The sequence below is a fragment of the Lucilia sericata genome, unplaced genomic scaffold, assembly GCF_015586225.1.
Source record: "Lucilia sericata isolate MDLA Ls3-8-SP2 unplaced genomic scaffold, ASM1558622v1 Contig000953F_arrow, whole genome shotgun sequence".
Lineage (NCBI taxonomy): Eukaryota > Metazoa > Arthropoda > Insecta > Diptera > Calliphoridae > Lucilia > Lucilia sericata.
In genome coordinates, this window is record NW_023994937.1 from 7,664 (window position 1) to 151,842 (window position 144,179).

General features: G+C 30.0%; 1 protein-coding gene across 2 annotated transcripts; it reads left to right on the forward strand.

Annotated features, from left to right (window-relative positions):
* Positions 1-34,163: 34,163 nt before the first annotated feature.
* LOC119609256 lies at positions 34,164-93,640 on the forward strand. Of its 2 annotated transcripts, none has more exons than XM_037963968.1 (5): positions 34,164-34,436; positions 88,873-89,046; positions 89,116-89,225; positions 90,759-91,083; positions 91,157-93,640. In XM_037963968.1, the coding sequence occupies exons 2-5, from the start codon at positions 88,873-88,875 to the stop codon at positions 92,099-92,101; spliced, it is 1,554 nt and encodes a 517-aa protein (XP_037819896.1). In that variant the 5' UTR covers positions 34,164-34,436; the 3' UTR covers positions 92,102-93,640. The 2 variants fall into 2 exon arrangements, with proteins under 2 accessions (XP_037819896.1, XP_037819895.1); XM_037963967.1 differs by lacking the exon at positions 34,164-34,436 and adding an exon at positions 72,746-72,766.
* The last annotated feature ends 50,539 nt before the right edge of the window (positions 93,641-144,179 follow it).

The window sequence follows — 144,179 nt, forward strand, 5'->3', positions numbered from 1 at the left end:
GTATTGAAATTAAAGTTTTTGTTCATAAAATTGTCTTCATTTAAATATTAAACATATTTTGTTGCGGTCATTGTTATGATCTCCTACAACTTTGTAGATGGTTTCACAGCAGGTGAAGACACAAAATACCCACGCTAATTTAAATTGTTTAATTTAATAATTTAAATTAATAACATGACTGAGTCTGAGAAATTTAAAGTTTTCCAATTGTGATTAGACGATACCCTATAGCAGGCATGTAAAGATTTACAAAGAGATTTACGACTGAAGTTCAAAACGATCCAGGATCGAAGAAGAGAAGTAAAGCAAGATTTTTAAACGAAATGCTGAAAGATTCACGATCAAGGAATATAAATTTCCACGATCAAGTAATCGAAAGATCAACGATCGAAGTACCAAAGTTGCAAGGTTGAAGTATTGAAAGTTCTACTATTAAGAAGTATTATTAAATATCAACGATTGAACTGTAGAACGATCCACGATCAGATACACCATCAAAGTACACAAAGATCCACAATTAAAGGTCATAATGATCGTTCTTTGTTTTAAAGAAAGATTTTGGGTCGAAGTATATAAAGATCGATGATTGATGTGTGGATCGATCAACGATCGAATACACCACTAGCAAAGATCCACAATTAAAAGATTAAATGATCGTACAATGAATAAAAGATTCACAAAATGATCACAATGAAGCACAAATGTTCCATGATTGATGTTAAGAAATATATACGATTAAAGCATAGAATGATCGACAACTAAGATCCAGATCGAGTTTCAAGATAGAAGGACAGACAAATACACCATAGAGATACACAAAGATCGGCAATTAAAGGTCAACAAGATCACCGATTGTTTAATGGAAGATTTATTACAGAAATACATAAAGATCCTCGATTGAAGTATAAAAAGTTTTGAAAAATCTTGGATCGAGATTTTCCATCGAAGAACGGACAAATCCAACATCAATGAACATAAAGCAGTTCACAATCTAAAAGCAAAAAGATCGTTGATTGATTTAAGGAAAGATTGAAGTACATAAAGATCCACGATTCAAGAACAACAAGATTCACAATTAAAGTACGAAAAGGATTACAACGAGATACAGAATGTTGAAGAGTTCCACGATCAAAGGATATTCTATCTTCGAAGTACATAAAGGTAGACGAATGAAGATCTTTAGATAAAAAGATTAAGATCGAAGTACTAGGTGATCCAAGTACAGAAAGATCCAAAGTTAAAGTTTGAAACGGATCACAATTATCCACAAAATAATCCAGGTGTAATGTTCAGAAAGATTTACGATTGAAACAAAGAATGATCCACGATCGAAGTACATAAAGTTCCGCGATTAAAGTACAAAGGCAACCATAACGAAAAGCACATTAGGATTCCCGATTAATGTTCTGAAACATCAACGATCGAAACGTAGAAATATCCACGATCAGAGATACAAGACGATGGGGAATGATCGGCGGCGGCGGCGCAACCATTTTAGATCGGCGGCGGCGGCTTATTACAGAAAATATCGGCGGCGGCTAAATTGTCGGCTCAATTTAACTTTCTCTTTAGAAATTGACCTTATAAGGTTTATTATATTGAAAAGTCTTTGTATAATAGTCTCTTACATAGAAACCTGTCTCTATATAATTTTTTTTCTGCAGAAAATGGACATTTATAGTAGTTTTCACTATTTTAATATTAGCACAATATTGTGTGGCAACTCTTTTCAATTTGCCATAAGAATTTAAAATAGTGGCAACTCCGTTCAATCTGGTGAAATTATGTTCTGAAATACATGTGTGATTCTAATCTTTATCAGCGGCTACGTTTAAGCCGGCTTAGCTTTTGAGCCGAAAGAAGTCGGCGGCGGCGCGGCTTGCAAAATATTACCGGCGGCCAGCCGCCGCCGATTTGAGCCGTCTCGGCTTGTATCTCTGTCCACGATTGATTTCTGTAAAGAATCACGATCGAAATGCAAAGAAAAGTACTCCATTGAAGACTCTTAAAGAAAAAAAGGTCAACGATCGAATATCTACCGTTAAAGTACAGAAAGAACCATAACAAACATGAGGATTCATGATTAAGGTTCTGAAAGATCTATGATTAAAACAGAGAAAGATCGATGATTGGACTACTCGAAGTTCACACGAAAATCCTTAATTCCTATATGATCAATGTACCAAAAGATCCATGATGAAAGCACAGAAAGATCAACGGTATTGAGACCAAAAGATCCACGATCTAAACACAAATAGATCCAAGATTGATATACAAAAACATTCACGATCAATGTACGAACATAACCACAACAGAAGTTCAAAGGGATTCATAATTGAATTTTATATAGATCAACTTTTGAAGCTCAGAAATATACATGATTGAACTATAAAGAGTTTAATGATCGAGGAACATATATATCCATCAACGAAGTACAGAAATATTCACAATTAAGGTATAGAAAGATCTACGTTTGAAGCCCAGAATGATACATGATTGAAACATAGAGAGGACAACGATCAAAGTACAGATCGATCCACTGACAAAGGACAGGAAGATCAGAAATTGAGGTACTTAAAGATCGAAGATCTATGAACAAAACGGAATAAAAAAATTTTCACAATTAAAGTCTAAAATGATACACGATCAAAGTACACAAAGTTTCACGATCAAAGTGCAGAAAGATCCACGATGTATATTTTGTATTACGATCCACTATCAAATTGTAGAAAGATCGACGATCTGAACATAAAAGATAGAATATTAATATAACAACAGCATAAGTCTAAAAAGAAGCCATATTTGACGTTCAGAAAGATCTAAGATACATGATTGAATTACAGAGAGTTCAGCGATCGAAGTGCATATAGATCTACCAAAGAAGCAGAGAAATATCCGCAATTGAGGTACAGAATGATCTTCGTTGGAAGCGCAGAATAATACATGATTGCACTATAGAGAGTTCAACGATCAATGTGCAGATGGATTCATTAACGAAGTACAGATAGATCGGCAAATGAGGATCTATGAATAAAAAATGTTTCCATAATTGAAGTATAGAATGATTTACGATCAAAGTACAGAAAGTTTCACGATCGAAGTGCAGAAAGATCCACGATGGATATACAAAACTATCGAGGAACATAGTACACAAGATGCACGATCAAATTGCAGACAAATCTTCGATTTAAGTATAGAAAAATCGCAAAGGAATTACATAGGGATTCAAGATGATGTTCTGAAGAGAGTTCAACGATCGAAGTACCACTGTCGAAGGAGCAGAGAGGACTGCTATTGATGTAAAGATTTAAGATCGAACTAGGTTTGGAGCGTAGAAAGATATACGATTGAAGTGCAGATAGTTTAACGATCACAGTATGATATGAAATACAGAAAGATCAGCAATTGATCTACAAAAAGATTCACGATCGATGTACAAAAAATCTGTGGATCGTAGCTCTGCGATCAAAGATCATCCATTTATGTATAGGAAGAACTATAGAGGATGTACATAAAGATCCAAGATATGATCTTCTAAAGAGAGTTCAACGATCGAAGGTTCACTGTCAAAAAGTGCGGAAAGGTCTGCAGTTGAATTGAAGATTTTAGATCGAGCAAGCGTTCTTAACTCATTTGCTGTGATCTGGATGATCAACTTATGAGAACGTGAAGGTTTCAAGAGAACTGATCGAAGTTTGTGAGCTCGCCAATCGCAATTTAAGGTTTTTTCCTATAGTTCTGATTTGAATTCCGATAAATAATTTCAAACATGTATTTAGTCTTTTAAATTCAGGTTTCAAATTAATCTCTCTTCCATATTGAATTTAAATTGCCCTTAATAACGAGCATTTCTAATTATTTACGACCAACAGGAATATGTTTACTATCTGTTCCTTTTTAACACCACTTGTGGCTTTAGAACACCGCCAACGAATTAGAATTTGTGGATTCTTTATTTATATCGACACAAAATGACCTTGTATTTAATTTTAAAGTTCTTAAACAAATTTAATGCTTATTTAATTTGGAACCTTAACCATATTATCTTAAATACCTACCACCATTAAACGTAGCGTAACATATACAAAATATTAAAACACTTTTAAAATTTATTCATATAAAAACTGAAAGTGTTACCCGCATATCGCGCAACAAGAAGACACTCTTTCTTAACGTGTAGGTTTTTTAGTTGTAAAATCTTTTTACACTTTTCGTTCGTTTTACTTTCGTTTACCCATATAAATCTTTTGAAATGAAAAGGAATTTTCAAAAAATAGCCGCTTAAATAACAACAAAATATTTAAAAAAGGTCATAAACAATTTTGTTTGTTTTCGAAAGGTAGGGAAAGGGCTATAAAAACACTCTGGCATGAGATGATGTCGAAAAGAAAAAGGTTTAAAGAAAAATATTTATTAGACATTTTATTCGAAAAATTTTTGAAAATTATTTGTAACCGTGTCTTTTGTTTTCCTTTTTCTTTTTATATTTTTTTGGGTAAACTAATGGGAATTGTTGTTGTTTTGGATGATACCCTACAAACGGTAGTTAGTAAGAAATACCGAAAGTTCTCAAAATGAACAGAAAGTTCCACAAACGAAATACAGAAAGATTCGCAAGTGATGGATGGTCACGATTAAACCGAGTTCTACAACCGAAATACAAAAATCAAATGAAGAAGCACTAGAACTTAACTAGAACTGAACTAGAACTGAACTAGAACTGAACTAGAACTGAACTAGAACTGAACTATAACTGAACTATAACTGAACTATAACTGAACTATAACTGAACTACAACTGAACTACACTGAACTAGAACTGAACTAGAACTGAACTAGAACTGAACTAGAACTGAACTAGAACTGAACTAGAACTGAACTAGAACTGAACTAGAACTGAACTAGAACTGAACTAGAAACTGAACTAGAATTGAACTAGAACTGAACTAGAACTGAACTAGAACTGAACTAGAACTGAACTAGAACTGAACTAGAACTGAACTAGAACTGAACTAGAACTGAACTAGAACTGAACTAGAACTGAACTAGAACTGAACTAGAACTGAACTAGAACTGAACTAGAACTGAACTAGAACTGAACTAGAACTGAACTAGAACTGAACTAGAACTGAACTAGAACTGAACTAGAACTGAACTAGAACTGAACTAGAACTGAACTAGAACTGAACTAGAACTGAACTGAACTAGAACTGAACTAGAACTGAACTAGAACTGAATTAGAACTGAACTAGAACTGAACTAGAACTGAACTAGAACTGAACTAGAACTGAACTAAACTAGAACTGAACTAGAACTGAACTAGAACTGAACTAGAACTGAACTAGAATTGAACTAGAACTGAACTAGAACTGAACTAGAACTGAACTAGAACTGAACTAGAACTGAACTAGAACTGAACTAGAACTGAACGAACTGAACTAGAACTGAACTAGAACTGAACTGAACTAGAACTGAACTAGAACTGAACTAGAACTGAACTAGAACTGAACTAGAACTGAACTAGAACTGAACTAGAACTGAACTAGAACTGAACTAGAACTGAACTAGAACTGAACTAGAACTGAACTAGAACTGAACTAGAACTGAACTAGAACTGAACTAGAACTGAACTAGAACTGAACTAGAACTGAACTAGAACTGAACTAGAACTGAACTAGACTGAACTGAACTGAACTAGAACTGAACTGGAACTGTACTAGAACTGAACTAGAACTGAACTAGAACTGAACTAGAACTGAACTAGAACTGAACTAGAACTGAACTAGAACTGAACTAGAACTGAACTAGAACTGAACTAGAACTGAACTAGAACTGAACTAGAACTGAACTAGAACTGAACTAGAACTGAACTAGAACTGAACTAGAACTGAACTAGAACTGAGCTAGAACTGAACTAGAACTGAACTAGACTAGAACTGAACTAAGAACTGAACTAGAAACTAGAACTGAACTGAACTGAACTAGAACTGACTAGAACTGAACTAGAACTGAACTAGAACTGAACTAGAACGAAATAGAACTGAATTAGACACTGAACTAGAACTGAACTAGAACGGAACTAGAAACTGAAACTGAAATGAACTAAAACTAGAACTGGAACTAGAACTGAACTAGAACTGACTAGAACTGAACTAGAATTGAACTAGAACTGAACTAACTGAACTAGAACTGAACTGAACTTAACTAGAACTGAACTAGAACTGAACTAGAACTAACTAGAACTGAACTAGAACTGAACTAAAACTGAAACTAGAACTGAACTAGAACTGACTAGGAACTGAACTAAACTGAACTAGAACTGAACTAGAACTGAACTAGAACTTAACTAAACTGAGCTGACTGACTAGAACTGAACTAGAACTGACTGAACTGAACTGAACTAGAACTGAACTAGAACTGAACTAGAACTGAACTAGAACTGAACTAGAACTGAACTAGAACTGAACTAGAACTGAACTAGAACTGAACTAGAACTGAACTAGAACTGAACTAGAACTGAACTAGAAGAACTAGAACTGAACTAGAACTGAACTAGAACTGAACTAGAACTGAACTAGAACTGAACTAGAACTGAACTAGAACTGAACTAGAACTGAACTAGAACTGAACTAGAACTGAACTAGAACTAAACTAGAACTGAACTAGAACTGAACTAGAACTGAACTAGATCTGAACTAGAACTGAACTAGAACTGAACTAGAACTGAACTAGAACTGAACTAGAACTGAACTAGAACTGAACTAGAACTGAACTAGAACTGAACTAGAACTGAACTAGAACTGAACTAGAACTGAACTAGAACTGAACTAAACTGAACTAGAACTGAACTAGAACTGAACTAGAACTGAACTGAACTGAACTGAACTGACTAACTGAACTAGAACTGAACTAGAACTGAACTAGAACTGAACTAGAACTTAACATTAGTTGAGTTAGTTAGCTAGTTAGTTAGTTATCTGCGTAGGGTTATATGTAATCGGTTATGACCGCCAAAACCTTTTAGGCCGCTTTCTTTGCAAGCCTTCTTAAATCTTTAAACTCAATTTGTATAATTTCTTGTCCAAATAACAACAGAAAAAACTTAGAGAAAGTGAACGAATTTTCCCAATGATTTATGGGCTTAATGTTATTTAAGTGTCATTAACTAAAGGGTTACACGATTTTCCTTTAATTTTCATTGTTTTCTTATTTTTTTTCTCCCAACCTGCATAAGATGTTGATGCTGTCGTCGCATTGTTGTTGATTTTGTTGCAGGTATGAGGTAATCGGAGCAGGTTGTTTTCAACCTGTTCTGCAACATTGTTAAGATTCTTCTATTGTTTGTTTTCAAATTCCTTACAACAGTCCCTACTTGCTCTATATTAGACGCCTAAAGCCTTCATCTTCATCATTTACTTAATGCCGCCACTTTTACATTAACTGTCATACGATGCTCGGCTTGTGTGGCTGTTTGTCTGTGTAACTGCTTGAAATTCATGACACTGTCTCGTTCGTCTGTCTCATTATGTGCTCTGTCTTTTATGACTCTGTATTAAACTGTATTGCTTCATGTGTACATTCTATAATTTGTTTGTTTCTCTCACTCGTATTGCACTATGGGTCAGGTAGCGCTACTGGCTGCTTGTCTATATCCATGTCTGTGTTTACTTTTGCCGGCTTAATGACAGTAGCTGTCATCGTAGACATGTCATTAAATTTATGTTGTTGTTTTTTTTTTTGTGTTCAAACCTCTTAGAGTTTGTGTTAAAAGAGGGTGTTCTATTTGTGGTAATTCTTTCTTCTTCAGCTACATATTTCGTAAAAAAGGCGTAAAAATTTGTTGTTGTTTTTTTGTCAGTCACACGGCAGATATGCATTGTCATTGTTTGTTTTTGAAACAATGATTTATGAAATTTAATATCTACTTTTAAGAGTTGTAATTTGATGTTGTGCCATTATTTGCATAAATTTTATTTTACGGGTCGCAAAGGTATGCTATTACAAGTATTAAAAAAGGGCGCTGCTCTGCTCCCTTTAATTGTTGTAAAATATTAGCAAATAGTAGTATAATGTTCGCCTGGCATTAAAAAGTTAATTAAAATGTCTTTATTATTTTGTTAAATGATTTATTGTTTTGACTTCATCTGCAAGGCGTTTTAATGGTCATATTTTAAGATTTCATAAATTAATTGTCATTGAAATATTTTGCCAAAGTAATAATTCAAAATGTCATTATATTTAACAGGCTGTTGTTGCTATTTGTCATTTTAAATATTGCCCTGGCCTTTATATAAATAATGGAGTAGTATCACTGTTGCAAGATGCTTGGGAAAACCTTCATCTATACTTACATACCACTATTACAATTAATTTTAGTCTATACTATATATAGTCTAGTCTATAGTGTAGTCCATAGTCTAGTCTATAGTCTAGTATATAGTCTAGTCTATAGTCTAATCTATAGTCTAGTCTATAGTCTAGTCTATAGTTTAGTCTATAGTCTAGTCTATAGTCTAGTCTATAGTCTAGTCTATAGTCTAGTCTATAGTCTAGTCTATAGTCTAGTCTATAGTCTAGTCTATAGTCTAGTCTATAGTCTAGTCTATAGTCTAGTCTATAGTCTAGTCTATAGTCTAGTCTATAGTCTAGTCTATAGTCTAGTCTATAGTCTAGTCTATAGTCTAGTCTATAGTCTAGTCCATAGTCTAGTCTATAGTCTAGTCTATAGTCTAGTCTATAGTCTAGTCTATAGTCTAGTCTATAGTCTAGTCTATAGTCTAGTCTATAGTCTAGTCTATAGTCTAGACTATAGTCTAGTCTATAGTCTAGTATAGTCTAGTCTATAGTCTAGTCTATAGTCTAGTCTATAGTCTAGTCTATAGTCTAGTCTATAGTCTAGTCTATAGTCTAGTCTAAAGTCTAGTCTATAGTCTAGTCAATATTCTTGACTATAGTCTAGTCTATAGTCTAGTCTATAGTCTAGTCTATAGTCTAGTCTATAGTCTAGTCTATAGTCTAGTCTATAGTCTAGTCTATAGTCTAGTCTATAGTCTAGTCTATAGTCTAGTCTATAGTCTAGTCTATAGTCTAGTCTATAGTCTAGTCTATAGTCTAGTCTATAGTCTAGTCTATAGTCTAGTCTATAGTCTAGTCTATAGTCTAGTCTATAGTCTAGTCTATAGTCTAGTCTAGTCTATAGTCTAGTCTATAGTCTAGTCTATAGTCTAGTCTATAGTCTAGTCTAGTCTATAGTCTAGTATATAGTCTAGTCTATAGTCTAATCTATAGTCTAGTCTATAGTCTAGTCTATAGTCTAGTCTATAGTCTGGTCTATAGTCTAGTCTATAGTCTAGTCTATAGTCGAGTCTATAGTCTAGTCTATAGTCGAGTCTATAGTCTAGTCTATAGTCTAGTCTATATAGTCTAGTCTATAGTCTAGTCTATAGTCTAGTCTATAGTCTAGTCTATAGTCTAGTCTATAGTCTAGACTATAGTCTAGTCTATAGTCTAGTCTATAGTCTAGTCTATAGTCTAGTCTATAGTCTAGTCTATAGTCTAGTATATAGTCTAGTCTATGATCTAGTCTATAGTCTAGTCTATAGTCTAGTCTATGGTCTAGTCTATAGTCTAGTCTATAGTCTAGTCTATAGTCTAGTCTATAGCCTAGTCTATAGTCTAGTCTATAGTCTAGTCTATAGTCTAGTCTATAGTATAGTCTATAGTATAGTCTATAGTCTAGTATAGTCTATAGTCTAGTCTAGTCTAGTGTAGTCTATAGTCTAGTCTATATTCTAGTCTATAGTCTAGTCTATAGTCTAGTCTAGTCTAATCTAATTATCACTTCAAAGAAATCAGTTACATTCGATACATGATCCCTTTATGATCTGTCAAGATTTTAGCAGCTCAATGTAAATCCAGGTTGCTCGACCAAATGTGGAACATTATCGTGGCGCCATAGTTATTTGACTTTGATGTCGATTCCGCTGGTTTTTCAACATCGTTCTCCTATAGATGGTGATATAGGACCAAAACAGGTGAAAATTTTTCTATTTGGTTATGATATGATTCCAATTTTACCACTTTTTCGATATTACTTAGACGTTGTTAGTAATCAGTATCTTCTACTTTAAATCTCTTAAAATATTTATCATCCTAAATAAGTCAAAGTACAACTTGTCAATGAGTTTTAAAAGGATGCTATTTAATAAAAAAGATATCTGAATTATTAATAATTTATGAAAGAAATAAAAAATATGCTACATTTTTATAATTTCTCCCTTTAAACAGCATGATATTAAAAAGTATTAAAATAAAAATTTTAAAATGCATTTGAACTTAAATATATTACAATAAAGAAAACAGTTCAACAATCAGCAAAGAGATCAAGCTGTGCTTGAAGAAAAATTAATAAAGGGTGGATCTATTGTTAAGTAGTTAACACAATTTGTTACAGGGTCATAAAAACTGGGTCATTAAAAGAAATATGTTTTATGTGAAATTGTAATAAAAATATTGTATTACAAAAATTAATAAAAGAAAGAGATTTCCATATTTTATATAAAATTTTATTTCTTTAAAATAAAATAAAATTATAATTTCATTTGTCATGCTTTTTAGCAGTGCTTGTTGCTCAGGTATCGGGAATTTTTATTAATGATTATTTTTTTATGGGCTCTATTCATTGATATGTTTTCTATATTAATTTTTCGAATTTTTTTTTTAGGTATTTGTTAGTTTGCCACGAAACGGCAGGAGGTAAGTGGGAGGTTACTTGTCTGTTATATAAAGGACCACACCTAGGAATTTTTCAATTGTGGAAAGGGAAGTTTTCAAGGTCTTAGTAAAACTAAAATAATGAAACTCGTGAAGGGTTTTACTTATCAGTTTTAAAAACTTTGAAATGTTGTGTAGCTTTAAAGCTTTCCGTAAGAACTGCAATGAGCTTCAGAGTTGTCGTAGCTCCGAAAGTCTGTTTTTCTTTAAAGCTTTTGAAAAGTACTTAAGAGGTTATTATAATTTTACTAACTACAAAGAAATGGGTTAAAAGCTTTTTTGCAACCTACACCACTAAAGTGGTGTATACCAATCGACTTAGAATCGCTTTCTTAACCGATTAAGGATGTCTATCCATCCGTCAGTGTGTCCAATTAAACCTAGTGCGCACGCTATGGGTCATAATTTTCAAGATAATTTGATGAAATGTGGCACATACTTTTTTTATCAAAATGTTTTAATATGTCATTAAAAGTGGACTAAACTTATTTTTATATAAGTCTAAATTATACAGCCGATTTTCCTAATGATCGGGCCATATTTGACCCCAGCCGCCATACAAAGGCCCCTGTAGATAATGACTTGAAGTTCTTATATCTAAGTTTTTAGGAATAGGCCCAGAATTACATTACTGTTCTTCTATGCGGAATAATATTTAACTAGTTAGTTAGTTAGTTAGTAGTTAGTTAGTTAGTTAGTTAGTTAGTTAGTTAGTTAGTTAGTTAGTTAGTAGTTAGTTAGTTAGTAGTAGTTAGTTAGTTAGTTAGTTAGTTAGTTAGTTAGTTAGTTAGTTAGTAGTTAGTTAGTTAGTTAGTAGTTAGTTAGTTAGTTAGTTAGTTAGTTAGTTAGTTAGTTAGTAGTTAGTTAGTTAGTTAGTAGTTAGTTAGTTTAGTTAGTTAGTTAGTTAGTAGTTAGTAGTTAGTTAGTTAGTTAGTTAGTTAGTTAGTTAGTTAGTTAGTTAGTTAGTTAGTTAGTTAGTTAGTTAGTTAGTTAGGTAGTAGTTAGTAGTTAGTTAGTTAGTTAGTTAGTTAGTTAGTTAGTTAGTTAGTTAGTTTAGTTAGTTAGTTGTAGTTAGTTAGTTAGTTAGTTAGTTAGTTAGTTAGTTAGTTAGTTAGTTAGTTAGTAGTTAGTTAGTTAGTTAGTTAGTTAGTTAGTTAGTTAGTTAGTTAGTTAGTTAGTTAGTTAGTTAGTTAGTTAGTTAGTTAGTTAGTTAGTTAGTTAGTTAGTTAGTTAGTTAGTTAGTTAGTTAGTTAGTTAGTTAGTTAGTTAGTTAGTTAGTTAGTTAGTTAGTTAGTTAGTAGTTAGTTAGTTAGTTAGTTAGTTTAGTTAGTTAGTAGTTTAGTTAGTTAGTTAGTTAGTTAGTTAGTTAGTTAGTTAGTTAGTTAGTTAGTTAGTTAGTTAGTTAGTTAGTTAGTTAGTTAGTTAGTTAGTTAGTTAGTTAGTTAGTTAGTTAGTTAGTTAGTTAGTTAGTTAGTTAGTTAGTTAGTTAGTTAGTTAGTTAGTTAGTTAGTTAGTTAGTTAGTTAGTTAGTTAGTTAGTTAGTTAGTTAGTTAGTTAGTTAGTTAGTTAGTAGTTAGTTAGTTAGTTAGTTAGTTAGTTAGTTAGTTAGTTAGTTAGTAGTTAGTTAGTTAGTTAGTTAGTTAGTTAGTTAGTTAGTTAGTTAGTTAGTAGTTAGTTAGTTAGTTAGTTAGTTAGTTAGTTAGTTAGTTAGTTAGTTAGTTAGTTAGTTAGTTAGTTAGTTAGTTAGTTAGTTAGTTAGTTAGTTAGTTAGTTAGTTAGTTAGTTAGTTAGTTAGTTAGTTAGTTAGTTAGTTAGTTAGTTAGTTAGTTAGTTAGTTAGTAGTTTAGTTAGTTAGTTAGTTAGTTAGTTAGTTAGTAGTTAGTTAGTTAGTTAGTTAGTTAGTTAGTAGTTAGTTAGTTAGTAGTTAGTTAGTTAGTTAGTTAGTAGTTAGTTAGTTAGTTAGTTAGTAGTTAGTTAGTTAGTTAGTTAGTTAGTTAGTAGTTAGTTAGTTAGTTAGTTAGTTAGTTAGTTAGTTAGTTAGTTAGTTAGTTAGTTAGTTAGTTAGTTAGTAGTTAGTTAGTTAGTTAGTAGTTAGTTAGTTAGTTAGTTAGTTAGTTAGTTAGTTAGTTAGTTAGTTAGTAGTTAGTTAGTTAGTTAGTTAGTTAGTTAGTTAGTTAGTTAGTTAGTTAGTTAGTTAGTTAGTTAGTTAGTTAGTTAGTTAGTTAGTAGTTAGTTAGTTAGTTAGTTAGTTAGTTAGTTAGTTAGTTAGTTAGTTAGTTAGTTAGTTAGTTAGTTAGTATAGTTAGTTAGTTAGTTAGTTAGTTAGTTAGTTAGTTAGTTAGTTAGTAGTTAGTTAGTAGTTAGTTAGTTAGTTAGTTAGTTAGTTAGTTAGTTAGTTAGTTAGTTAGTTAGTTAGTTAGTTAGTTAGTTAGTTAGTTAGTTAGACATGAGCTTTGTAATTAGTTGGGAAGCCGAGGTTGGTTTGGTTGGTCTATAACACTACCAATTTACCTACCGGATCCACCATGCTGATCGTATACCTTCACGTTCCCTACAGTTCGAGTTAAAAGTTTTGAAAATTTATTTTACCTTTCAGGTTTCCAAAATCACAACATATTTATTCTTTGCAACATTTTTGAAATGTAAATAATTCCATCATCAAACGTTGCTAGTACTGCCGCATCAATCGAGTTTTGAACTAAATTTTATGATAAACTACTACAACTAATGAAAACCCTTATAAATGCATTAAGTCCCTCAAATTATACACATTTGTATAATTATAAGTATCACAACCCAAAATTTTATTACAACTACGGAAGTTACCCATTAAATAAACTTTATGCACTCAAAGTGCTAGTAATTTTTCATCAATACTTCCTCTAAATTTTAGATAATTTCTCACAAATTTTTTTATTGTTTTAATTTAATGTTGTAAATTTCATGAAAGTCTGACAACCACTCACTCAAATATTATGAAACTTTAAAAAGGTTTAATATTTCACTTTTATATTAGGTTTGTGTAACAAGTGCTTCACATTTTACTAACACGAAAGAAATTGTAGCAAAAAGTATTAAATTTTTATTTTCTTTCATTACTTTTTTTATGTCTTAATCTCAAAACGCTTTATAAAACGTGTTCTTTTTGAAAAATTTAAACTATAGAAAAGAAGACAAAATTAACGTAAAAAGTTGAAGAAATTATGAATGAAATTTTTTGTTTGGTTTTAGGAAAAAGTTTTACTACTGTTCTTATCTTTTATTATAAAAGAATTTATCTTAATAATTGTGTAACTATTATTTACAAGTTTATTGAATGGATTTCAAAAAAACACGTACTTTCACTGTTAATTAAAAGAAAAATATTGAATGAAAGATGTAAAACTGATAGGTTGGACTCGGTTGGATTGAAAATCAGGATGTTATGTAATTATAACTATAAACGGGAATTAGATTCAGAATCTCAATAACCTAATTCTTTAAAATTGTTCAGTAGATATTCCTAAGGAATGAGAAGTGAAGTAAAATATCACCACCAAGCAGTTTAGGTCCTCGTCTTACCAAGGAATTATGAACTGGAAAACGACAAAAGAACGAACGTGGCGCAATGAACAATGATTGAATTGGCAAAAATACTATTTTACAAAATTTGAGAAGACGTCATGTTTGACTAACTAACTAACTAACTAACTAACTACTAACTAACTAACTAACTAACTAACTACTAACTAACTAACTAACTAACTACTAACTAACTAACTAACTAACTAACTAACTAACTAACTAACTAACTAACTACTAACTACTAACTACTAACTACCTACTAACTACTAACTAACTACTAACTAACTAACTAACTAACTAACTACTAACTAACTAACTAACACTAACTAACTAACTAACTAACTAACTAACTAACTAACTAACTAACTACTAACTAACTAACTAACTAACTAACTAACTAACTAACTAACTACTACTAACTAACTAACTAACTAACTAACTAACTAACTAACTAACTAACTAACTACTAACTACTAACTAACTAACACTACTAACTAACTAACTAACTAACTAACTAACTAACTAACTAACTACTAACTAACTAATAACTAACTACTAACTAACTAACTAACTAACTACTAACTAACTAACTAACTACTAACTACTAACTAACTAACTAACTAACTAACTAACTAACTAACTAACTAACTAACTAACTAACTAACTAACTACTACTAACTAACTAACTAACTAACTAACTAACTAACTACTACTAACTACTAACTAACTAACTAACTACTAACTAACTAACTAACTACTAACTAACTAACTAACTAACAACTAACTAACTAACTAACTACTAACTAACTAACTAACTAACTAACTAACTAACTAACTAACTAACTAACTAACTAACTAACTAACTAACTAACTAACTAACTAACAACTACTAACTAACTAACTAACTACTAACTAACTAACTAACTAACTAACTAATAACTAACTAACTAACTAACTAACTAACTAACTACTAACTAACTAACTAACTAACTAACTAACTAACTAACTAACTAACTAACTAACTAAGACCTCTGTGCATCCGGGCAAAAGTGCCTTGTCGATGTATGTTTCTGCTAATTACTAGTTAGGAGGCGCTAAAGTTCATTCCTATTCCCCTGTTTACGGAACCGAACTTGAATGATTGATGTGTGTATGTCCCTAATAATAATGGTGCCATACCTACTCCATAGAAGAAAAACAATGCTATATCATACATATTGCTTAATCTGGAGAGTCTTATGCATTAATAGCAATTGGCAAGCGATTATGAACCGTAATCTTTAGGCGTATACATGAGAGTATGTATCACTTAGACTTAGATACAGGAGTGTGTTCGCAACATTGCCAATGACCAATACAGTTGCAAAATGGAGACTTTATATTTATATTTTATTTCAAAATTACTAAGAAATCTATTTATATTATCATAAACCAACGCAAAACAATTCTATGCATATATCATAATTAAGTCTTCCACTTTTCAAAACATGCCTAACAATCACAGTCATTGACCAGACTTTTCTCTAGGAAATCATTATCATTACAAAAGAATCATGGCCCACATTTAATCTTTAGACCGTTATCAATTTAATTTGACAACAAACACTTAGTCAACAATTTGTCCTTTGGACACAAAAAAAACACATTTTTTCTCTGTGTCTATTTTTTTTTTTTTTTTTGATAGCAATCCTTATCATTGCAATGCAAATAATTTTTAAAACAAACAACAAACTGTATAAATTAAAGACACACCTTCTAGACAAGAATCGTTTTGTTGTTCTGTATAAATTTTCCTGATAAATTCCTAGTAAATTGTAAAAATCAACTTTATCAGTTTTAGACATCTGTGTTGGTTGGTTGGTCAACAAGAAGAATATAATACAGAATTATATATTAAGAAAACAAATTAAAAACAACAACAACAATAACATTTAATAAGAAAACCAAAAGTACTAAAAAAAACAACATTTAACTAACCGTAACCAAGAAACCAATATTCCAACACTTAAGCAATTTTATTAAGTGAAAAAGTATGAAAAAAATAAAAGAATAAATAAAATTAACTAAATTTAAAGAAACCGCTATAGCCAGTCAACCATCGATCCATCCAGTCAGCAGCTATTTTGCAAATGTTTATGCTAAATTTTCATGATTTTTTTCTTCTTTTTTCTACTCTTATTGCTATTTTACTTACAAATAGTTTTGCTCCATATAGTACATAATCCTCCATTATATTCATTAGAAAACGCGCGTGCCTTTTTCCAATACTTGCAGATTCTATTTTCTTGATGTATTCCTCCCTGACGTATTCCTCCCTGATGTATTCCTCCCTGGCAAGAGAATTGCATGTTTATAAATTGTGGCCACTTGTATTTAGTTACGTTTTATGTATACATGAGATGCATGACTGATATGAATTGGAATCTGGGATGGAAAAAGAACTGGTACTTTTTGGTGGGAAAAAGTACCAAAATTATCATAACAACAGCTGAACTAAAACAAAATTATAACTGATTAAGATTTAAACTATAACTAGAAAATCTTAGTACTATCCAGCAAGTATTGGACCCTAAAAGCTTAAATTTCTAGCACTACTATCATCCCTGTTAAGAATTTGAAATATGAGAAAAAAAGAAATACAAATACTTATACATATGCTAAATAAATAATGCATCTTTTGTTGTAGTACATGATTGCACAATAAATATTTAAAGAAAAACTATTTTTCAGCAATATGTCTGAATTTACATATTTTTAACAAAAAAAAAAACATACCGAAGGCACAGTGGTTCGAAATAAAATTTTTAAACATTTACAATGTTCTACAAGAACAGAACTAGAACAGAACTAGAACAAAACTAGAACAGAATTAGAACAGAACTAGAACAGAACTAGAACAGAACTAGAACAGAACTAGAACAGAAATAGAACAGAACTAGAACAAAACTAGAACAGAACTAGAACAGAACTAGATCATAATTAGAACAGAACTAGAACAGAACAGAACTAAAACAGAACTAAAACAGAACTAGAACAGAACTAGAACAGAACTCGAACAGAACTAGAACAGAACTAGTACAGAACTAGAACAAAACTAGAACAGAACTAGAACAGAACTAGAACAGAACTAGAACATAACTAGAACATAACTAGAACAGAACTAGAACAGAACTAGAACAGAACTAGAACAGAACTAGAACAGAACTAGAACAGAACTAGAACAGAACTAGAACAGAACTAAAACAGAACTAGAACAGAACTAGAACAGAACTAGAACAGAACTAAAACAGAACTAGAACAGAACTAGAACAGAACTAAAACAGAACTAGAACAGAATTAGAAAAGAACTAGAAAAGAACTAGAACAGAACTAGAACAGAACTACAACAGAACTACAACAGAACTACAACAGAACTACAACAGAACTACAACAGAACTACAACAGAACTACAACAGAACTAGAACAGAACTAGAACAGAACTAGAAAGAACTAGAACAGAACTAGAACAGAACTAGAACAGAACTAGAACAGAACTAGAACAGAACTAGAACAGAACTAGAACAGAACTAGAACAGAACTAGAACAGAACTAGAACAGAACTAGAACAGAACTAGAACAGACTAGACCAGACTAGAACCGAACTAGAACTACAACAGAACTAGAACAGAACTACAACAGAACTACAACTAAACTACAACAGAACTACAACAGAACTAGAACAGAACTAGAACAGAACTAGAACAGAACTAGAACAGAACTAGAACAGAACTAGAACAGAACTAGAACAGAACTAGAACTAGAACAGAACTAGAACAGAACTAGAACAGAACTAGAACAGAACTAGAACAGAACTAGAAACAGAACTGGAAACAAAACTAGAACAGAACTAGAACAGAACTAGAAACAGAGCTAGAACAGAGCTAGAACAGAGCTAGAACAGAACTAGAACAGAACTAGAACAGGACTAGAACAGAAACTAGAACAGAGCTAGAAGAACTAGAACAGAACCTAGAAATAACTAGAACAGAACTAGGAACAGAACTGACAGAACTAGAACAGAACTTGAACAGAACTAGAACAGAGTAGAACCAGAAACCTAGAACAGAACTAGAACAGAACTAGAACAGAACTACAACAGAACTAGAACAGAACTAGAACAGAACTAGAACAGAACTAGAACAGAACTAGAACAGAACTAGAACAGAACTAGAACAGAACTAGAACAGAACTAGAACAGAACTAGAACAGAACTAGAACAGAACTAGAACAGAACTAGAACAGAACTAGAACAGAACTAGAACAGAACTAGAACAGAACTAGAACAGAACTAGAACAGAACTAGAACAGAACTAGAACAGAACTAGAACAGAACTAGAACAGAACTAGAACAGAACTAGAACAGAACTAGAACAGAACTAGAACAGAACTAGAACAGAACTAGAACAGAACTAGAACAAACTAGAACAGAACTAGAACAGAACTAGAATAGAACTAGAACAGAACTAGAACAGAACTAGAACAGAACTAGAACAGAACTAGAACAGAACAGAACTAGAACAGAACTAGAACAGAACTAGAACAGAACTAGAACAGAATAGAACAGAACTAGAACAGAACTAGAACACTAGAACAGAACTAGAACAGAACTAGAACTAGACAAACTAGAACTAGAACTAGAACAGAACAGAACTAGAACAGAACTAGAACAGAACTAGAACAGAACTAGAACAGAACTAGAACAGAACTAGAACAGAACTAGAACAGAACTAGAACAGAACTAGAACAGAACTAGAACAGAACTAGAACAGAACTAGAACAGAACTAGAACAGAACTAGAACAGAACTAGAAAGAACTAGAAAGAACTAGAACAGAACTAGAACACAACTAGAACAGAACTAGAACAGAACTAGAACAGAACTAGAACAGAACTAGAACAGAACTAGAACAGAACTAGAACAGAACTAGAACAGAACTAGAACAGAACTAGAACAGAACTAGAACAGAACTAGAACAGAACTAGAACAGAACTAGAACAGAACTAGAACAGAACTAGAACAGAACTAGAAACAGAACTAGAACAGAACTAGAACAGAACTAGAACAGAACTAGAACAGAACTAGAAACAGACAGAAAAAACTAGAACAAAACTGAACAGAACTACAACAGAACTAGAACAGAACTAGAACAGAACTAGAACAGAACTAGAACAGAACTAGAACATAACTAGAACACAACTAGAACCAGAACTAGCACAGAACTAGAAGAGAACTAGAACAGAACTAGACAGAACTAGAACAAAAACTAGAACAGAACTAGAACAGACTAGAACAGAACTAGGACAGAACTAGGGCAGAACTAGAACAGAACTAGAACAGAACTAGAACAGAACTAGAACAGAACTAGAACAGAACTAGAACAGAACTAGAACAGAACTAGAACAGAACTAGAACAGAACTAGAACAGAACTAGAACAGAACTAGAAAAACTAGAACAAACTAGAACAGACTACAACAGAACTAGAACAGAACTAGAACAGAACTAGAACAGAACTAGAACAGAACTAGAACAGAACTAGAACACAACTAGAACAGAACTAGCACAGAACTAGAAGAACTAGAACAGAAAGACAGAACTAGAACAAAACTAGAACAGAACTAGAACAGAACTAGAACAGAAACTAGACAGAACTAGAACAGAACTAGAACAGAACTAGAACAGAACTAGAACAGAACTAGAACAGAACTAGAACAGAACTAGAACAGAACTAGAACAGAACTAGAACAGAACTAGACAGAACTAGAACAGAACTAGAACAGAACTAGAACAGAACTAGAACAGAACTAGAACAGAACTAGAACAGAACTAGAACAGAACTAGAACAGAACTAGAACAGAACTAGAACAGAACTAGAACAGAACTAGAACAGAACTAGAACAGAACTAGAACAGAACTAGAACAAACTAGAACAGAACTGAACAGAACTAGAACAGAACTAAAACAAAACTAGAACAGAACTAGAACAGAACTAGAACAGAACTAGCACAGAACTAGAAGAGAACTAGAACTAGAACTAGAACAGAACTAGAACAGAACTAGAACAGAACTAGAACTAGAACAGAACTAGAACAGAACTAGAACAGAACTAGAACAGAACTAGAACAGAACTAGAACAGAACTAGAACAGAACTAGAACAGAACTAGAACAGAACTAGACAGAACTAGAACAGAACTAGAACAGAACTAGAACAGAACTAGAACAGAACTAGAACAGCACTAGAACAGAACTAGAACAGAACTAGAACAGAACTAGAACTGAATTAGAACAGAACTAGAAAAAAACTAGAACAGAACTGGAGGACGACTCGAATACGTAGCGTTGCACTGTGTCACTGCCATTATGAAGCATTGCAGTTGCTTTAATAATTGCTGACTAACAATGACTCTGGATTCTCTTCTTTTCATATAATAGTTGCTAATTTAATTTATTTTAATTCTGCAGTGCTAATTTAATTAGGTAAATATTATGTTACAGTTTCCAATTTGCGTTTTGTAAAATTAGTTTTCAAAGAGATCATTGAGAACCTCTGGATAAGAATATGTTATCTTTAAGAAACGGGCAAGTACCACTATAGTATTGTAGGGTATAATTATACTTTAAAATATTTCTTTAAATATTTAGAGCATATTATTTTGCCACTGTTGCATTTAACAAATAATACCGCAAGCAGCAACTGTCTCATCATCATCATCATGATGATCTTCTCAAGTACATAGAGTATGTGTATTCCCGCTGTTATGGAATTTTGGTATGTTGTTAAAGATTAACTCCAACTTTTGGCATGATGTAGACGATAGCTATTCAAGTGTTGTTTTTTTGTTGCCTCTATCCTCTGGCTTTGCTTCCTTCCTCTTTATATGGATTTTCCTGTTTGCCACTCGAGTAATTGTTATTGGTTACTGTGGCGATAGCTCATCTTCTTTAGTTGGTCATCATTTACTTATGTGCATTCTTTTTTAACAAATATCACATATTTGTAAAAAAAAATCGTTTACAATTTAAGACCCGACCAAAGACCACCACCATACATATCAGTATTGTATAAGAAAGATGGAAAGACGGATGGAGTGTACTGGGCAGACAGTCGGAAGGACAGACGTTCTTAGAGTCATATGGTTGGATCATAATAAAACATTAAAGGGTTCCGCATAATTGAATGGAAAATAGTTTTTTTGTAATACATTTTCCTTTTTGTGAAAATTGCTGTTTTTTTACATTTAAGTTAAATATTGCAACAGATTTTTTTTTTTGTTATTTAAACATATTTTTGTAAAAGGGCACATGTTTAATTCATGAGTTTTGGAAAATCTGCCATAAAAACATTATTTGCAGGCCATGTGTATAAGTATATATCACAACAACTTCACAATTTGTTCGACTTTCTCAAGTGGAGGTTTTTACATTACATTCGTTGGATGTTTTCATTGTACATTTTGCTGCATACATTAAATTATTCATAAAAAATGTATTTGTGAATATATATGGACATTGTCAGTTATTTTTAATGAATTGTTTAATTAAAAAGTTAGCATATGATTTTTTATGGAAAAACCAACAAAAATATACAATCCAAAACATTTGGAAAATTTATAAGTCAAAACATTTCTTTAAAGAATAACATTCTAAATTAAATTTCCTTGGACCACCCAACACTTCTCATTACCTCCTACATTACCTAGTAATGCGTTGCACTCTGTAATGTTTACATCATCTAACACCATGTAAGCACACATGTAAGCAGTGAGTGCTCAATATTCCCAATAAACATCGATTCAAACCTGTGAATATTTTTGAAAATTTTCTTAACTAAATAATGTATTTTCCAAATTGTTTTCAAATTTTAAAGTTTAGCCTTTGAAATAAACATGATAATTTTAAAAAACGCTTAAAAAAATATAATGTGTGATATTTATAAAATTTTCAAAGTTTTGTTTTAATTGAACTTAGAAAAGTTTCTTTCAAAAAATAAATTATTTTAGAAAAATAAAAACAGAACATTTTTTCTACAGCAAGGGAGCGAAAAAACGTTAAATATAGGAGAAATAATCGGAGATATAAAAGAAAAATATGCTAAAATAAATGTATGAATGTTTTATTTTCAGGTGATGTAAAAAATATATGAATTTTGCAATAGTTAGCATTATAATTAGGGTTTGAAATATGTATGAAAATAATAATAAAGAATACTGGAAATACGTTTGAAAATTTTTTTAGTTTCAAGCTTACCTCTAGCCTTTTTTTAAATTTGAAATACATTTGGAAAATACGTTTGATTTCTAACTGCCTTTTGTTTGAGAAGGCCATAATTTTCCATTTGAAAACAAAAGTTTTCAAATTTGTTCTCAAAGGCTATGTATGAAATTTGAATAGGTTTTCAAATACACATTTACATCATTTCAAAGGTTTTTGCTTATTGGGATTGCTTTATAAGTTACTTCAAAATATAAATATACACTTAAAAAGTTTTCTTTTACTAACACATTGTAAGTCTTTAATTTTATTACACTTTTGATTATTAAATCAATTTAATATTTTTATCTCCAAAAGTTTTAAACAAGTACCACTTTATCATCATTTTATATATTTTGAATTGCAATTGTCAATGTGCTCTAATTAAACTTAATTAATCTTTGTCTCTTTTATCAAATAATTGATTGCAAACAAATATTTAGAAAATTTGTCGCCACTAACTTCAAAAGGGGTGGAAGAGCATTACTCTCATTTTATGGCCATCAGTAAGAAGGATATTATGCATGTTAGTTCCAATAAAAACCAGTACGGTACTACATCACTACTAGTTCAGTTTTAATTCAGATCTAGTTCTGTTCTAGTTCCGATCTAGTTCTGATCTAGTTCTGATCTAGTTCTGATCTAGTTCTGATCTAGTTCTGTTCTAGTTCTGTTTTAGTTCTGTTCTAGTTCTGTCTAGTTCTGTTCTAGTTCTTAGTTCTAGTTCTGTTCTAGTTCTGTTCTAGTTCTGTTCTAGTTCTGTTCTAGTTCTGTTCTAGTTCTGTTCTAGTTCTGTTCTAGTTCTGTTCTAGTTCTGTTCTAGTTCTGTTCTAGTTCTGTTCTAGTTCTGTTCTAGTTCTGTTCTAGTTCTGTTCTAGTTCTGTTCTAGTTCTGTTCTAGTTCTGTTCTAGTTCTGTTCTAGTTCTGTTCTAGTTCTGTTCTAGTTCTGTTCTAGTTCTGTTCTAGTTCTGTTCTAGTTCTGTTCTAGTTCTGTTCTAGTTCTGTTCTAGTTCTGTTCTAGTTCTGTTCTAGTTCTGTTCTAGTTCTGTTCTAGTTCTGTTCTAGTTCTGTTCTAGTTCTGTTCTAGTTCTGTTCTAGTTCTGTTCTAGTTCTGTTCTAGTTCTGTTCTAGTTCTGTTCTAGTTCTGTTCTAGTTCTGTTCTAGTTCTGTTCTAGTTCTGTTCTAGTTCTGTTCTAGTTCTGTTCTAGTTCTGTTCTAGTTCTGTTCTAGTTCTGTTCTAGTTCTGTTCTAGTTCTGTTCTAGTTCTGTTCTAGTTCTGTTCTAGTTCTGTTCTAGTTCTGTTCTAGTTCTATCTAGTTCTGTTCTAGTTCTGTTCTTGTTCTGTTCTTGTTCTGTTCTAGTTCTGTTCTAGTTCTGTTCTAGTTCTATTCTAGTTCTGTTCTAGTTCTGTTCTAGTTCTGTTCTAGTTCTGTTCTAGTTCTGTTCTAGTTCTGCCCTAGTTCTGTTCAAGTTCTGTTTTAGTTCTGTTCTAGTTCTGTTCTAGTTCTCTTCTAGTTCTGTTCTAGTTCTGTTCTAGTTCTGTTCTAGTTCTGTTCTAGTTCTGTTCTAGTTCTGTTCTAGTTCTGTTCTAGTTCTGTTCTAGTTGAGTTCCAGGTCTAGTTTAGTTCTACATCGATTCTACTTAAGTTTCTTAAAATCATTTTCTTTTCGCAATAGAAAGTAAATATTGAAAAAATAAATAATAATTGAATTGTAAATGATGAGTTTTTTTTATTAATAAATGAATTGGATATCTTGTTACGTTATGTCAATTTTCCTTTTCATATCTTTCACATTTATTTTAATTTCAAAATTCTATAAATGCCCATCATTGTTATAAATTGTAGATATAAATTTTATAAATTTAATTACAGTCTATAAACAACATTAATACAATTTAATACCATAACTACTTCGAAGTATGTTGTATTTTTCTAAAAAAATTTATTTAGTGATTAGGGTTTGTGTACTGTAGATGTCCTCAAAAACATTGTTGTGGTTTTAAATGTAATTCTTTAATAAATACATATAAATCAAAAGAGGTCATGTTAATAATTTGATGAATTCTTTCTTTATTTTTATCAAAATGTCTAAGGGTCTTTATATAATTAGGAATTTATAAAAACATAAATGGTTCTTTTTGTGGGATAATATCTTTAAAATGAGAGCGTTTTAATTTACTGAAGATTTAGAAAATAATTCACTCATTTTAGGATTGTTGACCTTTGACATTTGTTAAGTATAAAACACGTTGTAAAGCTTTTGAACTTTACGCAGTTTTTAAGAATTTGTCAAGTACAAGTATTAAAACATGATGATGTATTTGACCTGCAGAAAAGCTGCTAGAAAACGTATTTGACTGGATTTTAAGGTTAAGCTCTATAGGTCACAGTACTGTGTAGGGGTAGAAAAATATAAATCCAGGAAAAGGGTTTTTTTGTCCGAAAACATTTTCTATATGAAAACAGTAACAGGAAATGTATTTTCCAGAGTATAGACTAGATAACAGAATGGAATATAGGCTAGACTATAGTCCAGTCTATTGACTAAGCCCCAGCTTAGACAAAAACTAGACTATACGTTAGACTATAGGTAAGACTAAAGACTAGACTATATAGGCTATAGACTAGACTATAGACTAGACAATAGACTAGACTATAAACTAGACTATAGACTAGATTATCGACTAGACTATAGACTAGACTATAGACTAGACTATAGACAAGACCATAGACTAGACTATAGACTAGACTATAGATTAGACTATAGACTAGACTATAGACTAGACTATAGACTAGACTATAGACTAGACTATAGACTAGACTATAGACTAGACTATAGACTAGACTATAGACTAGACTATAGACTAGACTATAGACTAGACTATAGACTAGACTATAGACTAGGCTATAGACTAGACTATAGACTAGACTATAGACTAGACTATAGACTAGACTATAGACTAGACTATAGACTAGACTATAGACTAGACTATAGACTAGACTATAGACTAGACTATAGACTAGACTATAGACTAGACTATAGACTAGACTATAGACTAGACTATAGACTATAGACTAGACTATAGACTAGACTATAGACTAGACTATAGACTAGACTATAGACTAGACTATAGACTAGACTATAGACTAGACTATAGACTATACTATAGACTAGACTATAGACTAGACTATAGACTAGACTATAGACTAGACTATACTAGACTATAGACTAGACTATAGACTAGACTATAGACTAGACTATAGACTAGACTATAGACTAGACTATAGACTAGACTATAGACTAGACTATAGACTAGACTATAGACTAGACTATAGACTAGACTATAGACTAGACTATAGACTAGACTATAGACTAGACTATAGACTAGACTATAGACTAGACTATAGACTAGACTATAGACTAGACTATAGACTAGACTATAGACTAGACTATAGACTAGACTATAGACTAGACTATAGACTAGACTATAGACTAGACTATAGACTAGACTATAGACTAGACTATAGACTAGACTATAGACTAGACTATAGACTAGACTATAGACTAGACTATAGACTACACTATAGACTAGACTATAGACTACACTATAGACTAGACTATAGACTAGACTATAGACTACACTATAGACTAGACTATAGACTAGACTATAAACTAGACTATAAACTAGACTATAGACTAGACTATAGACTAGACTATAGACTAGACTATAGACTAGACTATAGACTAGACTATAGACTAGACTATAGACTAGACTATAGACTAGACTATAGAATAGACTATAGACTAGACTATAGACTAGACTATAGACTAGACTATAGACTAGACTATAGACTAGACTATAAACTAGACTATAAACTAGACTATAGACTAGACTATAGACTAGACTATAGACTAGACTATAGACTAGACTATAGACTAGACTATAGACTAGACTATAGACTAGACTATAGACTAGACTATAGACTAGACTATAGACTAGACTATAGACTAGACTATAGACTAGACTATAGACTAGACTATAGACTAGACTATAGACTAGACTATAGACTAGACTATAGACTAGACTATAGACTAGACTGTAGACTAGACTGTAGACTGGATTATAGACTAGACTAAAGACTATACTATAGGCTAGACTATAGACTAGACTATAGTATAGGCTAGACTATATGTTGGACTACAGTAGATCATTTGAATTATTCTCAAAATTTTTTCATATTTTTTTAAACACTTCGAAAAACAATTTAAGCTCTTGCATTTATCAATCATAGCTACATCCCCAAGTTCAATTAATTTTAAAATAATTCATACATACATCCATATGTATGTATGTACATTAATTTCTTTGTACAATAAATGATAGCGCTCTGTTTCATATTTTTTTATAAAGCAGAATTTAAAATATTTAAATCATTATTTATATTATTTACATAATTAGAAATAACTCAAGTTTGCATTCCTTTAATTTGCCGTCAACAACCAACTGATGCATTGTTCAATTGCGGGCAATAACTCTTTGAATGTTTAAAAAGTGGAACCGAAAGACATAGAGAAAACGAATTGCAGGGGGCACTGGTAAATGTCACTAAAAAAACAATTGTTATTTTTTTGTATTTTTTCATTTTTAATAAACTTGATAAAATTGAAAAAAATAATAAAAAAAACATCTAAAACAAAATTAAAGAAAATATAGCAACAGTAATTAAATCGGGGGAGCTGTAGCTAAATGCAATATGTAGACGTCCATAGTTGATTATATAGCCCGTTTGCATGTTTTTGCTGGTTCGTTGGTTAGTGACTTGCGACTGACTGCTCCTACATAAAGTGCGCAGTTGTTGTTGTTATTTGTGGAGGAGGGCATACATAATTATGTGTTTCTAAGTGCCTCATAATTTCTACCACATGATTATTTACAATGTGTGTAGATAAAAAAACTACATTCATTGAATTTATTATGAATTCAAAAAATAAACGAATTATTATTGTTTTATTTATAAGAATTTCTTATTAATATTTTTTTGTATAATTTTTATTCAAAATAAAATTTATGACAAAAGGGTTGTGCTTATGATTATTATAGTGAACATGTGAATAAATAAGAAACAGTTAAAATTATGACCAGTGTTTTTAATTGATTTAAATTTGAAATTAATTTTGTTTGTAAAATGAATTAATTGGCGGAGGGTTAAAAGTTGTTGGAAGGAAAGACATATACAAACTTAGTTTATAGTCTAGTCTATAGTCTAGCCTCTAGTCTAGTCTCTAGTCTAGTCTATAGCCTAGTCTATAGTCTAGTCAATAGTCTTGTCTATAGTCTAGTCTATAGTCTAGTCTATAGTCTAGTCTATAGTCTAGTCTATAGTCTAGTCTATAGTCTAGTCTATAGTCTAGTCTATAGTCTAGTCTATAGTCTAGTCTATAGTCTAGTCTATAGTCTAGTCTATAGTCTAGTCTATAGTCTAGTCTATAGTCTAGTCTATAGTCTAGTCTATAGTCTAGTCTATAGTCTAGTCTATAGTCTAGTCTATAGTCTAGTCTATAGTCTAGTCTATAGTCTAGTCTATAGTCTAGTCTATAGTCTAGTCTATAGTCTAGTCTACAGTCTAGTCTATAGTCTAGTCTATAGTCTAGTCTATAGTCTAGTCTATAGTCTAGTCTATAGTCTAGTCTATAGTCTAGTCTATAGTCTAGTCTATAGTCTAGTCTATAGTCTAGTCTATAGTCTAGTCTATAGTCTTAGTCTAGTCTAGTCTAGTCTATAGTCTAGTCTATAGTCTAGTCTATAGTCTAGTCTATAGTCTAGTCTATAGTCTAGTCTATAGTCTAGTCTATAGTCTAGTCTATAGTCTAGTCTATAGTCTAGTCTAGTCTATTAGTCTAGTCTATAGTCTAGTCTATAGTCTAGTCTATAGTCTAGTCTATAGTCTAGTCTATAGTCTAGTCTAGTCTAGTCTATAGTCTAGTCTATAGTCTAGTCTATAGTCTAGTCTATAGTCTAGTCTATAGTCTAGTCTATAGTCTAGTCTATAGTCTAGTCTATAGTCTAGTCTATAGTCTAGTCTATAGTCTAGTCTATAGTCTAGTCTATAGTCTAGTCTATAGTCTAGTCTATAGTCTAGTCTATAGTCTAGTCTATAGTCTAGTCTATAGTCTAGTCTATAGTCTAGTCTATAGTCTAGTCTATAGTCTAGTCTATAGTCTAGTCTATAGTCTAGTCTATAGTCTAGTCTATAGTCTAGTCTATAGTCTAGTCTATAGTCTAGTCCTATAGTCTAGTCTATAGTCTAGTCTATAGTCTAGTCTATAGTCTAGTCTATAGTCTAGTCTATAGTCTAGTCTATAGTCTAGTCTATAGTCTAGTCTATAGTCTAGTCTATAGTCTAGTCTATAGTCTAGTCTATAGTCTAGTCTATAGTCTAGTCTATAGTCTAGTCTATAGTCTAGTCTATAGTCTAGTCTATAGTCTAGTCTATAGTCTAGTCTATAGTCTAGTCTATAGTCTAGTCTATAGTCTAGTCTATAGTCTAGTCTCTAGTAGTCTAGTCCTATAGTCAGTCTATAGTCTAGTCTATAGTCTAGTCTATAGTCCGTCTATAGTCTAGTCTATAGTCTAGTCTGTAGTCTAGTCTATAGTCTAGTCTATAGTCTAGTCTATAGTCTAGTCTATAGTCTAGTCTATAGTCTAGTCTATAGTCTAGTCTATAGTCTAGTCTATAGTCTAGTCTATAGTCTAGTCTATAGTCTAGTCTATAGTCTAGTCTATAGTCTGTCTATAGTCTAGTCTATAGTCTAGTCTATAGTCTAGTCTATAGTCTAGTCTATAGTCTAGTCTATAGTCTAGTCTATAGTCTAGTCTATAGTCTAGTATATAGTCTAGTCTATAGTCTAGTCTATAGTCTAGTCTATAGTCTAGTCTATAGTCTAGTCTATAGCCTAGTCTATAGTCTAGTCTATAGTTTAGTCTATAGTCTAGTCTATAGGCTAGTCTATTGTCTGGTCTATAGTCTAGTCTATAGTCTAGTCTATTGTCTGGTCTATAGTCTAGTATATAGTCTATTCTGTAGTCATGGCTGTAGTCTAGTCTATACTCTAGCCTATTCTATAGGCTATTCTTATAGTCTAGTCTATAGTCTAGTCTATAGTTTAGTCTACAGTCTAGTCTATAGTCTAGTCTATAATCTAGTCTATGGTCTTGTCTACAGTATTGTCTATAGACTATGCTATTCTATAGACTAGCCTTATAGGCTTGATTTTTTCCAAAATCCATTGATTACATCACACAAGAATGTTGCATCAACATGTTGCTAAAGGTACTTATACCTTAATTCTCAATATCAACCAAATTTACATTCCTTTACTCTCTTGTAATTAAAACAAAAACAAGATTTAAAGAAAGGCATTTTTTCTCTTCCAACAATAACAATACCTTAGCAAAGTCAAAACCATGTGCGTAGCTCCAATTTTTAAAACTGGTTCAAAAAGGTCTTATTTAAACCCAACAACAACAATATGCTGACAAGCCTATAGAGGATGTTGCTACCTACATAGCGATACATACAGATACCGACAGACATACGCACGTAAACAACAACAAAACTCATTGATACATGAATAAATAAAATAGAATTGAAAAGAAAAACCTACATAAATAAAATGTTGTTGTAATAACTAAAGTTGTGTTGTTGTTGCTTTTGCTGTTGTTTGAGCACTTAAACGGTCAATGAACAAACTGCAGGCATATTTTATTATTATTTTAGCGATGTTGTTGTTGGTATTGTTTTAAATATTGATTAAATGAGTATTTGAGTGAAAAGGAAGGTAGAGTAAAAGAGTTTGTTGTGTTTTGAGTGTAAGAGTGATGAGTATGATGAATACATATGCCGGTTTGTTGTGTTTTATCAAAACAAATGCAGCTAGTGTGGGTTTTTGGGGGAGAAAAGGGGAATTTTAATATTATATTAAGTACTTTTTGTGATTTTTTTGGTACTAAAGACTACAAATTAGACTGGAGTTAAGATTTCAGAATGGTCTAAGGTCAACACTGCTTTCTAGTCTATAGTCTGGACTATAGTCTATTCCATAGTGTGGACTATAGTCTATAGTGCGGGCTATTTTTTAGACTATGGTCTGGACTATTGTATAGTCTGTAGTCTAGTCTATAGTCTGGACTATTGCGTAGTCTATAGTTTAGTCCATATTTTAGTTTATAGTCTAGCCTATAGTAGACTCTATAGTTTAGTCTTAAGTCTAGTCTATTATCCAGTCTATAGTCTAGTCTATAGTCTACTTTATAGTCTAGTTTAAGGTCTAGTCTATAAGCTAGTCTTTAGTCTAGTCTCTAGTATAGTCTATAGTCTAGTCTATTGTCTAGTCTGTAGTCTAGTATATAGTCAAGTATATAGTCTAGTGAATAGTCTAGGCTATAGTCTACAGTCTAGGCTATAGTATAGTATATGTCCTAGTCTTAAGTCTATAGTCTAATCTACAGTCTAGTATATAGTTTAGTCCGTTATCTACTCTATAGTCTAGTCTGTAGTCTGGTCTATAGTCTAGTCTATAGTCTAGTCTATAGTCTTATCTATTCTATATTATAATTTATAGTCTAGAGTATAGTACAGTCTATAGTCTAGTCTGTAATCTAGTCTATGGTCTATTCTATAGTCTATTCTATAGTATAGTCTAAGGTCAATTCTATTCTCCAGTCTTATGTTTAGTCTATAGTCTAGTTTTTAGTTTAGTCTGTAGACTAGTCTATGGTCCATTCTATAGTCTATTCCATAACATATGGTCTATTTATTTGTCTTTAGTCTAGTCTATATACTAGTCTACGATATATTTATTAGTTTTTAGATTAGTCCATAGACTAGTCTATGGTCTAGTCTATTGTATGTACTATAGTCGAGAATACAGTATGGTCTATAGTTTAGCCTATAGTCTGAACTATAGTACAGTCCATGGTCTGGACTATAGTGAGGGCTATATTCTAGACTATGATCTGAAATATAATCTAGACTATATTCTAATTTGTAGTTTAAACCATAGTATAGTAAATAGTATGATATATAGTCCATAGTCTAGTATATAATATTCTCTATAGTCTAGTCTATAGTTTGTACTATATTTTAGTCTATAGTCGAGGCTACAGTATGATCTATAGTCGAGACTATTGTTTTGTCTACAATCTGTACTATTTGCTCTTCTATAATCTGTTTAGTCTATGGTCTGGACTATAGTGTACTCTATGGTCTGGACTCTTCTATAATCTGGAGTATTGTTTAGTCTATGGTCTGGACTATAGTGTACTCTAAGGTCTGGACTTTAGTCTAGTTTATAGTGTGGACTATAGTCAAGACCATAGTCTGAAACATGGTCTAGTATATGTTAGTTAGTTAGTTAGTTAGTTAGTTAGTTAGTTAGTTAGTTAGTTAGTTAGTTAGTTAGTTAGTTAGTTAGTTAGTTAGTTAGTTAGTTAGTTAGTTAGTTAGTTTGAAAGGAGGATGTATATACATCAAATCCGAAGAAATACACCTAGGCCTCTATCGGGCCTGTTGTGCGCTCCTTAACCAGTGCCTCAGGTGGGAATCGAACCCACCACCTCCGGTCTACCAGACTAGAACACTAACCACTAACCTACCGGAGGCCACTGGTCTAGTATATAGTCTGTATTATAGTCTAGGCTATAGTCAGAGCTATAATCTAGTCTATAGTTTGGACTACAGTGTAGTCTATAGTCTGGACTATAGTCTAGGCTATAGTCAGAACTGTAATCCAGTCTATAGTCTGGACGACAGTGTAATCTATAGTATGGACTATAGTATAGTCTACAGTTTATTCTATTGTCTACTCTATAGTGTAATCTATTGTCAGTACTATAGTCAAGACTACAGTCTATTGTCTATTCTATAGTGTAGTCTATTGTCAGTACTATAGTCAAGACTACAGTCTATTGTCTAGACGATAATTTGGTCTAGTCTATATACTCGACCATAGTCTGTACTATAATATAATCCATATTGTGGACAATATTCTGAACTATAATAATTTGGACTATAGTCGAGGCTACAGTATGGTCTATAGTCGAGACTTCAGTATGATCTAGACTATTGTTTGATTTGGTGTGATCTATACTAATCTTACATATATTCTTGCCTCTAACCTAGTCTAAAGTATGGACTGTAATCTTGTCTATTGTTTGGACTATGCTCTGTTCTATAGTTTGGTTTATTGTCTAGCCCATATTCTATTCCATATCCAATTTTAAAATGTGGACAATAGACTGATTTATAGTCTGGTCTGTTAGAGACTCTCGTATATAGTTTTGTCTATAATATGATACAGAGTCTGGACTACAGTCAGAACTGTAGTTCAGTTTGTAATCTTTATTATTTTCTCAAATATATATTGTCTGTTATAAAGTATTTATCTTATATCGATTGATCTATAGTTTAGTTTAAAACATAGCAAGTAGCCTTATGAATCAAGTAAAGACCTGTGGTACTAAAACTTGTGTTTTGTTCAGTTTTCATCCCTATAGCATAGAGTTTCTATAGCTAAGGTAAAAACAATAATAGTGTATTTTGTTTGATAAACATTTTTGAGTGATTTTACTTTGAGTGCTTTCACAACTGAGCGAAGAGAATGGAGTGAAGTTTTCATGTGTGTGTGTGGAATTTAGTTGTTTATGTTTTGTTTAGGTCTTGTATAGATCTTTTTTAGTATAGTCTAATTTAGTAGCTAACTGAGGGATTTACGAAACGGTTTATGAGATACGGTCGTTTGCAAAAAAAAAAAAAAAAAAATAAAATTATTTTTTTTTTCTTTCGTAGAACAAGTAAAGTTATTAAAAAATTAATTTAAAAAAAATTTAAGAAAATTTTAAAATTACAAAAATTAAAGAAAATTATAATAAATTGTGAAAATTAAGAAAATTTTTTAAAAAATTTCGGGAAATTTATAAAAAAGTGTTGACAAACTTGTTGTGCTTGAAATGCTGAAATGAAATCAAAAGAAAATTCTTGAAAAAAAGCAATTTACACTAGAAAACAACACCTGTGCAGTGAAGTTGAACGTTGACGTTATGAGTGAATACGAAAAAAAAATTCAACAAATTTAAAAAAAATCACAAAATTTTATACGGTTTTGATTTAAAGCGTTGAGCAAAAAAAAGGGGAAAATCGGTTTTAAAGAAAAATTTTGTGGCAAAATAATTAAATAAAACATAACAAGTTTTATTAAACTTATATTAACAATCGACCTTGTAAAAGATAAAAAAAAAATCTTTAAAAATTTTCTAAAAAATAATTACATTTTCTCAAAACCATTAAACCAAAAATAATAAAAACAAAAAAAAAACACACATAATAATCTTAACATTACACAAAAAAAGTTTCACTACAATGGTTTTTATTTACAATAAAAACAAAAAAATTATAAACAAAAAAAAATGTTTTTAATTAATTACTTTAAATGAAAATACATTAAACACAAAACACGTCATTTTGTGTTTTTTTTTTTTTTTTTAACTTAAAAAACATCTTAAAACAAAAAACTTACATAAGGATTTATTAACCCAAACTCTAGTTAACTAAGGTTTACTTTCATCTTTAGCCATTTGGATTTTTATTAAAAAAAACACAAAACTTTGCTTGCTGATTAAATAATATTATAATTACAATAATAATAATAATAATAATTTTGATGGTTTTTTTACGGAAACCAACCAAGTTAATCATCTTTTAAATCATCTCTTCTTTGGCCAAAAATCTCCAAAAACAAAAACACTAACAAGGTAAGTTTTTCTTATCTTTTACATGTTATTTTTGAACTAATCAGCTACCGAGTTATAACATTTTAAACAAAAAAGAAAACTTTTTTATGTTAGTTTATTATGTTTTTAATAATATTTTTATTATTAAATTATAAAAATTAAGTCGATAGGTTTTATTTTTATGGCGGATTATCTAAGTTTAGTGGTTTAAATGAAAACATCAAATGTTTACCAAATCTCGGTCATATTGTCTTTTTTATTAGATTGATAATTGAGCTTTAACAGATCAACTTCTCTGGATAGTATAAGCTGACAACTGAACTCTGACAACTGCAGAGCAATCATAAATCTTAGTCAACACTAGAGTCTGCACTATATACAATATATAGTATGGATTAACGTCTGGACTATAGACTATAATTTGGACTAAAGTCTATACTATATTGTGGACCATAGTTTGTACTATAGTCTGGATTTTAGACTAGAATATATTTCTAGTTAAGTTCTTGTTTAGTTCTAGTTCACTTCTAGTCCAGTTCTAGTTCAGCTCTAGTTAAGTTCACGATCAGATCTAATTCAGTTCTAGTTCAATTCTAGTTTAGATCTAGTTCAGTTCTAGTTTAGTTCTAGTTTAGATCTAGTTTAGTTTTAGTTTAGTTCCAGCTTAGTTCTAGTTTAGTTCTAGTTTAGTTCTAGTTTAGTTCTAGTTTAGATCTAGTTCAGTTTTAGTTTAGTTCTAGTTCAGTTCTAGTTTAGATCTTGTTTAGTACTAGTTCAATGCTAATTCAGTTCTAGTTCAGTTCTAGTTCTAGTTCAGTTCTAGTTTAGTTCTAGTTCAGTTCTAGTTCAGTTCTTGTTCAGTACTAGATCAGTTCTGGTTTAGTTCTAGTTTAGATCAAGTTTAGTTCTAGTTCAGTTCTTGTTCAGTACTAGTTTAGTTCTAGTTTAGATCTAGTTTAGTTCTAGTTCTGTTCTAGTTCTGTTCTAGTTCTGTTCTAGTTTAGATCTAGTTTAGTTCTAGTTCTGTTCTAGTTCTGTTCTAGTTCTGTTCTAGTTCTGTTCTAGTTCTGTTCTAGTTCTGTTCTAGCTCTGTTCTAGTTCTGTTCTAGTTCTGTTCTAGTTCTGTTCTAGTTCTGTTCTAGTTCTGTTCTAGTTCTGTTCTAGTTCTGTTCTAGTTCTGTTCTAGTTCTGTTCTAGTTCTGTTCTAGTTCTGTTCTAGTTCTGTTCTAGTTCTGTTCTAGTTCTGTTCTAGTTCTGTTCTAGTTCTGTTCTAGTTCTGTTCTAGTTCTGTTCTAGTTCTGTTCTAGTTCTGTTCTAGTTCTGTTCTAGTTCTGTTCTAGTTCTGTTCTAGTTCTGTTCTAGTTCTGTTCTAGTTCTGTTCTAGTTCTGTTCTAGTTCTGTTCTAGTTTTGTTCTAGTTCTATTCTAGTTCTGTTCTAGTTCTGTTCTAGTTCAGTTCTAGTTCTGTTCTAGTTCTGTTTTAGTTCTGTTCTAGTTCTGTTCTAGTTCTGTTCTAGTTCTGTTCTAGTTCTGTTCTAGTTCTGTTTTAGTTCTGTTCTAGTTCTGTTCAAGTTCTGTTCTAGTTCTGTTCTAGTTCTTTTCTAGTTCTTTTCTAGTTCTGTTCTAGTTCTGTTCTAGTTCTGTTCTAGTATAGTCTTAATAACGTTTTTACCATAATCATATCTATAATCTGGTGTGATTATAGAACTGATTATATAGTCTATAGTCTGAACTATATACTAGAGTAAAGTCTGAGCTATAGTCTGGACTAAAGGCTAAGATATAGTGTGAACTAAATTCTGAACTATAGTGTGTGGACTATAGGCTGATCTATAGTGTCAACAATAGTCTGAACTATATTCTCTGGATTCTAGCCAAGACTATAGTTAGTTAAGCCAGTTAGATAAGCCAGCAAGCCGTCTGTACTACTGTGTAAACTACAGTGTGTTCTATCATGTGCTCTGTTTTATTTATTTCTGAAACGATCTTTTTCATTTTTTTAACAAAGATCACAACAAAATTTTAACTAAACAAAAAATTATAAATTTACAAAATTTAAATGAAAGAAAAAGTTTTATTATTTAAATGTTGTGATAAAATCATAAACAAACAAAATCAACAACTTGACATTTATTTATGTGGAAAACAAATTAATAAAATTTTGTTTAAAACTTTCTTTTAAAAATTTTTAAACAATTGTATAAAGGTTTTTCTGCTATAATATAACAAAGAAATCTTAAACAAAAATATATTTAAAAAAAAAGTTATTAACACATAATTAAGTTAATTTGATTAAAAATAATTTAAATGACAAAACATAATAAAACATATAATTTATAATAAAAAAATTACACAATATTTCTTTTTTAAATAAATATTTATTGTAGTAAAAGCTTGTTTTGCACCTTAAAAAAAACACACACATTTTAATAGAAATAATTACTGGTTTAATTGTCATAATTAAAGAAATAATGAGTTAATTAAAAATTGCTTAGCATACATTCATGTTTTTTTCATAACGGTAGTTTTTTGTATAAAAATAATTTATTACAAAATATGAATTATTAACATTTTATATATAAATATTTTTATATAATTATGATTTATTTTTTATAAATTTCTGTGGAATTCCTTGTCATTAATAGGAATACGAATTCTTTATAATCATGAATGAATGTTTCAAATTTAACTTTAAAGCAGGTTTTTTTTTACTCTAAACATAAATTTTAAAACAAATTCCAAAAAAAAAAAATAATTTAAATTTGTGTTTATTTAATGACTAAACATTAATTTATGCTTAAACTGTTTTCAATAAAAACAAAATGTAAATTTTTGGTTATGATTTCTTTATCAATGAAATAATCGTAAATTTTAAAATCGATTTTTGTAGTTAAAACAAATTGTAAAGCCTAAGCATTAAAACAAACAAAAAATCATAAATAATTATAATTTTTTTAAAAAAATTTTATTTAATGTTTTTGTTTAAAAAACAGTTCCCACATTAAAACTCATCATTATTTTATGTTTATTTATTAAACAAAAATATTGTCATAAAAATTACTTTATTTTAAGCTAATTAAGCTTAACATTAATTAATGAGTGTATTGTGTGTAAAATTAAGCTGCAAGCAGCATTTTCTTTTGGGTCTTAAATATGTTTTATGGCCAAAACTAGATGACAAGTTTAATTACGGTTTTGTTTTTTTTTCGCTATTTTAACTTTGGCCTAGACAATATATCATTAAGTTTCTTGCGGTTTTTGGAGGAGACAATAGAAATAGAAGAAATAATAATTTTGCTAAGTTAAGATTAATCCAAAAACGTGACCTTCAAGAAAATGAAGCAACTAAAACTAAAAATTATTTTAAATTTAACATTAATTTGAAAATAATTTATAAGATAAGTTTAAGTTTTATAAAATGCAATAGTTTGGTTAAAGTGCAGTTCCAGTTTAATTCTAGTTCAGTTGTAGTTCTGTTTTAGTTCTGTCGTAGTTCTGTTCTAGTTCTGTTCTAGTTCTGTACTAGTTCTGTTCTAGTTCTGTTCTAGTTCTTGTCCTGTTTCAGTTCTGCTTTAGTTCTGTTCTATTTCTATTCTAATTCTGTTCTAGTTCTGTTTTATCTCCGTTCTGTTCCAGTTTTGTTGTAGTTCTGTTCTAGTTTTGTTCTGGTTCTGTTCAAGTTCTGTTCTAGTTCTGTTCTAGTTCTGTTCTTGTTCTGTTCTAGTTCTGTTTTAGTTCTATTCTAGTTCTGTTTTAGTTCTGCTGTAGTTCTGTTGTAGTTCTGTTGTAGTTCTGTTGTAGTTCTGTTGTAGTTCTGTTGTAGTTCCGTTCTAGTTCTATTGTAGTTCTGTTCTAGTTCTGTTCTAGTTCTGTTGTAGTTTTGTTCTAGTTCTGTTCTGTTCTAGTTATGTGCTAGTTCTGTTCTGTTCTAGTTATGTGCTAGTTCTGTTCTAGTTATGTTCTAGTTCTTCTAGTTCTAGTTCTGTTCTAGTTCTGTTCTAGTTCTGTTCTAGTTCTGTTCTAGTTCTGTTCTAGTTCTGTTCTAGTTCTGTTCTAGTTCTGTTCTAGTTCTGTTCTAGTTCTGTTCTAGTTCTGTTCTAGTTCTGTTCTAGTTCTGTTCTAGTTCTGTTCTAGTTCTGTTCTAGTTCTGTTCTAGTTCTGTTCTAGTTCTGTTCTAGTTCTGTTCTAGTTCTGTTCTAGTTCTGTTCTAGTTCTGTTCTAGTTCTGTTCTAGTTCTGTTCTAGTTCTGTTCTAGTTCTGTTCTAGTTATGTGCTAGTTCTGTTCTAGTTCTATTGTAGTTCTGTTGTAGTTCTGTTCTAGTTCCATTCTAGTTCTGTTGTAGTTCTATTCTAGTTCTGTTGTAGTTCTATTCTAATTCTGTTCTAGTTCTGTTCTAGTTCTGTTGTAGTTCTGTTCTAGTTCAGTTCTATTCAAGTTCTGCTCTAGTTCTGTTCTAGTTCTGTTCTAGTTCTGTTCTAGTTCTGTTCTAGTTCTGTTCTAGTTCTAGTTCTGTTCTAGTTCTGTTCTAGTTCTGATCTAGTTCTGTTCTAGTTCTTGTCCTGTTTCAGTTCTGCTTTAGTTCTGTTCTATTTCTATTCTAATTCTGTTCTAGTTCTGTTTTATCTCCGTTCTGTTCCAGTTTTGTTGTAGTTCTGTTCTAGTTTTGTTCTGGTTCTGTTCTAGTTCTGTTCTAGTTCTGTTCTAGTTCTGTTTTAGTTCTATTCTAGTTCTGTTTTAGTTCTGCTGTAGTTCTGTTGTAGTTCTGTTGTAGTTCCGTTCTAGTTCTATTGTAGTTCTGTTCTAGTTCTGTTCTAGTTCTGTTGTAGTTTTGTTCTAGTTCTGTTCTGTTCTAGTTATGTGCTAGTTCTGTTCTAGTTCTGTTCTAGTTCTGTTCTAGTTCTGTTCTAGTTCTGTTCTAGTTCTGTTCTAGTTCTGTTCTAGTTCTGTTCTAGTTCTGTTCTAGTTCTGTTCTAGTTCTGTTCTAGTTCTGTTCTAGTTCATGTTCTAGTTCTGTTCTAGTTCTGTTCTAGTTCTGTTCTAGTTCTGTTCTAGTTCTGTTCTAGTTCTGTTCTAGTTCTGTTCTAGTTCTGTTCTAGTTCTGTTCTAGTTCTGTTCTAGTTCTGTTCTAGTTCTGTTCTAGTTCTGTTCTATTCTGTTCTAGTTTCTAGTTCTGTCTAGTTCTGTTCTAGTTCTGTTCTAGTTCTGTTCTAGTTCTGTTCTAGTTCTGTTCTAGTTCTGTTCTAGTTCTGTTGTAGCTCTGCTGTAGTTCTGTTGTAGTTCTGTTGTAGTTCTGTTTTAGTTCTGTTCTAGTTCTGTTCTAGTTCTATTCTAGTTCTGTTGTAGTTCTGTTGTAGTTCTATTCTAGTTCTGTTGTAGTTCGGTTCTAGTTCTGTTCTAGTTCTGTTCTAGTTCTGTTTCTAGTTCTGTTCTAGTTCTGTTGTAGTTCTGTTGTAGTTCTATTCTAGTTCTGTTGTAGTTCGGTTCTAGTTTCTAGTTCTTCTAGTTCTGTTCTAGTTCTGTTCTAGTTCTGTTCTAGTTCTGTTCTAGTTCAGTTCTAGTTCTGTTCTAGTTCTGTTCTAGTTCTGTTCTAGTTCTGTTCTAGTTCTGTTCTAGTTCTGTTCTAGTTCTGTTCTAGTTCTGTTCTAGTTCTGTTCTATTTCTGTTCTAGTTCTGTTTTAGTTCTGTTCTAGTTCTGTTCTAGTTCTGTTCTAGTTCTGTTCTAGTTCTGTTCTAGTTCTGTTCTAGTTCTGTTCTAGTTCTGTTCTAGTTCTGTTCTAGTTCTGTTCTAGTTCTGTTCTAGTTCTGTTCTAGTTCTGTTCTAGTTATGTTCTAGTTCTGTTCTAGTTCTGTTCTAGTTCTGTTCTAGTTCTGTTCTAGTTCTGTTCTAGTTCTATTCTAGTTCTGTTCTAGTTCTTTTCTAGTTCTGTTCTAGTTTTGTTCTAATTCTGTACTAGTTCTGTTCTAGTTCTTGTCATTGAATAGTTTTGATTGATACAAGTGAGAGTTAACGTTTGTTTGAGAAAGAGAGAGATGGTAAGGAAGCTCCTTGCCCACCTCTAATTTGAATGAGAGTGAAAAAGAGCTCTCTTACTACTTTTGTTAGATTTTGGTATGCAGACATGATCTTGAGTATGTAATGCGTCATTAGAGAGAGGGAGAGAGAACTCTTTGCCTAGCTCTGGCTTAAACTCCTACGATTTTGCTGATTACATTCGAAGATTCACTTTATATTACTCATAAGATATTGAGATTATAGAAGTAAAACTAAGTATAAATTTAAATAATTGAATAATTACTTAAAGTACTTAAGGAGTAGTTGAAGTTTTACTATAAAATGTTTATAATTAGTATAATTTGCTGAAAATAAATTACTTAATTTTCTGAACAAAAAACCTTGTAAGTTTTTAAAAAAATTTTATAATTTGTTTTTTCAAAGCTACAAAGCTAATTTCTATAGTTAATTAAGTAGTTTATTATTTGAGTTGTAATGTAGTTGTTGCAAGATGAGCTAATTATATTAGCTTCTCAATGAGGTAATCTTAATTAGAATTTGTGTGGTGTGTTTTGTATAATTTTTAAATATTTTTTTTTCTTATATAAATGTTGTAATATTTTCTTATAAATACAGATTGGCGGAAAACAGATATAGTTTTTTTTGGGAAAAGCACTTAAAACTATTTTCTTAAGTAGAGTTGTAGGTAATTTATATGAATTTATTATTGATTTTTGAAATTATGTAAATTTTTTTAATGATATCATTAAAATTTTGTAATATTTTAAAGTGAAACGAGATGTTTTTTCATTGAGGGCCCAATAAATTGTTCAATTTTGATTAAAAGTGCAAATGTTCTTAACTACAAGAAATTTTGAATAATTTTTATTTCATTTGCTTGGAAAATTTTTAAAACTTTTATGATTCACATTGTCTGTCTATCCATATAGTGGATGACATCAAGTTTTCTTGAGTTCTAAAGTATTTAAGGGTTTTAGTCGGTCGCTAAATAACTGAGTTATAGGTCGTCTATAAAGCTTGGTATATGCTTAAAATGTATATCAAATGAAAGCTATTGCAAAGAGCTTTTCAATGCAAGTTTCGCTTACTATTGTTCAGATTAGCACAAAATTTTGTGGGCAGATCTTTCAAATTGGTCTCTTTGTTTAGAATCTAGACCTCCTAAACTTTTGCTAATCCCTCTCTCTCTCTCTCTATCTCTTACAACATGTCCAGCATATTAATTTTAAAATCCACCACAAATCCCTACTTTTCATAACCATTTAAATCTAGATAAAAACACTTCAGCCCGTATTTTTTCAAGAAAAACTAGAACAATTGTAAAGATTATAAGCCTTGAAGGAAGAAAACCAGACACAACAGGCGCTAAATGTTTTAAGCACGTAGTTTGTTATAGATTTACCCAAACAAGGATCCACCTGTAAGAGCACGTATTTAACACAATTGTTAAATATTAAGACAAGGTATTAAAAATAACAAAGATTTTTATAGGTTTCCAACAGAAAAAAAGAACAAAAATCAAACAATAATAAACAATTATTGTAAGTCTAGTGTATCCGGCCAAGTACCTGCCCGACTGGTTAGTGTATAAAATACCTAAACGTTTCTTTGATTTGAGTTTGAAAAGAAAAAACAAAAAAACACAAAAATATTACAAGAATTTAGAACGTGTTTGGCATATAGAGAGTTTAGTTATTGGTCAATAAAACAATATGCTTTTTACTTTATAAACAAAAATATTAGTTGCAATAAAATAATAGACAGGAAATTGTTAAATTAATAAGAGAATTTAACGGAATTTTTTTTTCTGTCAAATGCATTAAACCTGGGAAATATTTGGTTTATTTATATAATTACTAGATTTATTAAGGTTTAAAGACCCTTTAAATGTAAAGAATTGAAGGCAATAGGAATTCAAAAGTTTCTGGGAAAATATTGACAAAAAGTTATGGCTGGAGAGAGTGATCGCAGAAGAGTTTAAAAGAGATCTACCTTATTGCATATCCAAAGAGAGGACAGGAATTAGTTCATAATCTTATAGTTTACTTAACTCTCAATAGTTGTTATGGGAACTTATTCGGTAAGGAGTTTGAAAATTACCAGCTCATGATCGTGTTCAAGTTAAATTGATCTTCAGAAACTGATCTTTACTTTGCCTGCGCTTTCAAAATTTGTTGGCGATAAGACTAGTCATTCGATTACGATTGTAAAATATACTCTCGCGATTTGTTACTAGAACTTATTCCTAGGCGTGTAAGAAAATCAGTTTCTCGCGATCGTGCTCAAGTCAAATTGATCTTAAGAAGTCAAATTATTCGATTAGGATTGTAAAAAATTCGTGAAATACTCTCAAAGTTGGATGGCAGAACATATTCGATCACGAATTTAAAAATCAAGACCTCATGATCGTGCTCAAGTAACATTGATCTTCAGAAATTGATCTTTACTTTGCTCAAGCTTTAAAAATTTGCTTACGATAAGACTAGTTATTTGATTAGGATTGTAAAATATACTTTCGAGATTTGTTACTAGAACTTATTCGTAGGCGAGTAAGAAAAACGGTTTCTTGCGATCGTGATCAAGTCAAATTGATCTTAAGAAGACAAATCATTCGATCATTGATCTTCAGAAAGTGATCTTTACTTTAACTGCGTTTTCAAAATTTGTTTACAATAAAACAAAACATTCGATTACGGTTGTAAAACATACACTCGCGATTTGTTACTAGAACTTATTCCCCAGCGAGTAAGAAAATCAGTTTCTCGCGATCGTGCTCAAGTAAAATTGATCTTAAGAAGACAAATCATTCGTTTATGATTGTCAAAAGTTCTCAAAATTTGATGGCAGAACTTATTCGATCACGAATTTTAAAACGAGACTTCAGGATCGTGCTCTTCTAACATTGATCTTCAGAAAGTGATCTTTACTTTGCTTGCGCTTTCAAGATCTGTTTTACCACAACTTTCTTGATCTTGAGTATGAAAATCGGGATCTCATGATCGTGCTGAAGTATAATTAAAGTTAAAAAAAGAAATTTTACATTTTCTGATGCAATCACTTTCAAAATTTAAGAAATTTGCCTTAAAAAATAACTCGGCAAAATGTTTTTTATAGCTCAGGGGACCTGAAGCCATAGATTTTTAAAGACTTGTCAACTTGAGTAGATTAATCTAATCAAATAATACATTTTTATATTAAAACTTGAACTTAAAGTTATAAACAAACAAAAACTAAATAAAATTATAAAGAAGATTGATTAAAGATATAAATAAAGATGGTCTAGGGACCCCTGGCTATTGTTACTTTAAAACAAGGCCTACTAAATAAAGTTAGCAGCAAAGAAGACGCGATATAAAAGCAAATTTTAAAATATTAAGACTTTAAATCTATTCTAAAGGTCTTTTTCTTAATACTTTTGCTCCGGTTTTCAATCCAACATTATCTCTATTCAAACAACAAAAACCATAAATAATAATTTGTTTAAAACAATAACAACAAACAAAATCTATATAAATCTTTTAAAATCATTAATAAACAATTTAAAACTTAATATATAACAAACCTCCCCGTGCCATTTGTCAGGCTTGGACAAGGTGTGTCTTATTAAAGGTTACAGCAATCGAATGCTATGTTCACACGAAACAAATATTTGATGAAATGTAATGTGAAGGCTTTAAACAATTACATTTTAGAGTTCTATAAATATAATATATATATTTCAATTTTAAAATTTATATTTTATAAAAAAATATTTTAAAAATTTATAATGTTTAGGTGTTTTTTAACAAATATTTGTTACGCGTGAACGTAGCTTAAGGCATATATGTAAAACCTATACAAATATGGTTTAAATACTTTCCATTTTATTTAAATTAAAACGGATTTCTAAACAATGACAAATAAATAAACAATAGAAAAAAATAGCAACAAATTATTAACATTTATTTTATTAGCAACTTATATGGTAATTAGAATTTGTTTACATATGGAAATTATTAAAAGAAGAAGTAAAATAATTTTTTATTATAGTTAAATATAAATAGAAGTAAAATAATTAAAATAAATTTTCTATAAAATAATTTAAATAATTTTAAAGAGATTTTGAAGCAATTAATTGAGTCCGTCTTTCCCAATAACTTTTTTTTTAATTTAAATTTAGTTTTTTTCTTTAATTTAATTTCAATTTTTTTTTATTAATTTCATTTAAAATTTATATTTTTCTTTTGTTTTGTTTTATCAATTTTCATATTTCATTTTCTTAATTTTCTCACAAATTTCACTTTCTTTTTTTTCTGCAGTTTTATTATTTGTTTTTTAAACTTTTTTTATTAACAATTGTTTTTTTTTTTACAATTTCCCTTTCTTTGTTAAAGACAATTTTCAGAAATCAAGATTTTCTCTTTATAAATATTAAACTTTTAAGAAAAATATTAAAAAGTTTACTTTTTTTTTTCTAAAACATAATTGACATAAATCTAGATTATCAACATTATAAATTGCGAACTAAAACATGTAGAAAAAAACATTAAGATCATCTACATTTCCGTGAGACAAATTTTTGTTAAGAAGACAATATTAAAGAAACTAATAAAACAAAAATGTTAAATAAAGTTAAAATATTAAAGTGGAAAGAGTTAAAAAAAAAATTTTCAAGAATTATAACATTTTTGTATGATTTTTGTTAACTTAGAACTTTGTGTTTAAAAGAAATTTTTAATTTAAGTACTTTTTAATGAAAAGTTTATGCTTTAAGCTTTCATTTTTAACAAAAATCTCGAAAATCTTTTCAATATTTAGCAAGTTATAGCATAACGAAAGTTTTTGCTTAATTTCGGGGATTATTGTAATTTTTGTATGACTTTTGTTTAATTATAACTTTTGGTTTAAAAGAAATTTTGTTTATAACTTTAGTCAAATGAAAAGCTTATGATTTAAGCTTTCGTTTTACAAAAAATCTCGAAAATCATTTCAATATTTAGCAAGTTATAGCATAAATTAAGTTTTGGCTCAATTTCGTGGATTATTTTAATTTTTGTATGACTTTTGTTTAATTAAAACTTTTGATTTAAAAGAAATTTTGTTTATAACTTTAGTCAAATGAAAAGCTTATGATTTAAGCTTTCATTTTTAACAAAAATCTCGAAAATCTTTTCAATATTTAACAAGTTATAACAAAAAGTATGTTTTTGCTCAATTTCGGGGACTTTAGTTAACTTAAAACTTTTGCTTTCAAAGAAATTTTGTTTAAACTTTTACCCTAATGTAAAGCTTATGATTTAAGCTTTCTTTTTTAACAAAAACCTCAAAAATCGTTTCAATATTTAGCAAGTTATAGCATAAAGTAAGTTTTTTCTCAATTTCGTGGATTATCTTCATTTTTGTATGACTTTTGTTTAATTAAAACTTTTGGTTTAAAAGAAATTTTGTTTATAACTTTTGATTGATGAAAAGCTTATGATTAAAGCTTACATTTTACAAAAAATCTCGAAAATCTTTTGAATATTTAGCAAGTTATAACAAAAAGTATGTTTTTGCTCAATTTCGGGGACTTTGTTTTTTTATGACTTTTTGTTTAAAACTTTAGACTAATGAAAAGCTTATGATTTAAGCTTTCATTTTACAAAAAATCTGAACAAACATTTAAGTAGTTTTCAAGTTATAACAAAAAATAAGTTTTTTTTTAATTTTTCTTAGATTTTCAAAGTCTTACAACTTTTTGTTTTTAAGAAATTTTTGAAACAAGTTTTTTGTATTGAAACGATCATAACTTAAGCTTTCATTTTACTAGAAATATAAGTTTTTGTTAAAAAAATTTTTAAAGTTATAACAAAAAATTAGTTTTATCTTCATAACTTAAAAAAAAATTTTACTTGTTGACACAAATTTCTTAAACAAATTGGTAATTTTTCTTTAATATTTTTTTAGTTTAGTTTTGTTTATTTAAAATATTATAAAAAACTTTAAAATATTTTACAAAATTAGCTTTTTTCTTTAAAAAAGTGTCTTATTTCAAGAAAGCATTTCTTTTTAGTTAATAATTTGTTAAGCTGAATCATCTTATTTCTGTTAAAAACCTTTAAACAATTATTTTGTTTGTGTTTTTTTGTTAACAAAATTTTATTAACATTATTTATTATTAATTTACATTAATTTTGCGGTTATCGGTACCTGTCGTTAGCAACAGTAGTAGTTAACATTCCAAAAGTGTTGACTTGGGTTATTTTACACTTGAAAAATAAACAATTCCTAAGAAATCGTATAAAAAAATATTAAGCTGACTAATACAAAATTTAATAAGAATTTATTTCAAGTATAAAAATTATTGACAAGACAAAACCTGAAATAGTTTTAAAAATTTTAAACCAAAAAAAAACCCATTGCTCTAGATTTGAAACTAATTAAAATTAAATTCAATTTAAATGATTTTAAACATAAAATTTAACCAAAAACTAACATGCAAACTTAAAGAAAAACCATGTAATTTAATTTAATTGAAAACTATTTTTTTAATGGTATCTTAAACCTTATTTAAATGTTAACATTATATTTACTAGTTAATGTGGCATTAAACCATTATTTATATTAAACAAATTGATATTTAAGTAAAAGAAAAAAGTGAAATTACTTTTGGTTAAAAAGGAAATAAAACCTTAAGTTATTGGTTAAGAAACATTAAAATTATACTTTCTTTTCTTTCTACTCTTTTACACAAAGGGTCAAAGTCATTAGATTAAACTTTGATGAACCTGTAGGTAGGTAGGTAGGTAGGTTGATAGGAGGATGTATACTACATCAAATCCGAAGAAATACACCTAGGCCACTATCGGGCCTGTTGTGCGCTCCAATTCAAGAAAAAAAAAAAAAAAAAAAAAAAAAAAAAAAAAAAAAAAAAAAAAAAAAAATTGTTCACTGAATGTATTATTTTTCCATGTTCAGAAACTCAGTTTCCTGGACGTAATTCCTAAGAATCTTCCAATCGGTGTTGGTTAAGAATGTTATTTCTGGAATAACATCACTTCCAAGATACTTGGATGAACCTGTACGAAAGAAAAAAATTACCACCCATTAGTTAGTTGTTAGTTTTGTAATTAATTAAATACAATAATGTAATTAAAAAAAAACAATGATGTCTTAATAAATAATTGAAACAAGTTTTGTTTTGAACAGAACAACTAAGGTAAAAGTAAATATTTTTAACAAGATGTCATTAATTGTTAGCAAATACTTGCTTAAAATTACTTTGCAATTCATTATAACAAATTAAAAATTCACAAACAATTTATAGGAAATTTTTATTTAACCATCAATGACATCATGTTAAGTATAGAAATTCATCATATTAAGTATAGAAATTTATTAAATGTGCATTTTTTCCAGCTTTAGAACAAAATTAACACTTATTTACCTATTGTTTACACCATAAAAACAATTAAAAAGCAAAATTTCTTCCTTCACTACATAAATGTATATATTTTACACAGAATTTTTGCTAAAATTACGTTATTTACCTTTTGTTTACCTGATGTAAACAATGAAAAAAGCTAAAAATTGTGTTCTACTATTTAAATTTATATAGTTTACACTGAATTTTTGCTTTAATTACATTGTTTACGTATTGTTTACATGATGTAAACAATAGAAAAGAAAAAAATACTTTATTTGTATATCATATTTGTTTACATTACCGAAAAATTTTGCTTACATAACATTGTTTACCTATTGTTTACATGATGTCAACAATTAAAAAGCGAAAAGCCGTCTTCTACAACTTAAAATTATATACTTTACCCTGAATTTGTGCTTAAATTACATTGTTTACCTATTGTTTACATGATGTAAAGAATTAAAAAGTAAAATTACTCTCTTAATTCATCAGATCTGTGAACATTACCTATATATTTTGTTTATAAAACATTGTTTACATATTGTTTACATGATGTAAACCATAAAAAATGGAAAAAAATCGTTTTCAACTATTCAAATTTCTATAGTTTACACTGAAATTTTGCTTATATTACATTGTTTACCTATTGTTTACATGATGTAAACAATGAAAAACAAAATTTATTTTCTTTATATATCAGATATGTAAACATTAACCACAATTTTTGCTTATATTACATTGTTTACCTATTGTTTACATGATGTAAACAATTCAAAAGTAAAATTACTTTCTTAATTCATCAGATTTGTAAATATTACTCATAATTTTTGCTTCTAATACATTGTTTACCCATTGTTTACATAATGTAAACAATTAAAAAGTAAAAATACCTGGAAATTTTGCTTATACAACATTGTTTACCCATTCTTTACATGATGTAAACAATGCAAAAAGCTTAAAATCGCCTTCCACTATTTACATTTCAATAGTTTATATTAATATTTTGCTTAAAATACGTTGTTTACCCATTGTTTACATGATGTAAATAATTCAAAAGTAAATTTACTTTCATTTACATTACAGATATGTAAACTTAAACCACAATTGCTTATATTACAATATTTACCTATTGTTTACCTGATGTAATCAATGAGATTTTTTCTCATACTAACTTCATTCTCTTTATATTACACAATGTAAAGAATGTAAAATAATTTACAATTTGATGTAAAATATATAAATTTGAAAAGTTGGAGAAGATTTGATTGTTTACAAGATGTAAACAATGTAATACAGACAAATATTCCAAGTAAACTATATAAATTTTAATAGTTTAAAAACTTTTTATATTTATGTGATGTAAATAATATGTAAACAATGTAGTATAAGTTAAAATTCTATGTAAACTATTTAGTTTCAAATAGTTCAGTTTGTACTTTTTTATTAATAATAGTTTACATGATGAAAACAATAGGTAAACAATGTAATACAGGTGTATATTTGATGTAAACTATATCAATTTTATTAGTTGAGAGAGATTTTTAGCTTTTCTATTGTTTACATCATGTAAACAATAGGTAAACAATGTATTATAAACAAAAAGTTTGGTGTAAACTATAAACATTTTAATATTTTATGAAGTTTATATTATTTTTTAATTATTTACATGATGTAAACAATAGGTAAACAATGTATTATAAGCAAAAATTCGATGTAAACCATATAAATTTTAATAGATGAGGTAGAGTTTTTGCTTTTCAATAATTCAATGTAAACATTAGGTAAACAATGTAATATTTAAAAAAATTCGGTGTAATTTTTATAAATTCAAATATTTGAAGAAGTTTATATTACTTTTAAATTGTTTACATGATGTAAACAATAGGTAAACAATGTACTACAGACAAATATTCAATGTAAACTATATAAATTTTAATAGTGGAGGAAGATTTTTTGGCTTTTCAATTGTTTACATCATGTAAACAATAGGTAAACAATGTAATATAGACAAATAATTGATGTAAAATACATATATTTTAAAAGTTTAAGAAGATTTTTTCTTTTTTATTCTTTACATCATGTAAACAATAGGTAATTAATGTAATATAAGCAAAAACTTCAAGTAAACTAAATAAATTAAATAGTAAAAAAAGTTTTTGTTAATTTTTTATTCTCTACATGATGTAAACAATAGGTAATTAATGTAATATAAGCAAAATTTTCAAGTAAACTATATAAATTTTAATAGTAAAAGTAGTTTATGTTGCTTTTTTATTGTTTACATCATGTAAACAATAGGTAAACAATGTAATATAGACAAATAATTGATGTAAAATATGTATATTTTAAAATTTGAACAAGATTTTTTCATTTTTTATTCTTTACATGATGTAAACAATAGGTAATTAATGTAATATAAGCAAAAACTTCGAGTAAACTTTATAAATTTTAATAGTAAAAGAAGTTTTTGTTACTTTTTTATTCTTTACATAATGTAAACAATAGGTAATTAATGTAATATAAGCAAAAACTTCAAGTAAACTTTATAAATTTAAATACTAAAAGAAGTTTTTGTTACTTTTTTATTCTTTACATGATGTAAACAATAGGTAATTAATGTAATATAAGCAAAAACTTCGAGTAAACTTTATAAATTTTAATACTAAAAGAAGTTTTTGTTACTTTTTTATTCTTTACATCATGTAAACAATAGGTAATTAATGTAATATAAGCAAAAATTCCCTGTAAACTTTATAAATCTCAAAATTTAAGAATATTTGTTTGCAATTTTATTAACTTTATGGCAAATAGTACCTGACATTATGTAAACTTAAGGTAAATAAGCCATTTGTCAATTCCATTCTCAACTAAAACCATAAAAACGTGTGAAATTCTTTAGTTTTTAAGCAGCTGATAAGATTTTTTTCATTGAAATTGATATGTTCTTTTTCATGTACTTTTCTGTGGCTTTTTAAAAAGTTTAAACTGTAATTAATTGAAAGTATTGTTAAATTTCATTTAAGTTTTTTTTTTACTATTGAAATTTTTGCCCTCATTTCTTGTTTTCTGGCTGTGTGTCTGTCATTTTTGGTAACATTAAAGGCCCAGAGAGAGAGTAAGAAAAAAAATCTCATTAAGTATTGTTTTAACATTTTGTTCGGTATCTTTACACGACCTGCAAAGCTTTAATTGAGCTTATGTTTAAAAGTGTTAAAGCAAACATTAAACTGTGAGAATATCCTTTTGATTTTTTTATGTTGTTGTACAATAAGTTTTACTGCATTTATGTTTTGTTCTTTTGTTACCATTTTAATCAGTTTGCTGCCCAAAGCAAAAAGTGTAAAGAAAAAACGTGTGTCCTTCATGTTGACACTTGAGTAGCCGGGACATGACTGACACTTGAGTTGCTTGCAGTGTAAATGCAACTGATTTTGTTCAGTAAACTGACATTGTTCAGCAATTTGCTTAAGATTAAAATGATTATTTGTTAATGAGATGATTTTTTTTTTGCACTCGTGTTTAATTTTGTTTTACTGATGTAATCTTAAGAAATTTAACAAAATCTTTAAGATTTTTCATCTTTTGTTTTCTGTGTCTTTTTCAAAATTGCTTTATTTTTTCCTTTTCTTTAAGCAATTAGCTAATTAGCTAAATGCTTTAAGTTTTCTTTTGTTAATTGTGTAATTTTACACTTTTACTCATGTAATCCTGTTAATTTTCTTAAGAATTATGGGTTAATCTTATTTCTATAACAAAAAAGGTGTTAATTATTGGAAAGAAAATAGATCTTTATCTTTACATTAAAATATTTAAGGGAATTTTATGAAATTCATTTAAAATTTTTCAAAAAATTCAAATTTCAACTTTGGCAACTGTAATTTCACTCAAAACAAGTGCTTTGTGAAAAAAACACAAATTCCCAGGATAATAATTCATATTTACAAAATCCATCTGTTGCAATTGTTAAATTTACAATGACTCTCCTCAAAACACAACACAACAGATGTAAAGCATATAAATTTAAAAAAGAAAAATATTCTAAAATTTTTACACATTTTGTAAAACGGCAAAAAAAAGAAGAGAATCGGCTAAAGCATGAAAAATTCGTGAAATAAAACTCTAATAGCAGATGTCTAAGATATCCAACTAGAACTATAAATGAAAGTAAAGAAATCACAACAAAAGAAGCTAAAACAAGTAAGATCACTCATTAAACAACATCACCACCAAATGTAGTCCTTTATAAAAAAAGACACACAACAACAACAAAAACTGTCTTCAATCTCTACAAGTGTGGGAATTCTTTATTTTACATTTGCACTTGAATTAAAACAAAAAAACACCAAGCTGTACACCATTGGAATGCAGTTGGAGAAGAACGCCAGATCACTCAAAACAAACACAACACAACACATGATCTTTAGAATAGAATGTCTGTCCATCTGTCTGTCTCTGCATTAATCTTCACCCAAACACACATGTTTGCATTAAAGCAGGTAGTGAAATCTCTGTAGCTGGAACTATATATTTAAAATGAAAATGTTTGTTTGAAAGGAAAGTGTTTTAATTTTCAAATAGTAAATGTTTGAAAATGAAAATTAAAAATAATAAAATTTAAATCAATATACACATTTAGAACATTAAAACTCTACGTAAAAATATGTGATCGTAAAAATATTTCCGGTTTAAAAGCAAACAAGATTTACTTTTATGTAAATTAAATAGGAAAATCAATTTTTGGAAAATAGCAGATGCTGTATAAATGTGGTCAGTAGTTAAAAAAAATATTTTTAAAATAAATATTTATTTAAATAAAGAAAATTTTTAAGATAAAAAAGGTACAGTTTTAGATTTTGGAACTGGAACTGAAGTAAAACTGAACAAGAAATTAACTAGAACTGAACTAGAACAGAACTAGAACAGAACTAGAACAGAACTAGAATAGAACTAGAACAGAACTAGAACAGAACTTGAACAGAACTAGAACAGAACTAGAACAGAACTAGAACAGAACTAGAACAGAACTAGAACAGAACTAGAACAGAACTAGAACAGAACTAGAATAGAACTGGAACAGAACTAGAACAGAACTAGAACAGAACTAGAACAGAACTAGAACAGAACTAGAACAGAACTAGAACAGAACTAGAATAGAACTAGAACAGAACTAGAACAGAACTAGAACAGAACTAGAACAGAACTAGAACAGAACTAGAACAGAACTAAAACAGAACTAAACAGAACTAAACAGAACTAGAACAGAACTAGAACAGAACTAGAACAGAACTAACAGAACTAGAACAGAACTAGAACAGAACTAGAACAGAACTAGAACAGAACTAGAACAGAACTAGAACAGAACTAGAACAGAACTAGAACAGAACTAGAACAGAACTAGAACAGAACTAGAACAGAACTAGAACAGAACTAGAACAGAACTAGAACAGAACTAGAACAGAACTAGAACAGAACTAGAACAGAACTAGAACAGAACTAGAACAGAACTAGAACAGAACTAGAACAGAACTAGAACAGAACTAGAACAGAACTAGAACAGAACTAGAACAGAACTAGAACAGAACTAGAACATAACTAGAACAGAACTAGAACAGAACTAGAACAGAACTAGAACAGAATAGAACTAGAACTGAACTAAACAGAAGTAGAACAGAACTAGAACAGAACTAGAACAGAACTAGAACAGAACTAGAACAGAACTAGAACAGAACTAGAACAGAACTAGAACAGAACTACAACAGAACTACAATAGAACTACAACAGAACTACAACAGAACCACAACAGAACTACAAAAGAACTACAACAGAACTAGAACAGAACTAGAACAGAACTAGAACAGAACTAGAACAGAACTAGAACAGAACTAGAACAGAACTAGAACAGAACTAGAACAGAACTAGAACAGAACTAGAACAGAACTAGAATAGAACTAGAACAGAACTAGAACAGAACTAGAACAGAACTTGAACAGAACTAGAACAGAACTAGAAACAGAACTAGAACAGAACTTGAACAGAACTAGAACAGAACTAGAACAGAACTAGAACAGAACTAGAACAGAACTAGAACAGAACTAGAACAAAACTAGAACAGAACTAGAACTAGAACAGAACTAGAATAGAACTAGAACAGAACTAGAACAGAACTAGAACAGAACTAGAATAGAACTAGAACAGAACTAGAACAGAACTAGAACAGAACTAGAACAGAACTAGAACAGAACTAGAACAGAACTAGAACAGAACTAGAACAGAACTAGAACAGAACTAGAACAGAACTAGAACAGAACTAGAACAGAACTAGAACAGAACTAGAACAGAACTAGAACAGAACTAGAACAGAACTAGAACAAACTAGAACAGAACTAGAACAGAACTAGAACAGAACTAGAACAAACTAGAACAGAACTAGAACAGAACTAGAATAGAACTAGAACAGAACTAGAACAGAACTAGAACAGAACTAGAACAGAACTAGAACAGAACTAGAACAGAACTAGAACAGAACTAGAACAGAACTAGAACAGAACTAGAACAGAACTAGAACAGAACTAGAACAGAACTAGAACAGAACTAGAACAGAACTAGAACAGAACTAGAACAGAACTAGAACAGAACTAGAACAGAACTAGAACAGAACTAGAACAGAACTAGAACAGAACTAGAACAAACTAGAACAGAACAGAACTAGAACAGAACTAGAATAGAACTAGAACAGAACTAGAACAGAACTAGAACAGAACTTGAACAGAACTTGAACAGAACTAGAACAGAACTAGAACAGAACTAGAACAGAACTAGAACAGAACAGAACTAGAACAGAACTAGAATAGAACTAGAACAGAACTAGAACAGAACTAGAACAGAACTTGAACAGAACTAGAACAGAACTAGAACAGAACTAGAACAGAACTAGAACAGAACTAGAACAGAACTAGAACAGAACTAGAACAGAACTAGAACAGAACTAGAACAGAACTAGAACAGAACTAGAACAGAACTAGAACAAAACTAGAACAGAACTAGAACTAGAACAGAACTAGAACAGAACTAGCCCAGAACTAGAACAGAACTAGAACAGAACTAGAACAGAATTAGAACAGAAGTAGAACAGAACTAGAACAGAAACTAGAACAGAACTAGAACAGAACTATAACAGAACTAGAACAGAGCAAGAACTGAATTATAAAAAATCCCCTAAATCTGATGGATTTGTATGAAACACATAAATTTGATATATTGACTTATTTTGTCCGTCTTTACATTTAACACTAACTTTGTTTTTAAAGACTTTAGCAACACCTTCTTTCCATACCTTTATGCTATAATTTGTGAAACATTTAAGCATTTTTGTAAAAAAAAATCCACAAAAAATGCAAAAAAGCTGAAATTTTTTTCACCAACTTTTCTTCATTGTGGTCATAAAACATCCGTTTAACTTTAGTACCAGTACTTGTTCATAACCAAAAAAACATCTAGGTATGTTAACAATAATAACAACAACAAAAGAATTGCTGTTAAATGATATGACAACCAAACCAACCTTTAATTCCATTAAGACATGAATACCAACGGATATGTAAAAAAAAACAAACAAACAAACTCATAGATGTAAAAGAAGCTACAAAAAACAAGAAACAACTGAAGAGGGAAACAAGCAAATCATACATACCGGCAAAATGAGAAAAACAAGAAAAAACTAAGTTTTATGATCTGTTACTTTAACAACTTGGTAGTACAATAACACTATTTACCACAGTAAGTAACAACTATAGTAGAAATACTACTACTGACCACATTTGTTGGACAACAACAGCTAAAAACCCATGATGAAGAAGACGACACAATCGTAATGATGATGATGTTGATGTTGATGACGTTGATAATGGTCAACAGCATCTTGTTTCCTTCATACCAATAAATGATCTTTTTTCTTGAGTTCTTAGTTAATTTAAAACCAGTAAAATATTTTATATAAAAAAAACTATACTAACCACTAAACCAAGGGGGGAAATGTTAAAAAAAAACTAAACTAAAAGGGGAGTAGAAATTAAAATTCCTTAATATGAAAGAGTTTACCAAAGGAATTTCTTTAGAAAGAGTGGCTTAACCAGTTGTTGAAACCAAAAGAAGTAAAAAAAAAACTTTCTTATAATAACATACGTTTTAAATAAACGAACTTCTAGTACGAGTTATACTTCAAATTATTTGCAAATATTTTAAATGATTTCAAAGTTATGACATAAAGCAGAAAATTTTCAAGAAAAAATAGAGATACACTTAAAGAAATAAGCTTTAAATGGAAGCTTCTTAAGTTTTGAATCAATTGAAAGAATCTCTTTTACTGTTTTACTACTGCAGCCGTAATTTAGCTGTAAAAGCTTTTAAGCTGTAAATTAAAAATTATTTAATTTTAAACCCAATAGCTTTTAATTTTATAAATGAATTTTAAAAATTTCCTCTCTTTTCATTTCATCATAAAATGCTCTCTCTTATTACTCCCTTAGGAAACCTTTTGATGTAAAAGCTTTTGGAAGCTTAATATCTAGAGCGAAAACAATTCAATACTGGTTCTGGTTTTACTGGTTTTAGTTCAGTTCTAGCGCAATTCTAGTTCAGTTCTAGTTCAGTTCTAGTTCAGTTCTAATTCAGTTCTAGTTCTGTTCTAGTTCAGTTCTAGTTCAGTTCTAGTTCAGTTCTAGTTCTGTTCTAGTTCAGTTCTAGTTCAGTTCTAGTTCAGTTCTAGTTCAGTTCTAGTTCAGTTCTAGTTCTGTTCTAGTTCAGTTCTAGTTCAGTTCTAGTTCAGTTCTAGTTCAGTTCTAGTTCAGTTCTAGTTCAGTTCTAGTTCAGTTCTAGTTCTGTTCTAGTTCTGTTATAGTTCAGTTATAGTTCTGTTCTAGTTGTGTTCTAGTTGTGTTCTAGTTGTGTTCTAGTTGTGTTCTAGTTCTGTTCTAGTTCAGTTCTAGTTCAGTTCTAGTTCTAGTTCTGTTCTAGTTCTAGTTCTGTTCTAGTTGTGTTCTAGTTGTGTTCTAGTTGTGTTCTAGTTCTGTTCTAGTTCTGTTCTAGTTCTGTTCTAGTTCTGTTCTAGTTCTGTTCTAGTTCTGTTCTAGTTCTGTTCTAGTTCTGTTCTAGTTCTGTTCTAGTTCTGTTCTAGTTCTGTTCTAGTTCTGTTCTAGTTCTGTTCTAGTTCTGTTCTAGTTCTGTTCTAGTTCTGTTCTAGTTCTGTTCTAGTTCTGTTTAGTTCTGTTCTAGTTCTGTTCTAGTTCTGTTCTAGTTCTGTTCTAGTTCTGTTCTAGTTCTGTTCTAGTTCTGTTCTAGTTCTGTTCTAGTTCTCTTCTAGTTCTTTTCTTGTTTTATTCTAGTTCTGTTCTTGTTCTGTTCTCTGCCTTATCATTTAATTTAAGTGGTTGTCATGCTACCACTACTATTTTAAGGAACTTTCCGGTCTAGAAGCTTTTAAAAGCTCAAAAGTTTTACCAACATGTAAGATAACTTATTTTTTCTTTCTTAACTTTTCTCTTAATATTATTAACATTTTAAATTAAAAATTATGTTTTACATCATGTTAAGACAGGTTGAAAACAAAAATAAATTCATTAAACTACAAAACGCCTTAAGTAGTTTAACATTTTACAGTCTATCTAGTGATTATACCTCCCCATACTACTCTTCTGTCCTCTTGTCTTTTTAAAATATATATTAAATTGTTTATTAATTAATCATAACCGCAGTAAACAGTAAAATATTGTTATTAAAATTTTATCTACATCTTTTGGTTGAAGTTTTTTCACTGATCGGCTCTTTTGTTTGGGCCTATGAATTGTATAAATTAAAGACTTGTTACCAGCAAATGATTTATTAATAATGGCATTTTTTTTTGTTATAAATAATGAATGAATTTCAATTTCATAATATAGAACAAACTGTTAATTAGTTGAAGTATTTGATAAAGAAACAACAGCGAAATTTTGCGTTATTAATTTAATGGTTTTTGCACAAGACAAAAGATATTAGTTGAGGGGGAAAAAAATGCCAGGGGCTTTTATTAAAAGATAATTTGTTAAACAAAATATGAATAGAAAGAGCAGGTAATTTGTACTGTATTACAGCAGGTGGCCAAAAAAGCAGACGTTTTTTTTTTTAAACTTTAATATTAAAAACTTTTGGAAATTTTAAGATTTTTTTTATGTTTTTAACTTGTACATGTTTTTTTGCTAAGTGTATTAATGCATTTTCAAGTGTTTTAAATTTTATCATCATTTACGAAATTTCTACATTTTCTATAATCTTATACTTAAATTTTAATTTGATTTTTTTTGTCTGCTCTTCTTTTATTTGCAGGTATGTAAACTATTGAATAACATCTTTAAAGATTTTTAAATATATTTTTCAAGTGAGTATTTTTTTTAACATCATCCTCCTTTTGAGGGTAAAGCAAATCATTTTATTGTCTTTTCAAATGAAATTTAATCTTTAAACAAACAGTAGTTGTTCGAACATTCAGTTGCTGGGGTATTTTCAATGGCTGCAAACACTTGAAATATTTTTAAACAAACAAAATTTTGTAATAAATATTTTTCAAAGATTTTATAGTTTCTAGTCTTTAAATATTATTTAATATTATGCAGTAAAAGATGATATGAATGCAAATTGTAGAGAAGATGCTTTAAAAGAGTAAATATTTATGAAGAATTTTTACAAACGTTTTAATGATAAGAGAAAAGAAGGCGCCATATAGTAAATAAATAATGTTTATCAAATGCTAAAACAAAAGGAGAAATGTGAAAGAATGTTGAACTCTTAATAAACATTAGAGGTTCTAATTTAGTTTAAAAGCAAAGGAACATCCTAAATAGGAACTAATGGATGTAATTTCTTTATAAAAAGAGCATATTTGAGGCGTTCTAAATGTCTTTATAAGCAAAGCAGACTTTAGGGGGCAAGGCAATTCCTGCGGAAAGAGAAGATAACATCAGTTCTAGTTTAGTTCTAGTGTAGTTCAGTTCTAGTTCTGTTCTAGTTCTGTTCTAGTTCTGTTCTAGTTCTGCTCTAGTTCTGTTCTAGTTCTGCTCTAGTTCTGTTCTAGTTCTGTTCTAGTTCTGTTCTAGTTCTGTTCTAGTTCTGTTAGTTCTGTTCTAGTTCTGTTTCTAGTTCTGTCTAGTTCTGTTCTAGTTCTGTTCTAGTTTCTGTTCCTAGTTCTGTTCTAGTTCTGTTCTAGTTCTGTTCTAGTTCTGTTCTAGTTCTGTTCTAGTTCTTTCTAGTTCTGTTCTAGTTCTGTTCTAGTTCTGTTCTAGTTCTGTTCTAGTTCTGTTCTAGTTCTGTTCTAGTTCTGTTCTAGTTCTGTTCTAGTTCTGTTCTAGTTCTGTTCTAGTTCTGTTCTAGTTCTGTTCTAGTTCTGTTCTAGTTCTGTTCTAGTTTTGTTCTAGTTCTGTTCTAGTTCTGTTCTAGTTTGTTCTAGTTCTGTTCTAGTTCTGTTCTAGTTCTGTTCTAGTTCTGTTCTAGTTCTGTTCTAGTTCTTGTTCTAGTTCTGTTCTAGTTCTGTTCTAGTTCTGTTTCTAGTTCGTTTCTAGTTCTGTTCTAGTATGTTCTGTTCTAGTTATGTTCTGTTCTAATTCTGTTCTAGTTCTGCTCTAGTTTCTAGTTCTGTTCTAGTTCTGTTCTAGTTCTGTTTCTAGTTCTGTTCTAGTTCTGTTCTAGTTCTGTTCTAGTTCTGTTCTAGTTCTGTTCTAGTTCTGTTCTAGTTCTGTTCTAGTTCTGTTCTAGTTCTGTTCTAGTTCTGTTCTAGTTCTGTTCTAGTTCTGTTCTAGTTCTGTTCTAGTTCTGTTCTAGTTTCTGTTCTAGTTCTGTTCTAGTTCTGTTCTAGTTCTGTTCTGTTCTAGTTCTGTTCTAGTTCTGTTCTAGTTCTGTTCTAGTTCTGTTCTAGTTCTGTTCTAGTTCTGTTCTAGTTCTGTTCTAGTTCTGTTCTAGTTCTGTTCTAGTTCTGTTCTAGTTCTGTTCTAGTTCTGTTCTAGTTCTGTTCTAGTTCTGTTTCTAGTTCTGTTCTAGTTCTGTTCTAGTTTTGTTCTAGTTCTGTTCTAGTTCTGTTCTAGTTCTGTTCTAGTTCTGTTACTAGTTCTGTTTCTAGTTCTGTTCTAGTTCTGTTCTAGTTCTGTTCTAGTTCTGTTCTAGTTCTGTTCTAGTTCTGTTCTAGTTCTGTTCTAGTTATGTTCTGTTCTAGTTCTGCTCTAGTTCTGTTCTAGTTCTGTTCTAGTTGTGTTCTAGTTCTGTTCTAGTTCTGTTCTAGTTCTGTTCTAGTTCTGTTCTAGTTCTGTTCTAGTTCTGTTCTAGTTCTGTTCTTGTTCTGTTCTAGTTCTGTTCTAGTTGTGTGCTAGTTGTGTTCTGTTCTAGTTGTGTTCTGTTCTAGTTGTGTTCTAGTTCTGTTCTAGTTCTGTTCTAGTTGTGTGCTAGTTGTGTTCTACTTGTGTTCTAGTTGTGTTCTAGTTCTGTTCTAGTTGTGTGCTAGTTGTGTTCTACTTGTGTTCTAGTTGTGTTCTAGTTGTGTTGTAGTTGTGTTCTAGTTCTGTTCTAGTTCTGTTCTAGTTGTGTTCTAGTTGTGTTCTAATTGTGTTCTAGTTGTGTTCTAATTGTGTTCTAGTTGTGTTCTAGTTGTGTTCTAGTTGTGTTCTAGTTGTGTTCTAGTTCTGTTCTAGTTATGTTCTAGTTATGTTCTAGTTCTAGTTCTGTTCTAGTTCTGTTCTACTTCTATTCTAGTTCTGTTCTAGTTCTGTTCTAGTTCTGTTCTAGTTCTGTTCTAGTTCTGTTCTAGTTCTGTTCTAGTTCTGTTCTAGTTCTGTTCTAATTCTGTTCTAGTTCTGTTCTAGTTCTGTTCTAGTTCTAGTTCTGTTCTAGTTCTGTTCTAGTTCTGTTCTAGTTCTGTTCTAGTTCTGTTCTAGTTCTGTTCTAGTTCTGTTCTAGTTGTGTGCTAGTTGTGTTCTACTTGTGTTCTAGTTGTGTTCTAGTTGTGTTCTAGTTCTGTTCTAGTTCTGTTCTAGTTCTGTTCTAGTTCTGTTCTAGTTCTGTTCTAGTTGTGTTCTAATTGTGTTCTAGTTGTGTTCTAGTTGTGTTCTAGTTCTGTTCTAGTTATGTTCTAGTTATGTTCTAGTTATGTTCTAGTTCTGTTCTAGTTCTGTTCTAGTTCTGTTCTACTTCTATTCTAGTTCTGTTCTAGTTCTGTTCTAGTTCTGTTATAATTCTGTTCTAGTTCTGTTCTAGTTCTGTTCTAGTTCTGTTCTAGTTCTGTTCTAGTTCTGTTCTAGTTCTGTTGTAGTTCTGTTGTAGTTATGTTCTAGTTCTGTTCTAGTTCTGTTCTAGTTCTGTTCTAGTTCTGTTCTAGTTCTGTTCTAGTTCTGTTCTAGCTCTGTTCTAGTTCTGTTGTAGTTCTGTTCTAGTTCTGTTCTAATTCTGTTGTAATTTTGTTCTAGTTCTGTATTAGATCTAGACTTATGTTGAAGTGTTTGGGCATTTGGGGCATTGTTGCCACTATAAAAGTAAAGCAGCTTTTAGGGCGTTTAATTGTTTTTCCCATTATTTTGTTTGTTTTTTTTTTTTTCTTTTGAACCATTTTTTTTCTGATTTCATATACAGTTCTTGTTAGAAGTATATATTAGTATTAATTTATTTGTCAGAATGAAGCTGTTAACAAAACGCCTGCATGAAAAATTTCTTACAGGATATTGATTTCTTGTAATTACACCTCTAATTACCCCTATAATTTAGTTTGTAAGAAAACGGAAATACTTTAAACTTCTTTAACTCTTTAACAAATAGAAAATTTTTTATACAAATAACAACTCCTAGACTGATATGATTTCCATTACAAATTCTATAGATTTTACTTCCGTTTAAGGAAATTCTTTTATATTATTCTAGTGACTATAACATATGAACAGAACCGTACAAAATGTAATAAATGACAGTAGAACTTTTTAAAGAGTAGACACGAAATACTTTTAATACAGAGCAACCAGAAAGGGGAACTAGATTACACGCAACAGGAAATCTTTATATGAGGTAGAAAATTAAGAAAAAAATGAAGACAACTTCCTTGCTTAAAGGCATCATTATTAACATTAATATAATTATCATGATATTTAACGCTTGTAAGCAAAACAAAAGACAAAAAAAAAAACTTCAACAGAAATCTTCAAGTTCTTAGGAATTGTTCTAAAAGTAACAATAAATCTAATTAAACATAAGAGACTAGAGAAAACTTTGACAAACACTTCCTGTAACTTCCGTTAAAATACAAAACTTATAAATTATAATTACATTTACAAAAATAATATTTATTACTTTATTTATGAACTTTTAACTTTAAGTTTTTTTGCAGAACTAGTTTAAGCTCAAACCACATTCTTTTGAAACAAATTCTGTTTGGCTGCTAACTACTTCTTAGACTTTATCTTTTTGTTACTGGCTTAAACTCATTGAGGCTTAAACTTATAAAAAAAAACTTCCAACAAACTGACATGTTACAAGCATCTAAGCAACCGGTTTAAGTATCCGGTGCCTAGTTTTAAAAATAAATTATTTAACATACAAAATTTTTGTTAATCTATATATATAAAATTCTAACGTTACTGACTGACTGACTGACTGACTGACTGACTGACTGATTCACTGACTGATTCATCATCGCACAGCCTAAACGGTTGAAGCTAAAGAGCTGAAATTTGGACAGGAGGTTGGTCTCCCGCCAAATAGATCCACTAAGACGGGATTTTTGGAAATTCGAATGTTTAGGGGGTAAAAAAGGGTAAAAACGGGTAAATTCGGTAACCTTATATCTCCTAAACTAGAAAAGATACAAAAACAGTTTAAAGCTTATCGCCGTTCATTTAAAAAATAAACGGACAGGTGTCTGGTACTTTTTTAAAATTCGGCCCCTTTAGGGAATAAACGGGTAAAAACTGTATTTTGGTACTTTTTTCGCACCCCATGTATCTTTTAAACCAGTGCACATTCAAAAAATATTTTTGACTCCTTCATAACTTAACGAAAAAATAAAAATATGAATTTAGTACTTTTTGGATATTCGGACGTTTAAGGGGTTAAAATTGTACCTATTTTTGGTACTTTTTTCATAAAACATTGTTTTTTGTTTATTAACTTATACATATGAATACATAATAACGGGCTCCCACTACGATGTTGCAACTTTTTGGAATAGAATTTTTATTTCGTTAATGGGGAGGAAAAAAGTACCAAAAGGGGTAAAAACGGGAAATTTGATTTTATTCAACCACAATGATCCAATTTAGATAAAATGTTTAAATTTAGAAACACTAAATATCCTAATGGGGTGTTATTTGGAACCCCGGTATCAAGTGATATTTTTGGTACTTTTCATTCTCCAACTGGTCCTTTTTGAGTTTTCTATGATATTGAAATAGAAACATGAAATTAATAATAAAGGGACTTTTCGCTACTTTTTCGTTCTACACAGGTACTTTTTTGAGTTTTCTTTAAAATTAAACCTAGAAACATGAAATTAAGCATGTAGAGCTCGGAGTAAATGAGAATCTATAAAATGGGACTTTTTGGTACTTTTTCGTCCTTCGATTGGTACTTTTTGAATTTTCTATAATATTGAACCTAGAAACATGAAATTAAACATGTAGAGACCGGAGTAAATGAGAATCTATAATAGGGGACTTTTTGGTACTTTTGCGTCCTTCGACTGGTACTTTTTGAGTTTTCTATAAAATTTAACCTAGAAACATAAAATTAAGCATGTAGAGCCCGGAGTAAATGAGAATCTATAAAAGGGGACTATTTGGTACTTTTTCGTCTTTCGACTGGTACTTTTTGAGTTTTCTATAAAATTTAACCTAGAAACATGAATTTAAGCATGTAGAGCCCAGAGTAAATGAGAATCTATAATAAGGGACTTTTTGGTACTTTTTCGTCCTTCGACTGGTACTTTTTGAGTTTTCTATAAAATTTAACCTAGAAACATGAAATTAAGCATGTAGAGCCCAGAGTAAATGAGAATCTATATAAGGGGACTTTTTGGTACTTTTTCGTCCTTCGACTGGTACTTTTTGAGTTTTCTATAAAATTTAACCTAGAAAGATGAAATTAAGCATGCGGAGGCCTTAGTTAATGAGAATCTATAAAAGGGGACTTTTTGGTACTTTTTCGTCCTTCGACTGGTACTTTTTGAGTTTTCTATAAAATTTAACCTAGAAACATGAATTTAAGCATGTAGAGCCCAGAGTAAATGAGAATCTATAATAGGGGACTTTTTGGTACTTTTTCGTCATTCGACTGGTACTTTTTGAGTTTTCTATAAAATTTAACCTAGAAACATGAAATTAAGCATGTAGAGCCCGGAGTAAATGAGAATCTATAAAAGGGGACTTTTTGGTACTTTTTCGTCTTTCGACTGATACTTTTTGAGTTTTCTATAAAATTTAACCTAGAAACATGAAATTAAGCATGTAGAGCCCGGAGTAAATGAGAATCTATATTAGGGGACTTTTTGGAACTTTTTCGTCTTTCGACTGGTACTTTTTGAGTTTTCTATAAAATTTAACCTAGAAACATGAAATTAAACATGTAGAGACCGGAGTAAATGAGAATCTATAAAAGGGGACTTTTTGGTACTTTTTCGTCCTTCGACTGGTACTTTTTGAGTTTTCTATAAAATTTAACCTAGAAACATAAAATTAAGCATGTAGAGCCCTTAGTAAATGAGAATCTATAAAAGGGGACTATTTGGTACTTTTTCGTCTTTCGACTGGTACTTTTTGAGTTTTCTATAAAATTTAACCTAGAAACATGAAATTAAGCATGTAGAGCCCTTAGTAAATGATAATCTATAAAAGGGGACTTTTTGGTACTTTTTCGTCCTTCGACTGGTACTTTTTGAGTTTTCTATAAAATTTAACCTAGAAACATGAAATTAAGCATGTAGAGCCCGGAGTAAATGAGAATCTATAAAAGGGGACTTTTTGGTACTTTTTCGTCTTTCGACTGATACTTTTTGAGTTTTCTATAAAATTTAACCTAGAAACATGAAATTAAGCATGTAGAGCCCGCAGTAAATGAGAATCTATAATAGGGGACTTTTTGGTACTTTTTTGTCCTTTGACTGGTACTTTTTTAGTTTTCTATAAAATTTAACCTAGAAACATGAAATTAAGCATGTAGAGCCCTTAGTAAATGAGAATCTATAAAAGGGGACTTTTTGGAACTTTTTCGTCTTTCGACTGGTACTTTTTGAGTTTTCTATAAAATTTAACCTAGAAACATGAATTTAAGCATGTAGAGCCCAGAGTGAATGAGAATCTATAATAGGGGACTTTTTGGTACTTTTTCGTCCTTCGACTGGTACTTTTTGAGTTTTCTATCAAATTAAACCTAGAAACATGAAATTAAGCATGCAGAGCCCTTAGTTAATGGGAATATATAAGGGGACTTTTTGGTACTTTTTCGTTCTTCGACTGGTACTTTTTGATTTTTCTATAAAATTTAACCTAGAAACATGAAATTAAGCATGCAGAGCCCTTAGTTAATGGGAATATATAAGGGGACTTTTTGGTACTTTTTCGTTCTTCGACTGGAACTTTTTGATTTTTCTATAAAATTGAACCTAGAAACATGATATTAAGCATATAGAGCCCGGAGTAAATTGGAAACTATAAAAGAGGACCTTTTTGGTACTTTTTTGTTCTTCGATTGGTACTTTTTGATTTTTCTATAAAATTGAACATAGAAACATGAAATTAAGCATGTAGAGCCCGGAGTAAATAAGAATCTATAAAAGGAGACTTTTTTGTACTTTTTCATTCTTCGACTGGTACTTTTTTCAGTTTTTTATAAAATTTAACCTAGAAACATAAAATTAAGCATGTAGAGCCTGGAGTAAATTAGAATCTATAAAAGGGGACTTTTTGGTACTTTATCGTACTTCGACTGGTACTTTTTGAGTTTTCCATAAAATTAAACCTAGAAACATGAAATTAAGCATGCAGAGGCCTTAGTTAATGAGAATCTATAAAAGTGAACTTTTTGGCACTTTTTCGTCCTTCGATTGGTATTTTTTGAGTTTTCTATAAAATTCAACCTAAAAACATGAAATTAAGCATATAGAGCACGGCGTAAATGAGAATCTATAAAAGTGGACTTTTAAGTACTTAAAATTGAGTACACATATACAATCATCATTTCTTCAAATTAGGGAATTACCAATATTTAAAAATTTGTAATCTTTGTAATACATATTATTTTTTCCTTGCTAAATGAAGAGCCAACATATTTCTCATTCTATAAAAACCCTCGCTAACAAAGTAGCGGGTAATAAGCTAGTTTAAATAATAAATTTAAATGTTATTTTGTTTGCTGTAGAAAGATTTTAATTTGTTTTTTCATTAACATTAATGAAAAAGTTAAAAGGAAAATTTTTTCTGTTTTCTATTTTCACAAATTTTTTTATTCCCTTTCCCTTTTTAGTACTTTTTTTCAAATGAACTTTTCCTTTTAAAATTGTATGATTAGTTATTTCATTTGATGTGTTTCATAAAGTTAAATTTTTTTAATACGATTTGTGTAAATTTGAAGGTCAAAGGACAAAATCACATACGTACATATTAAGAAATCCTTTTTAAAAAGCTTTTATCTTTTTTATAACAAGAAATTTTCAGACGGGTCTTTGGATACATAGCTTTTTTATGATTTTTAGAAAATTTCTTAAAAGCTTTCAGTTAAAGCTTTTCAAATAAAAGTTTTGTTGTAAAGGCTTTTTATTATAAGATTCTGCTTAAAAACTTTTCAGTAAATTGATTTTTATTAGAAAGATGTTGCTTAAAAACTTTTTTGAAAACTTTTATTTAAAAGCTTTTACCTAAAAGCTTTTTTTGAAAACTTTTATTTAAAAGCTTTTACCTAAAAGCTTTTTTAGAAGGCTTTTACTTAAAGCTTTTTTAGAAAGCCTTTACTTAAAAGTTTTTTTAGAAAGCTTTTACTAAAAAGCTTCTTAGAAAGCTTTTACTTAAAAGCTTTTCAGAAAGCTTTTACTTAAAAGCTTTTTTAGAACGCTTTTCTTTAAAATATTTTTTTAGAAAGCTTTTACTTAAATGCGTATTTAGAAAGATTTTACATAAAGCTTTTACTTAAAAGCTTTTTTTGAAAGCTTTTACATAAAAGCTTCTTTAGAAAGTTTCTACTTAAAACCTTTTTTAGAAAGTTTTTACTTAAAAGATTTTTTTTAAATGATCTTATTAAAAGCTTTTTATTGAAATAGTTTTCGTTGCGGATTTTCCTTTAAGCATTTAATAAAAGCTTTTCAAAAATCTTTATTTTAATGGTAAAATTTTAGTCCATAGCTTTCTATAAAAAAGCATTTAGTTAAAAGCTTTTTATAAAAAACGCCTTTAGTTAAATTCTTTTTATAAAGATCCTTTATTTGTAAGCTTTTTGCGAAAAACCCTTACTTAAAAGCTTTTTATAAATATAATTTATAATATAAATTTTAATAAAAACTTTAAGCTTTTAAATTAAGTTTTTTATTAGAAAGCTTTTAGTTGTAGGATTTTTGTAAATAATTCTTTTTAAAGTGCTTAAAAAAAACTTTAGTTGAGCTTTTATTAATATATTAGTTCAAGCTTTTTACTCAAAAAAGCTCTTAATATACCCCTTTTATTGCACAAATGTATTAATTTAAGTTTTTTTATGGAAAAAGCTTTTAATTGTAGTTTAAAAAAAGCTTTTTATTAAAGCTTATTATTTTAAGAGTTTTTAATTTCAGTTTTTTTTTAATTTAAGTTTTTAAGGCTTTCATTGCAGTATTTTATTAAAAAGATTTTGTTTAAAGCTTATTGTTATAAGAGCATTTAGTTACAGCTTCTTGTTGAAAAGCTTTTAACTGCATCCTTTTATTACAAAAGCCTTTAAATGCACACGTTTATTATAAAAGCTTTAATAATAATATTTTTATTAAAAAGGCTTTAACAAAAGCTTTTTTTTAAAAACCGTAATAAAGGCTTTTTATTAAAAAAACCGTAATAAAAGCTTTTTACAAAAAAAGCTTTAATGAAAGCTTTTTATTAAAAAAGCTTATTATTAAAAAAACTTTAATAAAAGCTTTTTATTAAAAAAGCTTATTATTAAAAAAGCTTTAATAAAAGCTTTTTATTAAAAAAGGTTTAATAAAAACTTGTTATTAAAAAACCTCAATAAAAGCTTTCTACCAAAAAGCTTTTTTCAAAAAGTTTTTTACCAAAAAGCTTTAAAAAAGCATTAGAAAAAATAGTTTATACGTTTTTTTAATAAAAAAAGCTTTAAAAAATCTTTTATTAACTTCTTTCTCCCTAAAGAAAAGAGCTCTCTGTGAGAAAAAATTATTTAAAATCAGTTCCTTAAGACAGCTTTCTTGCTTCAAACCATTTTAATGCTGTTTTTATTTGCGCCTTAATGTCTAAAGCTTCTATTGTATTTAAAGCATGTAACCTCCAGCAAAGTAATTTATTTTTTCTTTACCTACAATTGTCATAAACCCATCATCAACGGTTTATTACATTCGATAAGAAAGACGACGACACACCTCGATTTTATAGACATTTTACTTTTTTTCTTTCAATATTTATTATATTAACATTTAATGTTGTTTTCCTTATAACATTACGCAATTGTTAAGCTTTAAGGTGTAAAAATGTTCTTAAATTCATACGTGTACTTTCCCTATATGGTAGACCCACACCCCATAACAATAATACTACTCCTCCCCACTATATTTCCTGAAGTCAGAAGACTTTTTTCTTTTTAAGGGCAAAAGAAAAAAAATTTTTCTTTCAATTTCTTTATTTTGATTCAAATAATTGATTATTATCGCAAAGGGAAAAGGGGAGCAGAGAAGAAAGGAAATAAGAAACTATGTTGAACTTCTAAATAAATCAATTGCTATTAACTTTTAGGGTATTAAATGAAACAATCTATTTGGAAAATTCTATAGACAGTGAATTCTGGATGTTAGATAATAAAGCAGACTTTTAAGAGTGATTTGATTAAAGATAGTAAAGCCTAATTTTAGGTGTTAATTTAAGGAAAAAAAGTTGTTTAAAAGCTTTAAGTTTCATTTGTAAACTAAATTTAATTAAAAATTGTTAAAGTACTTTGCTAGTTGTTGTTTTCTTTTTGAGTTATCATAACAATATAGTTTTGTATTTAAATTTGATGAGTAAATTTTATTCAGCCGAAAAATCTGCAACATATGTTTGAGAATTAAGTTGAATTTCAGGCTACTGCTTTACTTGGCTTAACTACACATAAACGTACTTCTAAACATTACATTATATTAAAAATTAACATGACACTTTTCCCCACTCTACCAAAAAGAAAACTGAAAATTACTGAACCACTACTCCCTGCTCTATAGGCTACACAGTTTTCGTTTTTTTTTTTTTTGCATATTATGTCACAAGCAATTTTTGACTTAATTTGAAAAATAAACTGCAATTTTTATGAAATGATGTTAAGCTTTTGCAAATGACATGTTGTAACAGGCAACCACATAAAATTTGGCAAAAAAATAACCAACAACATACCAGCGCCTTTATCTACTGCTTTATAAACAGATTTTTTTCATAACCCTAAAGCTATGCAATAGAAATTTTTATAAACTGCATTATAAACATGTTACTCATGCAAATTAAAACCAGCACCAGCTGTGCTATAATGACTAAAATGCATCATTTGCAGCAGTATTACTATAGATAGAGGGGGAAACAGAGAGAGTGCAAGAGCGGCTAACCCTTGTTTGTGGTAGTTATTTCATATGCAGTGTTTCATATGCAATTTTTGGGGTATTTATATGTGACCCACAATTACATAATTTGTTTGTTAGTTTTAATTTCAGGGCTAAATTTTTTTTTGAACAAAATATTAAAGTCTAATTGAGTAAATAGTAAATTAATGTAAGCTGCAGACATAGAAAACTGTTAAACTACTTTTAGGCTTAAATTAAATTTAGCAGAAATTTTAGTTTTCCCTTAATACTCAACTATTTATTTTCCATTAATTGATTTTATTTTCTTTTTTTAACAATTAAAACTATTATGGTTATAAATAACTGATTTGTTGTATAAATCAAGCTGTTAAAACTTTCCCTAAATTAAATATAAATATTTGTTTAATGTATTTATCTATTATAAATTAAATATGTTTGTATTTAAGCCATAAAATAGATTAAAATTTTAAAAATAGTCATGCATTGCTACAAATATTTGAACATTTTATTTGCTTGTTAAATAAATAATAAAAAGAAATATTCAATATTAAAATTGAAAATAAAATTTTTAAACAAAATGTTGCAAAAACTCATAACAAATATTAATTAAAACCTTTAAATTTTCACCTAAAAGTATACTATAAAAATGTTAAGTTATTCGGCACAAAGGTATGCTGTATTAGTATTAGTAAGCTCAGTTGTAGTTCAGTTCTAGTTTAGCTCTAGTTCAGTAACGGAGTAAATCTAGTTCAGTTCTAGTTCTTTTTTGGTTCGGTTCTAGTTCAGTTCTAGTTCTGTTCTAGTTCAGTTCTAGTTCAGTTCTAGTTCAGTTCTAGTTCAGTTCTAGTTCAGTTCTAGTTCAGTTCTAGTTCAGTTCTAGTTCAGTTCTAGTTCAGTTCTAGTTCAGTTCTAGTTCAGTTCTAGTTCAGTTCTAGTTCAGTTCTAGTTCAGTTCTAGTTCAGTTCTAGTTCAGTTCTAGTTCTGTTCTGGTTCTGTTCTAGTTATGTTCTAGTTGTGTGCTAGTTGTATGCTAGTTGTGTTCTAGTTCAGTTCTAGTTCTGTTCTAGTTCTGTTCTAGATCTGTTCTAGTTCTGTTCTAGTTGTGTTCTAGTTCTGTTCTAGTTGTGTTCTAGTTCTGTTCTAGTTCTGTTCTAGTTCTGTTTTAGTTCTGTTCAAGTTCTGTTCTAATTCTGTTCTAGTTCTGTTCTAGTTCTGTTCTAGTTCTGTTCTAGTTCTGTTCTAGTTCTGTTCTAGTTCTGTTCTAGTTCTGTTCTAGTTCTGTTCTAGTTCTGTTCTAGTTCTGTTCTAGTTCTGTTCTAGTTCTGTTCTAGTTCTGTTCTAGTTCTGTTCTAGTTCTGTTCTAGTTCTGTTCTAGTTCTGTTCTAGTTCTGTTTTAGTTCTGTTCTAGTTCTGTTCTAGTTCTGTTCTAGTTCTGTTCTAGTTCTGTTCTAGTTCTGTTCTAGTTCTGTTCTAGTTCTGTTCTAGTTCTGTTCTAGTTCTGTTCTAGTTCTGTTCTAGTTCTGTTCTAGTTGTTCTAGTTCTGTTCTAGTTCTGTTCTGTTCTGTTCTGTTCTAGTTCTGTTCTAGTTCTGTTCTAGTTCTGTTTTAGTTCTGTTCTAGTTCTGTTCTAGTTCTGTTCTAGTTCTCTTCTAGTTCTGTTCTAGTTCTGTTCTAGTTTTGTTCTAGTTCTGTTCTAGTTCTGTCCTAGTTCTGTTCTAGTTCTGTTCTAGTTCTGTTCCAGTTCTGTTACAGTTCAGTTCTAGTTCAGTTCTAGTTCTGTTCTAGTTCTGTTCTAGTTCTGTTCATGTTCTGTTCTAGTTCTGTTCTAGTTCTGTTCTAGTTCTGTTCTAGTTCTGTTCTAGTTCTGTTCTAGTTCTGTTCTAGTTCTGTTCTAGTTCTGTTCTAGTTCTGTTCTAGTTCTGTTCTAGTTCTGTTCTAGTTCTGTTCTAGTTCTGTTCTAGTTATGTTCTAGTTCTGTTCTAGTTCTGTTCTAGTTCTGTTCTAGTTCTGTTCTAGTTCTTTTCTAGTTCTGTTCTAGTTCTAGTTCTATTCTAGTTCTATTCTAGTTCTGTTCTAGTTCTGTTTTAGTTCTGTTTTAGTTGTGTTATAGTTCTGTTCTAGTTTACTCCTAGTTCATTTTTAGTTCAGGTTTTTTCATTGAAACAAACCCTAAAAGTATGCAATTTGTATTAAATTTAACTTATTTTTTATTAATAGCTTTCACTTAAATTATATTATAATATTTATGTAAATAATCCTTTAAAATTATAAACATTTATAAAACATAAACATTATTTTTCAATTTTTTTCCTTTTTGCTGGCATACCAACAGGCGCTTTAAAAACACAACTTTCTTGTATAATGAAATTTTATAATGTGCAAATATGTGGGGCCATAAAAAAAGTTATTTTATTTGAAAAAAAAGGATGAAATATTACAACAATTTTTTCATGCATATAATGAATAAAAAATACTTTGTTTGTTTTTAATACTATTGTTCGTTATGCACAGATTATTTATTAACTATTTTGCAATATAAAAAGCATACCTTAAGGGGAGGGGGATGTTAAAAAAAAACAACAACAATAAGCATATGTAAAAGTGTCAGATAAAAACTATAGCTTTTGCAGCGATTAATTATGGTGGAAATAAAATAATTTGTAATTTAATTACAAAGTATAAGGTATAAAATGAAAATGATATTGTTTGCTTTTAGGAGTTATGTTTAAGCCATTTGAAGTGAACATACTATAGGGGTTTATGGTTGTAAATTATTATATAATGTTTGGTTCAATAGATTTTTAAGAATTTTTGTTTTATAACTCTAGAACTAAAGCCAGCTCTTATTATTTATTTAAAATTTTTATTTTATTATTTAAAATTTTCTACAGTTTTTTTTAAGCTTTTTTTCAACTTGTAACTTTTTCATATTTAAACTTCATGCTTTTCTAGTTCTCTTTTATATTTTATATATTTTTAGCTCTGTATGGTCCTTTGTGCACTTAACATTTTATGTTATTTGCTTAACGCCTTAAGCTATACACTGGTAGTTGTAGTTAAAAGTAGCAAAATAAAGCAAACAAAGTTTTGTGGTGTCAAGTAGTAGTAAAAAAAGGAGCCAAAAACCAACAGAGTAGAGAGTTGGTAGAGAATATGTTAACACTTTTTTTGGTAAATTTTTATATTTTTTAACTGTTTTTTTATTTAAGGAATTTAAATTTTAAAGAATAACTATAAAGCTTGGCATACATTAGGGCTTTTTAAGGCAAATATTAAGTCAAATGTTCACATAAATTGTAGTTTTTTAAGAGTTAATTTCTTTAAAGAAAGAACAGTGGTTTCGAGACCTCTTTATATAAGACATTTGCCTTAACATTACCAAAATACTTAAAAGCTCTCAGGCAATCATTTTTCGACCATTATTCCCCCATGAAAAAGCAGAGTTTCTTTGTCCAAGTTTTTATTCTACATATTTTTATAACATTTAACTGAAACTGAACATTTACACACATTTTTTGCTCAAAAATGTTTTTTTCTAAAATAACATTTTAGTTTTATGTTACTATAATATTTTGGTCTTTTTCCCCCCATTTACTTGAGTTCGTTCTTATTTAAATTTATGCATATAATTACCGCCAGCAGTTTATGCCAGAAATGGAAAAATTAACAACCAAATAGAAAGACAGTTTTTCCATTTGGTTATCAGTTTTTTCACTGGGTTTTTTAAATATGCAAAATGACATTAACATCCATTAAATAGACAACTGCTAAAAAAAAGTCAGAAAATTTATGTAAAAAAAAAAATAAAAAAACATAAAACTTAAAATGGGAAATACAAGACAAAGTAATTAAATAGTTTTTCCATAAAGGAATTAAATAGAGAAAATGGAAAACTATAAAATTGTCATTAAATGCCTTAAAGTAGGCTTTAATTTTTAACCAAATGTTTTTCACAAGTACGCAGCATTTAATAAAACTTAATAAGTTAAGTTTATAGGTATAAGCCTAAAAGTATAATTTGTTTTTAAATTCTAAGTTTAGTTTATTTCCAGTTCAGTTTTAGTTAAGTTCTAGATCAGTTCTAATTCAGTTCTAGTTCAGTTCTAGTTCAGTTCTAGTTCAGTTCTAGTTCAATTCTAGTTCAGTTCTAGTTCAGTTCTAGTTCAGTTCTAGTTCAGTTCTAGTTCAGTTCTAGTTCAGTTCTAGTTCAGTTCTAGTTCAGTTCTAGTTCAGTTCTAGTTCAGTTATAGTTTAGTTCTAGTTCAGTTCTAGTACAGTTCCAGTTCAGTTCTAGTTCAGTTCAAGTTCAGTTCTAGTTCAGTTCTAGTTCAGTTCTAGTTCAGTTCTAGTTCAGTTCTAGTTCAGTTCTAGTTCAGTTCTGTTCTAGTTCTAGTTCTAGTTCTAGTTCTGTTCTAGTTCTGTTCTAGTTCTGTTCTAGTTCTGTTCTAGTTCTGTTCTAGTTCTGTTCTAGTTCTGTTCTAGTTCTGTTCTAGTTCTGTTCTAGTTCTGTTCTAGTTCTGTTCTAGTTCTATTCTAGTTCTGTTCTAGTTCTGTTTCTAGTTTCTATTCTAGTTCTGTTCTAGTTCTGTTCTAGTTCTGTTCTAGTTCTGTTCTAGTTCTGTTCTAGTTCTGTTCTAGTTCTGTTCTAGTTCTGTTCTAGTTCTGTTCTAGTTATGTTCTAGTTCTGTTCTAGTTCTGTTCTAGTTCTGTTCTAGTTCTGTTCTAGTTCTGTTCTAGTTCTGTTCTAGTTCTGTTCTAGTTCTGTTCTAGTTCTGTTCAGTTCTGTTCTAGTTCTGTTCTAGTTCTGTTCTAGTTCTGTTCTAGTTCTGTTCTAGTTCTGTTCTAGTTATGTTCTAGTTCTGTTCTAGTTCTGTTCTAGTTCTGTTCTAGTTCTGTTCTAGTTCTGTTCTAGTTCTGTTCTAGTTCTGTTCTAGTTCTGTTCTAGTTCTGTTCTAGTTCTGTTCTAGTTCTGTTCTAGTTCTGTTCTAGTTCTGTTCTAGTTCTGTTCTAGTTCTAGTTCTAGTTCTAGTTCTGTTCTAGTTCTGTTCTAGTTCTATTCTAGTTCTGTTCTAGTTCTGTTCTAGTTCTGTTCTAGTTCTGTTCTAGTTCTGTTCTAGTTCTGTTCTAGTTCTGTTCTAGTTCTGTTCTAGTTATGTTCTAGTTCTGTTCTAGTTCTGTTCTAGTTCTGTTCTAGTTCAGTTCTAGTTCAGTTCTAGTTCAGTTCTAGTTCTGTTCTAGTTCTGTTTTAGTTCTGTTCTAGTTCTGTTCTAGTTCTGTTCTAGTTCTGTTCTAGTTCTGTTCTAGTTCTGTTCTAGTTCTGTTCTAGTTCTGTTCTAGTTCTAGTTCTAGTTCTGTTCTAGTTCTGTTCTAGTTCTAGTTCTAGTTCTGTTCTAGTTCTGTTCTGTTCTAGTTCTGTTCTGTTCTAGTTCTGTTCTGTTCTAGTTCTAGTTCTGTTCTAGTTCTGTTCTAGTTCTGTTCTAGTTCTGTTCTAGTTCTGTTCTAGTTCTGATCTAGTTCTGTTCTAGTGCTAGCTCAATACAAATCTAAAGTTATTTACTTAAAAGCATACTTTAATTACTGCAACAAATGTCACAAGCTAAAATATGCATTGATTTTGATTGCTTGTAGTTTACTAACCTTAAAGTATGCTATGCTTTATTTAAAAAAAAATTTATTCATTTTCTTTCGTTTGTCTTGCATTTGTTTAAGTTATTTCAAGTCAAAGTATGCTTGACATTTTCCCTAACATATTTACCAAGTATTCAATGATTTTTATTTACTGTCTGATTCTGAAAGTATACATAGCTGTTAATACATAGTACATACCTCAAAGTATGCTTTAGAATTTGAATTTCATTTTATTTACAGATTACATGTTATATTTATTCGATTTGTTAACAGTTACAAGTCTAGATGTGTTAATATTTATGCATTGCAAGTGTTTAGTAGTAGTTAAAGGTATTCTTTTGATTTGTAACTTAAATATGTCCTCAATGTATGCTTTACTTTTAAATTTCTTTATGTTATTTTTAGTTAAGAGTTGTTTTAACACCTTGAAATGATTTAAATATCTATATGACCCTTATTGAAATGTTCTTTAACGTTTTGATAGGGTTTAATGCTATTTCTCCTAAAAGCAGGCTTTATTTTTGATTGCTTGCTTCAAATTCTGCTTTTCTTATATATTTTGTGATATGTAATTTCCTTTAGTATTTGACTTTGATTTCTTTAAAATATGCATTGATTTTTTTATTATAGGTTATTGACTTTTTTTCTGTTAACAAACTGTCTGCTATTTTAGCTTGATTTTTGTTTAAAAAATCAGTGATTATTAATGCTGATTGGCATTTAGTTCTGTTTGGTTTTTTAATTGGCCCTAAAGTAGACTTTAGTAGCTTTAGATTAAAGTAAAATGATTTAAACGACCAAGTTCAAACTTTGGCCCTAAAGTAGACTTTAGTTAAAGTAAAAAATTTTAAATGTTGAAGTAGAAACATCGATTCTTTCAAGTTTTCTTAAAATATTAATGATTTGTTTTCAAAAGTCTGCAACATGTTGAGGGTTTTAATTAAGTTTTTAGAGCAATTTGGAGTTTTGTTTATGTTTTTATGTGGCCTTGAAGTAGGCTTTAGATTTTGTTAGCTGTTTAAAGTAACAAGTTGTTTAAAGAAAAATGTTTAAAAAATTCTTGATTATTGCCTATGTTTAGGAGATTTTTAAATTCAAATCAATTTAATCCTTAAAATAGGCTATAGTTTTTAAAGTTAAGCAAATATTAAGCTTTAAATGTAAATTTAATATAAAATTTAACTAGTTTTTAAGTTATTTAACTTTTTGCTCTACAAATATAAACAAATTTAAAACTATTTGCCTTAAAATAGGCAACATTTTCTTATACTTAAACAAAATTGTTGCCCCTATTATCTTATTTATAAAATATATTTTCTAAAAAAGCTAATTTTCAGCCTTTAGCTATTTGGGGTTTTTGTATTTTTCTTTGGCTTTTATTATTCTATTCTATTTGTCTGTTGGAAAAAAAAACCTTTAAAAAAGTGTTTGTCTAGGCTGTCTCTCTAGCTTTTGTTATTTTAATGAAATTTAAATATTTTCTAATGCTTATTTCACGCCTTTGTGTTATAGAACTAAAATTGTTTGGGTTAAAAGTTAAACTCACACATATGTCTTCTATTTGCTTTAGTGCTCCTTAAAGTAGGCAAATATTCTTAAATAAATACAGAGCCTAATCAATTATTCACTTATTTATCTATTTGGCTTACATTTTAAAGATATTACGCCTTTAAAATTCTATCCATACAATAAAATCTAAAGAAAGAAAATTTTACTTAACAGTAAATATTTTATGGTCTGGCAGTCTTCTATTAAGAAAAAAAAGAAGCAGCAATAACAAAACAGAAAATAATCAATAGGATTTTAAAGCCAGCAGGCATACGAACAAAATAACTATGAGAAATTGTAAAAATTGAAAATAATTTATAAAGAAATGGTAATGTAATAGGCAGCCATAGATTTCAGTTAAATGAAACAGAATTAAAGCCTAATTTTGGGCGTAAAGGACAAATAGTTCATACCAATAGGCCGGCATGTGAAGAGTATTAAAAGAAACCTTAGTAACTAATAAAATAAATTCAAAATATCTAAAAAGTAAAGCATAATTTCAGGAGATTTTTAAACAAAGGAACTACTGCCTATTTTAAGGCACCTATTTTTAACTAAAACCAGTTATCACTGAGCACTTTATTTACGAAAACCCTTTAAGCCTTGAACCCCTTAATAACTACCACATAAATTTATAAAAAAATCTAAAAAATCTATTTTAAATTTAAAAGCTTCTAAAATCACTTTTTGGTCATCAAAAACCATTAAAATCAAAACCTGTTTTAGCATTTTTTTTCAGGCTTGAATTGTTTAATCTCTATTTCCGTTTTTTTGCCCCTCCCCCACTCCCTCTAAACAAAATAACCCAACTGCATATTAATCTCTTCCTAAAGTTATTTTTATCTTTTAAATATGAAAAAAAAACAACAACAAAATGCAATATGTACAACATGTTATTTATTTGAAAAAGTCAACCATGCAAAACACCCCCTTTAGTTCAAGTGTAACTGGTAATTTATGGTTGTTTTTTTTTTTGTCTGTATGGGCCCTCTAACATGTGAGGTGGAACAGATACTACAGACATATTTTCTGCTAAATAAAATCAATTGAAAATGCAACAGTTTGGGCTAAAGCAGACAATTTTCGAATATTGACAACAACAACAAAATTCTGGGAAATTTAAAAAGGAACATTTTGCAGGAGATAATTTAAGAGAATTTCTTTCTAGTTCAGTTTTAGTTTAGTTCTAGTTGAGTTCTAGTTTAGTTCTAGTTCAGTTTTAGTTCTGTTATAGTTCTGTTCAAGTTCAGTTCTAGTTCAGTTCTAGCTCAGTTCTAGTTCAGTTCTAGCTCAGTTCTAGTTCAGTTCTAGTTCTGTTCTAGTTCAGTTCTAGTTCAGTTCTAGTTCAGTTCTAGTTCAGTTCTAGTTCAGTTCTAGTTCACTTCTAGTTCAGTTCTAGTTCAGTTTTAGTTTAGTTCTAGTTGAGTTCTAGTTTAGTTCTAGCTCAGTTTTAGTTCTGTTCTAGTTCTGTTCAAGTTCAGTTCTAGTTCAGTTCTAGCTCAGTTGTAGTTCAGTTCTAGTTCTGTTCTAGTTCAGTTCTAGTTCTGTTCTAGTTCTGTTCTAGTTCTGTTCTAGTTCTGTTCTAGTTCTGTTCTAGTTCTGTTCTAGTTCTGTTCTAGTTCTGTTCTAGTTCTGTTCTAGTTCTGTTCTAGTTCTGTTCTAGTTCTGTTCTAGTTCTGTTCTAGTTCTGTTCTAGTTCTGTTCTAGTTCTGTTCTAGTTCTGTTCTAGTTCTGTTCTAGTTCTGTTCTAGTTAAGTTCTAGTTCAGTTCTAGTTCAGTTCTAGTTCAGTTCTAATTCAGTTCTAGTTCAGTTCTAGTTCAGTTCTAGTTCAGTTCTAGTTCAGTTCTAGTTCAGTTCTAGTTCAGTTCTAGTTCAGTTCTAGTTCAGTTCAAGTTCAGTTCTAGTTCAGTTCTAGTTCAGCTCTAGTTCAGTTCTAGTTCAGTTCTAGTTCAGTTCTAGTTCAGTTCTAGTTCAGTTCTATTTCAGTTATAGTTCAGTTCTAGACTATATCCATTCAATTAGAAATGTATTCATCAATTTAATGTAGAAATTTCTGTTTATTTTCTTGTTTAAACAATTTTTTATAAATTAAACACAAATATTAATAAAAAAACATAACAAAGCGCCTGAAAATATGCAAATTTTGTGAACCTAAAGTTCATTGCTTTCTGTTTTAATAAAAAAATAACATAAAATTTATTTATATTGAATATTTATTCTTAATATTAATTATACATAATTTGATTGATTTGTTTTTTATTAGGAAACGAAAACAAATTTCTAAATTATTTAGGGTGAATATGTAAATTTTGTTTTTTGTTAAGAGCCTTAAATTATGCTTTATTTAATAACAACAGATGTTATTATTGTAAGCATTTCTTGGCACAAATTAACACTAAATTTATTAATTTATGGACGGTCCTTTAAAGGAAAATATTTATAAGATTTTGTTAAAGATTGTAAAAATTATTTATATAAAGCTGGGCTGTAGCCTAAAAATAGTCTTGGGGTTGTGTTATTTTTATTAAATTTATTTAAGAATTTCTTGTTAAGAAGATAATTGCATAATTTAGGCGAAAGTTGGCCTAAAGAATGAATGTTTATTAAGGGACATAAACGAGTTTTCTTTATAATATACAAATAATGAAATTTTCCGTAAAATATTTTATGTAATAAACAAAAGACTTAACATGTTGTTGACATTTATAATTTAAACTCCCCTAAGTATACTTTATATTTTTCTATTAAATGTTTTAAATTTATTTAAGAACCTATCTATTACAAACCCCTTTTTTATTTGCAAATATGTTTTCGTTTTAATTTATTTCACATTTCAATTTAGTTGTTCATTAATTATTTATTATTTTTTAATTTACAATTTTTTTTGTTGTTAACATATTAATCCTTAACATATGCTGTATAAATTGTAATGATTTTCATTATTTCCTGTGTTTTGCTTTTAACCACATTTTATGTTTTAACAAATATCTTAAGCCCTTAAGCTGACTTTAATAATTTATAACATTTAAATGAAAAAATAAAATAAAACTCCTTAAAGTATGCTTTAAATTTTTTATTATTTCCCTAAGTGTTGTTTTTAATTTCCTTTTAATAACTTTTTTGGTTATTATTCTTAAAAAAAAAACATTAATGTTTTCATTATTTTAAAGCCAAAGACAGCAAATGTTAATATTTCGACCACAAAATTTATTACTTAGCCTTAAAGTATGCTAAATAATAGAAAAGAGTAAAAGTTTTTTCTGGTTTGTAACATCAAAAGCCAAACAAAAAAGACAAATTTTAAAAGTTTACTGGTAAAAGTTAAAAATGGAAAGTTAAAAAGGAAGTCGAGAAGGAACAAACCCGAAGTTATTAAAAAAATCATAAAAAAAGTGTTAAAAACTGTTTAAACAGCAATTTTTTAATAATTTATTTATAACGAAACTTAATTTTTGCTAAAATGACAAACCAACTTTACAAACATCAACTACCAGCCACCTTAAAGTAGGCTTCACTTCTTTCTTTTGGTGGTTTTCGAAAAAAAAACACAAAAACTTTATAAATAAAACTTAAGTAAAATATTGTAACACTTGCTCAACATTTTTGTATATAAATAGAAAAAAAATCTGCAAAGAAATTAAAAAAAAAACTTTCCAAAACTAACAATAGCAAGTTAAATTTGTAGTAATTAAAAAAAACATCCATCTGTGTACAGATGAAGGAAGTAAAAAAAAAAAATTAAAAAAGTATTATGTTTGCCGAGAGAAAAAAAGTTTTGTGTAAAACTATATAATTTATAAAGTTTTTTTTATGGAAAAAATTGAAAAGCTAAATAGGAGTAAAAAAATGATAAAAAGCAATAAAGTTGATATCAAGTTAAAAAAAATATTAAAATAACAAAGAAATCAAAGCAAATTGATTTAAGTTGAAAAAAAGGAAACTTTAAATTTAGTTTTCCTAGAAAAACTATTAATTTTGTGGTTAAAAATAGTTTAATTTTGTAAAGATAAACGATTGAACACAGATTAATAAACAAACCCACCTAAAAGTATGCTTTAATATGTACTTTAAATATAGAGTTTTCTAGAACAGAACTAGAACAGAAATAGAACAGAACAGAACTAGAACAGAACTAGAACAGAACTAGAACAGAACTAGAACAGAACTAGAACAGAACTAGAACAGAACTAGAACAGAACTAGAACAGAACTAGAACAGAACTAGAACAGAACTAGAACAGAACTAGAACAGAACAGAACTAGAACAAAACTAGAACAGAACTAGAACAGAACAGAACAGAACAGAACTAGAACAGAACTAGAACAGAACTAGAACAGAACTGGAACAGAACTAGAACAGAACTAGAACAGAACTAGAACAGAACTAGAACAGAACTAGAACAGAACTAGACTAGTTCTGTTCTAGTTCTGTTCTAGTTGTGTTCTAGTTCTGTTCTAGTTCTGTTCTAGTGCTGTTCTAGTTCTGTTCTAGTTCTGTTCTAGTTCTGTTCTAGTTCTGTTCTAGTTCTGTTCTAGTTCTGTTCTAGTTCTGTTCTAGTTCTGTTCAAGATCTGTTCTAGTTCTGTTCTAGTTCTATTCTAGTTGTGTTCTAGTTGTGTTCTGGTTGTGTTCTAGTTCTGTTCTAGTTCTGTTCCAGTTCTGTTCTAGTTCTGTTCTAGTTCTGTTCTAGTTCTGTTCTAGTTCTGTTCTAGTTCTGTTCTAGTTCTGTTCTAGTTCTGTTCTAGTTCTGTTCTAGTTCTGTTCTAGTTCTGTTCTGTTCTAGTTCTGTTCTAGTTCTGTTCTAGTTCTGTTCTAGTTCTGTTCTAGTTCTGTTCTAGTTCTGTTCTGTTCTAGTTCTGTTCTGTTCTGTTCTGTTCTAGTTCTGTTCTGTTCTAGTTTGTTCTAGTTCTGTTCTGTTCTAGTTCTGTTCTAGTTCTGTTCTAGTTCTGTTCTAGTTCTGTTCTAGTTCTGTTCTAGTTCTGTTCTAGTTCTGTTCTAGTTCTGTTCTAGTTCTGTTCTAGTTCTGTTCTAGTTCTGTTCTAGTTCTGTTCTAGTTCTGTTCTAGTTCTGTTCTAGTTCTGTTCTAGTTCTGTTCTAGTTCTGTTCTAGTTCTGTTCTAGTTCTGTTCTAGTTCTGTTCTAGTTCTGTTCTAGTTCTGTTCTAGTTCTGTTCTAGTTCTGTTCTAGTTCTGTTCTAGTTCTGTTCTAGTTCTGTTCTAGTTCTGTTCTAGTTCTGTTCTAGTTGTGTTCTAGTTCTGTTCTAGTTCTGTTCTAGTGCTGTTCTAGTTCTGTTCTAGTTCTGTTCTAGTTCTGTTCTAGTTCTGTTCTAGTTCTGTTCTAGTTCTGTTCAAGATCTGTTCTAGACTAGTTCTGTTCTAGTTGTTCTAGTTCTGTTCTAGTTCTGTTCTAGTTCTGTTCTAGTTCTGTTCTAGTTCTGTTCTAGTTGTGTTCTAGTTCTGTTCTAGTTCTGTTCTAGTGCTGTTCTAGTTCTGTTCTAGTTCTGTTCTAGTTCTGTTCTAGTTCTGTTCAAGATCTGTTCTAGTTCTGTTCTAGTTCTATTCTAGTTGTGTTCTAGTTGTGTTCTGGTTGTGTTCTGGTTGTGTTCTAGTTCTGTTCTAGTTCTGTTCCAGTTCTGTTCTAGTTCTGTTCTAGTTCTGTTCTAGTTCTGTTCTAGTTCTGTTCAAGATCTGTTCTAGTTCTGTTCTAGTTGTGTTCTGGTTGTGTTCTAGTTCTGTTCTAGTTCTGTTCTAGTTCTGTTCTAGTTCTGTTCTAGTTCTGTTCTAGTTCTGTTCTAGTTCTGTTCTAGTTCTGTTCTAGTTCTGTTCTAGTTCTGTTCTAGTTCTGTTCTGTTCTAGTTCTGTTCTAGTTCTGTAACAGAACTAGAACTAGAACAGAACTAGAACAGAACTAGAACAGAACTAGATCAGAACTAGAACAGAACTGGAACAGAACTAGAACAGAACTAGAAAAGAACTAGAACAGAACTGGAACAGAACTTGAACAGAACTAGAACTTAACCAGAACTTAACCAGAACTAGAACAGTACTAGAACAGAGCTAGAATAGAACTAGAACAGAACTAGAAGAGATCTGAGGCAGAACTAGAACTGAAGTAGAACTTAGCTGGAACTGGACTAGAACTGAATTAGAAACCAATTAAAAATGAACTAGAACTGAACAGCAATAGAACTAGAGTTCTAGTTCAATTCAAGTTCAGTTCTGGTATAATTCTAGTTCATTTTTAGTTTAGTTCAAGAAATTTAATTTTCATAATTTCTAACTTTAATTACATTAGCTATATTAAGAGCTGTTCTCCAAGAATAAGCCCTAGACATCATATATAGTTTTTTGAACCTTTTGCAAAAGCTAAAGAAACAATATAGTTTCTCATAATTTTTCCCCATTTTACATTATTGCCGGCATAAAAATATGTAATGCTTAGAATAAGACTACAAATATGAGTATATGTAGGTAAAGTTACATTAGGTTTTTATAACTACTGCCTTACCAAGAAAGTAAGAAAAAATCACAGTAGAATCGGGAAGGTTGCATAAAACATAGTATTGAAGTCAATATTTTTTCTATAACATCCAGGATAACTTAAGAAAAGTCTCACCCATTGTAAATCTTTTAGCTTAATTAAGTTTCTACTGTTTAGTTAAGTTATATTACATATTTTATTTTAGTACGTGTTATATATCTGTAACGTTTTGAAGTAATAATAGCTACAACATAAGTGTAAGCTTAAATATAAGAAAAAAAATACTACAACACTTGAAACTTTAGTCATTGAAAACAAAATGGCAATAAATTATAAAGAAGTTTTTTTTTTTTTTGGTTGAACCTTTATGGCAGCAAAAAAGTTACACTTATTAAAACAATTTTTTAAAAGTTATTAAAGAATTACTTTAAAAAAAATAAAGAAAATTTATTTAAGTTTATGTCATAATAATAATTGTTGCCGACTTGTTTTTTATCATAACTTTGGTAAATTTTGAAAGTTTTGAAAAAATTTTTTAACAAATTTTTCTCTTTAACATAAAGTTTATTTTAGTGAAAAAATGAGTTAAAAATTTTTCATAGATTTTGAGTAATCAAGGTTTTAAAATGAAATTTTTTTAAAAATTTGAAAAATTAAAAAATTAAATTTTTGTAAAATTTTCTCTTTGGTTAAAAAAAATAGTTCAATTTTATATTATTGTCTAGAACAATTTCATATTAGTTAATATTTTATAATTTTTATGAAAAATTTTTTCAAAATTTTTTATTTTTTAAAAATTTTTTATTTTTTAAAAATGTATCGAGTTTTTAACTAAAAATTTTATATTTTGTAAATGAAAATTTGTTCCTTTTTATAGTGTTGTCAGAAAAATTTTCTAATTATGATTATATTTTTAAATTTTTATGAAAAATTTCAAAATTTTTCGAAATATTTGAAATTTTTTAAATTTTTTTTTAAATTTCAAAATTTTTTTTCTTAATTTTTTTTTTGGAAAACTATCAACTTGAAATCACTTTAAATACCATTTTAATTTAATTTCAGAAATAAAAAAGAAAAATTTTGAATCAAAAATTTAAAAAAAAAAAATTTTTGTTTCAGTTTTTTTTTTTGTCCGTTTGACATAATTTTTGTCATAACTTGGATAATATTCAAACCATTTTAAAAATTTTGCTCTTAAAATTTTTTCAACAACTTAAAGTTTGTTATAATGAAGAAATCAACTAAAAATATTTTATAGATTTTAAGTAATCAAGGTTTAAAAACCAAATTTATTTCAAGTTAAATAATTTAAAATTTGAAATTTTCAAAAATTTTTTAAATTTTTTTTTTTTAGAAATGTATTGTTTTCTAATGAAGTATAACATTTTATAAAAGTTTTCTCTTTTAACTTTATTTTTCTCTAGATTTTAATAAATTTTTGTTATTTAATTTTATAATTAATTATACATTTTTTTCACCCTCAATATTTTCACACACAATTTTTCATTGAATTAATTTAAGATAAAACTTACAGTTTCATATTTCATTTAAGTTGCTTTTGTTTTACAACATCATCATCATCATCTTCTTCATAAATTATGCCAAACTTACGAAAACAATATATGAAAAAAAAAAGTTTCAATTTTGAAAAAATTTTCAAATTTTCACACGCTAAACAATGCGAAATTGTGTAGTAACTATAAAAACACTAACAAAAATATTAAACAAATAACAATTAACATGCTTATGAAGTACATACTACAATTACAATTCCCCTTAATTAAAAAATTTTAGTTGAAAATTTTTAATTTTATTAAAAAAAACTGTATATGAAGACTTGTAATGATAAATATGTATATGACAGCCATAGAGTCAGTTTGTGTGTGAGTTTTTATTGTGCAGGAACTAATAATTCCAAAATGCGTTCACACTATTCTATATGAACGTGTGGTGAAGTGAACATGCAATCGTCGAAGTGTAACGTCTGATTATTATGATGTAAAGATTTGAAGGGTCGTTTTGGGTTGTTTGGGTTTTGAATTCAATACGTTTATGTTGTACACGAAATGATTTTTAGTGGAAATTTTTGGAAAATTACCGGATATTAAAATTACAAAATTTTTAAGGTTTGAAGGGGGATGGATAATAGAAAGAGATAATAGATTTATTAAAATCTATAAAAAAAGACAACTGTTGCTTGAGAGAAGTTAAATCAATCCATAGAACTTTGATGATATGTTCCCATTTTTGAATTCACAAAATAAGTCTTTAACAAAGTCTTCTTGCTTTAAAAGTAGTTTTCTTGTAATATTCGTTTCACTATATCCCCCCTTTTCTCCTTCCCTATATAACTATCTTGTAAAGTATGTACTTCCCTTTTAATAACTTCATGCTATAAGATCTTTACAAAAATATCTTTAATTTATACTTTTTTTATAAAAAAAAATTGAGATTTTTTTCTTCATTTATGTAAATGCGTAAAAAAAGTACATGATGGTATGTAGGAACACGTACGTTTACACATTTATTGTTATTATTTTACTTTAAAGAATTGTGTAAAAAAAAAGAATTCTGCATTTAATAATAATGATGGAAGAATGAAATGAAAGAAATGAAAGAAAGAAACAAGATTTAAAGCATAAATCGAGGGTTAAAGTGGGAATTGTCTTTAAATAGTTTGAAAACTTAAGCAGAGAGCAATACAATGTTTTGAGCGAAACGAGAGTATCATGTCATCATACTGAGCTTTATTGTCATTTAAGTATAATAAAGCTTTTGCCGTACTTGATAATAAAGCTTTTGTCGCACTAGGTAAGCAGTACTGCTTACTTGTCAAGTAGTATGGCCTAATTTTTAATTTAAAAGCTCAAAGCATTATTTATATAGAAAACAGAGGTCAAAGCTTTGTTACTTCTTTACAGCTAAACTGCATAGAGACAATAAAGTTTAAAGCTTTTTTTGCACTTTATAAAGCAGAGAGTAAAGCTAAAGAGCAATGCATTATTTTGAGCGAAACGAGAGTATTATGTCATCATACTGAGCTTTATTGTCATTTAAGTATCAAATGCATTCAAAGCTTAGTATTTTAATAAAGCTTTTGTAGCACTAGGTAAGCAGTACTACTTACTTGTCAAGTAATATGGCCTAATTTTAATTTAAAAGCTCTTTTTTATATGTAGAAAACATTGTTCAAAGCTTTGTTACTTCTTTACACCTAAACTGCATAGAGACAATAAAGTTTAAAGTTTTTTTTTCACTTTATAAAGCAGAGAGAAAAGTTAAAGAGAAATGCAATGTTTTGAGCGAAACGAGAGTATCATGTCCACATACTGAGCTTTATTGTCATTTAAGTAACAAACGCTTTCAAAGCTTAGTATGTTAATAAAGCTTTTGTCGCACTAGGTAAGCAGTACTGCTTACTTGTCAAATAGTATGGCCTAATTTTTAATTTAAAAGCCCTTTTTCTATATAGAAAACAACATTGAAAGCTTTATTACTTCTTGACAGATAACTGCATAGTTTAAAGCTTTTTTCCCTCTGAGTATGCACTTTTCTTTATAATAATAACAAAATTCAGAGTTTTCGTTACTCTTTATAGAGACAACAAAGTTCTCTTTCTCCTTAATAAGTTATAAATGTTCAGAGCTTTTTGCCCCTTTAAAAGCAACAGTTTTCGAGCTTTCTTTGTTTAGCTTTCTTTTCTCTGCATTAAGACAACAAATTTAGCTTTTTCTCTTCATAAAGACAAAGTGGTTCAGAGCTTTTTGTCTCCCCTTTAAACGAAACATTTCTTGGGCTTTATTTTTTTAGTTTGTAGTTATTAAAGCTTTATTTTCTTTGCATTGAGTCACCAAAACTTAGACCTTTCTTTTCCCCTTTAGAAGAACAAACAAGTTTAGAGCTTTTTTCGAGCTTTATTTTCTTTGTTTGGGGTCATCAAAGATTAATTTTCCCTACACTGAGTCAACAAAGTTTTGTTGCTGCAATGAGACTACAAAGTTTTAAACTTTCTTTTCTCTTTCATAAAAGTTCTGAACTTTTTTCTTTAAAGGCAGCAGTTCTCAAACTTTCTATTCTTTGTTTAGATTTATCAAAGCTTTCTTTTCTCTATATTAAAACAACTAAGATTTAATCTTTCTTATCCCTTTATAAAAACAAATAAGTTCAGAGCTTTTTGTCTCTTTATTTAAAGGTCTACGAGCTTTATTTTCGTTGTTTAGAGTCTATAAAGCTTTATTTTTCTTTATTTTCTCTGCACTAAGGCAACAAAGTTTTAATTTTTCTTTTTAAAAGAAAAGTTCTGAACTTTTCCCCCCCATTTAAAGTTAACAGTTCTCGAGCTTTCTTTTGTTTGTTTGGATTTACCAAAGCTTTCTTTTGCCCTGCAATGAGACAACAAAACTTTGATTTAAAAGCAACAGTTTTTAAGCTTTCTTTGTTTTTAGCTATTAAAGCTTTCTTTTCCCTGCAATAAGGTAATAAGGCAACAAAGCTCAGAGCTTACTCTTCTCTGTATAGATACAACTATTCCTTGATCTTTCTTTTCGCTTCATAAAGACTATAAAGTTAAATTGAATTCTCTCTATAGAAACAGCAAAGGTTAGATCATTAGCTTTCTTATATAGTGACGACAAAGCTTAGAGTGTAACTATCTCGGTATGGAGACTATAAAGCTTAGAGTCGATAAAGTTTAGAGACAATACAACTATATTTTTACCTGCCACAAAGCTCTCAACAAGAGAGCCAAGAGTATAAGTTAGAGTTTAATCAAGAGCTTTTAACTTCTACATAATACTACAGACTTAATAAGCAATATAACTGTTAAGCTTACTTAATAACTTATCAGGTAATGGCTAACGCTTATTTGCTAACTATTTAGTAACTACTTTAAACAACTGATTTATAAAGAGAGTTTCAATGAAAGCTTAATAAACTTTTATTAGTTATAAACCACAAAATTTTGATTATAAAGGGATCTATGGCTGACTGCCTTCTTTCCCCTCTTGTTTTTGAAAAACCAAGTACTAAATACTTTAAATTATGGGTGTGTTTTACACAAAATTATTTAAAACATAATTTAAAGAACTTACACTGTTTAACTATATAAAACACACAAATTCCTCTACTCTTACCCATTACAGCCCCCTTTCTTTTGGTTGTTAAACACAATCAATATTTAAAGGCTTATAAAACAAAAAACAAGCCCCTATAGACATTTTTTTTATAAATAAACCCCTTTTTTTCTTCAAATCTTCCATATAGGCAAACAAAAAGCAAGATATGAACTTATATTTAGTTGAACAACAAAAAAAAAAATGAACTTTTTTGAAATTGTGTGTTCTGGCTGAATAAACCGGATACATCTTCTTAAACAGTTTTTTTTATAAAACATTTAAATATTGTATTGAACAGTTTTTTTCTTTGTGGGTTTCAACAAAATTTTTATCATAATCAATTGTTTTGAACAATAAGGTAGTTGATTTCTTTTGTTGTTGCCTTTTTATACAAAAAATGTTATATAAAAGAAATTCTTAGAAATTTTTCCATAAAAAAAAAACTAAAAAAATTTCTTTTAAACTTTTTATAAAGCTTTATTTTAATATTTCCCTCTTTTTTTTGTAGATGCTAAAACACGTACAAATCTCACCTTTACGCAATCGTTCAGATTCCGTTTCCATGCGTTCCAGTACCTCTTGTGCCTCTTCTATGTGTGGCAGCCCCGAGCCGCCCAGCGATTTACAAAGAACACCATCACGAGCCAGCAGTTATTCTAGTTTAAATGAACAATTGCCTCAGGTAAGTTTTTGGAAATGGTAACCGAGTTATTTTGGACAAAAAATAATAGAAATATTTCTTCTCTTGCAGACAACTATTAAAGTATTTACCAGCTGTTTGAAAATTGACATTGAATATAAGACCTTGGGCATACAGTGGGATACCACTAGCAAGGATGTTATTATGCAGTTATTGAGACGGTAAGTTGAGAGTAAAGGGAAAGAAAACTAGATCTAGGGCACGAACACTATACACCAGAACACCAGACTATAGACTATACTACAGTCCAGACTATAGATCATTCTATAGTCCAGACTATAGACTATACTATAGTCCAGACTATAGACTATACTATAGTCCAGACTATAGACTATAGTTCAGACTAAAGACTATCTATAGTCATGCCCATAGACTATACTATAGTCAGGACTATAGGCTATTCTTCTGTCCAGACTATAGACTATTCTATAGTCCAGACTATAGACTATTCTATAGTACAGACTATAGACTATTCTATAGTACAAACTATAGACTGTTCTATAGTACAGACTATAGACTATTCTATAGTCCAGACTATAGACTATTCTATAGTCCAGACTATAGACTATTCTATAGTCCAGACTATAGACTATCTATAGTCCAGACTATATACTATTCTAAAGTCCAAACTGTAGACTATTCTATAGTCCAGACTATGGACTATTCTATAGTCCAGACTATAGACTATTCTCTAGTCCAGACTATTCTATAGTCCAGGCTATAGAATATGCTATAGTCCAGACTATAGACTATTCTATAGTCCAGACTATAAACTATTCTATAGTCCAGACTATAGACTATTCTATAGTCCAGACTGTAGACTATTCTATAGTCCAGACTATAGTCTATTCTATAGTCCAGAATATAGACTATTCTATAGATCAGATTATAGACTATTCTACAGTCCAGCCTATAGACTATTCTATAGTTCATACTATAGACTACAGTCCATACTATAGACTATTCTATAGTCCAGACTATAGACTATTCTATAGTCCAGTCTATATACCATTCTATAGTTCAGACTTTAGACTTATTCAATAGTCCAGACTATAGACTATTCTATAGTCCAGACTATAGACTATTCTATAGTCCAGACTATAGACTATTCTATAGTCCAGACTATAGACTATTCTATAGTCCAGACTATAGACTTTTCTATAGTCCAGACTATAGACTATTCTATAGTCCAGACTATTCTATAGTCCAGACTATTCTATAGTCCAGACTATAGATTATTCTATAGTCCAGACTATAGATTATTCTATAGTCCAGACTATAGACTATTCTATAGTCCAGACTATAGACTATTCTATAGTCCAGACTATAGACTATTCTACAGTCCAGACTATATACAATTCTATAGTCCATCCTATAGACTATTCTATAGTCCACCCTATAGACTATTCTATAGTCCAGACTATAGTTTATTTTATAGTCCAGAATATAGATTAATCTATAGTCCAGACTATAGATTATTCTATAGTCCAGACTATAGATTATTCAATAGTTCAGACTATAGAAGATTCTATAGTTCAGACTATAGATTATTCTATAGTTCAGGCTATAATTGTTCTATTGTCCAAAATATAGACTATTCTATAGTTCAGACTAATAGGTTTTCTCAAATACATCTCTCTTAAGTTGTGAAAAACAAATTTAAACCGATTTTTTAACTCTTCCTACTTTTTCAGCTTAAAAATGCGCCATCGTGATCCCCGTTTATTTTACTTATCCATGGAGGTTTCTGTAAGACGAGCTGGTGTTAAAACGATTTTGGTTTTAGATGAAGATACCCGACCCGCCATATTGCAAGCTTGTCATCCTAAAGGCGAGTCTCGCTTCTGTTTACAACTCAAACCGGGTGGTCTTATACGAGTTCACACCTCAGCCTTGCAACCCTCTTCACAATATAAGTCGTTGGTAATTTCCGAAGAGACTACTTCAGATGAATTATTACAATTGTTGTTATCCTGTTACAATTCCATGGAACCTGTGGAACAGTTTTCCATATATGAGGTAGGTTTAATTTAAAATGATCTTGTATTTAATAGATATATTCTAATTATGTTCTGTTTTCATCCGATTACAGGTCTGTCCCGGTCAGGAGTATCAACGCAAATTACATCCCGATGATATACCCTTACGCGCCCAAGCTGAACGTGCCAAACGTGGAGAAACTTGCCATTTTTTGGTACGCCGTAATCCCAACTATGCTAGACGTCGCCAAATTTTAAATGCCCTCGATGAGGTGGTCAAAACCTATAATACTGCCTCTTCAACCTCCACATCTGCCCAACATAATAAATCTTTTGATACCGATAGCTCACTTTGCTCTCTGGATGATAGCTCTAGTTTATTAGATGTTTCCATGGATTCTTTATCGGATGATCTGCAAAGTTTAATGACTAGCGATGATGATGAATGTGCCTCCTCAACATCTGGTTCTTCAGATACTTCATCGGAAGGCTCGAATAGTATCAGAAGAACACCCTCTACCCTGACCATGGTTAAACAACCCTCAGAGGTTTGTTTGCATTGTCAAAATAACTACAAGTCATGTGATTTTTGTCATAAAAATCCCAATATGAACATGTTAATGCGAACACCTTCCTCCTTACATAATAATGCTAAAAGCAATAACTCTCTTTTCAATACCTCATCCTCGTCCACCTCCTCCTCCTCGAGTACCCTGCCTACCTATAGTCCGGTTTATAATATACGTGAAATCCGTACTGCCACCCACTCCTTTTCATTTCTCGGTAATGATAAGAAACTTTTGGATATCGAGTTAAATGGACGTTTTGACGCCACAGCTTGCCGTCTAAGACCCCAAAGTGTTTACATGGGTCGTACTTTGCCACGCATGATTATGGATGCTACCAGCACTTATGAGACCACCTCGGCCGATGAGCTACTTTCCCAAGATATTAATGGTAATCATAAAGTTAGTACGGCCTCGGAAAGTTCTACAGTAGCGGCGGAAGCTGTTAATAATAACCCTGCCAAGGGTTTGGGTCATTTTGTTTATATATAAGTTTGATAGGGGTGGGAGGGGCTTAGGCCTATTAGAGTCCAGTATTTTTTGTAAAATTTTTAAGTTCAAGTATTTTTTGTTGTTGATATATGTTTTAAAGAATAGACGCTTTATTATGGTAGAATATGGCCAAAATAAGATATATTCTAAAAATATCTGAAATTTCAAGGCTTCGAAATAATTTTTAAGAAAATTTGTTAATTTTTTAGAAAAATTGACGCGTGAGTTTTATTTATTATTTTAGAAAATGTATCGCTGACGTTTAATTCTTTGAAAATGTGACGCTTGCGATTAACTTTTATAGAAATTATGACGCGCGGTATTTTTTTTGGAAAATTTTGACGCTTGCGATTTATTTTCTTAGAAATATTGTCGCTTGTGACCAAATTTCATAGAAAATTTTTCATTGTCGTTTATCTTTTTTAAAAGATATTAAGATTGCGCTTAATTTTTATTAAAATTTTTTCACTCGTAATAAATTTTTTTCTTAATTTTGACGCTTGCGATTTATTTTTATGGAAAATTTGTCGCTAGCGTTTAATTTTTATGGAATATTATCATTTGCGTTTAATATCTATAGAAATTTTGTTATTGGTGTTTAATTTTTTTTTAGAAAATTTGTCGCGTGCGATTAATTTTTGGAGTATATGACGCTTTTAAACAATTTTGAAAAGAAATTTGTCGCTTGTGCTTAGAATTCTTAGAGAATTTGTCGCCTGTGATAAATTTTCATAGATAAGTTGTCGCTGGTGTTTAATTTTCATATAAATTTTGACGCTTGAATTAAATTTTTATAAGATGTTTGTCGCTAGTGATAAATTTTCATAGATAAGTTGTCGCTTGTGTTTAATTTTCATAGAAAATTGTCGCTTGTGTTTAATTTCCGTAGACAATTTGTCGCTTGTGTTTAATTTTCGTAGAAAATTTTTCGCTTGAATTAAATTTTTATAAGAAGTTTGTCGCTAGTGATAATTTATCAGAGAAACTTAGTCGCTTGTGATAAATTTTAACTGAAATTTATCGCATGTGAATAATTTTCATAGAAATTAAGACGCTTGTGATAACTGTTATAGAAAATTTGTCGCTTGTGATTAATTTTCATAGAAAATTTGTCGCTTGTGTTTAATTTTCATATAAAATTTGTCGCTTGAGAAAAATTTACATATCGCTCGTATTTAATTTTCATAAAAAATTTGTCGCTTGTAAACAATTTTCATAGGAAAATTGTCGCTCGTGCTTAATTTTCATAGAAAATTTGTCACTTGTGTTAAATTTTTATGAAAAATTTATGGAATGCATTTATCTTATTGAAAATTTATCGCTTGCATTTAATTTTTCAGGAAAATTAGTCGCTTGTTTTAAACTTTTATGGAAAATTTATCGCTTGCTTTGAATTTCTATTAACAATTTTTCGTTTATGATATAATTTTCATATAAACTTTATGTCTTGCGTTAAAATTTTATAGAAAAATTGTCGCTGGCGTTAAATTTTTATATAAAAGTGTCGCTTGCGTAAATTTATTTTAGAAAAGTTGTCGCTTACATTAAATTTTTTAGAAAAAGCTGTTAAGTTTTTATGAAAAAAATTTGTCGCTGTCGTTAATTTGTTATATAAAAGTGTCGCTTGCGTTAAACATTTATAGAAAATTAAATTAAATTTTCATAAAAAAGTTGTCGCTTAAGTTAAATTTGTATAAAAAATGTGTCGCCTGCTTTAAATTTTGTGAAAATTTGACGCTTGCACTTAATTTCTAGAAGTTTGCGTTTATTTTTTATAGAAAATTTGTCGCGAGCATTAAAATTTTATAAAAAAAAACTGTCGCTTGCGTAAATTTTTGAAACAATTTTGGTTTAAATTATGTGAAATCTTGTATTATTAAAAAAAAAACTTCAATAAAAGTCAAATGAATTTTAATTTAAGAGGCATGTTTTAATTTTATAATTTTTAAAAAACCAAATAATTTGTATAAAAATTAATTATAAATAAGTACCAAAATATGTAAAATATATTTTAAAAACAAGTGGCCTTTAAAATTGCAATTAATTTTTAAATTTTAAGTTTTTATTTTTAAACATTTAAAACTTGTGTATATATAATTTAATTAAATTTAAAAACTCTAAATTTTGTATATTTTTTTTTCTTTAATTGTTAAATTTTTTTTTAAATTTTCTATAACTCTTTAAATCACTTAGTAAGTAGTTTGAAATCCAAAACCAAAGAAAAACTTTAACACAAATTAGTTCATAGTTTGCCTTGTAATCAATATTTTTTCTGACAAAAAACTTTAAAATATAAATAAATATTATAATTTTCTTAAAAAAACAAAATTGTCTTAAAATTTATTTAATTTATGCTTTAAAAATATTTAATATAAAAATCCATTTATACATTTAAATAAACATTAACATAAAAATTTGTAATATCGTTTATATGAAACAAACATATAAAACCAGCATTTATTCCAAAAAATAGTTAATTGTAGCACTAAAAGTATGAAAAAAGCCACAAAAAAACACGCACATTGTAAAAATATTTCAAAAACATAAAATGCATATTTAACAAAACATTTAACTAAATAGACAGAAAAGCCAGACATACATGTGTATAAAGGATAATCACAGTTTTCTCTATATCCAACAATTAAAAAATTGAACATACTCTTGCTTAACCTAAACATACTCTTGACAAAATTAAACATACCCCTCTATGGTATGTTCAGTTTAGCTTTTAACTATATTTCTTTTCTTATTTCACAAAATTCCCCCAAAACAGTGCTTATCCTTATTTTATTACATTTATTTTTTATTATAATTCTTATGTCATTACCAAAAAATTACTCATTCAATTTAATGTTAATGTGAAATTTTGTTAAAGATTTTGTTTTCTTCATTCGCTTCAAGTATATTAAAATTAATTTGCCACAATATGTAATCTATAAAATTTATAGAAAAAATCATATAATATTAAATTTTTATGGTATATTTTTGTTGCATATGTGTGTCTGTGTTTCTTTATATTTTCATACGCCCATGATAAAAAAACAAATTATATTGATAATAAAAAAATAAAAATTTTAAAAAATTTGCAAAAAAAACTTAAAAGGTTTTTGATTGAAATGACGAAGGAAATGTTTTAAAATAAGTATTTAAGGACATATTGAGTTTACAAAATTTAATTCTGAACAGAAGTAGAACAGAACTAGAACGGAAATAGAACTAGAAGAGAACTAGAAGAGAACTAGAATAGAACTAGAACAGAACTAGAACAGAACTAGAACAGAACTAGAACAGAACTAGAACAGAACTAGAACAGAACTAGAACAGAACTAGAACAGAACTAGAACAGAACTAGAACAGAACTAGAACAGAACTAGAACAGAACTAGAACAGAACTCGAACAGAACTAGAACATAAATAGAACAGAACTAGAACAGAACCGAACTAGAACAGAACAGAATTGGAACAGAACTAGATCTGAACTAGAACAGAACTGAACTAGAACAGAACTAGAACAGAACTAGAACAGAACTAGAACAGAACTAGAACAGAACTAGAAAAGAACTAGAACAGAACTAGAGCAGAACTAGAACAGAACTAGAACAGAACTAGAACAGAACTAGAACAGAACTAGAACAGAACAAGAACAGAACTAGAACAGGACTAGAACAGAACTAGAACAGATCTAGAACAGAACTAGAACAGAACTAGAACAGAAGTAGAACAGAACTAGAACAGAACTAGAACAGAACTAGAACAGAACTAGAACAGAACTAGAACAGAACTAGAACAGAACTAGAACAGAACTAGAACAGAACTAGAACAGAACTAGAACAGAACTAGAACAGATGTAGAACAGAACTAGAACAGAACTAGAACAGAACTAGAACAGAACTAGAACAGAACTAGAACAGAACTAGAACTAGAACAGAACTAGAACTAGAACTAGAACAGAACTAGAACTAGAACAAGAACAGAACTAGAACAAGAACAGAACTAGAACTAGAACAGAACTAGAACAGAACAGAACAGAAATAGAACAGAACTAGAACAGAACTAAAACCGAACTAGAACAGAACTAGAACTAGAACAGAACTAGAACAGAACAGAACAGAAATAGAACAGAACTAGAACAGAACTAGAACAGAACTAGAACAGAATTAGAACACAACTAGAACAAAACTAGAAAAGAACTAGAACAGAACTAGAACAGCACTAGAACAGAACAAAACTAGAACAGAACGAGAACAGAACTAGAACAGAACTAGAACAGAACTAGAACAGAACTAGAACAGAAGTAGAACAGAACTAGAACTGCATTATAACAGAACAGAACTAGAACAGAACTAGAACAGAACTAGAAAAAGAACAGAACTAGAAAAAGAACAGAACTGGAACAGAACTAGAACAGAACCAGAACAGAACCAGAACAGAACCAGAACAGAACTAGAACAGAACTAAAACAGAACTAGAAAAGAACTAGAACAGAACTAGAACAGAACTAGAACAGAACTAGAACAGAACTAGAACAGAACTAGAACAGAACTAGAACAGAACTAGAACAGAACTAGAACAGAACTAGAACAGAACTAGAACAGAACTGGAACACAACTAGAACACAACTAGAACAGAACTAGAACAGAACTAGAACACAACTAGAACAGAACTAGAACACAACCAGAACAGAACTAGAACAGAACTAGAACACAACCAGAACAGAACTAGAAGACAACTAGAGCAGAACTAGAACACAAACCAGAACAGAACTAGAACACAAGTAGAACAGAACTAGAACAGAACTAGAACAGAACTAGAACAGAACTAGAACTAGAACTTGAACAGAACTAGAACAGAACTAGAACAGAACTAGAACCGAACTAGAACCGATCTAGAACAGAACTAGAACAGAACTAGAACAGAACTAGAACAGAACTAGAACAGAACTAGAACAGAACTAGAACAGAACTAGAACAGAACTAGAACAGAACTAGAACAGAACTAGAACAGAACTAGAACAGAACTAGAACAGAACTAGAACAGAACTAGAACAGAACTAGAACAGAACTAGAACAGAACTAGAACAGAACTAGAACAGAACTAGAACAGAACTATAACAGAACTAGAACAGAACTAGATCAGAACTAGAACAGAACTAGAACAGAACTAGAACAGAACTAGAACAGAACTAGAACAGAACTAGAACAGAACTAGAACAGAACTAGAACAGAACTAGAACAGAACTAGAACAGAACTAGAACAGAACTAGAATAGAACAGAACTAGAATAGAACAGAACTAGAATAGAACAGAACTAGAATAGAACAGAACTAGAATAGAACAGAACTAGAATAGAACAGAACTAGAACAGAACTAGAACAGAACAAGAACAGAACTAGAACAGGACTAGAACAGAACTAGAACAGAACTAGAACAGAACTAGAACAGAACTAGAACAGAACTAGAACAGAAGTAGAACAGAACTAGAACAGAACTAAAACAGAACTAGAACAGAACTAGAACAGAACTAGAACAGAACTAGAACAGAACAGAACTAGAACAGAACTAGAACTAGAACAGAACTAGAACAGAACTAGAACTAGAACAGAACTAGAACAGAACTAGAACAGAACTAGAACAGAACTAGAACAGAACTAGAACAGAACTAGAACAGAACTAGAACAGAACTAGAACTGAACTAGAACAGATGTAGAACAGAACTAGAACAGAACTAGAACAGAACTAGAACAGAACTAGAACAGAACTAGAACAGAACTAGAACAGAACTAGAACAGAACTAGAACAGAACTAGAACAGATGTAGAACAGAACTAGAACAGAACTAGAACAGAACTAGAACAGAACTAGAACAGAACTAGAACAGAACTAGAACTAGAACTAGAACAGAACTAGAACTAGAACAGAACTAGAACTAGAACAGAACTAGAAGAGAACAGAACAGAAATAGAACAGAACTAGAACAGAACTAAAACCGAACTAGAACAGAACTAGAACAGAACTAGAACAGAACTAGAACAGAACTAGAACAGAACTAGAACAGCACTAGAACAGAACTAAAACAGAACTAGAACAGAACTAGAACAAGTTAGAGTGCTATATTCCGAATCTTAAATACCCTCCACCAGCTGCTTTTATATTAATACTTTTCTAATTGATCAAATATTTGTAGAAATAAGTTTTCTTATGTCTTAAATAGATAAACTCCAAGATTTAAACAGCTTAAATCTGTTACAATTCCAAGATTTATTGAACATTACAAACCCCATTTTCTTGTATATTTTTATAGCGCCCTAAGATATGCTTTAACGATATTTAATAATGTGTATGTATGCATGTGTGTGAAAGATTTAGGGATTTGCAAAATACATATATATAATTTTGTTCTACACAAATTGATAATGCATTTAGGGACCGGACCTAGTATGGGAGATATGACCAATTATAGACCGATCGTGAAGGGACACTTGCATGGGACCGACCGCACCCATGTTATGAACCGATCGTGAAAAAATCTTGAAATAGAATTTTTGTATACAAAACTAATATTTTTAGTTTTGTATCAATAGCTTTATTTGGTAATGAGTAATGTGCGTTTAAGAGATTTTCGTAAAAGGACCTTGTATGGGAGCTGTGACCAATTATGTATATAAAGACAAAATTTCAAAATTCTGTATCTTTATCATTATTTGGCAATGAATATTGTGCATTTAAGTGATTTTCTGGAGGGGACCTAGTATGAGAGCTATGACCAAATATGGACCGATTGCAAAACAATTTTATAGTGTAATTTATGTATATAAGAGCAATATTTGTGCTAAATAGTTATGTGCGTTTAAGTGATTTTCGGGAGGGGACCTTGTATGGGAGCTATGACCAATTATGGACCGATCCGAAAAAAACTTCCATAATAATATTTCTGTATATGTGAGCAATACTTGTACCAAATTGTATATGGATATCTTAATTTAGTAATGAGTTATGTGCGTTTAATTGATTTTCGGAAGGGGACCTTTTACGAGAGTTATGACCAATTATGGACCGATCGGAAAAAAAATTCCATAGTAATATTTCTATATGTGAGAGCAATACTTGTACCAAACTTTATAAGGATATTTCAATTTAGTAATGAGTTATGTGTGCTTAAGTGATTTTTGGGATTGGACCTTGTATGGGAGCTATGACCAATTATGGACCGATCGGAAAAAAACTTTCATAGTAATATTTCTATATGTGAGAGCAAAACATGTGACAAACTTTATATGGATATTTTAATTTAGTAATGAGTTATGTGTGTTTAAGTGATTTTCGGGAGGGGACCTTTTATGGGAGCTATGACCAATTATGGACCGATCGGAAAAAAATATATTCTGTGCATATGAGCAATACTTATTCCAAATTTTATATGGATATCTTAATTTAGTAATGAGTTATGGGCGTTTAAGTGATTTTCGGGAGGGGACCTTGTATGGAAGCTGTGTCCAATTATGGACCGATCCAGAAAATTTTTTCTCTCAATGAATTCTATTGACATAAGATTTTAATTTGTAAAATTTTGTGAAGATATCAACATTCTGACGGAAGTTATTAACAAAAAACTCATTTTCCGGGAATATGTACTTTTGTATGGGAGGTATATGAAATTATGGAACGATTCTGGCAATTTTCAGCAGGAATCAATATCTTGTGTAGAAACGAATGTATGATGACTTTCATGAAATTATCTTGCATAGTTTTCGAGAAAATTACATCAGAATGTGTAAAAAATGCTTATTTTTTTCGGAGTTGTTTTAAATTTTGAATCATAACTTTTACCGATGTGAACCGATTTTGCTCATTTTCAATACCAAACTGTACCGCATACTAATGAATGTTTTGGGTGAATTTGTTTAAATTATATTGTTTCGTTGTAACGTGAGCGTGTTTTACACAGACAGACAGACGGACATAGCTAAAACGACTCAGAATTTCATAAGGACCCAGAATATATATATATACTTTGTTGGGTCTCAGATGAATATTTCTTGGTGTTAAACACGGAATGACAAACTTATATATACCCTCTATCACCACTGATTGTGGTGGAGGGTATAAAAGAGGCACAAATTTTAGTCCCAAAAAGTCTGATATGGCTGCACTGATGCCGCCAAGTTAATAAGTAAAGCAACAACTATGTACATATGTATGTTTGTATAGTATTTTTAACAAAGTGAAAAAAATCAAAATTAATAACAAGGTAGATATAAAATTTATCAAATCACTCACCTTTTTTCCTATTGTTTTTGCTGGTGTCTGACGTTTATACTTTTGCATACTTATTTTAAAACACTATTATTTTTTTGAAGACATATTTACAAACATACATGTAATACATTCATGCATACGTTTTTCACATCATTATGATTACTATTTGCTTAAGAATTTATATTAGAGCAAATAACAGTATGTCTGTATGTATGTATGAACTCTCCCACCTCCATCACACTTTAACATAACTCTCTTTTAGCACAAATTTCACCCCACTTCTTCGCAAACTTCTTTTAACAGCCTTTTACTTAACTCCTCACATTCCTTCTCATCATTGATGTTTTTTATCAACCAAAACGAATGGCTCGACAAAAGAAAACCACCGGCGCTTCGCCTAACAAAAGTGCAGGGAATTTTTGGCAAATTTATATTTTTGTTTTCGCTTAATAATTTAACACTTTTCATAAACATTTTTCCATAAAACTATTAACTAATATGTTATTAACATTTTGCAACAAAAATATTTTAATTTAAACAATTAGTTAAAATGCAAGAATTAATTTAATCTGACTATTAAACTTCAAACAACCGAACACTTTAGAATTTTTTAGAAAACTAAAGAAGGAGAAGGAAGACGGCAAATAACTAAAGCAACAAATGACAATAGTTACTGTCATTATTGTTGTTGTTGTCATAAAGAGCAAATAATAACAAGAACAACAGCAACAACTGCAACAAGTGATGTTTTGGTTATTGTTTTATTTCTTTAGTTTTCTACAAAATTCTAAAGTGTTCGGTTGTTTGAAGGTTAATAATTCGATTAAATTAAATATTGCGTTTTAAATAATTGTTTAAATTAAAATATTTTTGTTGGAAAATGTTAATAAAATGTTAATTAATAGTTTTATGTAAAAATGTTTATGAAAAGTGTTAAATTATTAAGTGAAAAAAGCATTAGAAATTTGCCAAAAATTTGGTTTTCTTTTGCCGAGCCATTCGTTTTGTCAGATAAAAAACGTTTAATGATTTATGAAGAAGGGAATGGGGGGAGTTAGGTAAAACGACAGTAAAAAGAAGTTTGTGATGATGATGTGTGAAATTTGTTTTAAAAGAGAGTTATGGCAAAAGGGTGCTGGAGGTGGAAGAATAAAAACATATGCACATGACCATTAAGATTCATTGTTGCAATTGTTATTCCTCCAATATAAATAACAAAATAGCAATCATGATGTTGTGAAAAATGCATGTTTGTAAATATGTATGAGCATGTCTTCAAAAAATAAACAGTATTTTAAAATAAAATAAGTAAGCAAAAGCATCAGCACCAGACAGCATCTTCATTTGAGCAAAAACAGCTGGAAAAAATGGTGAGTGATTTGATACATTTGATACATATTTTTCTTTGTACTAAATTTTATCAGTGCAGCCATATAAGACTTTTTGGAACTAAAATTTGTACCCTTTAGAACATTTTTAATACATATGTATACATATGTAAAACACGAAATTTATTTTAACGAATTTTCGCTCAGTTTTTGTTTAGTTTTAGTTCAGTTCTAGTTCTGTTCCAGTTCTGTTCTAGTTCTGTTCCAGTTCTGTTCTAGTTCTGTTCTAGTTCTGTTCTAGTCCTGTTCTAGTTCTGTTCTAGTTCTGTTCTAGTTCTGTTCTAGTTCTGTTCTAGTTCTGTTCTAGTTCTGTTCTAGTTCTGTTCTAGTTCTGTTCTAGTTTTGTTCTAGTTCTGTTCTAGTACTGTTCTAGTTCTGTTCTAGTTCTATTCTAGTTCTGTTCTAGTTCTGTTCTAGTTTTGTTCTAGTTCTGCTCTAGTTCTGTTCTGGTACTGTTCTAGTTCTGTTCTAGTTCTGTTCTAGTTGTGTTCTAGCCTAGTTCAAGTTCAGTTCAACTACTGTTTTAGTTCGGTTCAAATTGTGTTCTAGTTCTGTTCTCTTCTAGTTCTGTTCTAGTTATGTTCTGTTTTAGTTCTGTTCTGTTCTAGTTCTGTTCTAGTTCTGTTCTAGTTCTGTTCTAGTTCTGTTCTAGTTCTGTTCTAGTTATATTCTAGTTCTGTTCTAGTTCTGTTCTAGTTCTGTTCTAGTTCTGTTCTAGTTCTGTTCTAGTTCTAGTTCTGTTCTAGTTCTGTTCTAGTTCTGTTCTAGTTCTGCTCTAGTTCTGTTCTAGTTCTGTTCTAGTTTTGTTCTAGTTCTGTTCTAGTTCTGTTCTAGTTCTGTTCTAGTTCTGTTCTAGTTCTGTTCTAGTTCTGTTCTAGTTCTGTTCTAGTTCTGTTCTGTTCTAGTTCTGTTCTAGTTCAGTTCTAGTTCTATTGTAGTTGGGTTCTAGTTCAGTTCTAGTTCAGATCTAGTTCAGTTCTAGTTCTGCTCTAGTTCAGTACTAGTTCTGTTGTAGTTCTAGTTCTGTTCTAGTTATGTTCTAGCTTAGTTCTAGTTCTGTTGTAGTTGGGTTCTAGTTGTGTTCTGCTCTAGTTGTGCTCTAGTTGTGTTCTAGTTCTGTTCTAGTTCTGTTTTAGTTCTGTTTTAGTTCTGTTTTAGTTCTGTTTAGTTCTGTTTTAGTTCTGTTCTAATTCTGTTCTAGTTCTGTTCTAGTTCTGTTCTAATTCTGTTCTAGTTCTGTTCTAGTTCTGTTCCAGTTCTGTTCTAGTTCTGTTCTAGTTCAGTTCTGTTCTAGTTCTGATATACATAATTCTGTTCTAGTTCTGTTCTAGTTCTGTTCTAGTTCTGTTCTAGTTCTGTTCTATTTCTGTTCTAGTTCTGTTCTAGTTCTGTTCTAGTTCTGTTCTAGTTCTGTTCTAGTTCTGTTCTAGTTATGTTTTGGTTATATTCTAGTTCTGCTTTAGTTCTGTTGTAGTTCTGTTCTAGTTCTGTTCTAGTTCTGTTTTAGTTCTGGTGTAGTTCTGTTGTAGTTCTGTTGTAGTTCTGTTCTAGTTCTGTTCTAGTTATGTTTTGGTTATATTCTAGTTCTGCTTTAGTTCTGTTCTAGTTATGTTCTAGTTCTGTTCTAGTTCTGTTCTAGTTCTGTTCTAGTTCTGTTCTAGTTATGTTTTGTTTATATTCTAGTTCTGTTTTAGTTATGTTGTAGTTCTGTTGTGGTTCTGTTGTAGTTCTGTTGTAGTTCTGTTGTAGTTCTGTTGTAGTTCTGTTGTAGTTCTGTTCTAGTTCTGTTCTAGTTCTGTTCTAGTTATGTTCTAGTTCTGTTCTAGTTCTGTTCTAGTTCTGTTCTAGTTCTCTTCTAGTTCTGTTCTAGTTCTGTTCTAGTTCTGTTCTAGTTCTGTTCTAGTTCTGTTCTAGTTCTGTTCTAGTTCTGTTCTAGTTCTGTTCTAGTTCTGTTCTAGTTCTGTTCTAGTTATGTTTTGGTTATATTCTAGTTCTGTTTTAGTTATGTTGTAGTTCTGTTGTGGTTCTGTTGTAGTTCTGTTGTAGTTCTGTTGTAGTTCTGTTCTAGTTCTGTTCTAGTTCTGTTCTAGTTATGTTCTAGTTCTGTTCTAGTTCTGTTCTAGTTCTGTTCTAGTTCTGTTCTAGTTCTGTTCTAGTTCTGTTCTAGTTCTGTTCTAGTTCTGTTCTAGTTCTGTTCTAGGTCTGTTCTAGTTCTGTTCTAGTTCTGTTCTAGTTCTGTTCTAGTTCTGTTCTAGTTCTGTTGTAGTTGGGTTCTAGTTCAGTTTTAGTTCAGTTCTAGTTCAGATCTAGTTCAGTTCTAGTCCTGCTCTAGTTCAGTTCTAGTTCTGTTGTAGTTCTAGTTCTGTTGTAGTTCTAGTTCTGTTCTAGCTTAGTTATAGTACAGTTCTAGTTCTGTTGTCGTTGGGTTCTAGTTGTGTTCTGTTCTAGTTGTGTTATAGTTCTGTTCCAGTTCTGTTATAGTTGTGTTCTGTTCTAGTTGTGTTATAGTTCTGTTCCAGTTCTGTTATAGTTGTGCTCTAGTTCTGTTGTAGTTCTGTTCGAGTTGTGCTCTAGTTGTGTTCTAGTTCTGTTCTAGTTCTGTTCTAATTCTGTTCTAGTTCTGTTCTAGTTCTGTTCTAGTTCTGTTCTAGTTCTGTTCTAGTTCTGTTCTAGTTCTGTTCTAGTTCAGTTCTAATTCAGTTCTAGTTCTGTTCTAGTTCTGTTCTAGTTCTGTTCTAGTTCTGTTCTAGTTCTGTTCTAGTTCTAGTTCTGTTCTAGTTCTGTTCTGTTCTAGTTCTAGTTCTAGTTCTAGTTCTAGTTCTAGTTCTGTTCTGTTCTGTTCTGTTCTAGTTCTGTTCTAGTTCTGTTCTAGTTCTGTTTTAGTTCTGTTCTAGTTCTGTTCTAGTTCTGTTCTAGTTCTGTTCTAGTTCTGTTCTAGTTCTGTTCTAGTTCTGTTCTAGTTCTGTTCTGTTCTAGTCTAGTTCTAGTTCAGTTCTAGTTCAGTTCTAGTTCTGTTCTAGTTCTGTTCTAGTTCTGTTCTAGTTCTGTTATAGTTGTGCTCTAGTTCTGTTGTAGTTCTGTTCGAGTTGTGCTCTAGTTGTGTTCTAGTTCTGTTCTAGTTCTGTTCTAATTCTGTTCTAGTTCTGTTCTAGTTCTGTTCTGTTCTGATCTGTTCTGTTCTAGTTCTGTTCTAGTTCTGTTCTAGTTCTGTTTTAGTTCTGTTCTAGTTCTGTTCTAGTTCTGTTCTAGTTCTGTTCTAGTTCTGTTCTAGTTCTGTTCTAGTTCTGTTCTAGTTCTGTTCTAGTTCTGTTCTAGTTCTGTTCTAGTTCTGTTCTAGTTCTGTTCTAGTTCTGTTCTAGTTCAGTTCTAGTTCAGTTCTAGTTCTGTTCTAGTTCTGTTCTAGTTCTGTTCTAGTTCTGTTCTAGTTCTGTTCTAGTTCTGTTCTAGTTCTGTTCTAGTTCTGTTCTAGTTCTGTTCTAGTTCTGTTCTAGTTCTGTTTTAGTTATGTTGTAGTTCTGTTGTAGTTCTGTTGTAGTTCTGTTGTAGGTCTGTTCTAGTTCTGTTCTAGTTATGTTCTAGTTCTGTTCTAGTTCTGTTCTAGTTCTGTTATAGTTGTGCTCTAGTTCTGTTGTAGTTCTGTTCGAGTTGTGCTCCAGTTGTGTTCTAGTTCTGTTCTAGTTCTGTTCTAATTCTGTTCTAGTTCTGTTCTAGTTCTGTTCTAGTTCTGTTCTAGTTCAGTTCTAGTTCTGTTCTAGTTCTGTTCTAGTTCTGTTCTAGTTCAGTTCTAGTTCAGTTCAAGTTCTGTTCTAGTTCTGTTCTAGTTCTGTTCTAGTTCTGTTCTAGTTCTGTTCTAGTTCTGTTCTAGTTCTGTTCTAGTTCTGTTCTAGTTCTGTTCTAGTTCTGTTCTAGTTCTGTTCTAGTTCTGTTCTAGTTCTGTTCTAGTTCTGTTCTAGTTCTGTTCTAGTTCTGTTCTAGTTCTGTTCTAGTTCTGTTCTAGTTCTGTTCTAGTTCTGTTCTAGTTCTGCTCTAGTTCTGTTCTAGTTCTAGTTCTGTTCTAGTTCTGTTCTAGTTCTGTTCTAGTTATGTTTTGGTTATATTCTAGTTCTGTTTTAGTTATGTTGTAGTTCTGTTGTAGTTCTGTTGTAGTTCTGTTGTAGTTCTGTTGTAGTTCTGTTCTAGTTCTGTTCTAGTTCTGTTCTAGTTCTGTTCTAGTTCTGTTCTAGTTCTGTTATAGTTGTGCTCTAGTTCTGTTGTAGTTCTGTTCGAGTTGTGCTCTAGTTGTGTTTTAGTTCTGTTCTAATTCTGTTCTAGTTCTGTTCTAGTTCTGTTCTAGTTCAGTTCTAGTTCTGTTCTAGTTCAGTTCTAGTTCAGTTCTAGTTCTGTTCTAGTTCTGTTCTAGTTCTGTTCTAGTTCTGTTCTAGTTCTGTTCTAGTTCTAGTTCTGTTCTAGTTCTGTTCTAGTTCTAGTTCTGTTCTAGTTCTGTTCTAGTTCTAGTTCTGTTCTAGTTCTGTTCTAGTTCTGTTCTAGTTCTGTTCTAGTTCTGTTCTAGTTCTGTTCTAGTTCTGTTCTAGTTCTGTTCTAGTTCTGTTCTAGTTCTGTTCTAGTTCTGTTCTAGTTCTGTTCTAGTTCTGTTCTAGTTCAGTTCTAGTTCAGTTCTAGTTCTGTTCTAGTTCTGTTCTAGTTCTGTTCTAGTTCTGTTCTAGTTCTAGTTCTGTTCTAGTTCTGTTCTAGTTCTGTTCTAGTTCTGTTCTAGTTCTGTTCTAGTTCTGTTCTAGTTCTGTTCTAGTTCTGTTCTAGTTATGTTTTGGTTATATTCTAGTTCTGTTTTAGTTATGTTGTAGTTCTGTTGTAGTTCTGTTGTAGTTCTGTTGTAGTTCTGTTCTAGTTCTGTTCTAGTTATGTTCTAGTTCTGTTCTAGTTCTGTTCTAGTTCTGTTCTAGTTCTGTTCTAGTTCTGTTCTATTTCTGTTCTAGTTCTGTTCTAGTTCTGTTCTAGTTCTGTTCTAGTTCTGTTGTAGTTGGGTTCTAGTTCAGTTTTAGTTCAGTTCTAGTTCAGATCTAGTTCAGTTCTAGTTCTGCTCTAGTTAAGTTCTAGTTTTGTTGTAGTTCTAGTTCTGTTGTAGTTCTAGTTCTGTTGTAGTTCTATTTCTGTTCTAGCTTAGTTATAGTACAGTTCTAGTTCTGTTGTCGTTGGGTTCTAGTTGTGTTCTGTTCTAGTTGTGTTATAGTTCTGTTCCAGTTCTGTTATAGTTGTGCTCTAGTTCTGTTGTAGTTCTGTTCGAGTTGTGCTCTAGTTGTGTTCTAGTTCTGTTCTAGTTCTGTTCTAATTCTGTTCTAGTTCTGTTCTAGTTCTGTTCTAGTTCTGTTCTAGTTCTGTTCTAGTTCTGTTCTAGTTCTGTTCTAGTTCAGTTCTAGTTCAGTTCTAGTTCTGTTCTAGTTCTGTTCTAGTTCTGTTCTAGTTCTGTTCTAGTTCTGTTCTAGTTCTGTTCTAGTTCTAGTTCTGTTCTAGTTCTGTTCTAGTTCTGTTCTAGTTCTAGTTCTAGTTCTGTTCTGTTCTGTTCTGTTCTGTTCTGTTCTGTTCTGTTCTAGTTCTGTTCTAGTTCTGTTCTAGTTCTGTTCTAGTTCTGTTCTAGTTCTGTTCTAGTTCTGTTTTAGTTCTGTTCTAGTTCTGTTCTAGTTCTGTTCTAGTTCTGTTCTAGTTCTGTTCTAGTTCTGTTCTAGTTCTGTTCTAGTTCTGTTCTAGTTCTGTTCTAGTTCTGTTCTAGTTCAGTTCTACTAGTTCAAAACTACTCAAGAATTTAAAAAAATCCAAATTTTATCAAATTAGTCTCATAACTTTTTAGTTTGTGAACCGATTTTACTGAATGTTCCACTCATTGGGTCAATTGTGCATATATTCTCTAAATTTGGTTTATTACATTTGTTTTGGTAGAGGGTATAACAAGCTATTTGTTTTTGTAAAACGTTTTTAAAATAATCATGTCGATTCGGTTTCAAAACCGAGAAGCTTTTAAAACTTAAGTTGGTATTCTGCAAATCGAATTTTTATTTGAACGTAAAATTCAGAAAAATAATCGTATTTTAAATAAAAAAGAGTTAAAAATGCCCATTGCATTTATATCAAGATACAATTATATTAAAAAACGAAAAAAAAATATATATAATTTATTTTAATAAAATTAAAATTGATTTACTTTCGACTAGATTTGTGTTCTCGGTTTTAGAACGAGAAAATTGTGAATATTCGTTTTTAAACAAGAAATTTACTCGGATTCGGTTTACAGAACAGATAGGATTACTTTGTGAAATAATTTGAAAACTAAAATAAAAAATGAAACAAAAATAAATTCCTTAACCAGATAACTCTGCTAAAGAAATGTTCATTCCATAATTTTACATGTGACTGTAATTTGACAACAAAGAAAAATTATAAATTTTTTTAAATCTTTAACAATTTAACATGTCACCTTTAATGATTTTAGGATAAAAATAAATTCTAAAAAAATCTTTTTCATCGAAAAGATCCCCTAAAACATAAATTTACTTCAACAATTAAATTATTTTTCTTATTTAATAAATCCTATTAAAAACAATTTTCACACATTTTCATATAACCAGTCAAATATCTTTAAAAATACATCACCTACAACCTCCCCACCTCTTTGGGAACTGAAAAAAGGCATTCACTAGTTGTGTGTTTTTTAATCGTATTGATGTTACTACAGTTTAAAGGAACAAAACTTTTGGGGCCCTTAAAAAAACAAACACATAAAAACATGACAGCTGTTTTTACAATTGTTGTCAAAAAACATAAGTGGAGTCTGGGTGTGGGTTTTAAAATGTTTCCCACACATGAAGTAATTTAACAAGAAAATTGTAAAATCTTTTTTTAGAAAACTTCAGTAATAATTATGAAGAAGAACAATAATATTGAGTTTCTGAAAGGGGCAATAATTTCTTCGTATTACTCATGTTTTTAAATCAAGGTGTTAACGAGATGACTAAATTTAGAACCCATGGAGTCGAAGTTCTAAATTAAATTATTGGTAACTATTTTTAGAAATGTATTTTAAATTTAGTATAAAGCAGTTTATGTTCTAAATGTATTTCTGAGGTTTCTTAATCATTTCATTAAAATTTAAAAACGTGAATGTACGACATACCTATTCAGACAGTTCAATACTTTCCCATAATTTCACATCAAGTATTCAAACTGTCACTTTTCCTTAATCCCACAAAGCAAATGTGTATTTCAATTTAATTGGTAATTAAAATTTCTTTGTAGTTTTATGATACATGATTCCAATCAAAATTAAATGATAACGATAATATAGCAATGTGTGCAAATTATATCTTAAGAGAACTAAGAACTGAACTGAACTGAACTAGAACTGAAACTGAACTGAACTAGAACTGAACTAGAACTCAACTAGAACTGAACTAGAACTGAACTAGAACTGAACTAGAACTGAACTAGAACTGAACTAGAACTGAACTAGAACTGAACTAGAACTAGAACTGAACTAGAACTGAACTAGAACTGAACTAGAACTGAACTAGAACTGAACTAGAACTGAACTAGAACTGAACTAGAACTGAACTAGAACTGAACTAGAACTGAACTAGAACTGAACTAGAACTGAACTAGAACTGAACTAGAACTGAACTAGAACTGAACTAGAACTGAACTAGAACTGAACTAGAACTGAACTAGAACTGAACTAGAACTGACACTAGAACTGAACTAGAACTGAACTAGAACTGAACTAGAATTGAACTAGAACTGAACTAGAACTGAACTAGAACTGAACTAGAACTGAACTAGAACTGAACTAGAACTGAACTAGAACTGAACTAGAACTGAACTAGAACTGAACTAGAACTGAACTAGAACTGAACTAGAACTGAACTAGAACTGAACTAGAACTGAACTAGAACTGAACTAGAACTGAACTAGAACTGAACTAGAACTGAACTAGAACTGAACTAGAACTGAACTAGAACTGAACTAGAACTGAACTAGAACTGAACTAGAACTGAACTAGAACTGAACTAGAAACTGAACTAGAACTGAACTAGAACTGAACTAGAACTGAACTAGAACTGAACTAACTGAACTAGAACTGAACTAGAACTGAACTAGAACTGAACTAGAACTGAACTAACTGAACTAGAACTGAACTACTGACTACTGAACTAGAACTGAACTAGAACTGAACTAGAACTGAACTAGAATGAACTAACTGAACTAGAACTGAACTATAACTGAACTAGAACTGAAACTAGAACTGAACTAGAACTGAACTAGAACTGAACTAGACTGAACTAGAACTGAACTAGAACTGAACTAGAACTGAACTAGAACTGAACTAGAACTGAACTAGAACTGAACTAGAACTGAACTAGAACTGAACTAGAACTGAACTAGAACTGAACTAGAACTGAACTAGAACTGAACTAGAACTGAACTAGAAACTGAACTAGAACTGAACTAGAACTGAACTAGAACTGAACTAGAACTGAACTAGAACTGAACTAGAACTGAACTAGAACTGAACTAGAACTGAACTAGAACTGAACTAGAACTGAACTAGAACTGAACTAGAACTGAACTAGAACTGAACTAGAACTGAACTAGAACTGAACTAGAACTGAACTAGAACTGAACTAGAACTGAACTAGAACTGAACTAGAACTGAACTAAACTGAACTAGAACTGAACTAGAACTGAACTAGAAACTGAACTAGAACTGAACTAGAACTGAACTAGAACTGAAACTAGAACTGAACTAGAACTGAACTAGAACTGAACTAGAACTGAACTAGAACTGAACTAGAACTGAAACTAGAACTAAACTAGAACTGAACTAGAACTGAACTAGAACTGAACTAGAACTGAACTAGAACTGAACTAGAACTGAACTAGAACTGAACTAGAACTGAACTAGAACTGAACTAGAACAACTGAACTAGAACTGAACTAGAACTGAACTAGAACTGAACTAGAACTAAACTAGAACTAAACTAGAACTGAACTAGAACTGAACTAGAACTGAACTAGAACTGAACTAGAACAGAACTAGAACTGAACTAGAACTAAACTACAACTGCACTAGAACTGTACTCCTCAGGGTCAGCAAAGATTTAAATAAATTGTTGAAACAAGATCTTTACTCTACAAGGAAGTTTTGTTAAAAATAACTTTTACTATAAACATTTTATTTCCCCAATTAATTTGAGAACTTTTCAATGAAGTAACTTTTGCAATAATGGTAAGTAGATTATTGCCGTGAGAACTTCAGCAGTTCAGTGCGGAAAATGTTTTCTTACTTGTAGACCTTGAGGATGTTTGATTTTGTAAAATAAAAACAAAATAAACAACTCAATTTAAAGAAAATTGTTGTCTAATTCCACCTCCCAAAAAAAACTTGCAAAAGACAAACAAAAGTATAAATTTAGTATTTGACCTAAACTGCTGGTATAAATAAGGCTTTTAACTGAAAAAGTTGTTATTTTGGGATGTCGCTCAAGTGAAACTAATATTGGGTAAATAAAATTCTAAGAAGTTTTTTTATTTTTAATTTATAGAAAAGCAAAGAAATCCTACCTCAAGGCTGTTTACTTAATATTATTTACTATTTTCCCCTTAGTGGCCCTTCCAGAGTTTTGTGAATGGTATGTTTTATTTACTTGTTTGTTTTTGGAAAGTTTAAAATTTTAGTTATAAAAACTTTTAAAGAAAACTTTTATTTTAAGTTGGCTTTTTTAATTATTATCATATTATTATTGTTATTAAAGGATTTTAAATCACCATTCGTATCCATAGGATAGATCAAAGTAGTGATTGTTATATTATATGACAGGTGCTTTATTACAAGCATTTGTCATTTATATTAAGACATTTTCCCAGAATTAACATAAAATTAAATATGACTAATATACATTTATATGTATGTATATGTGGAAGCCGAAAGTTTAATCCGGTGGAGACCTTAGGGTGTCTACAGTTTTGCATGATATTTTCTAAATAAAATTTCGGAAAGAACTTTTTAGATAGATAGATAGATAGATAGATAGATAGATAGATAGATAGATAGATAGATAGATAGATAGATAGATAGATAGATAGATAGATAGATAGATAGATAGATAGATAGATAGATAGATAGATCGATAGATAGATAGATAGAAGATAGATAGATAGATAGATAGATAGATAGATAGATAGATAGATAGATAGATAGATAGATAGAGATAGATAGATAGATAGATAGATAGATAGATAGATAGATAGATAGATAGATAGATAGATAGATAGATAGATAGATAGATAGATAGATAGATAGATAGATAGATAGATAGTAGATAGATAGATAGATAGATAGATAGATAGATAGATAGATAGATAGATAGATAGATAGATAGATAGATAGATAGATAGATAGAAGATAGATAGATAGTAGATAGATAGATAGATAGATAGATAGATAGATAGATAGATAGAAGATAGATAGATAGATAGATAGATAGATAGATAGATAGATAGATAGATAGATAGATAGATAGATAGATAGATAGATAGATAGATAGATATAGATAGATAGATAGATAGATAGATAGATAGATAGATAGATAGATAGATAGATAGATAGATAGATAGATAGATAGATAGATAGATAGATAGATAGATAGATAGATAGATAGATAGATAGATAGATAGATAGATAGATAGATAGATAGATAGATAGATAGATAGATAGATAGAAGATAGATAGTAGATAGATAGATAGATAGATAGATAGATAGATAGATAGATAGATAGATAGATAGATAGATAGATAGATAGATAGATAGATAGATAGATAGATAGATAGATAGATAGATAGATAGATAGATAGATAGATAGATAGATAGATAGATAGATAGATAGATAGATAGATAGATAGATAGAAGATAGATAGATAGATAGATAGATATGTAGATAGATAGATAGATAGATAGATAGATAGATAGATAGATAGATAGATAGATAGATAGTAGATAGATAGATAGATTAGATAGATAGACTAGATAGATAGATAGATAGATAGAATAGATTAGATAGATAGATAGATAAGATTAAGATCGATAGATAGATGATTAGATAGATAGTAGATGATAGATAGATAGATAGATAGATAGGATAGATTAGATAGTAGATAGATAGATAGATAGATAGATAGATAGATAGATAGATAGATAGATAGATAGATAGATAGATAGATAGATAGATCGATAGATTAGATAGATAGATAGATAGATAGATAGATAGATAGATAGCTAGATAGATAGATAGATAGATGAAGATAGATAGATAGATAGATAGATAGTAGATAGATAGATATAGATAGATAGATAGGATAGATAGATAGATAGATAGATAGATAGATAGATATGATAGATAGATAGATAGATAGATAGATAGATAGCTGATAGATAGATAGATAGATAGATAGATAGATAGATAGATAGATAGATAGATAGATAGTAGATAGATAGATAGATAGATAGATAGATAGATAGATAGATAGATAGATAGATAGATAGATAGATAGATAGATAGATAGATAGATAGATAGATAGATAGATAGATAGATAGATAGATAGATAGATAGATAGATAGATAGATAGATAGATAGATAGATAGATAGATAGATAGATAGATAGATAGATAGATAGATAGATAGATAGATAGATAGATAGATAGATAGATAGATAGATAGATAGATAGATAGATAGATAGATAGATAGATAGATAGATAGATAGATAGATAGATAGATAGATAGATAGATAGATATAGATAGATAGATAGATAGATAGATAGATAGATAGATAGATAGATAGATAGATAGATAGATAGATAGATAGATAGTAGATAGATAGATAGATAGATAGATAGATAGATAGATAGATAGATAGATAGATAGATAGATAGATAGATAGATAGATAGATAGATAGATAGATAGATAGATAGATAGATAGATAGATAGATAGATAGATAGATAGATAGATAGATAGATAGATAGATAGATAGATAGATAGATAGATAGTATTAGTTAGTTAGTTAGTAGTTAGTAGTTAGTAGTTAGTAGTTAGTTAGTAGTTAGTTAGTTAGTTTAGTTAGTTAGTTAGTTAGTTAGTAGTTAGTTAGTTAGTTAGTTAGTAGTTAGTTAGTAGTTAGTTAGTTAGTTAGTTAGTTAGTTAGTTAGTTAGTTAGTTAGTTAGTTAGTTAGTTAGTTAGTTAGTTAGTTAGTTAGTTAGTTAGTAGTTAGTTAGTAGTTAGTTAGTTAGTTAGTTAGTTAGTTAGTTAGTTAGTTAGTTAGTTAGTTAGTTAGTTAGTTAGTTAGTTAGTTAGTTAGTTAGTTAGTTAGTTAGTTAGTTAGTTAGTAGTTAGTTAGTTAGTTAGTTAGTTAGTTAGTTAGTTAGTTAGTTAGTTAGTTAGTTAGTTAGTTAGTTAGTTAGTTAGTTAGTAGTTAGTTAGTTAGTTAGTTAGTTAGTTAGTTAGTTAGTTAGTTAGTTAGTTAGTTAGTTAGTTAGTTAGTTAGTTAGTTAGTTAGTTAGTTAGTTAGTTAGTTAGTTAGTTAGTTAGTTAGTTAGTTAGTTAGTTAGTTAGTTAGTTAGTTAGTTAGTTAGTTAGTTAGTTAGTTAGTTAGTTAGTTAGTTAGTTAGTTAGTTAGTTAGTTAGTTAGTTAGTTAGTTAGTTAGTTAGTTAGTTAGTTAGTTAGTTAGTTAGTTAGTTAGTTAGTTAGTTAGTTAGTTAGTTAGTTAGTTAGTTAGTTAGTTAGTTAGTTAGTTAGTTAGTTAGTTAGTTAGTTAGTTAGTTAGTTAGTTAGTTAGTTAGTTAGTTAGTTAGTTAGTAGTTAGTTAGTTAGTTAGTTAGTTAGTTAGTTAGTTAGTAGTTAGTTAGTTAGTTAGTTAGTAGTTAGTTAGTTAGTTAGTTAGTTAGTTAGTTAGTTAGTTAGTAGTTAGTTAGTTAGTTAGTTAGTTAGTTAGTTAGTTAGTTAGTTAGTTAGTTAGTTAGTTAGTTAGTTAGTTAGTTAGTTAGTTAGTTAGTTAGTTAGTTAGTTAGTTAGTAGTTAGTTAGTTAGTTAGTTAGTTAGTTAGTTAGTTAGTTAGTTAGTTAGTTAGTTAGTTAGTTAGTTAGTTAGTTAGTTAGTTAGTTAGTTAGTTAGTTAGTTAGTTAGTTAGTTAGTTAGTTAGTTAGTTAGTTAGTTAGTTAGTTAGTTAGTTAGTTAGTTAGTTAGTTAGTTAGTTAGTTAGTTAGTTAGTTAGTTAGTTAGTTAGTTAGTTAGTTAGTTAGTTAGTAGTTAGTTAGTTAGTAGTTAGTTAGTTAGTTAGTAGTTAGTTAGTTAGTAGTTAGTAGTTAGTTAGTTAGTTAGTTAGTTAGTTAGTTAGTTAGTTAGTTAGTTAGTTAGTTAGTTAGTTAGTTAGTTAGTTAGTTAGTTAGTAGTTAGTTAGTTAGTTAGTTAGTTAGTTAGTTAGTTAGTTAGTTAGTTAGTAGTTAGTTAGTTAGTTAGTTAGTTAGTTAGTTAGTAGTTAGTTAGTTAGTTAGTTAGTTAGTTAGTTAGTTAGTTAGTTAGTTAGTTAGTTAGTTAGTTAGTTAGTTAGTTAGTTAGTAGTTAGTTAGTAGTAGTTAGTTAGTTAGTTAGTTAGTTAGTTAGTTAGTTAGTTAGTTAGTTAGTTAGTTAGTTAGTTAGTTAGTTAGTTAGTTAGTTAGTTAGTTAGTTAGTTAGTTAGTTAGTTAGTTACTTACTTACATCTTACATGTTTTAATAAACGAGCTTCCCTAATAGAATTCAGTGTTCACTTTTCTATACACATCCTGCGAGTGAGTATCTGGGGAAAGTTTTTTTTTGGAACAAGAAGAAGAAAAATTAACACAACCAACTTAAAATGCAATAGTTTTCCCAATGCCTTAGTAAATACTTCCAAAAACTAAACAAAAATCCTGAAATCCTTAATAAAATATTAAGGAAAATTTTAAGCTTTTAATCCCCAAGTATTATAACTATTAAACTTCTTATCAATTTTTATTTAAAGCTTTAGTAGGGGAGACCTTTCAAGGAAATTCTATGGATGAAAAAGGTTCAATGGTCGTTTGGGGATTACTTTAAATCATATTTAGTATAATATTGAACTTTCCTTTATTTGTTTATCGATTTTTATTTATCTTAATGGTCTATGGTATCCTAATGCATGAGAGGAATATGTATTGTATAGGGACTATTTTTAATTTGTTATTAATGTTATTATATGCATAAGAAATATGTATTAGCTCTTTTTGACAGTTTGTTCAAAATAATATTTTTTTCCGAGAAATGCCTTAAGTAGATTTAGTAACAAAAAGTTGTTTCTTTTTGAGTAGTTTAGGTTTAGTTTGATTGATTCATTTTCTAATGTTGAGAGGAGCTACTGATAAAAATGAACTATTTTGCAGGAAATACATATTTCTTTGTAAGCTTTTTACATACAAAAGCAATTGTTTGTGTTTAGTTTAGAGCTTTTGTAACCATCAACATAATTGGGGTTTTTAATAAGCTAAAAGGGAGAAAATATCAAATTTGTTATCTTAAATTCTCAACGTGACAGACTGAGTACTTGTCAAAGTTTGCGGTTGCTAAAGGCTTATTTACTTCATGTCAAAAACAGCTGATTCTATCGTTTTGGGGGTATTTTTAAAGGGTGTGAATGATATTGAAGTTAAGCAAGTATAAATATGCAAAAATGCTGTCACTCAGTTCTAGTTCCGTTTTAGTTCAGTTCTTGTTCACCTCTAGTTCCGTTCAAATTAAGTTCTAGTTCATTTCTAGTTCATAACTTCTGTACTGTGCTCATTCTATCAAACCCATTTAAAACCTTGGAAAATGGGACATATTTCACAATAAATTGAATATAGTGAAATCTATAAGCATTCTTATTTCTTTTGTTATTATATTTCCAATCTATTACAAAAAATGTTGAAAATTGTGTCACATCTTAGATCATTCTGTCTGTCTGTCTGTTTCTATAAAACCGCAAAATTGTTATTATATTTATTTAAATAGATAGATTTTTTATCCTATTTTGGTTTTGCCATCATTTACATTTATCCCCTGCTTAGGAATTATTTTATTTTCAATTTTTACTTTTATGTGTATACATATAAAAAAAAAAACAAAGCAAAATTTTTTTTCAATTTGTTAGATCTACACAATGTTATACTGAATATGTGTGAGAAGGAAAAGTTTAGCGTTTCGTTGGTTACATTTTGAAATAATGTTTGTAGAAGCCTGAGGCATATCGTACATTCAGACTAGTCTGAATTAAAAATTCTTCCGAGATAAGCAGTTGTCCCTTCTACTATAGCGTTGTAGGTTATAAATAACAATCAGTCAACCTTATTAGAACTATAAATTTTTCGGCTGAAACGATGGATTATATTTAGGTAAGTTAGTAGACTACTCCATATTATAGTATAATAATCTAAACTATGCTCGAGTCTATAATACAGTCCATAGTCTAGACTTTTTTCTATAGTAGAGACTATAGTTTAGACTACAATCTTGTCTAGCCCATAGTCTAGCAAATAGTTATTCCATAGACAAGTATATAGTCTAGTCCATAGTATAGTCTATAATTTAGTCTATAGTCAAGTCTAGTCTATAATTTAGTCTATAGTCTAGTCTTTAATCTAGCCTATGGTCTAGTCCATATTCTAGTCTATAATCTAGTCTATACGCTAGTCTATAATGTAGTCTATGGTCTAGTCTATAGTCTTGGCTATAATCTAGTTCATAGTCTATTCTATATTCTAGTATATAGCTAAGTCTATAGTCTAGTCAATAGTATAGTCTATAGTATAGTCTATAGTATAGTCTATAGTCTAGTCTTCAGTCTAGTCTATAGTCTAGTCAATAGTCTAGTCTATGGTCTAGCCTATAGTCTAGTCTATAATTTAGTACATAGTACATCGTATAGTCTATATTCTAGTCTATAGTCTAGTCTATTTTCTACTCTATAGTATAGTCTAGTCTATAGTATAGTATATAGTCTAGTCTAGTATATAGTCTCTATATCGTCTAGTCCATAGTCTAGTCTGTGGTCTAGTCTATAGTCTAGTCTATAGTTTAGTCTATAGTCTAGTCTGTAGTCTAGTTTATAGTTTAGTCTGTGGTCTAATCTATAGTCTAGTCTATAATCTAGTCTATAGTCTAGTCTGTGCTCTATAGTCTACACTATAGTCTAGTCCGTAGTTTAGCCTATAGTCTAGTCTATAATTTAGTCCTTAGTCAAATCCATAGTGCAGTCTTTATATAGTCTATAATATAGTCTATAATCTAGTCTATATTTTAGTCTATATTTTAGTCTATAGTCTAGTCTGTAGTCTAGTTTATAGTCTAGTCTGTGGTCTATAGTCTAGTCTATAATCTAGTCTATAGTCTAGTCTGTGCTCTATAGTCTAGACTATAGTCTAGTCCATAGTTTAGCCTATAGTCTAGTCTATAATTTAGTCCTTAGTCAAATCCATAGTGTAGTCTTTATATAGTCTATAATATAGTCTATATTTTAGTCTATAGGACAGTATATAGTCTAGTCTAGTATATAGTCTAGTCTCTGTATCGTCTAGTCTATAGTCTAGTCTGTGGTCTAGTCTATAGTCTAGTCTATAGTCTAGTCTATAGTTTAGTCTATAGTCTAGCCTAGTTTATAGTCTAGTCTATAGTCTAGTCTATAGTATAGTCTATAGTATAGTCTATAGTTTAGTCTATAGTCTAGTCTATAGTCTAGTCTATGGTCTAGTGTATAGTTTAGTCTATAGTTTAGTCTATAGTTTAGTCTATAGTTTAGTCTATAGTCTAGTCTATAGACTATTCTATAGTCTAGTCTATAGTGTAGTCTATAGTCTAGTCTATAGTGTAGTCTATAGTCTAGTCTATAGTCTAGTCTATAGTCTAGTCTATAGTCTAGTCTATAGTCTAGTCTATAGTCTAGTCTATAGTCTAGTCTATAGTCTAGTCTATAGTCTAGTCTATAGTCTAGTCTATAGTCTAGTCTATAGTCTAGTCTATAGTCTAGTCTATAGTCTAGTCTATAGTCTAGTCTATAGTCTAGTCTATAGTCTAGTCTATAGTCTAGTCTATAGTCTAGTCTATAGTCTAGTCTATAGTCTAATAGACTAGTATAGTTTATAGTATCGTCTATAGTATAGTCTATATTCTAGCCTATAGTCTAGTCTATAGTATAGTCTATAGTATAGTCTAGTCTATAGTATAGTCTAGTCTATAGTCTAGTCTATAGTCTAGTCTATAGTCTAATCTATAGTCTAGTCTATAGTCTAGTCTATAGTCTAGTCTATAGTCTAGTCTATAGTCTAGTCTATAGTCTAGTCTATAGTCTAGTCTATAGTCTAGTCTATAGTCTAGTCTAGTCTAGTCTATATAGACTAGTATAGTTTATAGTATCGTCTATAGTATAGTCTATATTCTAGCCTATAGTCTAGTCTATAGTCTAGTCTATAGTCTAGTCTATGGTCTAGTGTATAGTTTAGTCTATAGTTTAGTCTATAGTTTAGTCTATAGTTTAGTCTATAGTCTAGTCTATAGACTATTCTATAGTCTAGTCTATAGTGTAGTCTATAGTCTAGTCTATAGTGTAGTCTATAGTCTAGTCTATAGTCTAGTCTATAGTCTAGTCTATAGTCTAGTCTATAGTCTAGTCTATAGTCTAGTCTATAGTCTAGTCTATAGTCTAGTCTATAGTCTAGTCTATAGTCTAGTCTATAGTCTAGTCTATAGTCTAGTCTATAGTCTAGTCTATAGTCTAGTCTATAGTCTAGTCTATAGTCTAGTCTATAGTCTAGTCTATAGTCTAGTCTATAGTCTAGTCTATAGTCTAGTCTATAGTCTAGTCTATAGTCTAGTCTATAGTCTAGTCTATAGTCTAGTCTAGTCTATATAGACTAGTATAGTTTATAGTATCGTCTATATTCTAGCCTATAGTCTAGTCTATAGTATAGTCTATAGTATAGTCTAGTCTATAGTATAGTCTAGTCTATAGTCTAGTCTAGTCTATAGTCTAGTATATAGTCTAGTCTATAGTCTATTCTATAGTCTTGTCTATAGTCTAGTCTATAGTGTAGTCTATAATCTAGTCTATAATCTAGTCTATAGTCTAGTCTATAGTCTAGTCTATAGTCTAGTCTATGGTCTAGTCTATAGTCTAGTCTATAGTCTAGTCTATAGTCTAGTCTATAGTATAGTCTAGTCTATAGTCTAGTCTAGTCTATAGTCTAGTATATAGTCTAGTCTATAGTCTATTCTATAGTGTAGTCTATAGTCTAGTATATAGTCTAGTCTATAGTCTAGTCTATGGTCTAGTCTATAGTCTAGTCTATAGTCTAGTCTATAGTCTAGTCTATGGTCTAGTCTATAGTCTAGTCTATAGTCTAGTCTATAGTCTAGTCTATAGTCTAGTCTATAGTCTAGTCTATAGTCTATTCTATAGTCTAGTCTATAGTCTAGTCTAATGTCTAGTCTATAGTCTAGTCTATAGTCTAGTCTATAGTCTAGTCTATAGTCTAGTCTATAGTCTAGCCTATAGTCTAGTCTATAGTCTAGTCTATAGTCTAGTCTATAGTCTAGTCTATAGTCTTGTCTATAATCTAGTCTATAGTCTAGTCGAAAACCTTATTTTAAATCTTTTGTCTAGTTTATTCGGTTATATGTAATTTGGTATGGTTTTTAATTGAAGCTTGTGTAGGGTATTGAAAGCTCTGCTAATATTTATGTAACAAAAATTAATGCGTTGTCATTTTATTCCCTCTTCTTATCTGCTTCGATTTCAAGTAATTTGAATAGAATTTCAATATACTCTATAGGCTGTCTATAAGTATATTGTTAAAGAGTTGAGCATTTATATAAATGACATTGTAGCAGTTGAAATCAGTGTATGGCAAAAGGAGGACTTTGTTCAGAATTTTCTTAAAAGAATGGGTGTCCTATGAAGGCTTCGTTGAATGTCATTTCAAAATGATATTGTTTTTAATTAATGTTTTGATTTTCGTTCCCTGTTTATTTCAGCTGCCGACCTTTGTTTTTATAGAGTCTATGGCTTACTGTATGAAAATTACATTTTTCAGTTGGGTTTTCATTATTTCTTGTGGCAATAATACTTTAGCATTCTGTAATAGTAATGATGTACATAGATAATGATGATTAAAATTTTCACTCTTTATTCTCCTCTTTAAAATTGAAATTTTTAAAGAATTGTGAGATTTTCATTTCCTTTTAAAGTTTGAGTTGTAAAAAGAAAATTATTTTGATGTCAACAGTTAAAGCAAATAAAATAAATCATTTGTTTAATTTTGAAAAATGTGACAGTTGTCAGATTTACAATAGAGGATAATGGATAGATTAGTATATAATCTAGAGTAATAGCGAGTAAAGTAGTATATTGCAATAAAGTATTAAAGATTATTTTACTAATTGTAAAAAATTTTAGATTCAAAGTTAATTTGACATTTGAATTTTGGTTTCTAGAACGTGTAATCTTTAGAAAGGAGAGATAATTTTTTAAGTTTTTTATTGGTAAAATTTGTATATTTTTTTCAATACTCTTAGCATCGATTTTTTTTCGCAATTTTGTAATTCTTTTGCAATTGTTCTTAGAGAAATCAAAAATATGTTTATTATCTGCTGAGAATCCTGTTAATGAATCTGTTATAAAATGAAATTGTTACAACTTTACTGGAAACTAAATAGTTTCCTTTGCGGCTAATAAATCATTAGCTTTATAAACATTTTCTATAGAAACTGTCATAAACAGAGAGAAAAATTTCACCAAAATATATATAACTGAAGCGGAAAAATATAAACCATAAAAAAATGGAAATGGAAAAACCAAAAAAAAAAATTTGTTTTTCCGGTAAAACTCATAACATTTCTATTTAGAAATGCAAATCATGTTCGCTCATACATTTGTGGCTAAAGACACTAAACGAAGGAATTTTTATAAAAATGCATAATGTTGTTTGAATTTTCCTAAAAATTTCTTCGTTTACAAACAATATTCGCTTATTGTCAGGGATGGAAAATTAAAATGTTGAAATAGTAACTAACCAAACTATAGACTAGGCTATAAACAATGCTATAGACTAGACTAAAGACTACACTAAAAACTGGACTATAGACTAGACTAGACTGGACTATAGACTAGACTATAGACTAGACTATAGACTAGACTATAGACTAGACCATAGACTAGACTATAGACTAGACTAAAGAATAGACTATAGACTAGACTATAGAATAGACTATAGACTAGACTATAGACTAGACTATAGAATAGACTATAGACTAGACTATAGACTAGACTATAGACTAGACTACAGACTAGACTATAGACTAGACTATAGACTAGACTATAGATTAGACTATAGACTAGACTATAGACTAGACTATAGACTAGACTATAGACTAGACTATAGACTGGACTATAGACTAGACTATAGAGTAGACTATAGACTAGACTATAGACTAGACTATAGACTAGACTATACACTAGACTATAGACTAGACTATAGATTAGACTATAGACTAGACTATAGACTAGACTATAGACTAGACTATAGACTAGACTATAGACTAGACTAGACTAGACTAGACTAGACTATAGACTAGACTATAGACTAGACTATAGACTAGACTATAGACTAGACTATAGACTAGACTATAGACTAGACTATGACTAGACTATAGACTAGACTATAGACTAGACTATAGACTAGACTATAGACTAGACTATAGACTAGACTATAGACTAGACTATAGACTAGACTATAGACTAGACTATAGACTAGACTATAGACTAGACTATAGACTAGACTATAGACTAGACTATAGACTAGACTATAGACTAGACTATAGACTAGACTATAGACTAGACTATAGACTACTATAGACTAGACTATAGACTAGACTATAGACTAGACTATAGACTAGACTATAGACTAGACTATAGACTAGACTATAGACTAGACTATAGACTAGACTATAGACTAGACTATAGACTAGACTATAGACTAGACTATAGACTAGACTATAGACTAGACTATAGACTAGACTATAGACTAGACTATAGACTAGACTATAGACTAGACTATAGACTAGACTATAGACTAGACTATAGACTAGACTATAGACTAGACTATAGACTAGACTATAGACTAGACTATAGACTAGACTATAGACTAGACTATAGACTAGACTATAGACTAGACTATAGACTAGACTATAGACTAGACTATAGACTAGACTATAGACTAGACTATAGACTAGACTATAGACTAGACTATAGACTAGACTATAGACTAGACTATAGACTAGACTATAGACTAGACTATAGACTAGACTATAGACTAGACTATAGACTAGACTATAGACTAGACTATAGACTAGACTATAGACTAGACTATAGACTAGACTATAGACTAGACTATAGACTAGACTATAGACTAGACTATAGACTAGACTATAGACTAGACTATAGACTAGACTATAGACTAGACTATAGACTAGACTATAGACTAGACTATAGACTAGACTATAGACTAGACTATAGACTAGACTATAGACTAGACTATAGACTAGACTAAAGACTAGACTATAGACTAAGCTATAGACTAGACTAAAGACTAGACTATAGACTAGACTAGACTATAGACTAGACTATAGACTAGACTATAGACTAGACTATAGACTAGACTATAGACTAGACTATAGACTAGACTATAGACTAGACTATAGACTAGACTATAGACTAGACTATAGACTAGACTATAGACTAGACTATAGACTAGACTATAGACTGGACTATAGACTAGACTATAGACTAGACTATAGACTAGACTATAGACTAGACTATAGACTAGACTATAGACTAGACTATAGACTAGACTATAGACTAGACTATAGACTAGACTATAGACTAGACTATAGACTAGACTATACACTAGACTATAGACTAGACTATAGACTAGACTATAGACTAGACTATAGACTAGACTATAGACTAGACTATAGACTAGACTATAGACTAGACTATAGACTAGACTATAGACTAGACTATAGACTAGACTATAGACTAGACTATAGACTAGACTATAGACTAGACTATTGACTAGGCTATAGAATAGACTAAAGACTAGACTATATACTAGACTATATACTAAGCTATAGACTAGACTAAAGACTAGACTATAGACTAGACTATAGATTAGACTATAGACTAGACTATAGACTAGACTATAGACTAGACTATAGACTAGACTATAGACTAGACTATAGACTAGACTATAGACTAGACTATAGACTAGGCTATAGACTAGACTATAGACTAGACTATAGTCTAGACTATAGACTAGACTATAGACTAGACTATAGACTAGACTATAGACTAGACCATAGACTAGACTATAGACTAGACTATAGACTACACTATAGGCTACACTATAGACTAGGCTATAGACTAGACTATAGACTAGACTATAGACTAGACTATAGACTAGACTATAGACTAGACTATAGACTAGACTATAGACTAGACTATAGACTAGACTATAGACTAGACTATAGACTAGACTATAGACTAGACTATAGACTATACTATAGACTAGACTATAGACTAGACTATAGACTGGACTAAGGACTATACTAGACTATAGACTGGACTAAGGACTATACTAGACAATAGACTACACTAGACTATAGACTACACTAGACTATAGACTACACTAGACTATATTCTACACTAGACTATATTCTACACTAGACTATAGACTATGAACTACAAAAAAGACAAGATTATGGACTAGACTACAGACTAGATTATAGTCAGTTAGTTTATAAGTTAGAAAAAGTACCAAAAATATAGTGTGCTTTCCGATATCAAAAAATGCTGCAAAAAAGCACAAAATTACTGAATTTTCCATGCCTGCAGAAAGTCTTTATAAAACCTACTTTTAGTCTGTATTTTTTAGAATATTAACTACCAGGAAGAAGTAAAAAGAAAAAGTTACACAAAATGAAAAACAATGTTATATACTTAATGGCACTCAACTTGAGGCAAGAATATTTTTATTTTTGTACATTTTTTCATATACCTACTCGAAAATACTTATAAATTCTTGAAAACATTTTACATGTGTTTTCTGTTCTTTCCTACAACATCCTCTGCCGTAAGTTAAAAGACACGGCACGGCGGCACAATACTAATAAAATCTAAAAAAACAACAAACGTATTCCTTACACAAAAATAAAAAGCTAATATATTCTTATATCCTTTCTAACTGATTTGAAAATGTGGCCTGTTAAAGGCATTGTAGGTAGCAACATTACTTATACGTAGCGATGTACGAATCCTTACATAAACATTAAATTTATTTGCATTTTATATGGGAATTCTATGGATATTTTTACGGAAAAGAATTATAAGGGAATAAATAAGCGGCTCATATATTAAACGAATATACTTTTCCCGGAATAGTAGAAATATGAAAATATTATGGCAGGGAATGAGATATTTATTTCACTTGGGAAGACATATTAAAGTTAATGAATATATTGTTTTTTCTTTGTTTTGGATTGAAAATGCAAAGACCTAGAACACTAAATATTCTTAAACATATGAACAAAGAGGATTTTAACTTAGAGAAAAGTTGGAATTTATTTAAATACTATATTACTATGCTAGTAAAATATGTCTATTTTGGTAAAAATTTAAATATTTAACAACTCACTTAACATAATATTATTACTTTTAGTTAAATAAAATTCATTTATATTTGCAACATAAACATAAATTTAAAGATGAACTAGCCATTTGATCAAATCTTTGAGGAAATTAACGAATAATTTGTGAAACAAACAACTTAAGGAAACAATTTCCTCCAACCTTAGACTTATAATACTACAGACTAGATTATGGACTAGACTATAGACTATCCTATAGACTAGACTACAGACATGAATTTAATCTAGACTAAAGATTAAAATATATGTAGATTCTACTATAAACTAGACTACAGACTAGAAAATAGACTAAACTATAGCTTAGACCATAGGTCACACTAGATTTACCGATTGGTTTATAAAAAATATACTATAGGCTAAAATATAGGCTAGACTATATACTTGACAGTAAACTAGACCATAAACCATAAAAATAGTATAAATTTGACGCTAAACTGAATAACAGACTAGGAAACACACCAGGCTTTAAACTAGGCTATAGACTAAACTAATGACCAGACAATAGATTAGATTATAGTCTAGTCTATATAGACTACACTATAGACTAGACTAGACTATATACTAGACTATAGACTGTACTATAGACTAGACTATAAACTAGTCTATAGACTAGACTTTAGACTAGACTTTAGACTAGACTTTAGACTAGACTTTAGACTAGACTTTAGACTAGACTTTAGACTAGACTAGACTATAGACTGGATATAGTCCAGTCCTGGATATAGTCCGGTCTAAAGTCTAGTCTATAGTCTAGTCTATAGTCTAGTCTATAGTCTAGTCTATAGTCTAGTCTATAGTCTAGTCTATAGTCTAGTCTATAGTCTAGTCTATAGTCTAGTCTATAGTCTAGTCTATAGTCTAGTCTATAGTCTAGTCTATAGTCTAGTCTATAGTCTAGTCTAGTCTAGTCTATAGTCTAGTCTATAGTCTAGTCTATAGTCTAGTCTATAGTCTAGTCTATAGTCTAGTCTATAGTCTAGTCTATAGTCTAGTCTATAGTCTAGTCTATAGTCTAGTCTATAGTCTAGTCTATAGTCTAGTCTATAGTCTAGTCTATAGTCTAGTCTATAGTCTAGTCTATAGTCTAGTCTATAGTCTAGTCTATAGTCTAGTCTATAGTCTAGTCTATAGTCTAGTCTATAGTCTAGTCTATAGTCTAGTCTATAGTCTAGTCTATAGTCTAGTCTATAGTCTAGTCTATAGTCTAGTCTATAGTCTAGTCTATAGTCTAGTCTATAGTCTAGTCTATAGTCTAGTCTATAGTCTAGTCTATAGTCTAGTGTATAGTCTAGTCTATAGTCTAGTCTATAGTCTAGTCTAGTCTATAGTGTAGTCTAAAGTATATTCTATAGTCTAGTCAATAGTCTAGTTTACAGTCTAGTCTATAGTCTAGTCTATAGTCTAGTCTTTAGTCTTGTCTATAGTCTAGTCTATAGTCTAGTCTATATAGTATATAGTCTAGTCTATAGTCTAGTCTATAGTCTAGTCTATAGTCTAGTCTATATTCTAGTCTATAGTCTAGATTATAGTCTAGTCTATAGTTTAGTCTATAGTCTAGTCTATAGTCTAGTCTATAGTCTAGTCTATAGTCTAGTCTATAGTCTAGTCTATAGTCTAGTCTATAGTCTAGTCTTTAGTCTAGTCTATAGTCTAGTCTATAGTCTAGTCTATAGTCTAGTCTATATTCTAGTCTATAGTCTAGATTATAGTCTAGTCTATAGTTTAGTCTATAGTTTATTCTATAGTCTAGTCTATAGTCAAGTCTATATTCTAGTCTATAGTATGGTCTATAGTCTAGTCTATAGTCTAGTCTATAGTCTAGTCTATAGTCTAGTCTATAGTCTAGTCTAGTCTATAGTCTAGTCTAGTCTAGTCTATAGTCTAGTCTATAGTCTAGTCTAGTCTATAGTCTAGTCTATAGTCTAGTCTAGTCTATAGTCTAGTCTAGTCTAGTCTATAGTCTAGTCTATAGTCTAGTCTATAGTCTAGTCTATAGTCTAGTCTATAGTCTAGTCTATAGTCTAGTCTATAGTCTAGTCTAGTAGTCTATAGTCTAGTCTATAGTCTAGTCTATAGTCTAGTCTATAGTCTAGTCTATAGTCTAGTCTATAGTCTAGTCTATAGTCTAGTCTATAGTCTAGTCTATAGTCTAGTCTATAGTCTAGTCTATAGTCTAGTCTATAGTCTAGTCTATAGTCTAGTCCTATAGTCTAGTCTATAGTCTAGTCTATAGTCTAGTCTATAGTCTAGTCTATAGTCTAGTCTATAGTCTAGTCTATAGTCTAGTCTATAGTCTAGTCTATAGTCTAGTCTATAGTCTAGTCTATAGTCTAGTCTATAGTCTAGTCTATAGTCTAGTCTATAGTCTAGTCTATAGTCTAGTCTATAGTCTAGTCTATAGTCTAGTCTATAGTCTAGTCTATAGTCTAGTCTATAGTCTAGTCTATAGTCTAGTCTATAGTCTAGTCTATAGTCTAGTCTATAGTCTAGTCTATAGTCTAGTCTATAGTCTAGTCTATAGTCTAGTCTATAGTCTAGTCTATCTAGTCTATAGTCTAGTCTATAGTCTAGTCTATAGTCTAGTCTATAGTCTAGTCTATAGTCTAGTCTATAGTCTAGTCTATAGTCTAGTCTATAGTCTAGTCTATAATCTAGTCTATAGTCTAGTCTATATAGTATAGTCTGGTCTAGTCTATAGTCCAGTCTATAGTCTAGTCTATAGTCTAGTATATAATCTTGTATAGTCTACTCTATAGTCTAGTCTATAGTCTGGTTTATAGTCTAGTCTTAAGTCTAGTCTATAGTCTAGTCTATAGTCTAGTCTAAAGTCTAGTCTTAAGTCTAGTCTATAGTCTAGTCTATAGTCTAGTCTATAGTCTAGTCTATAGTCTAGTCAATAGTCTAGTCTATAGTCTAGTCTATAGTCTAGTCTATAGTCTAGTCTATAGTCTAGTCTATAGTCTAGTCTATAGTCTAGTCTATAGTCTAGTCTATAGTCTAGTCTATAGTCTAGTCTATAGTCTAGTCTATAGTCTAGTCTATAGTCTAGTCTATAGTCAGTCTATAGTCTAGTCTAGTCTAGTCTATAGTCTAGTCTATAGTCTAGTCTATAGTCTAGTCTATAGTCTAGTCTATAGTCCTAGTCTATAGTCTAGTCTATAGTTAGTCTATAGTCTAGTCTATTAGTCTAGTCTATAGTCTAGTCTATAGTCTAGTCTATAAGTCTAGGTCTATAGTCTAGTCTATAGTCTAGTCTATAGTCTAGTCTATAGTCTAGTCTATAGTCTAGTCTATAGTCTAGTCTATAGTCTAGTCTATAGTCTAGTCTATAGTCTAGTCTATAGTCTAGTCTATAGTCTAGTCTATAGTTCTAGTCTATAGTCTAGTCTATAGTCTAGTCTATAGTCTAGTCTATAGTCTAGTCTATAGTCTAGTCTATAGTCTAGTCTATAGGTCTAGTCTATATAGTATATAGTCTGGTCTAGTCTATGTCCAGTCTATAGTCTAGTCTATAGTCTAGTATATAATCTAGTATATAGTCTAGTCTATAGTCTAGTCTATAGTCTATAGTCTAGTTTATAGTCTAGTCTTAAGTCTAGTCTATAGTCTAGTCTATAGTCTAGTCTAAAGTCTAGTCTAAAGTCTAGTCTTAAGTCTAGTCTATAGTCTAGTCTATAGTCTAGTCTATAGTCTAGTCTATTGTCTAGTCTATAGTCTAGTCCATAGTCTAGTCTATAGTCTAGTCTATAGTCTAGTCTATAGTCTAGTCTATAGTCTAGTCTATAGTCTAGTCTATATTCTAGTCTATATTCTAGTCTATAGTCTAGATTATAGTCTAGTCTATAGTTTAGTCTATAGTTTAGTCTATAGTCTAGTCTATAGTCAAGTCTATATTCTAGTCTATAGTATAGTCTATAGTCTAGTCTATAGTCTAGTCTATAGTCTAGTCTATAGTCTAGTCTATAGTCTAGTCTATAGTCTAGTCTATAGTCTAGTCTATAGTCTAGTCTATAGTCTAGTCTATAGTCTAGTCTATAGTCTAGTCTATAGTCTAGTCTATAGTCTAGTCATAGTCTAGTCTATAGTCTAGTCTATAGTCTAGTCTATAGTCTAGTCTATAGTCTTGTCTATAGTCTAGTCTATAGTCTAGTCTATAGTCTAGTCTATATAGTATATAGTCTGGTCTAGTCTATAGTCCAGACTATAGTCTAGTCTATAGTCTAGTATATAATCTAGTATATAGTCTAGTCTATAGTCTAGTCTATAGTCTATAGTCTAGTTTATAGTCTAGTCTTAAGTCTAGTCTATAGTCTAGTCTATAGTCTAGTCTAAAGTCTAGTCTTAAGTCTAGTCTATAGTCTAGTCTATAGTCTAGTCTAAAGTCTAGTCTTAAGTCTAGTCTATAGTCTAGTCTATAGTCTAGTCTATAGTCTAGTCTATTGTCTAGTCTATAGTCTAGTCTATAGTCTAGTCTATAGTCTAGTCTATAGTCTAGTCTATAGTCTAGTCTATAGTCTAGTCTATAGTCTAGTCTATAGTCTAGTCTAGTCTAGTCTATAGTCTAGTCTATAGTCTAGTCTTAGTCTATTAGTCTAGTCCAGGGGTCGGCAAACTATGGCTCGCGAGCCAAATGCGGCTCTTTGGATGTGGAGCTGTGGCTCTTTAGTTTCATACACACATTTTATTTATTTTATAAAAAAATATTTGTATGCTTATTTTAAAATCTTTCCGAATCGATTAACGAGCAATGTATTAAAACTAACAAAACACTTCTCAAACGTTTCAACAATATATAAAACTTTTTAACTTTTCTTAATCGTTCTGTACATGAACAAAACAAAGACAAATACTTTTTGAGTGAGAAAGAAAAAAAACAAAACAATTAGCTTTTCGCTCATTTCCTTGCTTTTATTTGCCCCTACAATTGTACATTTGAGAATAAATCCTCATTGAGCCATTTGAAATTGGTATTGGATCTCTGGAAATGCAGTTGATCAATTTAAAAAGTAAAGCTTTGTGTTGTGGAAAATTGTCAAAGTTTAAAAGCAAGTTGGAAGATTTAGGTAAAAAGCCAACTAACAAATGAAAATTTAGAGTCATTTTTGAAACTTTAAACAACAAGTTATGATCCAAGCTTTCTAAAGCCATACAAACCTATCACTCCCATTGAATTTGTTCCATGTACAAGTTAATATTGTAAGAAAATGTTTAATTCTTTAAAGTGTTAATTGAAAAGTTCCCTATAAACGAATGGGGTATCATATCAGTGATCCTACGAGGTGCCATTAGATAAGATGTAAATCATGAACATACATTCCGAAATTTTCGTGTTTTTCGAATTAAAACATATATTTTGGAAATATAAAAATAGTAATTAATTAATAATGTGGAGAATTTTGATACAGTTAAATACTAAAAACTTAGTCTATCTCAAAACTTTAAACTTTAATCTTTTTTTTTAAGAATTTTATATTTTTTGCACGCTTTCTATAAAAAGGTACAAAAAATTATAAATTTTTATATATTGCACGTTTTAATGACAGTGATCTATGAAAAATTGATATATTTTTGACATAAAATTTTTGGCTATAAATAAGGGACCAGAAAGCGTATTAAGGACCCATCCTTACAAAATTTGGTAATGAAGTTTTGGATCCTATAAAACTTGTTTGTGTTGATTTTCATCACTATACTTGTATTTTAGCCTGTTGTATGTCGGAACTTTCGAAAGTGGACTCCATATGGGAGGAAGGGTCAATTTTGAATCCATCCTTATTAAATTTGGTACAGATATTTTTTGTTCTTATAAAACCTGTTTGTGTCGAATTTCGTCGCTTACTGCTATTATTAAGTCACTTAAGAGCGATAGGGTCATTTTCTAATGGGGATCTAATATGGGGGGTAGGATCAATTTTGAGCCGATCGTCACCAAATTTGGTAAAGTGATTTTTGTTCCTGTTTGTGTTGAATTTCGTCATAAAATTGCCATTATTAAGCCAGTTATGAGTGTTAAAATCAAATTTGGAAGATAGATTTTTGTTCTTATACAACTTGTTTAGGTCGAATTTCGTCTCTATACTGCTACTGTTAAGTCAATTATGATCGTTAGAGTAATTTTCTGAATTGGGGTTGGTCAATTATGGTTCAATGACCGCAATACATCACAGTAAATTTTTTGTTTGTATAAAAAAACTTGTGCAAAATTTTATCTCGATTGCTGCCTAATTATATCACTGTCGCTCCACTCTAATAAACTGTTATAGGTATATTTATATAACAAGTGTTAAAAAACGCATTCGAATGACCCATAAAAATTCTAAAAGTGTTTGTAGTCAAAAATCTATAAGAAAGATTCCTTGCAGAATCGTCTTGTAGATAATTAAACAAAAAATATGTTTTTGAAGTGAATTCATAAAGTATTTGTAATGTTTTAATAAACAAAAATTTTGTGGCTCTTTTACAACCCATGTTTAGTAAACTGTAAATTTTGGCTCTTCAGACTCAAAAGTTTGCCGACCCCTGGTCTAGTCTATAGTCTAATCTATTGTCTAGTCTATAGTCTAGTCTATAGTATAGTCTATAGTCTAGTCTATAGTCTAGTCTATAGTCTAGTATATGGCCTAGTCTATAGTTTTTTCTATGGTCTAGTCTATAGTTTTGTCTATAGTCCAGTCTATATTCTAGTCTATATAACTAAGGTAGGGTATTTATTAGTGAGTCCTCATTAATATAGCATACAACTTGGTATAACTAAATTACATATGTATGTAGTGGTATAATTTGTTTTAAACTATTTTCTCAACAATTGTTATAAAAACATTTTAGTTGCAAGTGTTTTCCGCTGTCTCACTTTGTAGAAAGACCACAAAAAACACTAAAAAGGCTTAAATGTGGATGTCAGAGATTTTTCCGTAAGTGAAAGTGTTAATGTAAGCAGTTCAGAGAGCGGCAGCTAAATATAACAGGGGCCGAGTGAAGCAAGATTTTTGCACACGTACATACAAAGAACTAAAGTTGAGAGCATTAAAACAATTTAATGAGTAGCTTTTAATTGTTTAGTAAAGCTTTGTTATATCTATTTGAATCTCTTTAAGCCAACCACTGTTGTCTAGTTTCCTAAATACATATATTTTTACCTCTGCTTTCCAGTTTGGTTATTGCGGAAAAAAATTATATTTATAATTTGTTGTAGAAGTTTTACTATTAGTTACCCGGTATTAATGCTAACTTGTCCTATATATAGTAATATTAGAGAAGTAATTGCAGGCAATCTCATAGTTGGTTGCTATTTATTTAAGGATCAACTTTTTCGCCCATATGCTGTTTGTTTATAGCTACCAGAATACGGAGACAACTAATTTAATTTAAAAGTTTTATTTTTTTTTTAATAGGAATTCTATTTTCATTGCTCACGTAAATGTCTACCTTCCCACTAATGTTGGGATTTGTATGATTTTGTTTGTGTAGACTTTTTTCGTGTTATTTTAGGAAACATATGTGAAGGTTTGTGTTGGTTTAAAATAGAAAAATTTGAAGTACTTTTTCAAATTCAAAAAGGTATTTTGTGTTAAGAAGAGAAAAAGCTTCAAAACAGATCAGAATATGATCATGACTACAGTTCAGACTATAGTGAAAACTACTGTCCGCACTGTAGCCTTAATAGTAGTCTGACTTGGCTATAGTCAACAGTGTCACTAATCTAGTATGCAGTCCTGACTATAGTTAGTACTGTTGTATTGGCAATAGTCTTAACTGTGGTTTTAGATTCACTAATGAGAACATTCAGCATTATCTGCTAACTATAACTAACCGCAACTATATGAAATAAAAATTGTGGTAAAAGTTTCTATTCATAATTACACTCATGATTCAGAATCATATCTAACCAAAACTATATAATAAAATCATTTATTTTAAAAATAAAATTTCCATATTTATTTAACCGATAAATAATCACTTAAAGCCATTAAAGACTTTAGTCTAGTAAAGGCATTCAATTAAAAAAGTCAACATTTAAAGTCGTCAGGTTAAACAAAATGGATTTAATACCAATATACGCTATTGTATTCGCTCTTTTTTTGGCTGTCGTAACCGCCAGACAATCAAAATTTAAACCACCCACGAATTGTTACCATCCACCTTGTCCGGGCGATAAGTCGTTTGAGGATAGTAAATATGGTTTAAGAGCATAACTGCAGCCATTACGAATATGTGTGAAATATGAAATATTAAACAAATAAAATAAATTTATTGAAAGAAAAAAATAATGTTTGTTTTAATGAAAATGTGTCTTAAAATGATTTATAAATAGTAAAAGTAAAAATTTAAAGAAAAAAGCTGCTCAGATTCTTCCAATTCCAATTTATACAGTTTTTCTGTAGAAAAATATTTCCAAGAGAAAAGCTGATTTAGTTCTGTCTCGTTCAAATTCTGACAAAATCTGTTCAGATTTTGTGCAACTTTACTATAGAAAAAGTTGCTAAGATTTAGGCAACTATTCCATTAATATATTTGACTTCATTCTGACAAATTTACTACAGAAATAGTTCCTCAAATTCTGAAAAGTTTCTATAGAAAAAATCAGATTCTGACAACTTTTCTGAGAAAAAGTTGCTCCGATTTTGAAAATTTTTCTATAGAAAAAGTAGTTCAGATTCTTACAACTTCTCTATAGAAAAAGTTGCTCCGATTCTGACAACTTTTCTATAGAAAAAGTTGCTCAGATTCTGACAACTTTTCTATAGAAAAATTTGCTCAGATTCTGACAACTTTTCTATAGAAAAATTTGCTCCGATTCTGACAACTTTTCTATCAAAAAAGTTGCTCCGATTCTGACAACTTTTCTATCAAAAAAGCTGCTCAGATTTTTACAATTTTTCTATGGAAAAAGTTTCACAGATTCTAAAACTTTTCTTAAGAAAATGATCCTCAGACTAACACAATTTTTCTAAAAAAAATGATAAGCTTCTGAAAACTTTTCTATAGAAAATATGATCAGATTACGACAAATTGTCCATAGACAACGTTGTTCAGATCCAACAACCATTCTATAGAAAAAGTTAGACTGATACAAACAAACATTCTATAGAAAAACTTTCTCAGATTCTGAGAACCTTTCGATAGGAGAAGTAGGCTAAACTGTCAACAGTCTATAGTACACAATACAGACTAGAAAAAGAATATACTATAGACTAGACTATAGACCACGCTATAGGCTAGAATATAGACTAGACAATAAACTATACTGTAGACTATACTATAGACTAGACTATAGACTAGGACTATAGACTAGACTATAGACTAGGACTATAGACTAGACTATAGGCTAGGCTACAGACTAGACTATAGATCAGACTGTGTAATAGATATAGAATAGACTATACACTAGACTACAGACTTAGGTTAAACTATAGACAATACCATATGCTACACTATAGTCTAGACCTGACTAGACTAGACTATTAACTATACTATGGACTAGACTATAGACCAGACTATAGACACTACTATAGACTAGACTATAGACTAAACTACAGACTAGACTATAGACTAGACTATTGACTAGACTATAGAATAGACTATAGACTAGACTATAGACTAGACTATAGAATAGACTATAGACTAGACACTATAGACTAGTCTACAAACTAGACTATAGAATAGACTATAGACTAGACTATAGACTAGACTATAGACTAGACTATAGACTAGACTATAGACTAGACTATAGACTAGACTATAGACTAGACTGTAGACTAGACTATAGACTAGACTATAGACTAGACTATAGACTAGACTATAGACTAGACTATAGACTAGACCAACGGTTCCCAAATGGGGGTCCGCGGACCCCTAGTGGTCCGTAGTAAAATCCTAGGGGGTCCGCGAAGACGAACGAAAAAAACCATGAATAAACAATATTCTGTTTTTATATGTATGTACAAATATATCCAATTTTTGTGCAATAATCCCAAATTTTTTGGTGACTTTTTGAATTTTATTTTTTCGTTTGTTTATCAGGAAGAAGCTAGGCCCTACAATTTATTGTATAACTTTTATAAAGTAAAGTACTGCGTGATTTGTAATTTTTATTTCCTGTATATGTACTGAAATAATGGTTTTTATTTCAGACAAATAATACTCTGCCTTACAATTAAATTAGGGATACTGGTATTACAGATTTAATTTTATCAAATTGTAAGCAAAAGTGTTCTCGTTTGAAAGGACTAAAATTATATATTTCCAAAACAGAGGTGACTCTTTATGCATCTCTTTATAAATATTCCAATCCGACGTGATACACAGATTTTAACTTGATTTTGTCGACCAATACATATTATTAAATTAACATCAGAAAATCCATAGCGTTTCGCGTAAATATGTAGCCAAAAACCATGAAGTAAAATAATTCGTTGGTATTTTAAAATTCAAATTTAAGTTCCAAATTCACAGTACTTTAACAAAGAGTTCAAATCATATATTATGCGGATAACGCATTCCGCAACAACATAGAAGAAGTCCAACTTTCTTATATTATTTTCCCGAAAACTTAGCTCACTTACTCAGTTCACCCTTTGCAATCGCAACAAATTTTTGAAACGTGACTCCTTAAGCACATGTGACAATATTTGATAAAGAAACCTTTTCGCTACCTTGAAGAAAAATTAACATGAAAGATCTCACGAACATAAAATTAAACATCATGTTAACATATCAACAAAGAAGTCATTCTATCTTCAAAACATGCAATTGAAAACCTATCTGAAATATTATATATTCTCAATGTACGGGAAAAAAAATATGTATGGGGGTCCGCGAAATTAAATAAGTTCTTCAAGGGGTCCGCGAAGTAAAAATCTGTGGGAACCGCTGGACTAGACTATAGACTAGACTATAGACTAGACTATAGACTAGACTATAGACTAGACTATAGACTAGACTATAGACTAGACTATAGACTAGACTATAGACTAGACTATAGACTAGACTATAGACTAGACTATAGACTAGACTATAGACTAGACTATAGACTAGACTATAGACTAGACTATAGACTAGACTATAGACTAGACTATAGACTAGACTATAGACTAGACTATAGACTAGACTATAGACTAGACTATAGACTAGACTATAGACTAGACTATAGACTAGACTATAGACTAGACTATAGACTAGACTATAGACTAGACTATAGACTAGACTATAGACTAGACTATAGACTAGACTATAGACTAGACTATAGACTAGACTATAGACTAGACTATAGACTAGACTATAGACTAGACTATAGACTAGACTATAGACTAGACTATAGACTAGACTATAGACTAGACTATAGACTAGACTATAGACTAGACTATAGACTAGACTATAGACTAGACTATAGACTAGACTATAGACTAGACTATAGACTAGACTATAGACTAGACTATAGACTAGACAATAGACTATACTATAGACTAGAGACTATAGACTAGACTATGACTAGACTATAGACTAGACTATAGACTAGACTATAGACTAGACTATAGACTAGACTATAGACTAGACTATAGACTAGACTATAGACTAGACTATAGACTAGACTATAGACTAGACTATAGACTAGACTATAGACTAGACTATAGACTAGACTATAGACTAGACTATAGACTAGACTATAGACTAGACTATAGACTAGACTATAGACTAGACTAGACTAGACTATAGACTAGACTATAGACTAGACTATAGACTAGACTATAGACTAGACTATAGACTAGACTATAGACTAGACTATAGACTAGACTATAGACTAGACTATAGACTAGACTATAGACTAGACTATAGACTAGACTATAGACTAGACTATAGACTAGACTATAGACTAGACTATAGACTAGACTATAGACTAGACTATAGACTAGACTATAGACTAGACTATAGACTAGACTATAGACTAGACTATAGACTAGACTATAGACTAGACTATAGACTAGACTATAGACTAGACTATAGACTAGACTATAGACTAGACTATAGACTAGACTATAGACTAGACTATAGACTAGACTATAGACTAGACTGTAGAGTAGACTGTAGAGTAGACTATAGACTAGACTATAGACTAGACTATAGACTAGACTATAGACTAGACTATAGACTAGACTATAGACTAGACTATAGACTAGACTATAGACTAGACTATAGACTAGACTATAGACTAGACTAATAGACTAGACTATAGACTAGACTACTATGGACTAGACTATAGACTAGACTATAGACTAGACTATAGACTAGACTATAGACTAGACTAGACAATAGACTAAACTATAGATTAGACTATAGACTAGACTATAGACTAGACTATAGACTAGACTATAGACTAGGCTATAGACTAGACTATAGACTAGACTATAAACTAGGCTATAGGCTAGACTATAGACTAGACTATAGACTAGACTATAGACTAGACTATAGACTAGACTATAGACTAGACTATAGACTAGACTATAAACTAGGCTATAGACTAGACTATAGACTAGACTATAGACTAGACTATAGACTAGACTATAGATTATACTATAGACTAGACTATAAATTAGACTATAGACTAGACTATAGACTAGACTATAGACTAGACCATAGACTAGAATATAGACTAGACTATAGACTAGACTATAGACTGGACTATAGTCTAGACTATAGATAGACTATAGACTAGACTATAGACTAGACTATAGACTAGACTATAGACTAGACTATAGACTAGACTATAGACTAGACTATAGACTAGACTATAGACTAGACTATAGACTAGACTATAGACTAGACTATAGACTAGACTATAGACTAGACTATAGACTAGACTATAGACTAGACTATAGACTAGACTATAGACTAGACTATAGACTAGACTATAGACTAGACTATAGACTAGACTATAGACTAGACTATAGACTAGACTATAGACTAGACTATAGACTAGACTATAGACTAGACTATAGACTAGACTATAGACTAGACTATAGACTAGACTATAGACTAGACTATAGACTAGACTATAGACTAGACTATAGACTAGACTATAGACTAGACTATAGACTAGACTATGGACTAGACTATAGACTATATTGTCCAGTATATAGTCTAGTTAATAGTCCATTCTATAGTATAGTCTAGTTAATAGTCCTGACTTTAGTCTATAGTCTAGTTTAAAAATCTAATCTATCGAGTATAGACTAGATTATAGTAAATTATAGCTTTTTATAAGAAAATATTTTATTCTATCCGTGACATAATTTAGATAAATTTCTTTATAAATTTAATGATTTTTGTTTAAAATCCAAGACATAATAACAAATCCTAAACACATTTATTACTTTAATAAAAATTAATGCGTTTGACCAGAAAAAAAAAAGTAACTTAATCACCAAAAAACGAAAAAAAAAAACAATTTACATTAAAAGCTAGACTTTTAATGCTTTTCGGAGATAAAATAGTCGTCTGTAGCACAAAATAAACAACGACTACGAAACCCATAATAGAAAAAAAGGTCAACAACTAATGGTCTTAAAATAAATAACACAACAATAACTCTAAGGAAAGGAAAGAATTGTTTCATGGAAACCAGATAATAGAGAACAAAATAATGATGGACTTAACTCTAATGAGTAGAAAAATATAGTTTTTTGTTTACATATTAGGTAACTAGGATAATTATAATACATAATATGCTTTTATGCTTTTATGTTAAGGAAGAGAACTAAAAGAGAAAATTTTATAGTATACTTTAAGTTGCTTAAATCTTAAGAAATATTATAGCATACTTTTAGTAGTAAGCTTTAAAGGGATATTAAAGCTTTTGTTTACTTACATACTTTTGAACATATTTTTTTTGTTATACCAGCAAAATGCTCTTATTTCACCACCTACTATGTTGTGTAATCTTCGAAAGCAATCTGAACCATATGTTGTGGACAATTGCTTGGTTATTTGTCTTTCGACTTACAGTTTGTTCATTGGTAGCGTTTTATCCTGGAAGTTGTGGGTAGTTCGTTATGATTAATTAAAAACTACTTATTTTCATTGAGTTTTTTTCCTCATTACAGTAAATTGTCTTGTCTGTCTGTCTGTCTGTCTGTCTGTTTGTCATTGTTCTTAATTGGCAGTGGCTTTTGTTGTTAACTCACTTATCGGCTTGTGCTGTAGCAGTCGTTCAATTTAATTAAATACATTTATCAATAAGTTTATATTGATTTTGTTCTTTTAATTTTTGTATGACTTTATTAAGATGTTGCATATGGCAGAAAGATTAAAAATTATAATAAATATTTCTTTACAAGAAAACTTAAATGACCTCTAACTTACATCACTCCAATTGCTGAACCACAACTGTGCTCTAGCACTTCGATCACAAACCCGCTGTGTCTACACCAAACACTTTAACTTTGCTTTCATATAATTTAATTAGCAAGTGAATATTTATTTTCCAATTAAATGTCATCAAAAAGAATTTTCATTAAAATTTAAAATCAATATAAATCTAGGCACATGTGTCTATCTGCTATTACCCTAACCCTTCCAAAGGATAACCATTGTTCTCCACTTTCGAGACAAAGAAAATTGAAAACATCTTAAAATGAAAAATAGTCTTTTACCACATTATTTCAACCTTCCAGCAAGCAGCCCACAGAAAAGAAGCCTATAAAGCAACCAGTAAAAGATTGATGATGTCTATCTGCTAAAGATATCAAACATAAGCCTCTGTTTCAAAAGGCGACAACAAAATACAGGACGCCGCGTGCAACAATTGTGTGAAAAATAGCACAACAAATTTTCCCCAAAAAGAGGGCGGTTTGAAGAGCAGTAGTAATAAATTTATGAAAATGTTTTATTATACAGCTGCTGTTTTAATTTTTGTCAGCTTAAAGTCTTGTGGACATTCATTTTTTTTCGCCATCTTATTTCTCTTTTTGCGTTAATTCAGCAATAAATCATGACAACACTTGAGGGTCACGAACTTTTGAAATGTGAGGCCAAAATGTTTAATAGGAAAATGATATTAATTTATAAATGAAATTTTAATTTTTAATTAAATGGTTTTTAATTGTTAAATGTCAATAAATTTGTTAAACGAAAATGAAATGAAGATGTGTAGATGAAGGGTGGTGAGAAGCAGAAAGATAGAGAAAAAATTTGATTCGATATTAAAAGTTTCCTTGTTATTTTAACATAATGGATGTATGGACGGACAGACGGAAGTAAGGATGGAAAGACGGATGAATGGACGGACGGACAAATTCACTAACAAACAAACTAACTAACTAACTAACTAACTAACTAACTAACTAACTAACTAACTAACTAACTAACTAACTAACTAACTAACTAACTAACTAACTAACTAACTAACTAACTAACTAACTAACTAACTAACTAACTAACTAACTAACTAACTAACTAACTACTAACTAACTAACTAACTAACTAACTAACTAACTAACTAACTACTAACTAACTAACTAACTAACTAACTAACTAACTAACTAACTAACTAACTAACTAACTAACTAACTAACTAACTAACTACTAACTAACTAACTAACTAACTAACTAACTAACTAACTAACTAACTAACTAACTAACTAACTAACTAACTAACTAACTAACTAACTACTACTAACTAACTAACTAACTAACTAACTAACTAACTAACTAACTAACTAACTAACTAACTAACTAACTAACTAACTAACTAACTAACTAACTAACTAACTAACTAACTAACTAACTAACTAACTAACTAACTAACTAACTAACTAACTACTAACTAACTAACTAACTAACTAACTAACTAACTAACTAACTAACTAACTAACTAACTAACTAACTAACTAACTAACTAACTAACTAACTAACTAACTAACTACTAACTAACTAACTAACTAACTAACTAACTAACTAACTAACTAACTAACTACTAACTAACTAACTAACTAACTAACTAACTAACTAACTAACTAACTAACTAACTAACTAACTAACTAACTACTAACTAACTAACTAACTAACTAACTAACTAACTAACTAACTAACTAACTAACTAACTAACTAACTAACTAACTAACTAACTAACTAACTAACTAACTAACTAACTAACTAACTAACTAACTAACTAACTAACTAACTAACTACTAACTAACTAACTAACTAACTACTAACTAACTAACTAACTAACTAACTAACTAACTAACTAACTAACTAACTAACTAACTACTAACTAACTAACTAACTAACTAACTAACTAACTAACTAACTAACTAACTAACTAACACTAACTAACTAACTACTACTAACTAACTAACTAACTAACTAACTAACTAACTAACTAACTAACTAACTAACTAACTAACTAACTACTAACTAACTAACTAACTAACTAACTAACTAACTAACTAACTAACTAACTAACTAACTAACTAACTAACTAACTAACTAACTAACTAACTAACTACTAACTAACTAACTAACTAACTAACTAACTAACTAACTAACTAACTAACTAACTAACTAACTAACTAACTAACTAACTAACTAACTAACTAACTAACTAACTAACTAACTAACTAACTAACTAACTAACTAACTAACTAACTAACTAACTAACTAACTAACTAACTAACTACTAACTAACTAACTAACTAACTAACTACTAACTAACTAACTAACTAACTAACTAACTAACCAACTAAGTAACTACATAACTAACTAACTAACTAGACTATACACTAGACTATAGAGTAGACTATAGACTAGACTATAGACTAGACTATAGACTAGACTATTGACTAGACTATAGACTAGACTATAGACTAGACTATAGACTAGACTATAGACTAGACTATAGGCTAGACTATAGGCTAGACTATAGACTAGACTATAGACTAGACTATAGACTAGACTATAGACTAGACTATATACTAGACTATATACTAGACTATAGACTAGACTATATACTAGACTATATACTAGACTATAGACTAGACTATAGACAATTTTTTCCATAGAAAAATTTTTCAGATTCTGACAATTTTTTCCATAGAAAAAGTTGTTCAAATTTTGACGATTTTTCTACAGAAAAAGTTGTTCAAATTCTTAGAATTATTCTATAGAAAAAGTTTCTCGGATTCTGTCAATTTTTCTTCAATAAAAGTTGCTCATTTCTGAATTAACATACTTCATAAAAGCTTCTTTTATCGGGAATTATTGACCAGTTGCTCATTTGTGAATTAACATACTACATAAAAGCTTCTTTTATTGGGAATTAGTGACCAGATTCACAATATTAGTTGATAAAAGCTCAGTGATTTGAATTGTCATTTTATAAATTATCATATTTGTCAATCGGTACCTACTCTGAGAGCAACTAATTAAATTTTCGTACTCATTCCTCTTTAAATTTCTTTTCAAACATTTCCACGAGATATTCTCTAACAAATAAACATCATTATTATCATTCTCATCAGTAGTTTTAGTTTATTTCCTAGTCTTTACACATTCTGTTTGTTCTATAAAGTTTGCCAGTTTCCCAAAAGAAGAAAGATAAACTTTAAAACCCAGTAAAATGAAAAAAAAGCAACATCAAAAATTTGTATTTTATATTAAAGACATGTTTCATTTCTAAAATGAAAAAGTTTCCTGGATAAACATCCTAAACTCGTTTGGGGTTGGGAAGTGAAAAAAGTTCCCTTAAACATCTAGATGTAGTAGAAAAAACTACACATTCATAGTACGACATGTGAGTAAATGTATTGAAGTTGGAGTGCGTATTTTCCACATGTCTGTCTCTGTGTTATAAAAAATGTATCTATGTGCTCAAGTGAGCATGTGTGTGTCAAAAGTGCGTATGAGTGCGTGTGGGTAGTATGACAAAGGAAGTTAAACATTTTTATACACACATACTACATACATGAGTATTTTCAAAATAAAATTTTATAAATGTGTATGTTTTTTTAAAGCTCAATTGTTTGTTTCTGTAAATGCTGTTGGCCTGGTAATCGAATTTATTTAAAAAAATTTGAGGCAATTTTTAAAGAAATATTTAAAATTTTTAAAATAAAAATTATAAAAATAATTATTTTTAAGTACATAAAATATATTTTAATATGCATATTTAGAGAAGTTGTTCTTTTTTTAAACTTGTAACCTGCTAAATAAACACTTCTTTAAAAGTTTTTCATTTTTATCAATTTCCTAGAAAATTCCCAAAATGAGTTACTTCATATACATACATCCCCTAAAAAATTTTTGTCTAATAGTGGTTCTTAAATGGTTTCAGAGATTCTCTACTAGACTTTTAATTAAATATCACACACCCAACTAAGCATAACATGTTGAACAATTCTAGTTCAGTTCAGATCTATTTCAGTCCAAGTTCACTTATATTTCAGATCTAGTTCTGTTCTAGTTCTGTTCTAGTTCTGTTCTAGTTCTGTTCTAGTTCTGTTCTAGTTCTGTTCTAGTTCTGTTCTAGTTCTGTTCTAGTTCTGTTCTAGTTTCTGTTCTAGTTCTGTTCTGTTCTAGTTCTGTTCTAGTTCTGTTCTAGTCTGTTCTAGTTCTGTTC

Excerpts from the sequence above, each read along its gene's own strand:
- LOC119609256 (XM_037963967.1), top strand. Across the intron at positions 89,047-89,115 it reads TAAATGAACAATTGCCTCAG|ACAACTATTAAAGTATTTAC; the intron begins GTAAGTTTTTGG and ends CTTCTCTTGCAG. Across the intron at positions 89,226-90,758 it reads ATTATGCAGTTATTGAGACG|CTTAAAAATGCGCCATCGTG; the intron begins GTAAGTTGAGAG and ends CTACTTTTTCAG.